Source organism: Capricornis sumatraensis, chromosome 1 (genome assembly GCF_032405125.1).
Source record: "Capricornis sumatraensis isolate serow.1 chromosome 1, serow.2, whole genome shotgun sequence".
NCBI classification, from domain to species: domain Eukaryota; kingdom Metazoa; phylum Chordata; class Mammalia; order Artiodactyla; family Bovidae; genus Capricornis; species Capricornis sumatraensis.
In genome coordinates this window covers 172,467,527-172,611,705 of record NC_091069.1, presented here as the reverse complement: position 1 = coordinate 172,611,705, position 144,179 = coordinate 172,467,527, and the positions used below count along the sequence as shown (strand labels likewise).

The following is a 144,179-nucleotide window of genomic DNA, read 5'->3' as shown; positions in this document are numbered from 1 at the left end:
CCGTTTGCTCATTGTAGCTACCTTTGTACATTAGAAACCTGATCCAAAGCTTCAAATCAGTGAAGTCAGTTTTAAACTTTAGAAAATTTAAAGAAAAATAAAAGGAGTGATTTTGAAACCTTAAAGCCTTTTATTAAATCATTCTTTTTTTTAAAAAAATCATTGAGTAATTTTTGAAAATTGGCTTCATTGTTTTTAAGTTTGTCACCTACTAACTCAAAAGTATTTGTTTCTATTTAATGTGTAAGGCAGTGTAATACTCAGAGGCACTCCAGTGGTATTTTTTATGGTCGATCCACTTAATTGATTTTGAGTGAAAACTTCTTCCATGTTCTAGACAATCCTTCAGAGTACTTCACTAAATAAAGTTTCAGAATACAGCACTTTTTAAAGTTGATTATTAATATATACATGTATTATTGACTTATTCATTCAACAACTGTTTATCAAGTGCATGTCTCATGCATGAAACTAGAAGAGAAATGGTTCTTGCCTGTAGAGAATGTTCTCTTAGGTGAGTAGGATATATGTGTACCTACATTATTTAGATACAGGATCTTGACTATATAATTTTAAAAGTGGATGCGTGTAATAAATATCTAATTATTAAAAAGGCTCCCTAATTTAGGGACTTGCTTGTGTCAGTTTGGTTGTTGTTGGTGCTCTGGAGAAGACATTTTGGAGATTCTTTGTTGCTGCTGGTTGAGGAGAATGGCAATGTCTGACTCTTTAACCTGTCATCCCTAACATCCAAAAATCTTAGGATACAAGTCTCCCTGACATTTTGAAAGTAATCAGGTAATGATGCTCATGTGTTAGCACATTGTATCTGAATGTTTCCTTCTCAGAAATTAAGGATGCTGCAGAGGAAACTTGAGGAGCATGAAGAAGCCTTGTTGGGCCGCACTCAGGTTGTGGACCTGCTGCAGCAGGAGCTGACCACTGCTGAACAGAGAAACCAGGTACTGCCTTGTGATCTCTGTTGCCTGCCTCAGAAGCATTCATTTCCAATTTAGTTTGCCAGGGAGCAGGCATAAAATCCTATTAGAAGCCTTTAGAGAATTGATGCTATTTATTCATTCTATCAACAGATTCCCTGTGCTTAAGTGGTGGTGATACTCAGTTCAGTTTAGTCGCTCAGTCGTGTCTGACTCTGCGACCCCATGAATCACAGCACGCCAGGCCTCCCTGTCCATCACCATTTCCCGGAGTTCACTCAGACTCACGTCCATCAAGTTGGTGATGCCATCCAGCCATCTCATCCTCTGTTGTCCCCTTCTCCTCCTGCCCCCAATCCCTCCCAGCATCAGTCTTTTCCAATGAGTCAACTCTTCACATGAGGTGGCCAAAGTAGTGGAGTTTCAGCTTTAGCATCATTCCTTCCAAAGAACACCCAGGGCTGATCTCCTTTAGAATGGACTGGTTGGATCTCCTTGCAGTCCAAGGGACTCTCAGGAGTCTTCTCCAACACCACAGTTCGAATGCATAAATTCTTTGGCGCTCAGCCTTCTTCACAGTCCAACTCTCACATCCATACATGACCACTGGAAAAACCATAGCCTTGACTAGATGGACCTTCGTTGGCAAAGTAATGTCTGCTTTTGAATATGCTATCTAGGTTGGTCATAACTTTCCTTCCAAGGAGTAAGCGTCTTTTAATTTCATGGCTGCAGTCACCATCTGCAGTGATTTTAGAGCCCCCAAAAATAAAGTTTGACACTGTTTCCACTGTGGTGATACTATGATGAGCAAAATGTATACAGTTCTTTCCCTCATGAAACTTATATTTCAAATCTTGTTGCCCTTTTCCTTTGTGATTTTAGGTCTAGGATCCTAGTTTCTTAAGAATGTGTTATTTTCCTCTGAAAGTCCATATTCTGTGCTTGTCCTGCATGCTGCTGAAGAAAGTAATCTCCTTTCTTTTCAGCTCTCCTTGAGAACGACTGTCTTTCTTGCACAGAAACATGTTCTCATATCTCCAGTCCTAACAAACCCTGACCCTGAGTCCCCTCTCTGGCTGTCATCACACAGTCAGATTCAAATCCCAGTTGTGCTACTTACTAGATAGGTACTGTAGAAATATTTACATATGTTTGACTTTATGGTAAATTTCCCTTCTTTTAATACCTTGTAAGTATCTCTTTTGGCCTCTAATGTTTTGTATTATACTGATCTGTTTAAGTGTGATGCTCCCACTAAACGCTGAGTTCCTTGAGGGCAGGGACTGGATCCATTTATTCATTCATTTATTCAGTATTTATTGAGTACCAGGTACTCAGTATAAATAGTATGCCATATATTATGCTAGATGCTGGAGAACAATGAGGATAAAACAGGCACAGTCCATTCACTTATTGAACTAATTTTGTATTGGGAGACATGTAAGTGAAAAAATAATGACACTGTATATATACACACTATTGTCAAAAGTATCAAGAAGCAAAAAGAGGACCTTTGTGCAATTGGAAGTTTGATCCTGAGTGTCTAGGCCCAGGCTTCACCTAGAAAGGGCTCTTCACTATGCTTATTGAAATGCAAGAATGAATTTATGGTTCATGAGGCTTATTTTTTTTTTCTTAGATTCTCTCTCAGCAATTACAACAGATGGAAGCTGAGCTGAGCACTTTAAGGAACACTATAGAAACAGAAAGACAGGAGTCCAAGGTTTTGATAGAGAAGATGGAACTAGAAGTGGCAGAGAGAAAACTGTCTTTCCATAACCTGCAAGAAGAAATGCATCATCTTCTGGAACAGCTTGAACAAGCAGGCCAAGCCCAGGCTGAACTGCAGTCCCGGCACAGTGCTTTGGAACAGGAGCACAATGCAGAAATGGAAGAGAAGACCTCTCAAATTTTGAGCCTTCAAAAATCTGAGCAAGAGCTGCACTCTGCCTGTGATGCTCTCAAGGATCAAAATTCAAAACTTCTCCAAGATAAAAATGAACAGGCAGCTCATTCAGCCCAGGTCATTCAGCAGCTGGAAGGTCAGTATCTGAGTGCTTTTGAAGCCCACTTGTGTAGCACCTCAGGAGCTCCTCTTTTAAAATTTCAGATATCTCTTAATGACATCATTTGCCTGTTAAACCAAGGAATCTATAGAAGGGTTAAGAAAGATGTCTCTTCTGAACCCTTTGTTGCATTTCTCCCATCTCTAACTGAAGTTATAGTCTGACTTAATATTATAATTATCATTATAGTACTAAAAACTATTGATAGTGATGTGCAAATTTTAAAGTATGCTATGTGAAGCATGACTGTGGTCTAAAGGGTTCATTAACTGAAATGAGTAGGATTTGGATTAATTTATGAAAAACTCAAGCCAAATCTAGTTGCAGAGGTAGGGAGACTAAATTATATAGAGTCAGCCTTACTTCTAAAGATGGATCTGAATGCTCTTCTTATAGGTGAAAATTTCTTTTTAAATAAAATTTTTATCCTTTTAGGAGATTTAAGGAAAACTTATTTTAAAAATATGTTATTATTAAAGTATTAATAATACATGACTCTGATTTAATTTAATTCTAATAGATTGGCATACAGGAAAGATTTTAGAAAGCATTAAATTGAAGATCTGTGTTGAAGAAAGCTGAACATTAACCAAAAAGCTTTGCAGGGCATTATATGGGGACAGTGTGTTACCTGAGCATGCTGTTCTCTTAACTGAACCATGCTGATGTTCAAAACTGTGTGATAGAATCTCAGTAGGATTTTTAATGCTTATGTGGAGACTGAAGAAAATAAAAAACATGTAGGACATTTTCAAGGGGGAAAGGAAAAATGACTTTTAAAAAATATACCTAGGCATGTTTTATTTTGCCTATGAAGGAGGCTTACTGAGCTGTCCTCTGGTCCCTGAGAGTAATTAAACAGTTTATAAAAATGTTGTCACATAAAATATGCTGGTATTGTATTTTAATTAAGAAAATTGAACCAGAATAAACAACATAGCATATGGTCTGCCCCTGGAAGATAATAACTCATTAAGTTTGGGATGTAAGCCAAAGATCATTTCAGTCTACTTATTTTCTTTTCCGTAGATCAACTCCAGCAAAAATCTGAAGAAATTAACCAATTTCTAAATAAGCCACCATTGCTAAAACATGAAACAGCATCTCAGACTTGTTTGCCAGATGTTTCTCATGAGGGCACACAGGTAATTACATGTGTACTTCTTATGAATAAGATCTGTTTGTCTTTGCTGTATGTGTACTTGGGTGTTCTAATAGAATTTAGAAATTCCAGAAAGCAGTATAAGCCTTCTGTCTTTTCTGCCTGATAAAATCCTTTTTTTTTTTTTTTTTGAGGCAGTTCCATTTGAAAGGAATCCTGAAAAGTGTCCCAAGAATGAATAATGAGGAAAAAATAGATAGTGAACACCATGACCTCAGAAGATTTTCTAATTTTAAAGTCTTAATGTGTTGTTTTAGAGATAAGTCATTAATTTTAATCTTATAATCAGTTTTCCCAGTCAGGAGTACAATTTTGCTTTTGGTTGGCTGAGATTTGATCAGGTGTTCAGTATACGATGTAGTCCAACCAAACTTAAGTCTATTGTAAAAATCATAATGCTCACATTAATCAGCTAATGTTAAAAAGTTTAATTGCCTAATAATTGGCCAGTATATTCTCTCTGCCTTCTATAAAAATCCCTGGGAAGCTATGTTTTAATTGCCAGAAGCTGCTTATTAAACTTGAATATCAGAACAAGAAAAGTTAGTTTGATGAGTTAGGTTAGCTAGTGTCAACCTGGGATAACTAGATTAATTCATCTCCATTATAAGATTATACCCTTACAAACTGACAGATACATTGGTCAGCGGAGTACCACAGTCCCTGGGTAATACTTTACACTGACAAAAATGTTTGTTTCCTGGTTTTTGCCATCTAGGCTTTCCAGTCTCTTCTGTTCTCCCATTCTCACTCAACTCTTTGCTCTTATGTTTTGTTAAGACATTTTTCAGCAACTCTAAAAAATTCAAAGAATTTTATAGTGAACACTTGCATACCTACCACATAGATTTTATCAATATTTACTATATTTGCATTATCATATGTCTATCCATTTATTCATCTACCAATTCCATCTGAATTTTTTATGTTTCAGAGTAAGTTGTAGATATCAGTATATTTTTCTCTAAATATTTCAGCACGCATACCATTGAGTAGATTTTAATATTTATGTATAGTTCTTTTTCTTTGAAGCATGATTTACAAAACACAAAATGTACAAGTATTAAATGTGCCATTCATTGAGCTTTATCAAATGCATTACTCAACTCCCTATCAAGATATATCACCTTACATAGTACCCTTTTGCAGTCAACCCCATTACTCTCCTCCAGACGAACCAGTGTTCTATTTTTTCACCTTAGATTAATTTTCCATGTTTTATAGCCTATTAATGTAATCACATCTGTATTCTTTTGTATAATGCTTCTTTCACTCAGCATATTTTGAGATTATTTATGTTATTGCATATATCATAATTGATTCTTTGCGGAGAAGTACTTCATTTTATGAACGTAGCATTTTCTTTTTGCATGATTGTGCTATAATTTCCTTTTGATAGATACTTGGGTTTTTTATGCTTTGGCTGTTATGAATTAAGCTGCTGTGGACATTCTTGTACAAGTATTTGTGTGGACATATGTTTTCACTCATCTTTGTCAAGTGCTAGTTGAGGAAGCTCTAGGCCATAGAGTAAGAATGCATTTAGCTCTATAGGGAAATACTGGATCTTTTGCCAAAGTGATTATAATATTTATGTGTGTGCTCAGTTGTGTCCGACTCTGCGATCCCATGGACTGTAGCCTGCTCAGCTAGGCTCTTCTGTCCATGGGATTTTTCCCAGCAAGAATGCTGGTGTAGTTTGGTGGTTCTTCTTCCAGGGGATCTTCCCAACCTAGGAATCGAACTCATGTCTCCTGCATTGGCAGGTGAATTCTTTACCACTGAGCACCTTCTTGCCTAATATAAATGAGAGTTCCAGTGGCTCTACGTCTTCTCTAAGATTTTGTATTGTCAGTTTAAAAATTTTAGTCATTCTAATGGGTATGTATTGGTAGGTTGTTGGAATTTCAATTTGCTTTTCCCTGATGACAAATGACGTTGAACATGTTTTTCTGAAATTCTTGGACATTTGTATTTCTTGTTTTGGTGAAGTATCTTTTCAAGTTATTTCCTCATTTTGAAAGTTGAGATTTTTTTACCTATTTGTCAAATTGTAGTAATTCTTTATGCACCCTAAATGCCAATTTATTATCAGGCATATTTGGTGAATATTTTCTCCCATGCTGTGGCTTGCTTCTTACTTATTTTCTTCATGATGTCCTTTAATTAACAGTCATTTGCAATTTTGATAAAGTCTATTATTTATCAGTTTTTTTTTCTGGTTATAATTTTCTGTGTCCTGTCTCTGAAATCTCTGCTTAACTGTAAGTTATGAACATACTCTCTTATATTTTCTTCCACAAGCCATATAGTTCTAGCTTTCAGAGTTAAGTCTCTGAACCTCAATAAAGTTTTGTATGTGGTGTAAGATAAAGAATCAAGGTTTGTTTTTTTTTTTCCCTATATGGATATCCAGTTGTTTCAGTACCATTTCTTAGAAATACTTTCCTTTCTTCATTAGATTGCTTTGGTAACTTTGTTGAAAGCAAATTTATGAGCTTTCTGTTCTATTGATCTGTCATTTCTTATGCCTGTATCACATTGTTTTCATTACTGTAATTTTAAATCAAGTAGTATAAATCCTCTGACTTTGTTCTTCTTTTTAAGATTGCTTTGATTATTCCAGGTTCTTTACATTTCCACAGAAATTATACAGTCAACTTTCTCAAATTCTATTTGGGAAAAAAAAAAAAAACAACTGGATGGGATTTTGAATTAGCATTGTGTCGAATCTATAGATCAGTTTAGGGAGAATTGACATCTTAATAGTACTGAACTCTTCAATCCAGGAGTATAGTATCTCTCTTCACTTACTAAGATCTTTATTTTTTTTTAATTTAAATTTTATTTTTAATTGTAGAATAATTACAATATTGTGATTGTTTTTGCCATACATCAACATTAATCAGCCGTAGGTATACATACGTTCCCTCCCTTTTATAGCCCTCTCCCACCTCTCTGCCCTTCCCACCCCTCTAGGTTTTCACAGAACGCTGGCTTTGGGTTCCCTGCATCATACAGCAGACTCCCACTGGCTGCTTTACGTATGGTGATGTGTATGTTTCAATGCTGTTCTCTCAAATCATGCCACCCTCTCCTTCCTCCACTGTGTCCAAAAGTCTGTTCTAGATGTGTGTGTCTCCTTTGCTGCCCTGCAAGTAGGCTTATCAGTACTGTCCTTCTAGATTCTGTATATTTGTGTTAATATACAATATTGTCTTTTTCTTTGACTTTCTGCACTCTTTATAATAGGCTCTAGGTTCATCCACCTCATTAGAACTGATTCAAATGTGTTCCTTTTTATAGCAGACTAATATTCCATTGTGTATATGTACCACAACTTCCTTATCCATTCATCTGTCTATGGACATCTAGGTTGCTTTCATGTCCTAGCTATTGTAAATAGTACTGCTATGAACATAGGGGTATGTGTCTTTTTTAGTTATGGTTTCCTCAGAATATAGTCTCAGTCATGGGATTGCTGGGTCATCTGCAGTGGCATCCCAGTCCAGTACTCTTGCCTGGAAAATCCCATGGACAGAGGAGCCTGGTAGGCTGCAGTCAATGGGGTTGCGAAGAGTCGGACATGACTGAGCAGCTTCCCTTTCACTTTTCACTTTCATGCATTGGAGAAGGAAATGGCAACCCACTCCAGTGTTCTTGCCTGGAGAATCCCAGGGATGGGGGAGCCTGGTGGGCTGCCGTCTGTGGGGTCGCACAGAGTCAGACACGACTGATGCGACTTAGCAGCAGCAGCAGCTGGTAGTTTTATTCCTAGTTTTTTAAGGAATCTCCCGTACTGTTCTCCATAGTGGCTGTATCAATTTGCATTCCCACCAACAATATAAGTGGGGTTTCCTTCTCTCTGCACCCTCTCCAGCATATATTGTTTGTAGACTTTGATGATTGCCATTCTGACCACTGTGAGATGATACCTCATTGTAGTTTTGATTTGCATTTCCCTAATAATGTATGCTATTGAGCATCTTTAATGTCTCTCAGCACTGGTTTGGAGGAGTTATGCATGTTTTAGAATTTATTCTGAAATAGTTCATATTTTTTAATGCTTTTGTAGATGGAATTTATTCTCTTTTCATTTCCAATTGTTTGTTGCTTGTATGTACGTATGCAATTGAATTTTGCTTATGTGAACTTGATATATATTGTATTAGCTCTGGACTCTTTGTAGATTCCTTAGGATTTCCTGCATAAACAGTCATGTCATCTGCAAATTAAGACAAGTTTACTCCTTTTTAATCTTTATGCCTTTATTTCTTTTTCATTCAAAGGCTAGGACATTCACAACGTTGTTTAATAAAAGTGGTAATATTGGGCCTTCGGCATTTTTCTTGATCTTAGGGGAAAGTATCCCATATCTTAACCATCAGCTGTGGTGCTAGCCTTAAGTCTTACATGAATGTTCTTTATCAGATTGATGTTGTTCCCCTCAATTCCTAGTTTGGTAAGAATTGGTATTAGATTTTGCCAAATGCCTTATCTGCACTTACTGAAATGACCACATGGGTTTTCTTCTTTATTCTGTTAATGTGGTATAGTACTTTAATTTTTGAACATTAAACCAACCTTGTATTGTTAGGATAAACCTGACTTGGTCATAAAATATTACACTTTTTATTTATTACTGAATTTGATTTAATACTTTTCTATTTGTATTTATAAAGGGTTTTAGTCATGAATGTTTTCCTCTGTTTTGTAGTGCTTTGTCAGATTTTGATATTAGAATTAATATGGCATCAGAAACACAAGTTGGCAAGTATTCCGTTCTATTTTCTGGGAGTTTTTGTAAAATTGGTATTATTTCTCAAGAGTTTGAAAGAATTCACCATTGAAACCATCTGGGTCTGGAGTTGACAATGAATTTCTTCTGCAGATATGAGACTACTAAGATTTTCTTTTTCATCTCGTACCAGTTGGATTTTTGTTTTGTTTTGTCCATTTCATTGAAGATGTCAAATTTTTGTTATAATGTTGGTTGCAATAGTCTCTTTTTATCTTTTTAATGCTTGTATACCCTCTGTAGTGATACCCACCTCTACCCCAATCCCTATTACTGTTTTTTTAGATTAAGATATAATTAACATATAACATTGTAGAAATTTAAGGTATCCAACTTGTTGATTTGATACATGTATATCTTTCAACAGAGTTACCACAATAGCATTAGTGAATACCTCCACCATGATACATAATTATCAGTTCCTTTCTGTGGTGAGAACATTTAAGATCTAGTCTCTTAGCAACTTTGAAATGTATAATACACTATTGTTAATTATAATCAGAATGCTGGGCATTAGATCTTCAAAACTTGTTCATCTTCTAATTGCAAATTTCTACTGTTTGATTTGTGCTTCATTTTCTTGATCAGACTAAACTAGAAATTGACTTAAAAAATATTTTAAAAGAACCAACTTTTAACCTTGTTAATTTTCTTTGTTACTGGTCTGTTTTCACTTTTATTGTTTTTTGATCCATGGTATTTCTTTCTGTTTATTTGGTTTTACTTTTCTTTTTCTACCTTCTTAAGGTATAACTTTATATCAAACACTTCAGATCTTTTGTCATTTAAACATTTAAAGGATACAGTTCCCTTTTAAGCACATGGTTTGATATGTTGTGTTTTTATCATTCAGTTTTTGAAGCATTTTCGAATTCTTTTGATTTCATCTTTGATCATGGATTATTTAGAAATGTGTTGTTTAATTATCCACATATTTAGTTTTATTTTTAGATATCTTATTATTATTGCTTTCTAATTTAATTTCATTATGATCAGATAACATGTTCTATATTATTTCAGTTCTTTGAAATTTGTAGAGACTTGTTTTATGACACAGCATATGGTCTGTCTTGGTGAATATAGCTTGTGTATGTTTGTATGTGTTCCAAGTCACTTCAGTTGTGTCTGACTCTTTGCAATCCCATGGACTGAAGCCTGCCAGGCTCCTCTGTTCATGGGATTTTCCAGGCAAGAACACTGGAATGGGTTGCCATTCCCTTCTGGGGATCTTCTCGACCTAAAGATTGATGCTGAGTCTCCTGCATTGCAGGCAGATTCTTTACCATCGGAGCTACCAGGGAAGCTATACAATATAATATTGCATAAACATCACTTAAATCATAGTATTATTTAGGTTATCTTTGTTTTGACTGATTTTTGTCTAGTTGTTAAAACTAGACCAATTTTTTTAACATTTGACTAAATTTAATATCTGTTCTGAATAAGTTCTTAACAAGTTAAACATAGACAAATGTATCTCAATGTAATAAAGGCCATATATGACAAGTCCAGAGCTAACAATCAGGTTCAATGGTGAAAGGCTGAAAGATTTTCCTCTTAGATCAGGAACAAGACAAAGGTGCCTACTCTTAGCGCTACTCTTCAACATAGTAATTCAACATAGTAATGGAAGTCCTTGGAAGATCTGGAATGGCCAAGGATTCCAGAGAAAGAACAAAGGAGGCATCAAATTCTGGATTTCTTTTCAATTCTGTGTTTCAGAGATTTGGAGAGGGAATGAATGATGGAGATGGCTATTTTCTCTGCAAAGTCTGGAGCCTTCTATGGGGGAAACTATCTGGAGGCTTTTTCAACTCAATTCTGGAGCCAGGAGTAGGATGACTTGAGTTGGCTGACAAAGTCACATGCCCTTCTCTTGTGGCTTGGCTGGTATTTTGATTTCTATTTCTTGATTGGAATGATTCTATTTCTTCAGAAGAAATGGTTATTTCTTCTTCTAAACAGAAGGTTATGAGATTCCTCAAGTTCGAGAGATAGGAAATCCAAAATCAATTTCACTGGCCAGAAATCACAATGTTGGTTGGGCTGCAAAGGAGGCTTTAGGGAAGAATTAATGTACTCACTTTTTCCAGTGGCTAGAGCTGTATTCCTTACACCCCATGGTTCCTGGTTGTTCTTCCATCTTTAACACCAGAAGTCTAGCATCTCATCTCAGTCATCAGGTTACCTTCCAACCCTCTCATCCTCAGCATATAATATATAGTTAAGTTTTGCTTGTTTACTTCTTCCCATAAGCTTTGCTTTGTCATTGGAGTGTTGAGTTGATTCAGTATAATTACTGATATGAATGATTTGTCTTTCATTTATGCCATCTTGGGTTTTTTTTCCTTCTGTTTTCTATTCCTGTCTTCTATTTGGTAATTTAAAGTTTTTTGAATTTTATTTTTACTTACATATTGACTTACTTTCCTTTTAAATAGCTATATTATAGATATAATTAACATATGATAATCTGCATACTTTTAAAGTGTACAACTTAATAAGTGTTGATGTATGCATGAAGCCATCACCACTATTAATAAAATGAACATATTCATCACCCCCAAAGTTTCTCCTGATCCCTTTTAATTTTTCTCTCACATCTCCCCCCAATCAAGTAACCACTGATCTTCTTTCTGTCATTATAGTTTGTATTTTTTAGAATTTTTAATAAATTGTATGTGCTTTTTTTTCTTGACTCCTCTCACTTAGCATACTTATTCTGGTATTTATCCTATTGTATGCAGCAAGAGTTCATTCCTTTATATTGTTGAGAATATTGTACATAGCACAGTTTGGTTATCTGTTTACTTGTTGATGGGCAGATTTGGATTATTGACTGTTACAAGTAAAGCTTCTATGGATATTCTTTTACAAATCTTTGTTTGGACCTGTGCTTTCTTTACTCTCAGTAAATACCTAAAAGTGAAGTGTCTGTATCATATGAGAGATTTTAAGACAGACATTGCCAGACAGTTTTCCAAAGTGGTATTACCATTTTCTATTCCTATCAGCAGTGTATGAGAGTTCTGGGGAAAATCTCACCTGGTAGTTATGTATTATCCTTATGCTTTCTTGGGTTCAGTTGCTAAAATTTTGCTTTAAAGTTTTACATCTGTGTTTATGATGAATATTTGTCTGTCTGTGATTTTCTGTAATATCTTTTAGAATAAATTGAGAAGTATTCTTTCCTTTTCACTTCTTTGGAATGATTTTGTATAGACTTGGTATTATATTTTCCTTAAATGTTTTGTGAAAATTCATCAGTGAAGCTGTCTAGTCTTGAAGTTTTCTTTGTGGAAGCATTTGTCTGTATAGATTCTGTTTGTTTCATAACTATTTGGCTATTTAGGTAATCTATTTGTTCTGGAGTGAGCTTTGGTATTTTAATATCTTTTAGGAGATTTGTCCATATAAAGTATCAAATTTATAGGCAAAAAGTTATTCATAATAGTCTCTAATTATTCTTTTAACATGTATAGAATCTGTAGTGACCTTACCTCTTCCATTTCTGATATTGGTAATTTGTGTTTTCTTTCTTATGCAGGTAAGACGGTCCAGAGGTTTATTAATTTTTAGTAATCTCAAAACCAGCCTTAACTTCATTGATTCTGTCTTGTTCTCTGTTTTCTATTTTATTGATTTCTGCTTTGATCTTCCTTATTTCCTTTCTTCTGTTTACTTTAGACTTGATTTCCTCATTTCTTAGCTTCTTAAGGCGAAAGCCAAGGCCATTACTTTGAGACCTTTCTTATTTCTAATATAAGCATTTTGCATTAAAAATTCCCCCCTAAAATCTACTTAAGTAGCATCCCACAAATTTGGTTGTATTTTCATTTTCACTCAGTTAAAGATACTAATTTCCCTTTTAATTTCTTCTTTGCCCGCTGGGTTACTTAGTTTCTAAATATTTGGGGGTGATACATCTAGAAGTCTTTCTGTTATTGATTTTTATTTTAATTCTGTTGTGGTCAGAGCACATACTTTATATGACTTGACTCTTAAAATTGATTGAGACTTGTTTTATGGCCCAGAATATTGTTTATTTTGGTTGATGCTGCATATGTACTTGAAAATAGTCTGCTGTTGTTGGCTTGAATGTTTTATAAATGTCGATCATGTGAAATTAGTCAATAGTGTTATTCAAGTATACTATATCTTTGCTGCTTCTCTGCCTGTTTGTTCTCTCAATTATTGAAAGGAGTATTGAAATCTCATAGTTGTGGATTTATTTACAGTTCTATCAGTTTTTGCATCATATATTTTCAAGCTGTGTTATTGGGGGCTTAAACATTTAGGATGTTTATGTCTTCTTGATTATCAAGTGACCCATTGATATTATGAAATGATATTCTTTATCCTTGGTAACATTCTTTGCTGCGAATTGTACTTTTGTCTGATATTAATATAGTTATTCTACTTTTTTGAGTAATATTAGCATGGCGTATCTTTTTTCACTCTTTAGATTATTTTTGTCTTTATATTTAAAGCCTATATGAAGCATAGAATTTGAATCTACTTCTTATCCAATCTGTCAATCTCTGCTGTTTACTTGGAGTGTTCAGACCATTTTCTTTAATGTTGCCGTTGATACCGTTTTAAGTCTCTCACCTTGCTATTTGTTTTCCATTTTTCCAACTTTTTGCCTTTTCTTTACTTTTCCTTCCTTTAAAAAAATTGATTGAATATTTTTTACGATTCTGTTTTTCTCACTTTTCAGCTTATTAGCTATAATTCTTTATTTTGTTATAATAGTGACTGCATTAGGGATTATGCTGCTGTTGCTTAGTCGCTTCAGTCATGTCCAACTCTTTGTGACCCTGTAGTCTGTAGCCCTCCAGGCTCCTCTGTCTGTGGGATTCTCTAGACAGGAATACTAGAGTGGATTGCTATGACCTCCTCCAGGGGATCTTTCCAACCCAAGGATCGAACCCACATCTCTTATGTCTACCTGCATTGGCAGGCAGGTTCTTTATAACCTGGGAAACCCATTAGGGATTATAGTTGCATTTTAATCATAGTTAACCTGCATAGAATATTGTGCTGCTTCATGTGTAGAATAGTAACCTTACAATTGTATACTTGTATTTCTTCATTCTTGGGACTTAGTTATTATTTAACTTATACATATGTCATAAACAAAAAACACAAAAATATAATATGTTATAAAGAAAAATTTTTATTTTTGTTTAGTCAGTTATCTTTCAGGAGATTCAGATGATAAGAAAAAAAATTTAATTACCATTGCAGTTACCATTTCTGGTGCTTTTCTTTAGGGTAGATCCAGAATTGGCAGTCTCTGTAAAGAGTCAAATGATAAATATTTTAGGCTTTCAGGCCATAACTTTATTTTCAAAAACAGATAGAAGGCTCTAAACCTTGCCAAACTCTGGTGTAGTTTCTTATTTCCATCTTGTGTCATTTTCCTTCTGCCCAAAGGACTTCCTTTAATGTGTGTGTGTACTCTCTTGAGCACACAAGTCTGCTGGTAAGGGGTTCTTATGGCTCTTGCATGTTTGAAGAAATCTGTCGCTCTGTTTTTAGAAGATGTCTAAAAGCTAACTGTAGAATTTTATATTGATAGGTTTTTTTCTTTTGATACTTTAAGGCTATTACTGTACTCTTTTTTCTTGCATTTTGTTTCTTAGTAAGAAATCTACTGTAATCTTTGTCTCTTTTTTTTATTTCCTGATTGCTTTTAGGATTTTATCACTGGTTTTGAACACTTTGGTTATAATGTGCCTTCGCATAGTTTTCTTCATGTTTATCGTGCTTGGAATTTGCCTTTTGAATCTCTGTGTTTATAGTTTGCTTCAGTCTGGAAATTTTTCTACCATTAATTAGTCCAATATTTTTTCTGACCTCTCTCTTCCTTTGAAGACTCCATTTACACACATACTAGATTACTTGAAGTTTTTCCAGAACTCATAATGTGCTTTTAATTTTTTGAATTCTGAAAATTTTCTTTCGTATGCAATAGACTTGGAAAATCCAGGCTTTGATCTTAAATTCGAAAGCCAGTGAACTAGAAATTTGTGTGAAAGATTTCATCTTTCTATCTTCAGATGAAAAGCTTTGCTTTAAAGATTACCTAGGCAGATAAGTAGATGCTATTTTTAAAGTATTTTTCAAGGCTGGAGAACTTTTAGAACACAAAAATGCCAGAGGCTGTCTGGACATTAGGATGAGAGTTTTGCACTGGAGAATCATTAATTTGTTGTCTTTCTACAATTTAGGCAGTCACTGAAGAGAGTATTGCCTTTTTGCAGAAGAGAGTGGTAGAACTAGAGAATGAAAAGGGAGTCTTGCTCCTTAATTCTGTAGAGCTGGAGGAGCTGAAAGCTGAGAATGGTACGTATAAATGAAAACCATAATTCTCTGACCTCTTAACCAACAACTTTTATCACTGTATATGTATAACATGTAGATTCAATGATAATAAAGATCTTAGCACAGCTAATAGTTATTGAAGTTAGGATTAATACACATTAAACAATTTGAACACAATACCAGTGTTTACATAAGTATAACATTTTGCAGTATGGGCTTTAAATGCTGCAGGAGATCTGTATTATATTCATCTTGGAGTAGGCCAAGGAATCGTCTCAGATGTATGGCTCAAATAGGACCTTAATAAGACAATGACTTTTTAAATAGGTAAAATAGAGAAAGAACTTTTCCAGTAACAAATTTGTGGGATGAGGTAACAGAGATCAGTAGAAATAAAGATTTAGAGGTAGAAACCATTTTGTTTTTTGCTCATGCTATATACTGCTTAGAACCGTATCCTTTTTCTTAGCCTGGCTAATTCTTGAACTCATCTTTCAGGCCTCAACTAGGGCATTAACTTTTTAAGAAGTTGGTCCTAATCTCCCAAAGTTGGATTAAATGCATTTTTGTACTTCTAAAATTCATTTTCAAGGGCAAGGGTCTTTTTTTTTTTTCTTTCCATCTTTTGCTTTACCTTTTACCAGGAACTAGAATAGTACCTGGCAAATGAGTGACTGCTGAATAAAGTTTTGTTGGATTGAACTAAATTTAGCGCTTTATTCTATTGAACTGTGTGTGAACAGTTAGTAAGAATGAAGATATACTTCTTTCCTTTTGTCACCTGCTTCACAAGGACCGTATAGCTTTAGTAACTTGTAGTTAATAATGCTTCACTTATCTAATTTATCCTGGAGTAACTGACTACTGTGCTTTAAGAGTGAGAATGAATACCAAGTAAAGTATATACCATCTCCTAAAGTCTATACCAGCATTTCCAACTTAACCATTTCACCGTTCCACTTAGCTATAAGCTAAGGTATATAGGGATCATATATCTTTATTAGGCTAGTCCTACCATTGCTGATAAAGAATACTGCAAATTCAACTTGTTATTCAACCCACTTTAACCACTTCTCTGAGACCTTATCCATGATGTTTATTTTGCAGTTTTGCAAGCAGTCTCTGTCACTTTCATGTGGCTTATTATGGTTTAGAGGTTACATGAGTTCCATTCTCTTTGCTCTTTACTGCAGGGGTCACTGGCCCTGAGGTTTTCTGTATTAGTTTTCATGTCTGGTTACCCTTATTTTATGAGTCAAGTTCTATTAATATTAAACTCACCTTTTGTTCTTCCGTTTCTACCACTGTGCTCCTTCCTCAAATACTTGTGAAATGTCTGAACATATTATATACAGTCTTTGTTTCATGAATGTTCATTTATTCATTCAGCAAATATCTTTCCTATGTACTGGTGCCTTTCCTATGTACTGCGGACTACTCTAGTTGCTGAGGATACTGCTCCGAACATATTAGAAGATAAGACAGGCCATAAATATGTATATACATAAGAAAATTTCAGAGAGTGATAAATACTAGGATGAAAATAGAACAGGCTACTGCACATGTGTCTGGGGGAAGGAGAAAGCAGTGTCCGAGTGGTCAGGGTAGGCCTCTTTGATCACTGGTTACCTGAATGATGAAAAGGGGACAGCCACACAAAAGAGACTGAGCAGATCTCATTCCAAGCAGGGAAGAGCAGGGTAAACACCCTGACGTATGACTAAACCTTGATATGTTTTCAGACAGAAGCAAGGCCAGTGTTCTTGGAAGTAGAGTGAACAAAAGGGGGGCAAGTATAGAGTTTGTAGAATAAGTAGGGTCAAATCATGTCGGTCATATTAAAACACTTGGATGTAGTGTAAAAAATGAGCTTTTTTGTTTGTTTCGTATACTTGTCTTAGCTTCTCAGAAAGAGTATAAACTTCTTGGGGGCTTACTAATACTCAATATTTTTATCCTCCAAGGTACTACTACCGTTTTTAGATACCCACATTGTAATAAGACATGGGGGAGACCTCGGAAGACTGAGTTCTGATCCTAGCCATATGAACTAGCTGTAGGACATGTCATTTCTTTGTTTCCTCATATGGTCATTGAAAAGATTGGATAGCTCCTTTCTATGCTAAAATTTGATGTCCTTATGAACATATGTGAAAGAATGTAGAAGACATTTTAAGTGCTATATTAATGCATGATGTATAATATGAACACAGAAAAGTTATAGATAATTTACATTTATTTCCCTAGAATTCCCAAATTATGCTGCAGAAATAGCTGCTTTTTGTCATGTGCTCTGGCTTTATTTTTTCCCCCCTTTAAAGCCTTCCACTATTTATTATACTTCACTCAGGTTAATCATTAACACCCACTACCCTTCTATCTTATATCTCATCTTTTCATCATCTTTTGCCACTTCTTTATTTTAATAAAATAAGTTGTTTTATCTCCCCCAAACTAGTCTGTTCTTTCCTGTTGGTTATTTCATGCATCTCAAATAGCCTCACACGCAATCATACCTCTGTTTGGTTTTTTTTTCAAACACTTCTACATTTACCTTGTAAGGCTATTTATTTTGTGACTTTCAGAAAAACTATCCTCTCAGATTACTCTCCTGGAGTCTCAGAAGAGAACTGGAGAGGTAGACAGAGAAGTCCATGAGGTAAGTGATGCATTCTTAAAATAATGAGAATATGAGCTCGATCAGGGGAGGTGGTTTCAAGCCTAAGCTTTTGTATAGTTTTCTAATGTCGACAGAGAATTACATTACCTAGAAAATGAGATTTAAGAGAGTCGTAATGGTTATTATTTCTCATTTACTCTCATTTGTTTATAAATATTTGGACATTTTATTTGTCCTGAACCAATGCAAGTACAGTAGCATTTATTTGGGATTTGATAGCCTATTTTGCATGCTGGGTTATCATTTATCTCAACTTCTTTGCCCACCTCAGAAAAGTTTTTCAGTAAAGAAATTAGGTAAAAATCTCCAGTCTCTCCCCACCACCCCCTTCTCATTTGGCACAGTTTCACTTAGGATTATATTCAAAAGGCATCCTTAGAGAATGGTGATTTTTATAACCTGAAAATCATTATAAGAAATGTGTGATTGCTCAATATTCTGCTAATTTAAGATGATTGTTGGCTGTATTGTGTTTAATTGTCCTTCCATTTAGGAAGTCCAGTGATAGGGAATTTCCTGGTGGTCCAGTGGTTAGGACTCCATGGTTTCACTGCCAAGGGCCTGGGTTTGATTCTTGATCGGGAAACTGAGATCACACAAGTCATGTGGCATGGCCAGAAAAAAAAAGAAAAGAAGTGAGTGATAGACTCATAAATGGCCTTGAGGAATAATTTAACTTCTTTACAATAGTGTCTGCTTACTTATTGTATTAGAGTTCTCTAGAGAAACAGAATTAATAGGAAGTGAAATATATATAAACAGGGTTTATTTTAAGGAATTGGCTCATGTAATTGTGGAGGCTGACAAATTCAAAATTGCAGGGTAGGCTAGCACAATGGAGACCCAGAGAAGTTGCAGTTTGAATCTGAAGATAGTCTGCAGGCAGAATTTCTTCTTTTTGGAGGAGGGCCATCTTTTTTTGGTTATGGCCTTTAACCACTTAGGTGAAGCCCATCCACATTATGGAGAGCAGCCTGCTTTACTCAGAGTCTGCTGGTTTAAATCTTAACTATCTAAAAATACCTCAACAGAACATTGGGAGTAATGTTTGACCAATTATCTCAGTATTGTAGGCTAACCATGTTGAGGCATAAAGTTAACTTCCACATTTACATTCAGTTACGTTTTCAGATGATGTTCTGTTCACAAAATTGTGAAAAGTGGACTAAATTTTGAAAATAATTTTAACATTATATGGTTACTGACAAATTATGAGAGTTTAGTAGTGAAAAATTAATTTTGTTTAGCCAAGGAGATGCTTAATGTTTTAAGATGCTTAGCAATTAATGTCTAGTGAAAACATAACTCAAAATGGAAGAGCAGATAAGAAATATGGGAATCTATTAAGAAAAACAAAATATCCAGAAGGGAGAACAAACAGGAAACAGCGGAAAAGGAAGGGAAAAAAAGCTCCACAGAAATTGTAAAAGAAAGCGTGACTAAGATAATTCCTTGGGATAAGAGAGAGTGAATAGAAAGGGTCCATAGAAAATGTAAGCACGGTCTAAAGGGGAAGACTAGTACTAGAAGGAAAAGCGAGAGTGGCCAGAAAGAGCAAAGGTTTCCAGTTTCTACTCTCTGATGTATAACATTGACTTAAAAAAAAAAAAAAATCAAGCCAAAGTTAATTGAACTCTATAGATAGGATAGGGAGCAGCAGAGAATGAGAGTTGGAAAGGAAGAGAGTGAGTGACGTGGCATGACAGATAGTTAGTAAAGAGGAAATAAGAATACTTAGGATATGAGAGAGACCAGAAAAAGGAGTTAGTTATATTTCCATCTTCTGGCAAAAGTGATGCCCTGACTATATTAGATTTTTCATGTATGTAGGAATGGATAAATAATAATGTGACATGAAGAAATTATAAAGGAACTTTTCCTCTGCTAAAAAAAATGTCTGTCCAGTTTTGGTTTCTAGAAATGTGAGTATAAGTATTGCAGAGAGTGAAGAATTTTAAAAGATTAGAAGTGCTAATGAAAAATGATGAGATAATAACTTCCTGTAGAATAATATATAGTTCTAAAGTAATGATTTCTTTTCTTTTACTCAGTGGCTGAATATGATACCAAGATAATAGGTAGTATTCATTGAGGACTTACTATGTGCCAGCTTCTGCTAGTGAATGGCAGAGATGTGAACTTTGGCAGCTAGGCTGCAGAGCTTGTGCTCTTGGCCACCACATTGTTTGACAATCCCCTGATTTGTTTGTTTTTTTCCTTTGTATCAAGTTGGAATTTTTTGGGGGGGAGGGGGGAGAAAAGCTGCTGTTGACAAAGATGGATATTTTATTATGTATATGGTCCCCAAACTTATTTAATAAAATACTAAATTTACCATGAAATTCACTGGTTTTGTCCCAGGAAGACAATTATAGAAATAATTTATATGGATTGAACAGCCTAATACAGTAAGCTTTGTAATAGTAACTTGGTTAATATTTTGTCAGATGGGTCTGTAATTTCTTCCCAAGCTCCAACAGAACTCTTCTTTGATTATTTTATCCTGGTACTTTATCTTAATCAACTTGTCTAATAATCTCTTTGTCTGTTAATAGCTATCTTATCTAATACTTCCTATTCCAATAGATAGTTTAGGAAAAGGAATCCTGTAACTTCCTTCTTGGCATGAGATGAAACAAAAATTTACTTCTTGCTTCGCTTTTTATTTGTAAGTAGTTCTTAGGAGAAATAAGCAGTTTTAATCTGAAAAAAAAGTTTCCCAAGCGAGGAATATTTAGAAAATGAGTCCCAGGTTTCCTTAGGTTTTATGCATATGACTTGACTTCAGTGTAGGATTGACTGGATGCCCTCAGGGGTCCAAGTTGGGAAATAAAAACTGATTTTAAAAATATTTAGCAGTTTTGTGGTAGGAACATTTGGATGGAAATGTTTTCGGTTTTGTAAAATGCACAAAATACCAGTTTTTAGTTAGGCTCTTTCCTATAAAACATTTGATTGAGGTGTTTTCTTTCTTTCTTTCTTTTTTTTTTTAAAAAAAAACAGGTGAACATGGTTGATATTACCAGGCTCAACAAAAGCAGTTTTTCTGCTGAGGAAAGTGGACAAGATGCCCTGGAGAACACATTTACTCAGAAGCATAAAGAACTATCTGTTTTATTGCTGGAAATGAAAGAAGCTCAAGAGGAGATTGCATTTCTTAAGATGCAGCTTCAAGGCAAAAGGGCAGAAGGTGACCCTGAGTTCCTTGATCAAAAAGAAATGAAACAGTTAGAGAGTGAAGGAATACCTCCAGTTAAAATGACAGTGTTGCTTGAAGATACAGGGCAGCATTTTCCACCGACGCCAGATAAAGAGAACAGTCTCACAACAACTGAGAAAGAAGAGCAGATGAGCCCCGAACACCAGCGTAGACCATCTGAGGAAATACCTTTAAATTACACCGGAGTGGAATTAAAATCAGCCAAGCAGGACGATGATGATAAACCCTCTTCTGCTGTCCCAGGTATTTGTCAGTGTCACCAGGATGAATTGGAAAGACTAAAAGGTCAAGTTTTGGAGCTTGAGATAAACCTTCATAAAGCAGAAGAAATCTATGAGAAAAATTTAGATGAGAAAGCTAAGGAAATAGGCATCCTAACCCAGCTGATTGAAGAGTTTAAGAAAAATGCTGAAAACACCAACAATGCTTTCACTGCTTTGTCTGAAGAAAGAGACCAGCTTCTTGCTCAGATGAAGGAACTTTGTGTGGTAACGGAACTGAGGGCTCAGGTACAGCAACTAGAAGTGAGCCTTGCAGAAGCAGAAACGCAAAGAAGACTTGACTATGAAAATCAGACTGCTCATCATGACTTGCTCACTGAACAGATCCACAGCCTCACCATAGAAGCCAAATCTAAAGATGTGAAGATTGAAGTCTTACAGAATGAACTTGATGGTGTGCAGGTTCAGTTTTCTGAGCAGAGTACTTTGATCAAAAGCCTGCAGAGCCAGCTGCAGAGGAAGGAAAGTGAAGTGCTTGAGGGGGCAGAACGTGAGAGGGAGGTCTCAAATAAGGTGGAAGAACTTTCACAGGCCCTTTCACAGAAGGAACTTGAAATAGCAAAAATGGATCAGCTCTTACTAGAAAAAAAGAAAGATGTGGAAATACTCCAACAGACCATTGAGGAGAAGGATCAGCAAGTGACAGAAATCAGCTTTAGTATGACGGAGAAAATGGTTCAGCTTAATGAAGAGAAATTTTCTCTTGGGGTTGAAATAAAGACTCTTAAAGAACAGCTGAATTTATTATCCAGAGCTGAAGAGACCAAAAAAGAGCAGATGGAAGAAGATAAAGAAATTGTTTCCAGCATTAAACAGAATTTTGATGAGTTGAGCCCAGCAGGGCTAATAAGTAAAGAAGAACTTCAACGTGAATTAGACCTTGTAAAGAAAGAAAGTGAGCAGAGAAAGAGAAAGCTCCAGGCTGCTCTTATTAATAGAAAGGAACTTCTACAGAAAGTCAGTAGATTAGAAGAGGAATTGGCCAAAGTGAAAGATGAACCCAGCAAAGCGATCCTACTCCATGAGAGTGAGACGAGGGAAGTGGAAGAAGATAAAGAAAGCAAAGAAGACTTAGAAAAATGTGTGACTTCTAAGTGCCAAGAAATAGAAATGTCTTTAAAACAGATAATATCTGAGAAGGAAATGGAACTAGAGCACATTAGGAAGGATTTGGAAGAAAAGGCAGCAATAGAAGAACAGTTACAGGCTGTGGTCAAACAGATGAATCAGAATTTACAGGAGAAGACAAACCAGATAGATCTGCTCCAAGCAGAAGTCATTGAAAACCAAGCAATCATCCAGAAGTTAACCACAGGTAACAAGGATGCAGGTGATGGAGACTCAGCAGCACCTGTGAAAGAAGCAGTGGCCATCAGTCCGCTTGGTGCAGGCAGTGGAGAACACTGGAAACCAGAACTGGAAGGAAAAATAGTGGACCTTGAAAAAGAAAAGGAGCAACTTCAAAAGAAGCTACAGGAAGTATTAACCTCTCGCAAGGTGATTCTAAAAAAGGCACAGGAGAAAGAAAGACATCTTAGGGAGGAGCTAAAGCAACAGAAGGATGACTATAATCGCTTGCAAGAACAGTTTGATGAGCAAAGCAAGGAAAATGAGAACATTGGGGACCAACTAAAACAACTGCAGATTCAAGTACAGGAATCTATGGACAGAAAACTCCCAGGCAGTGGCCAGCAGGAATCAGGCTCTCCCACTCAAGGTTTAGAAGAACCTTTATTCAAAGCCACAAACCAGCAGCCTGTTCAATCTGTTTCAGAGTCTGACTTGCACCTAGACTGGCCTTCTCATCTTGGAGATACGAATGCTCTGCAGGGCAATACTGCTATTGCCCAGATTAAGACCCAGCTGAAAGAAATAGAGGCTGAGAAAGAAGAGTTAGAGTTAAAGGTTAACTCTACAATAAATGAGCTGACTAAAAAATCAGAAGAGGTATTTCAGTTACAAGAGCAGATAAATAAACAGGATTTAGAAATCCAGAGTCTGAAGGCAGAGTCCTGTGAAGCTGAAGCCCACGCAGAAACCCTGAGGCAAAAACTGGAAAGCAGTCAACTAGAGATCGCTGGATTAGAGCAGTTAAGAGAATTGAAGCCTGAACTAGATGAACTGCAAAAACTCATAAGCAAAAAGGAAGAAGAAGTTAGATACCTTTCTGGACTGCTTAGTGAAAAGGAAACAGCCCTTACTAAAGTACAAACGGAGATAACAGAACAAGAGGATTTAGTAAAGGCACTGCATACACAGCTGCAAATGCAAGCCAAAGAACATGATGAGAAGATAAAGCAGTTCCAGGTGGAGCTTTGCGAACTGAAGCAGAAACCAGAAGAGACCGGAGAAGAAAGTAAAGCAAAACAGCAAATACAGAGGAAACTGCAAGCTGCCCTCATTTCCCGAAAGGAAGCACTAAAAGAAAACAAAGGTCTCCAGGAGGAGCTGTCTTTGGCCAGAGACACCATTGAGCATCTCACTAAGTCTCTGGCAGGTGTGGAAAACCAAGTTTCTGCTCAAAATAGAGAAAAAGATGTATTCTTAGGAAAGTTAGCTCTTCTTCAGGAAGAAAGAGACAAACTCATTGCAGAAGTGGACAGATCTTTAATGGAAAATCAAAGTCTCAGTGGTTCTTGTGAAAGTCTGAAATTAGCACTGGAGGGTCTTACTGAAGACAAGGAAAACTTAACGAAGGAAATTGAATCTTTGAAATGTTCCAAGATTGCAGAAAGCACTGAGTGGCAAGAGAAACACCAAGAGTTGCAAAAGGAATATGAAATTCTTCTGCAGTCCTATGAGAATGTTAGTAATGAGGCAGAAAGAATTCAGCATGTAGTGGAAACTGTGAGGCAGGAGAAGCAGGAACTTTATGGCAAGTTAAGAAGCACAGAAGCAAACAAGAAAGAAACAGAAAAGCAGTTACAGGAAGCTGAACAGGAAATGGAGGAGATGAAAGAAAAGATGAGAAAGTTTGCTAAATCTAAACAGCAGAAAATCCTAGAGTTGGAAGAAGAGAATGAACGGCTTAGAGGAGAGGTACATCCTGCAGGAGATACATCTAAAGATAGTATGGAAGCACTTCTTTCTTCCAATTCCAACATGAAGGAGGAGCTGGAAAGGGTCAAAACAGAATATAAAACCCTCTCTAAGGAGTTTGAGGCCTTAAAGGCAGAAAAGGACTCTTTAAGTGAAGAGGTTCAACATTTAAAGCATCAGATAGAAGATAATGTATCCAAACAAGCTAGCCTGGAGCCCACTGAGAAGCATGACAACCAGCTGGCTGTCACTGAAGAGGCAACCCCTTCTGCTCCAGGTGAGGCTGAGGAGCAAGACTCCCCAGGTATGAACACAAGGCCTGAAAATTTAGAATCCACTCTATCAGAGAACAGTGCCAAGCCTGACATATGTGAGAATGTCAGCTTACATGATGAAATTAATAACTACCTTCAGCAGATTGATCAGCTCAAAGAAAGAATCACTGAATTAGAGGAAGGCAAGCAGAAAGACCAGGACTTTAGCCAGAATTTAGAAAACGAGAGAGATACTTTACTGAGTCAAATAGCAGCAAAGGATGGTGAACTAAAAATGCTTCAGGAAGAAGTAACCAAAATAAACCTATTAAATCAGCAAACCCAAGAAGAACTTGCCAGAGTTACCAAGTTAAAGGAGACAGCAGAAGAAGAGAAAGATGACTTGGAAGAGAGGCTTATGAATCAATTAGCAGAACTTAATGGAAGCATTGGGAATTATTATCAGGATGTTACAGATGCCCAGATCAAAAATGAGCTACTAGAATCCGAAATGCAGAACCTTAAAAAGTGTGTGAGTGAATTGGAAGAAGAAAAGCAACAGTTAGTCAAGGAGAAAACTAAGGTGGAATCAGAAATACGAAAGGAATATATGGAGAAAATACAAGGTGCTCAGAAAGGACCTGGCAATAAAAGCCACACGAAGGAACTTCAGGAGCTGCTCAAAGAAAAACAGCAAGAAGTAAAGCAGCTGCAGACAGACTGTATTAGGTACCAAGAGAAAATCAGTGCTCTGGAGAGAACTGTTAAGGCTCTAGAATTTGTTCAGACTGAGTCCCAAAAAGATTTGGAAGTAACCAAAGAAAATCTGGCTCAAGCCAATGAACACTGCAAGAAGGCAGAATCAGAATTAGCTAGCTTCAAAGTACTGCTAGATGACACTCAAAGTGAAGCAGCAAGGGTCCTAGCAGACAATCTCAAGTTGAAAAAGGAGCTTCAGTCAAATAAAGAATCCATTAAAAGCCAAATGAAACAAAAGGATGAAGATCTTGAGCGAAGACTGGAGCAAGTAGAGGAGAAACACCTGAAAGAGAAGAAGAATATGCAAGAGAAACTGGACGCTTTGTGTAGAGAAAAGGTCCACTTGGAAGAGACATTTGGAGAGATTCAGGTCACTTTGAACAAGAAAGACAAGGAAGTTAAGCAACTTCAGGAAAACCTGGATAGTACTGTGGCCCAGCTGGCAGCTTTCACTAAGAGCATGTCTTCCCTCCAGGATGATCGGGACAGGGTGATAGATGAAGCCAAAAAGTGGGAGAGGAAGTTTAGTGACGCTATTCAGACCAAAGAAGAAGAAATTAGACTTAAAGAGGAGAATTGCAGTGTTCTAAAGGATCAGCTTAGGCAGATGTCCATCCATATGGAGGAACTGAAGATCAACATTTCCAGGTAAATGAATAATAACTCTTTTAGCTCTTCCAAAGGAAATTGAAGACAAAGGAAGTCATAAACTATTTCCATTCCCTTTAATATTATGGGACTAATTTTGGTCTAAATTTCACCCCAGAAGATATATTCCCTCTCACTTCTGTCTCACTGTCTCTCTGTTTTTTTGCAAATGACTTTCTGCTACAACTTGTCTTGGCGTGAAAAATTCACATTTAGTTCTCTACCCATTTTTCTGTTGAGAGATCTCTTAGACTTTTTCCTTTCTTTTCATTTTCATTTCTACTGTCCTTACCCATCTCTGAATTTTTACCATAGTATAAATTTCTATACTCTCAAACTACTGCCTTAGCCTCTGAAATTATCTCCTCTTTTCTCTTCCCCATATTCCACATCAGTTTATATTGCATATGCCTGCTGGAGTTATTTTCCTCAAACTCCAATTTTGTATCACTTTAGTTCAAGAACTAACAGCGTCCCCACACTAGACTCTTTCATTTTTAGTAGAATCCCTCTGCTCAGAGACAGGTTTCCTCATTTGCCTCTCATACCAAGATTATTTCATTCGGGGGCCAGACAACAGCTTATCTAGAACCAAGTACAAAATTGGGGGCACTCTTCAGAGTATCCAAACTCATGTCACTAAATTAACAACAGACTTTGGAGTTTATTTTTATATAAATTCTTAGATGCAATATACCTTTAATACAGAACATTCGTAGAACTGATACTTCTTTATTAAAAACACTTTCAGTTATCAATGTTTATTCATTTGTAGATCTGAGTACCTGTTGTATTTCTTAGGCATCATGTACTTTTCCATTGAAATCTGTAATTAATGACCTTTTTTTCCCTAGGCTTGAGCATGACAAACAAATGTGGGAATCCAGAGCTCAGACAGAGGTCCAGATTCAGCAGAAGGTCTGTGATACTCTGCAAGGAGAAAACAGAGAACTTTTGTCCCAGCTCGAAGAGACTCAAAATCTATACCGTAGTTCTCAGGATGATTTAGCTAAGTTGGAATCAGAACTGAAGATTCTCAGAGACCAGTCAACTGATTTAAATAACTCTCTAGAAAAATTTAAGGAAAATAAAGAAAATTTGGAAGGGATCATAAAGCAGAAAGAGGCTGATATCCAGGATTGTAAGTTCAGTTATGAGCAGCTGGAGACTGATCTTCAGGCCGCCAGGCAACTGACCAGTAGGCTGCATGAAGAAATAAACATGAAGGAGCAGAAGATTATAAGCCTGCTTTCTGCCAAGGAACAGGCAGTCCAAGTGGCCGTGGCTGAACTGCATCAGCAGCATGATAAAGAAATTAAAGAACTGGAAAATCTGCTATCCCAGGAGGAAGAGGAGAACACTGTCTTAGAAGAGGAGAACAAAAAAGCTGTTGACAGAACCAATCAGCTTATGGAAACGCTGAAAAACATGAAAAAGGAGAACTTGCAGCAGAAGGCTCAGTTGAATTCCTTCGTTAAATCCATGTCTTCTCTCCAGGATGACCGAGACCGCATAGTCAGTGACTACCAACAGCTGGAAGAACGACATCTCTCTGTGATCTTGGAAAAAGACCAACTCATTCAAGATGCTGCTACTGAGAATAATAAGCTGAAGGAGGAAATCCGAAGCTTGAGAAGTCATATGGATGACCTTAATTCTGAGAATGCCAAGCTCAATGCAGAGCTGATCCAGTATAGAGAAGACCTGAACCAAGTGTTGTCAAAGAAAGACTGTCAGCAAAAGCAGCTCCTTGAAGCTCAGCTTCAGCAGGTCAAGGAGCTGAAAGGTGAATATGCTAAATTAGAAGCAAAGCTCAAGGAGTCTGAGGAAGCAAGGGAGGAGCTGCAGAGGTCCTCTCTTGCCCTCCAGGAGGAGAAACAAGATTTAGCTAAAGAGACTGAGAGCTTGAAAGTCTCTCTATCACAAGTAAAGAAACAGTTGACAGCCTTGCAAGAAGAAGGTACTCTAGGAATATTTCAGGCCCAATTAAAAGCCAAAGAAGAAGAGGTACAGAAGTTAAGTACTGTCCTTTCTTCCTCTCAGAAGAGAGTTATGGAACTGGAAGAGGAATTGGTTCATGTTCAGAAGGAAGCTGCCGAGAAGGTAGGTGAAATTGAAGACAAACTGAAGAAAGAATTAAAGCATCTTCATCACGATGCAGGGATAATGCGCAATGAAACTGAGACAGCAGAAGAGAGGGTGGCGGAGCTAGCAAGAGATCTGGTGGAGATGGAACAGAAGTTACTCGTGGTCACCAAAGAAAATAAAGATCTCACAGCACAAATCCAGTCTTTTGGAAGGTCAATGAGTTCCCTACAAAACAGTAGAGATCAGGCGCATGAGGAACTTGAGGAACTGAAAAGGAAATATGAGGCCAGTCTGAAGGAGCTGGCACAGCTGAGAGAACAGGGCCTCTTAAGCAGGGAGAGAGACATTCTTGTTTCTAAAGCTGCATTTCCAGTGATTTCCACTGAGGATAACAGCTTGCCTCACCTTGAGAAACTTAACCAGCAGCTTCTGTCCAAAGATGAGCAACTGCTTCACTTGTCGTCACAACTGGAAGATTCTTACAACCAAGTGCAGTCCTTTTCCAAGGCTATGGCCAGCCTGCAGAATGAGAGAGATCGCCTGTTGAGTGAACTGGAGAAATTACGCAAGTCAGAGGACGGGAGGCAGAGGTCCGCAGCCCCACCTGCAACCAGCCCTGCTGAAGTACAGAGTTTAAAAAAAGCTATGTCATCACTCCAAAATGACCGGGACCGACTAGTGAGTGTTTAGCTTCTCTTTCCAGTCTTCTGAGAGTTTTTGAAACTTTCTTTAAATTGATTTTCATTTTTACAGAAAATGGTAAAAGTTTTTATTCATGTTAACTTGGTGTTCTGGGATGATAAACATTATTTAAATTACTTTAAATCTGCCATTGCTGTTTAAAAAAAATCAGATTTCCTTTGCACAGAACTCACCATGGGTCACAAAAGGACTAAGAGATGGAAAGCTGTTTTATATATTTTATACATACACACACACACACACATACGCACAGATGATTTCAGAATTTGTCATAGTTTAATTGAATGAAAGTATTGGGATCACTTAAGTGCCTTTTTACACTGATAGTTTAGTAGAGTCTGGTAGAATTAAGGGTAAAGAGGAGTCAGCTTATTTTGTACTTTTCTAAAAGCAACCCTAATTTGTCAAAAAAAAGTTAAATCTAAAAGGGATTAATTTAAATAATTTTACATGACTATTTAGTAAAGCTTTATTTGCAGACTGAATCATTTTCCCACTTCCCTTTATATAGCCAACTTTTTTTTTTTCAATCTTAGAGAAAGATAAGATCTCCAGTGTTAAATTTTTACTGCTTTTAGGAGGATCCCATAGTTTAATCCAGGTCTTTTTTTTTTTTTTTCCTGAAAACTTGCAGATTATCAAAATTTAGAGGCAAAACTAGAACTGTATGAGCCCAGCCAGGCTATCAGGATTCTACTTTGTGACATTATTCTTTTCACTTTCATGACAGTTTCTTAACTCTGTCTAGGCCATATACTCAAATGGGCAATAAATTGAGCTTCAAAAGTCTAAATTTTCTATCTTTAAATCCAGAATATGAAAATTCTAGTTTTTAAGATTGAAAGTGAAAGTGAAGTTGCTCAGTCATGTCCGACTCTCTGTGACCCCATGGACTGTAGCCTACTAGGCTCCTCCATCCGTGGGATTTTCAAGGCAGGAGTACTGGAGTGGGTTGCCATTTCCTTCTCCAGGGGATCTTTCCAACCCTGGGATCAAACCCAGGTCTCCCGCATTGCGGGCAGATGTTTTACCATCTAAGCCACCATTAGCCCAGGGGGAAGAAATCATTTCTCCTAAACTGTAAAGTCTTATGCAGATTTTTTTTCTTGGTAGGTAGTGTGTTCATTCATATTACATTTAATACTGAATATTTATAGACAATCTTTTTTCCCTTGTGTAATCTGAACAAAGCCTCCCTTTTCAGCTACAATTTTGACATTAATACAATTTAGGCATATTTATTTTTATTTTTAAAATCGTTTCAATTTAGCTGACTTTGTTCTAGGAGCTTAACCTTTTGTCATCGTTTTCAGAATGCAAATGCAAAAAGTTTTCTTCAGGACTGTATATACCTCGTATATAATTTATAGCAGAGGTCCCCAGCCTCCAGGCGCAGACCGGTATCTCCTGTCAGGTTAGCAGTGTCATGAGATTAGAAAAAAAGTGCACAATAAATGTAATGTGCTTGAATCATCCCCAAACCATCCCCATTCCACCCCGCCCCCGGTCGTGGAAAAGTGTCTTCCATGAAACTGGTCCCTGGTGCCAAAATGTTGGGGACTGCTGATTTATCCAGGTGTTGATTATCTTCTAGGTCAAAATCTTTTTCCTGAAAGCTGTTAGGATAGATTCTGAATTAGCTATGTTTTATTCAGTGAGTTGCTTTACTATTTTTAGCTTTTGTAAATACTAGGGACTAAACTTTCTATCTCTTAACCCCTGTTCTATTAATACCTTTTTGTCTGCTGGGTATTTACAAGCCAAAGCATTTTTTATTTATTTGTTTTTTTCTTAATATATATATATTTATTGAAGTACAGTTGACTTACAATGTTTTAGGTGCGCAGCAAGGTGATTTATTTATACATATACACATACATTATTTTTGAGATTATTTTTCATTATAGGTTATTACAAGATATTGACTATAGTTACATGTGCTATAAAGCCAGCATTTTTAAATTTCCATATAAATCATAGTAATGTTGTTCTGCTTCCTAAGGCTCATAACTATTATTTTATTTCATTTAATCATCAAAGTCTGTCATTTCTTTTTTAAAAATTTTTGTACAATTCTTAAAGGTTACTTTTGATTTACAATTGTAACAAAATATTGGCTGTATTCCTACATTGAGCCTATCTAGGGTCTACCATTTCTTTATTCATAGTGTGCCTCAAATATTTCTTTTTTCCTTTCCATCATCAACACCTTAGGATAAATTTTTAACACTTTACCCTTAAATGGTTATAATGTTGGTGCTCCCAGTTGTCACCCCTCCATTGCTGAATACATTTTTCTGAAACTACTCTCTTATTACTGCATTGTTCAGTAACCTTTAAAAATTATTCTATCTCTAAAATATTCTTAGGATTCAAACCTCTTGGTTTGGTTTTAAGACCCAATGGTTTGTATCTGCCTGTCTTTGCAATGTCCCCTTTTATTGCTTCCCTACTCTTTGTCTTAAAGTCAGCCATCTGATCTGCTCACCCACAAACTGGTCTACTTACCCACATTACCATCCTCTGAACAAAAATGTCCTCTCATTTTCCTTTTTTGGGCAAATATTCCTACTCTTTAAAGGTTGCTCCAGAGCTTAGATCCTCTGGTCACATTTCCAGATCACTTGATTGTCTATGACCTTCTGTCTGTACTTCCCTCGTGCTTCTCTTTTCCTTTGTCCCATGTTGTCTTGATGTATATGGGTGTGTGTGTTTGTGTGTGTAAAATTTCTATACCTTTGTATTTTTTTATTGCACCATTTAAATTTCAAGCTCCTGGTAAATGTCATATCTTATACTTGTTTGTATTTCACATGGTTTTTAGCAGAAGGGTAGTTAATCATATGGTAGATGAATCAACAATTGTGGTGGATACTCTCTGTCAGTGTGGTTGTTACTGAAAACACTGTTTTCTCTATTTTGTGAAATTGGAGTGTAGGGAGATTATAGAAACTTTTGAGACTGAGGCTTTTACATCTGCCATGACTGAATCATAAAGCCTAAGCAGGGTTATAAATCACATGAAGGCCTGACAGTCCGACTCAGTGGTACTGCGTTCAGGCCCTGCCAGTCTGCTGAGGCCCTTCTGCATGCTTACTGAATGTATTATTAACTCCATCGACTCTTCTTTTCCACACATCTTGTTCTCACTCTGTCTCATGAGCATTGAAATTTGTAGTGTCTCAGCCACTGGCTGCATGTATGATAACATTTCAATCACTGTCAGTTTAAATATTCAGCCCAGGCCAGCAAATTGTCACCTCTGCCTAGACTAGGCTTCCTTTCTCTCAAGACCACCTAAGGGGGGAGCTCAGTTTGAAAGGAGCTCAGGTTACTTTGGTCCTCTTCTTTCTATAGTTAAAGGGAAGTTTCCCAAATAAAGTCTGAGGGTCTAAGTGGCAAGGAGTTAATAACCCAGGGGATTCTACTAGGGCGTAACAGACAACTCTGGAAACATTTTGGAGTTTTCATCACCCAAACTTCCTTAGGACTTTCCCTTAATCAAATGAAGCACTTGGGCAGTTCCTGCCTAAAGGATGGAGTGCAGATCTCTAGAGGTGCCTTTTTGTTTGTATGTGCACTTCAGTCTGAAAATGATTTGAGGCAGCATTTAAAGATATGAGGGGCTTCCCATCTGGCTCAGTGGTAAAGAGTCCACCTGCCAGTTCAAGAGAAGCAGGGGATGTGAGGGACTTCCCCAGTGGCTCAGCAGGTAAAGAATCTGCCTGCAATGCAGGAGACATGGGTTTGATCCCTGGGTTGGGAAGATCCTCTGGAGAAGAAAAAACCCGCTCCAGTATTCCGGTTGCAATACTGGAGTTGCAAAGAGTTTGATACAATTGGGCACAACCACCTCCCAACCTACGTATTACTTTTATTTTCCTTGTCACCTTTGTTTTTCCTGGAATGAATAACTGTGTTGTTGTTACTGAGTTTTCTTTGTACTTATCAATGTAATTTAACCCCAGATTTACTGTCATTTATCCACATTTTTATTTTTCTTTTTTTTAAAATTTTTTTACTTTACAACACTGTATTGGTTTTGCCATAGATTGACATGAATCCACCACAGGTGTACATGAGTTCCCAACCCTGAACCCCCCTCCCACCACCCTCCCCATATCATCTCTCTGGGTCATCCCAGTGCACCAGCCCCAAGCATCCTGTATCCTGTATCAAACCTAGGCTAGCGATTCGTTTCTTACATGATATTATACATGTTTCAATGCCATTCTCCCAAATCATCCCACCCTCTTCCTCTCCCACAGAGTCCAAAAGTCTGTTCTTTACATCTGTGTCTCTTGCTATCTCACATACAGGGTTATCATTATGTGTTAGTATACTGTATTGGTGTTTTTCTTTCTGGCTTACTTCACTCTGTATAATCAGCTCCAGTTTCAGCCACCTCATTAGAACGGATTCAAATATATTCTTTTTAATGACTGAGTAATACTCCATTGTGTATATGTACCACAGCTTTCTTATCCATTCGTCTGCTGATGGACATCTAGTTTGCTTCCATGTCCTGGCTATTATAAACAGTGCTGTGATGTCTCTTTCAATTCTGGTTTCCTCAGTGTGTATGCCCAGTAGTGGGATTGCTGGATCATAAATCCAGAAAAATAAATGACCCAATCAAAAAATGGGCCAAAGAACTAAATAGACATTTCTCCAAAGAAGACATACAGATGGCTAACAAACACATGAAAAGATGCTCAACATCACTCATTATCAGAGAAATTCAAATCAAGACCACAATGAGGTACCATTTCACACCAGTCAGAATGGCTGCTATCCAAAAGTCTACAAGCAATAAATGCTAGAGAAGATGTGGAGAAAAGGGAACCCTCTTACAACTGTTGGTGGGAATGCAAACTAGTACAGCCACTATGGAGCACAGTGTGGAGATTCCACATTTTTCAAGATGTTTATTTTACTGTATGTTTTGTCTTCAGGAAGAAAATTCTCTTGAAGTCTCTCTCTTGCTCTTATGTGAGTCAGTTGCCCTATATTATTTCTAGGACATAATTTTCTTTCTAGAATATCTCCCTCCTGTTCTCTTCTGTGTTAGATCTCCTGTTTCTTACATTCTGTGTTTTCCTTAGCTTGGTTTTGTGCCATCATTTTTTTTTTTCTTTTTCTTTTTTTTTTTTTACATTTCTTTTTTTTTTCTTAATTTTAAAATCTTTAATTATTACATGCCATCATTTTGTTGGAATAAATCAGTAACTCTCCGAGAAAAGATACAGGGGAGGTAAATGTCTAATCATTTCCAATGGTTTGGTGGAACACAGAATTCTAGGCTGAAAATGATTTCTCTTCAAAACTGTGAAGACATTGTTCAATTCCCCTTTAGCCTACATTGTGGTTCAGGAGTCCAGAGATTCTGATTCTTGATCCTTTTTATGTGATCTAGTTCTCTCTCTGTTTATCTAGTTCTATCTCTGTCTTTCTCTCCCTCCCTCATGTCCCTCTCTCTCTCTCTGGAAATACAGTTGGACATTGAACAACATGGCTTTAAAATGCATGGATTCACTTATACATGGGTTTTCTTCAGTAATAAATACTACAGTACTCTAGGATCAGCAGTTGATTGACTCTGTGGATGTGAAACAGCAGATATAGAAGAACCGCATATACGAGGGGCTGACAATAAAGTACACATGGATTTTCAAGTCACCCTTGTGTTGTTCAATGGTCAACTGTATATAGAGTCTTTCAGTCCAGTATGTTCTGATGTTTCACAATAATGTGTTTTGGTGTGAGTCTATTTTTATTCTCCATTCTGTCTAGTCCTTTGAATCTAAGAAGTCATGTTCATCAATTTTGAGAAATTCCTTTGAATTCTGTTTTACTACTTTTCCTTGTCCTTTTTCTCTACCTTTTTTCCCCCTGTGAAAATCCTGTTATTTAGGTGTAGGGCCTTCTGGGTTGGTTCTATAATTTTCTTACCTTTTCTATTCTTTTTGTTTTATTTTGGGAAGATTTTTCTCACCTCTGTCTTATCAATCCTGTATTGAAGTTTTCATATTTGTTATCATGTTCCTGATTTCTAAGGATTTTTTTTTTTTTTTTTGGTCTCATGGATAGATGTTCTTAATTTATCTCTCCAAGCAGATTAGGGGCAGTTTTGTTCTTTGAAATTTTCTCTTGAGTTTTTCTTTCTAGTTTTAAAATTTCTGCTGTAATGCTTCTGATTTCCAATATTCTCTTAAATCTTTGAGTACATGACATGCTTTCTTCTGTTAATCTCTTCTGAATTACTTTTCTTTCAGTTTCTTTTTATCCCTGCCTAATGTTAGCTGTTCTTCAGGAAAGGGTTAATCAGTGGTTTATTCTTCATGTTCAAAAGTAGAGTCTAAAAAATGCTTGTGGGTGGGACTTACCAACTGTGAGTTTCAGCTCATGGTTATCTGGCTGAGCTTTTTGAGGGCAGTCCCCATGTTGATACCTTTAGTTCATCTTGGGTTAGTCAGATTTTCCAAAGAAGACTTCTCCATTTCCTGCATGGATGGTTAAGGCCTCTGTGCCAGAACTCTTCAAGCTGAGTATGGGAAAGTCTTCTAATATTCAGAAAGCATACATTCACTTGATCACCCTGGTGCTGGAGCAGTACCTTTACCTTCAACTGTTCCATAGTCCAGAGACACTCCTTCAACCTTCTCTAAAGGATAAAATTCTAGTTGTCTGTCAGAGTAACAAAAAGTGTGAAATTGGGAGTGTTTTTAGGGATGTTGTTCTTAAGCATCTTTCATCTGATCCTCCTTATTTCAGTTATCACCTCCTCGCTACTCCCATCACCATCTTTTCCAAAAAGTACCTGGTGCTGTTAATTCCTAAGCCTTTTGAAGAGTCTGCCAAGTAAGTTCTGTTGGTTCTTGACTTTCCCTACTGCCATCTTAAGACTTGCCATTCCCAGATCTGTTAAGTCAGTTACCATTTATACATCTACTTTTTAGCTTCCAAAATTATTTTCATTGCTACTGACTCCTCTCTTGTTCTTGTTCTTGTGTTTTATGCTTATAAAATACCTTTATTGTAGCTTTAGTGATATTTCTAGATGGGTGAAAGAGATATGTGTTTAGGGCCCTCCTCTTTGCCCTGACATCCTCACATTATTTCTTACTGCCAAGCTTTTAATGAATATTGGGGGTAAAGAGTTAGAAGATATGTCTGGAATGTAATAGATAGGCAGGTTTGTTAATTAAAGGCAAGTTCATCATCATCAACACCGCCACTGACTTTTATATGTTAATTTTCTTGTCAAATTCTCATAATCTTTATAAGAGGTACTATAATTATCTTCATTTTATAGGTGAAGGAAATTAAGGCTTAAAAAGTATGTGAAACATGCCCACTATGTTGGCAGGATAGCTGACTCCAAATTCTGACTGTTCTTAAGCACTGGGCCTGGGCATCACTGCCTTCTTTATAATCAACATCAGCTATGGTAGAATTAAGGTTGATATTCATGAACCAGAGTTTAGAAGCCTAGCCAGGGCACATGGTTAAATAGAAAGCCAGTCTATCTTTATACTTCTTATCTTAGGGAGTTACCACCCCCAAGCAGCTGTAAGTCTATTGTCTCTCCCATCTCCAGGGTTTTAAATCTAGAATCAGCTTAGGACCTCAGGGCCAGGGGACTGGCGTTGAAGTTGCAGTAGTTGTCGCTGCCTTCCTGGCCACTCCATGGGGAGATTCCCACCAGCCTGGCTGCATGTATTTCACTACATTAGGGATTCATGCTGCAATTGTATCAGTGGATTGTTAGGTGTTAGTAGTCTATTGTGATGTTGACTGACTTAGCAGGGAGCTAGCTAAGTGGATGACATGTGATAAATCACCCTTTTACTTTCCTTTTGGTTAAAGCTGAAGGAGTTGAAGAATCTGCAGCAGCAATATTTACACATTAACCAAGAAATCACTGAGTTACGTCCGCTGAAGGCTCAACTTCAGGAATATCAAGATAAGACAAAAACATTTCAGATTATGCAAGAAGAGCTAAAGCAGGAAAACCTCTCCTGGCAGCATGAGCTGCATCAGCTCAGGTATAGTAATCTCTGCTTTTTAACCCTTTCTGTTGTCGTTCATTGTTGTTCAGTTGTGAAGTCATGTCTGACTCTTTGTGACCCCCGACTGTAGCATGCCAGGCTTCTCTGTCCACTATCTCCCAGACTTTGCTCAAACTCATGTCCATTGAGTTGGTAATGCTTCTAACTATCTCATCTTCTGCTGCCCTCTTCTCCTGCCCTCAGTCTGTCTCAGCATTAGGATCTTTTCCAGTGAGTTGGCTCTTCACATCAGGTGGCCAAAGTATTGGAGCTTCAGCTTCAGCATCAGGCCTTCCAGTGAATACTCAGGACTGATTTCCTTTAGGATTGACTGGTTTGATCTCCTTGCAGTCCAAGGGACTCTCAGGGGTCTTCTCCAACACCACAGTTCAAAAGCATCATTCTTTGGCACTCAGCTTTCTTTATGGTCCAACTTTCACAGGACTACTGGAAAAACCATAGCTTTGACTATATAGACCTTTGTTGACAAAGTGATGTCTCTGCTTTTGAATACACTTTCTAGGTTTGTCACAGCTTTCCTTCTAAGGAGTAAGTGTCTTTTAATTTCATTGCTGCTGTCACCATCTACAGTGATTTTGGAGCCCAAGAAAAGAAAATCTGTCACTGTTTCCACTTCTCCCCCTTCTGTTTGCCATGAAATGATGGGACCGATGCCATGATTTTAGTTTTTTGAATGTTGAGCTTTAAGCCAGCTTTTTCGCTCTCCTCTTTCATCCTTATCTAGAGGCTCCTTAGTTCCTCTTCAGTTTCTACCAGTAGAGTGGTATCATCAGCATATCTGAGATTGCTGATATTTTCCCCAGCAATCTTGATTCCAGCTTGTGATTCATCCTACAGCCTAGCATTTTAAATGGTGTACTCTGCATATAAGTTAAATAAACAGGGTAACAATATATAGCCTTGTGATACTCCTTCCCAATTTTGAACTAGTCTCTTGTTTCATGTCCAGTTCTGTTGCTTCTTGACCTGCATACAGGTTTTTTAAGAGACAGGTAAGGTGGTCTAGTATTTCCATCTTCTTAAGAATTTTCCACAGTTTGTTGTGATCCTTTTAGTTTTTTCTTTTATTATTATGAAATAATTATAGATTTGTAGAGAGTTGCAAAAAAAATAGTACAGAGAGCGTTCGTGTACTCTTCATCCAGTTTCCTCCAGTGGTAATATCTTACATCACTATAGTTCGATTTCAAAACCAGGAGAGTCATTGGTACGATTCAAAGACCTTATGCAGATTTGACCAATTAGACTTTCACTCAAGTATGTGTATAGTTCTGTGCAGCTTTATGATATATGTGAAGTCATGTAGCCACCACTGCAACAAGATACACAACTGGCCCATCATCACAGATACGTCCATGCTATTAGTTTACAGTCACTCTTCCTCTCCCTCCCATCTCCACATCCGTAACTTCTGGCAACCACTCATCTGTTTCTCCATCTTTATAATTTTGTCTCATTCTGAGAATTTTTTAGTATGTAACCTTTTGAAATTAGCTTTACTTAGGTATAATGCCCTTGACATCTGTAACATCTTTGCATGTATCAATACTTCACTCTTTTTATTGATGAACAGTATTTCATGGTATGAATGTACTGCTTTAACCATTCATCCATTGAAGGTCATGTGTTGTTTCCAATTTTTAGTTACTATAAATAAAGCTGCTGTAAACACTTGTGTATAGACTTTCATATGGACACTAAGTTTTAATTTCTCTGAGATAACTGCCCAGGAGTGTACATGCTAGGTCATATAATAAATATGTTTAGTTTTAAAAGGAGCTACAAAACTATATTCCAGAATGACTGTATTATTTTACAATATATGAGTGATCCAGTTTCAATATCAATGCTGCATCTTCATCAGCATTTGATATTGTAACTGTATTTTAGTTTTTAATAGGTATGTAATGCTGTTCCATTGTGGTTTTAATTTGCATAATGGCTACTGATGTTGAACATTTTTTATGTGCTTATTTGACATCTATATATCCTTTTTGATGAAATATTTGTGTTTTTTCTGTTTTCTAATTGTGTCATTAATTTTTACTGTTGAGTTTTGAGAGCCTTTTTGTTTGTTTTTTATTCCAGATACAAGTGTTTTGTCAGATATGTGACTTGCAAATATTTTCTTCCAGTCTGCAGTTTATTTTTGATTATTTCCATTGAGACGGTCTTTTTAATTTTGATGAAACCAGTTTATTGCTTATCTTTCTCGTTATTCAGATGCAATAATTGTTATTGTTCTATTTTCAGGTTCACTGATATTTTTTTCCTTCATCACTTCTATTCTGCTCTTGAGTCCATTGAGTTAGCTTTTTATTTTGGATATTTTGAAATTTTTTCATTCTAAAATTTCCGTTTAGGTCTTCTTTATATCTTCTGTTTCTTTGCTGAGGCTTTCTCTGTTTTTATTTATTTCCAGTATGTTAGTTATTACTTTTTGAAGCATTTATATGATGACCACTTTAAAATCCTTCTATAATTCTGTATATATGTTTCCAACATCTGTGTCATCTTGGGTCTTGTAATCTGTTAATTTTGTTTTCTCAATCAAATGGTAATTTCCCTGTTTTTTGGTATGATGAGTGATTTTCAGTTGTTCCTGAACATTTTGGAGTCTTGTAAGTTTTAATGATCAATCTTCTTTAAATCTTTAGCAGGCTTCCACTAACACCATGCTGAGAGGGAAAGGGGGACAGTACAAATTTACTGCTGGAGGAGGGTTTATTATCAATACTTAGTGGGAGAAATGTGGGCTTTCCCAGGTGGCGTGGTGGTAAAGAATCACCTGCTAATGCAGGAGACGCAAGAGACTCGGGTTTAATTTCCAGGTCAGGAAGATCTCCTGGAACAGGAAATGGCTACCCACTCCAGTATTCTTTGTTGGAAAATCCCAGGGAAAGAGAAACCTGGTGTGCTACAGTCCATGGGGTCAGAAAGAGTCAGACACGACTGAGCATACACGTACGCAGTGGGAGGAATAAGGAAAAATGCATCTACTCCATCTTGTCTGGATCTAGAAATCTAAGCCCTTTTCTTTTAAAGATGAATAACAATGCTATATGTTCCATTACTACTACTAAGTCGCTTCAGTCGTGTCCGACTCTGTGTGACCCCACAGACGGCAGCCCACCAGGCTCCCCCGTCCCTGGGATTCTCCAGGCAAGAAAACTGGAGTGGGTTGCCATTTCCTTCTCCAATGCATGAAAGTGGAAAGTGAAAGTGAAGCTGCTCAGTCACGTCCGACTCTTAGCGACCCCATGGACTGCAGCCCACCAGGCTCCTCCGTCCATGGAATTTTCCAGGCAAGAGTACTAGAGTGGGGTGCCATTGCCTTCTCCAATAGGACCTGTCTATTTAGGAACTGATATTTTTGATGGTTCATTTAATTCAGTGTCTCAGATTTGATCCAAAAAGTAAAGGTAAAGAATTAGTGTTTAACAGTATATAGACAGGTCCTGTTCTTGCAGCCTCATTGTTGGGACTTTGTTACTGTTCGGTAAGATGGTGCAGTGCACCTTAGGAAAACCAAATGCAAAGCTTTCAAGATTTGATACTGAAAGGAGAATCTCTGTGTCAGAAAGTGCTGCTGATCAAGCACCACCTGCTTTGTCTTACCTGCTGCTACAGGGCCAGCACAGGCAAGTGAATACAGAGAATATGAGGTGGAGTCTAGAGTCCCGTCCAGCTTACACAGGGGCTACCCTGATGACAGTATAATAAAAATACCAGTATAATAAAAATAATTATTGTAACATCCCTAGGAGAGCTCTTTGGCATTTTTTAAATTAATTGATTAGGCTGCATCAGGTCCTTTGCCTTGTAGCATATGGGATCTTAGTTCCCCAGCCAGGGATCAAACCTGTTTCCTGTGCATTGCAAGATGGATTCTTAACCACTGGACCACCAGGGAAGTCCTGCTAAGAGAGCTCTTAATGTATAAATATGAGAGATTTGTTCCTTCACAGATCCTAGATGTTTTACTAATGTGATGTGTCAAAATAAACCTTAAGCAAAGTTTATGGAACAAAACACTTTTTTGAATTGGGTCATTTAAGTTTTATGGAGTGACATTACATCAAAAAAATTTTCATATTCAACATATTTACAGACTTTCTCATAAGTGAAAATATAACAGACTTACTCTGTGGAGTAGACAAATTTCCCAAATGATACAAGAACACTTCTTTTTTTAATCAACAGAAGATTGAAGAGAAGGTAAAACTGAATTTTTGCTCTCTGGGAATACAAATTTCTCCTGTTTCTTCATTCTGTAATTGAACCTTCAAAAGGAAGGTGAATAACTCCATTAAACCTCATGCCTTTTTTCCTGCAGGGAATAGCTGTCCCAGCTTATTCCCTGATAATCTCAATTCATCATCAAGATACCATCTTCCTTCAGATGCACATTAAAGCCAAGCACTGAATTTGGGGCCCTCCGAAGGTGATCGGGAGCACAAGGGAGCATCATCTTGATGTCACCCATATTATATCCAAATTGCTGCTGCTGCTGCTAAGTCGCTTCAGTCGTGCCCGACTCTGTGCAACCCCATGGATGGCAGCCCACCAGGCTCCGCTGTCCCTGGGATTCTCCAGGCTAGAACACTGGAGTGGGTTGCCATTTCCTTCTCCAGTGCATGAAAGTGAAAAGTGAAAGTGAAGTTGCTCAGTTATGTCCGACTCTTAGCAACCTCATGGACTACAGCTCACCAGACTCCTCTGTCCGTGGGATTTTCCAGGCAAGAGTACTGGAGTGGGGTGCCATTGCCTTCTCCATATCCAAATTACCTAGAACTAAAAGGAATCAGCGAACTAAAATGGACTGGAATGTGAATTTAACTCAGATGACCATTATATCTACTACTGTGGGCAGGAATCCCTTACAAGAAATGGAGTAGCCATCATAGTCAACAAGAGAGTCCGAAATGCAGTACTTGGATGCAGTCTCAAAAACAACAGGATGATCTCTGTTCATTTCCAAGGCAAACCATTCAACATCACAGTAATCCAAGTTTATTCTCCGACCAGTAATGCTGAAAAAGCTGAAGTTGAACGGTTCTGTGAAGACCTACAAGACCTTTTAGAACTAACACCCCAAAAAAATGTCCTTTTCATTATAGGGGACTGGAATGAAAAAATAGGAAGTCAAGAAACACCTGGAGTAATAGGCAAATTTGGCCTTGGAGTACAGAATGAAGCAGGGCAAAGGCTAATAGAGTTTTGCCAAGAAAACACACTGGTGATAGCAAACACCGTCTTCCAACAACACAAGAGAAGACTCTACACATGGGCATTACCAGATGGCCAACACTGAAATCAAATTGATTATATTCTTTGCATCCAAACATGGAGACCTCTATACAGTTAGCAAAAACAAGAATGGGAGCTGACCGTGGCTCAGATCATGAACTCCTTATTGCCAAATTCAGACTTAAATTGAAGAAAGTAGGGAAAACCACTAAACCATTCAGGTATGACATAAATCCCTTGATTATACAGTGTAAGTGACAAATAGATTTAAGGGACTAGATCTGATAGACAGAGTGCCTGATGAACTATGGATGGAGGTTCATAACATTGTACAGGAGACAAGGATCAAGATCATCCCCAGGAAAAATAAGGCAAAAAACCAAAATGGCTGTCTGAGGAGGCCTTACAAATAGCCGTGAAAAGAAGAGAAGCGAAAAGCAAAGGAGAAAAGGAATGATATAAGCATCTAAATGCAGAGTTCCAAAGAATAGCAAGAAGAGATAAGAAAGCCTTTCTCAGCAATCAATGCAAAGAAATAGAGGGAAACAATAGAATGGGAAAGACTAGAGATCTCTTCAAGAAAATTGGAGATACCAAGGGAACATTTCATGCAAAGATGGGCTCGATAAAGGACAGAATGGTATGGACCTAACAGAAGCAGAAGATATTAAGAAGAGGTGGCAAGAATAGACAGAAGAACTGTACAAAAAAGATCTTCATGACCCAGATAATCACTATGGTGTGATCACTCATCTAGAGCCAGACATGCTGGAATGTGAAGTCAAGTGGGCCTTAGAAAGGATCACTATGAACAAAACTAGTGGAGGTGATGGAATTCCAGTGGAGCTATTTCAAATCCTGAAAGATGATGCTGTGAAAGTGCTGCACTCAATATGCCAGCAAATTTGGAAAACTTTCAGCAGTGGCCACAGGACTGGAAAAGGTCAGTTTTCATTTCAATCCCAAAGAAAGGCAATGCCAAAGAATGCTCAAACTACCGCACAATTACACTCATCTCACACGCTAGTAAAGTAATGCTCAAAATTTTCCAAGCCAGATTTCAGTAATATGTGAACCGTGAACTTCCAGATGTTCAATCTGGTTTTAGAAAAGGCAGAGGAACCAGAGATCAAACTGCCAACATCCTCTGGATCATCAAAAAAGCAAGAAAATACCATAAAAACATCTATTTCTGCTTTATTCACTATGCCAAAGCTTTTGACTTTGGGATCATAATAAAGTGTGGAAAATTCTGAAAGAGATGGGAATACCAGACCACCTGACCTGGCTCTTGAGAAATCTGTATGCAGATCAGGAAGCAACAGTTAGAACTGGACGTGGAACAACAGACTGGTTCCAAATAGGAAAAGGAGTACGTCAAGGCTGTATATTGTCACCCTGCTTATTTAACTTATACGCAAAGTACATCATGAGAAATGCTGGGCTGGAAGAAGCACAAGCTGGAATCAAGATTGCCAGGAGAAATATCAGTCACCTCAGATATGCAGATGACACCACCCTTATGGCAGAAAGTGAAGAGGAACTAAAAAGCCTCTTGATGAAAGTGAAAGAAGAGAGTGAAAAAGTTGGCTTAAAGCTCAACATTCAGGAAACAAAAATCGTGGCATCTGGTCCCATCACTTCATGGCAAATAGATGGGGAAACAGTGGAAACAGTGACAGAGTTTTTTTTTTTGGGCTCCAAAATCACTGCAGATGGTGACTGCAGCCATGAAATTAAAAGACGCTTACTCTTTGGAAGGAAAGTTATGACCAACCTAGATAGCATATTCAAAAGCAGAGACATTACTTTTCTGACAAAGGTCCGTCTAGTCAAGGCTATTGTTTTTTCTAATAGTCATGTATGGATGTGAGAGTTGGACTGTGAAGAAAGCTGAGGGCTGAAGAATTGATGCTTTTGAACTGTGGTGTTGGAGAAGACTCTTGAGAGTCTCTTGGACTGCAAGGAGATCCAACCAGGCCATCCTAAAGGAGCTCAGCCCTGAGTGTTCATTGGAAGGTCTGATGTTGAAGCTGAAACTCCACTACTTTGGCCACCTGATGTGAAGAGCTGACTCATTTGAAACGACCCTGATGCTGGGAAAGATTGAAGGCAGCAGGAGAAGGGGACGACAGAGGATGAAGTGGTTGGCATCACCAACTTAGTGGACATGAGTTTGGGTGGGCTCTAGGAGTTGGTGATGGACAGGGAGGCCTGGCGTGCTGTGATTCATGGGGTCACAAAGAGTCAGACATGACTGAGCGACTGAACTGAACTGAACGGAACTAAAAGAATACTGTGTCAAGTTGCTACTATAAACCAAGGAAGAGGTGCAGGGTTCTAAAGGCTTGTTTTTTGCAGCCACTTGTTCCTCTTGAAACTTTGTGACAGATTCTGAAAGAAGACTTTCCTAATGAAGTTGACCCTTCAGTTCAGTTCAGTTCAGTCTCTCAGTCATGTCCGACTCTTTGTGACCCCATGAATCGCAGCATGCCAGGCCTCCCTGTCCATCACCAACTCCCAGAGTTCACTCAGACTCATGTCCATCGAGTCAGTGATGCCATCTAGCCATCTCATCCTGTCGTCCCCTTCTCCTCCTGCCCCCAATCCCTCCCAGCATCAGTCTTTTCCAATGAGTCAACTCTTCGCATGAGGTGGCCAAAGTACTGGAGTTTCAGCTTCAGCATTCCCTCCAAAGAAATCCCAGGGAAGAGAAAAAGAGGGCGAAAGAAAGACTTCTGGTCTATTGATTTTTTTTTTCTTCCTTTAAGTTTCTCCTTTTTCACCATTCTGTTAGCCTTTCTCTCTTTACCTTCCACATTTAAGCAGTTATGAAGGAAAGAAAAATTATCAAGTGGCTGTGAGTAAATTATCAGAAGGAAAGGAAGCCATTTTACTTCACCTTTAGAAGGAAGAAGACATGGAGACACAGATTTGATTCACTGACTTTAGGACCAGTATCTTTTTAAAACAGGATCCCTGTCTTGCTCTTGAATTACTTTTGAGAAACGAGCTTTCCAAATATGAAAACTCTGGAACATCTCATTCAGATTTCTATGGCACTGGGGTTGTCTAATCAGAAGAGCCTGGATTTATGCAATAACCTTTCTCTTCTACTTTACTGGTTTGCTTATTCTGCTCTGGTTCCTGTGCTCTCTTACTTAAGGGGTAATGAGGTATAGCCCTTTTATGGCTGTTCTCTTAAGTAATCAGACTTGTTCCTTAGCTCCTATTCTCCACTGAGGGTCTCTCCAGACTGTACTTGTCCATCTTTCAAAAAAAAAAAAAAGACTATTTGAAGCTTTGTAAAAGATCTGTGATCTTTTTTGTGCATTCTCACTCCTATACTCCTTTCTTATTCTCTCTCATTTTTCACAGACAAATATCGGAGAAAGTGTATTAGAGGATTTTCTGTGCCTTTTCCATATAGTGGCCTTGTAATAAAATTTTATTTTAGTTTCTAAGTTTTATTGTTCTGCCTTTTTAAAAACAAAATCTGACTGTAATGCAAGTCACCTTTTGACACAGCAGGATTCTTTCATAATAGGTTTATATCCTTTAGAAAAGAAAGGACCGTTTTACCTTGCTTCTAGAGAAAAAGACAGAAAAGTCTGATGTAGTTCAAACAATGCTTTGTATTATTGGGAAAAATAGAGACTAGTCAAAGTGAAGAGATGCTGCACAAATTTGATTACAACCCCTTTTTTATTTCAGGCATAGTGTAGCGAGAAGTAGAACTAAAGAATTTGGCACGGAGGCAGTTTTGCTAGTTCTGCAGAAAATTAGCTGGAATCAAATAGAAGCTTCCCTCTTGGTCAAATTCAGGGGATAAATAAATAGCAGCAGTTTATATTTAAATCCTTCCCTCCAGAAACCCTGCCCTCCTCACAGGAAGTCATCAGATGGTTTGCCTGATAGTGGCAGATGGACATGTAGCTCACAGGAAGCTGATCCTTCCTGGGTAGTGGTTACCTCTGAGATTGGTGTTGGAATTACTCACCTATGTTTGGTACGTGACATATAGTATCTCATTAAATCATCACAGTAATTCTAAGGAATAGATCATTTATTCCCATTTCACCAATGGGGCTCAGAGAGATTAAGTAACTTTTACTCAGGGTCTCATGCCTAGTGTAGAACAGCGCCAGCATTTGAACCCAGCTCCTTCAAACTCTACAGTGGCATCCTCATTACGCTGATGTTGTTCTAAGAATTACAGTGGTTTGCCATTGCTTACAGAGTTAAGTTTTATTCAGTATGGTGTTCAGTGCCCCACAGGGTCTGATTTCTTTCCTCTTCACCTTAATTGCCTGCTCTATCCACTCTCCACACTACATACTACAACGGTTCCAAAACACTGTGTGTATTCATTCTTGTACTTTTTGTTCTATTCTCAACCTGAAATGCTTTTTGCATTTTGGAAACCTGACTCATTGTTCAGGGTTCAGATCAAATACCTGCTTTTCTGTGAAATCTTCCCCAGTCCTGCCAGTTACAGTTCTCTTTTAAGTTCCTCTTCATCCCCTTGCTGCACAATTCTATTTATAACATAAATTTCGCTATGGTTATGTATTCTCAACTACATCTCTACATCCCATTACATGTTTTGAATACGTACTTCTTCATCTTTGTCTCACAAGTACATTTTTGCCTATGCCTATTTCATATTTTCTCTAGGATGGAGAAGAATTCCTGGGAAATGCAAGAGAGGAGAATGAAGGAGCAGTACCTTATAGCTATCGCAGATAAAGATCAGCAGCTCAGCCATCTGCAGAGCCTTGTGAGGGAACTGAGATCTTCCTCACAGACTGAGACCCACAAAGCACAGTACCAAAGACAGGTGAGTAATTGCAGCGCTGATCGCTGCTTGGAGGAAACGTCAGCTTCCTGCAAGCTAAGTGCTCATCTGCCACTATTAGGCAAGCCATCTGATGACTTCCTGTGAGGTGGGCAGGGTTTCTGGAGGGAAGGATTTAAGTATGCACAATGTTAGGAGAGAGTTTCACCAGTGTTTATATCCTGGCAGGCATCCCCAGAGACATCAGTTTCCCTCAATGGATCACAAAGCCTAGTTTATGAGACAGAGCATCTTAGGACTCAGCTCAATGACAGCTTAAAAGAAATTCACCAAAAGGAGTTAAGAATTCAGCAACTGAACAGCAAGGTATGTGTTCCCTGCTAGCCTGAAGTTCAATTTCTTGTTTCCATGACTAGAAGCAAGAAGGTAAGTAGAAGCTGTTTAAGCTTAGGCTCTAGCTCTATTAGAAGACAGAAGCTTTACCTTTCTCAGAGCCTGGATCCCTCACCCTAAAGCACCAGACACAGGGCCATTTCTTTTTCCTCGCCTTTGCAGAGCCCTTGGGAGTGATTTGGAGAAGCCCATTCAATAAGAATGATAAAAGCCAACTCCTTTAGGAAGGCTTCCTACCCAACATCATCTCCCCATAACTCCTCACAAATCCTCCAGCAAGCTCCTCAGTATTTCTCACTAGTGTGTGGCAGGGAAGAGTCTCAGGAAGGAGGCTTGCATATGTGATTAGACAAAGCGATAAGAGGTAAGGGGTTTGCTTTTCATTCTACTCCACTTGCAAACTTCCTCACTGTGTATCTAATGTTGTGGAATTAAAGAAGCCAATTTGCTTTTTCCTGAACCCCAGGCTGGCCACGCTAGACACTCTAGGAAGCATGCTGGAGTAGATGGACCTCTTGCTATGGAAAGAGCTGCTTTGCCATCTGGTCCCTAGAGCAAAGGCCAAGGCAGAAAAAAGAAGATTATTCTCAGTGCCTTCTCATATCTGTCTTCTCCCCTCATCCATTCTTTGGCTTCTCTTCCTTCATCACCTGCTTCCCTTCCCTCACCATCTTATGAATCATTATACTTCTGTTGTCTCAGACTAGTCAGATTATTCTCTGGCAGCACCTCACCTGGTTCTGCCTTCTTCAGAGGAACCCAGCTAGGTAGTTTATGTTAGTCCCAGAAGAAATTTGAGTGATCATTTAGACTGGGATCCAGAAATTAGCTTTGGAGGAGGGCTATCAATATAAATTATACACAAAATGATGTATTTGTGTGTGTAAGTTTCTCATCACAAAAACTCAGGCATTCACCAAGGGATCTGTGATCCAAAAATGGTAAAGATCAATAGGCTGTACACAGATGAGGAAATTAAGCCCCAGAGATACTAAGTAATTTGCCCCAAGTGTTAGCAGCAGGTCAGTCTGGGATAAAGATGGTAATGTACATGGAAAACACAGTGCCTGGTTTGTGTAGAAGGCACCCAGTCTGTTGTTCCATGTCCAGTTCTAACTGTTGCTTAAAGTAGGTTAGTTGGTCACAATGAATTGGTAAACTTACAGACCCTTTGTTGGGGGTGTTTTCTGGGAGTTTTCAGGGGGTGCTATGGTGGGGAGGCTCCAGATCCTACCCAGTTCCTCTTTCAGCCTACTCAGTTGTTTCCCAAAACTTCTGCCCTTCATAGCTCTTAACACCTCCTCTTTCTATAAACTAGATCCCATCTCAACCTTGTTATATTTGCTTTCCTGAAGATTAGACTGTGAATCACTCTGGGCATTTGTCTTCTAGGATGGTACTTGAAACTGCCATGAATAGCAACTGAAAGATTTTTCATGTAAATATTTTAGTGGTGTAAAACACCAAAAGGCACAGAAATCACAAATACAGTCTGGTATATTTTCACAAAGTGGGGATGCCTGTATAAGCAGCACCCAGATCAAGAATCAGAACATCTCCAGCCCTAGGGTCGATCATTCACTTATTCATCATTCAGCAAACAAATAACTATTATCTACCTTCTGTGTGCCTAGCCATATGCTTAGTATTGAGGATACACACTGACCCCTCATGGAGTCCATAGCTAACTAGGAGCACTGCTCAATGGGCTCTAGCGTGGCTAGTGGCAGATGGGCCGTCACCATAGAACGTCTCCTCTCCAAGCTGCCACCCTAATTCTTTCCATGGATGCTCAGACTTTGTTTATATCTCTACCTGATTGTGGGGCTTCCCAGGTGGCTCAGTGGTAAAGAGTCTTCCTGCCAGTGCAGGATGCAGGAGATGCCGATTCGATCCCTGGATCAGGAAGATCCCCTGGAGGAGGAAATGGAAACCTGCTCCAGTATTCTTGCCTGAAAAATCCCATGGACAGGGAGCCTGGTGGACTACAGAGTTGTAAAGAGTCAGATATGACAGCATGCACACTGCCTCCTCCTAGTGAAACAGTCCTGTGGGCTAGTGCTTATCGTCTCTCCTATTTCAGTTTTCTCAACTGCTGGAAGAGAAAAATACCCTTTCTATTCAGCTCTGTGACACCAGTCAGAGTCTCCGTGAGAACCAGCAGCACTACAGTGACCTTTTCAATCACTGTGCAGTCCTGGAGAAGCAGATTCAAGAGCTGCAAGCTGTGAGTGAGAAGGTGAGGGGCTGGGGAAAGTGTTGGGAAATTGAGCACGGATGATAAAGCATAAAGCACAGCATCGAAAAGGCTGATGTCTTCAGGCTGAAGATTAAATAGATGTGATGGAAACAGTGAGGAGAGGAGTGAGGAATAAGGTCCAAGAAAAACTGAAGAGTGAACAGATTAGAAAGAAAAAGATCATCAGCGAGGTTCAGTTCAGTTCAGTCACTCAGTCGTGTCCGACTCTGTGACCCCATGGACTGCAGCACACCAGGCTTCCCTGTTCATCACCAACTCCTGGAGCTTACTCAAACTCATGTCCATTGAGTGAGGTGGTGGGAGAGAAATAAAAAAGTGAGTGGTTAACAGTGATGACTGAGGCTTTTGGAAGGCTTTTTCCTTCAAGTAATAGGAAAGCTGTAGGAAGATTTGGACCTAAGGAACAAAATTGGCAGAGTTGTTGACACCAGTGGAGAGGAGAGGTTGTTGAAGTCAATGAAGACTGGGAATGAGCGTGGAGGGGAATAGGACATGGCAGGAAGAGGAGAGAGGAGGGGAGGAGAGGCTGAATCAGGCAGGGACCAGAGTGGCTTCTGGAAAGTAGATGGGTCTCCACTAGAAGAAAGTGGGATTCAGTGAGAGGCCTTGAAACTTTTGAGAGGAGAGACTCAAGAATGAGAATCTGGAGGAAAATCTAATGAATTTTATGTAGGATATTAATCTATTAGAGCAGAAGATTCTTACTTCTAAATCTGAACTTGAAGAGAGTTGTAACAGAGGTATTCCTCTCCAAGATTTCTCTTTTTTCTCCAATGCCTGAGCAAGTTCTCATTTTGCCTAAGCACAGTTTCTTGAGTGGTTTCATCACTGAATTACTAAACTTATTCTTCTTCCAGGGGCCACTAAATATAGATGTTGCTCCAGGAGCTCCCCAGGAAAAAAATGGCTGTCACAGGAAAGGAGATGCTGAAGAACTGAGCGAGCCACAGCTAAGGTGAGGGAGCAGCTCTCAACCCTGGAGTGTGCGCTGTGTAGACAGCACTTGGGTGGTCATCTAGTTAGAATGGGAGTCCATTGTATAGATTTAATGTGTCTTCTCTTCTTACTGGCCTCACAGGATTAATGTGAGGATTATAAAGTAACAATTATAATTACAAATTGTGTGTGAGTAGTTTGTGAAACAGACCCTCCCTACACACACACATCTTACTAAGATTATGATGTTCAAATGAGAGATATTGAGAAGTCCCTAAAATCTCTTATGGCATTTCCTGCAGCTTTATTTAATCTGTAGACAGGCATTCTTTTAAAATACTCATTGTGTTTGTACAGCCTTCTATAAATGTCCATGCTTTATAACCTTAGGAAGACTTCAAATCCCTGTATCAGCAAGTCTGTCCTGCATCTAGTGATGCTGTTGTTTTCCTTTTGTCCTGAAGCTTTTCTGAAGCCCAGAAGCAGCTCTGCAACACTAAACAGGAGGTGAACGAATTGAGAAAACTGCTGGAAGAAGAACGAGACCAAAGAGTGGCTGCTGAGGCTGCCCTCTCCATGGCTGAGGAGCAGATCAGGCGGTAAAGGACTGAAGGACACAGCCTTTCTTCATTTCTGACCCTTTCTGATTCTCTGTGTGTGTGCGCTTAGTCGCTCAGTCATGTCTGACTCTTTGTAAACCTGTGGACTGTAGCCCACCAGGCTCCTCTGTCCATGGGGATTCTCCAGGCACGAATACTAGAGTGGATTGCCATGCCCTCCTCCAGGGGATCTTCCCAACCCAGGGATCAGACCCACTTCTTCCACATTGCAGGTGGATTATTTACCATCTGAGCCCTCAGGGAAGCCCAAGAATACTGGAGTGGGTAGCTTATCCCTTCTTTAGGGCATCTTCCCAACCCAGGGGTCGAACTAGGGTCTCCTGCATTGCAGGTGGATTCTCTACAGCTGAGCTACCAGAGAAGCCCTTTTTGATTGTACTTGTGTGCATTTCATGGCCAGACTTGGGAATAAATAGGATCTAGTTCTCATCCTGAGATGGGTGCTATAGCAAGAGTAGGCTCAAGACAAACCATGGTAATCCAAGCTCAGCCCATCCACAATTCCCTCTTTGGCCCTGATGCAGAATGGAAATCGAGGCAGCTAATCGAGCGCTGCCTCCCCAGACCTGGCACTGCTGTTGTCCTGTTAGCACCTGACACACAGTCCACAGTGCCTATGAAACTCAGTGGACTTGCCATTTAAAAGCAGCTCACCAATGCTTACAAACCTCTCACCCTTACTCAGCCTAGCCTACAGACAGTGACAGACTGACCTGCGTGGTACCAGACCATGCTGTCTGCATCAAGACTGCCCCTAAAAAGCTTATCTTATGGAGGAACAGGCACAGAAGGGGTCCTGTGCAGCCATTCAGGCTCTCATGAGGAGAACAGGCAGGGTGGAGCTAGGCTGGGCACATTGAGTTTCTCTTTCCAGGCTCACAAATCAGATTAAAGTGTTCCTTCACTCCTGAGAAAAGTGTGGTCCCTGTAAAGAGAATGCAGGAGTTTTAGGCTAATCAACTTCCCTTCATGTGGAGGAAACATCAGGAGTAGATTTCCAGCCTCCCTACACAATTAAGCGCATCCGTCTAGGCAAATGCTTGATCAAGTATGTGCTTGTGTTACTTGCAGCCCCTTGGATACAATTCTCGTGGGTTTTTGTTTGTTTTTTTTTGAAGGATAATTGCTTTACAGAATTTTGCTGTTTTCTGTCAAACGTCAACATGAATTAGCCATAGGTATACATATATCCCCTCCCTTTGAAACTCCCTCCCATCTCCTCCTCATCACACCCCTCTAGGTTGATAGAGAGCCTCTGTTTGAGTTTCCTGAGCCATACAGCAAATTCCTGTTGGCTATCTATTTTATATATGGCAATCTAAGTTTCCATGTTACTCTCTCCGTACATCTCACCCTCTCCTGCCCTCTCCCCATGTCCATAAGTCTAGTCTCTATGTGTTTCTCCACTGTTGCACTGTAAATAGATTCTTCAGTACCATTTTTCTAGATTCCATATATATGTGTTAGAATATGGTATTTATCTTTCTCTTTCTGACTTCACTCTGTATAATAGGTTCTCGGTATCTACCTCATTAGAACTAACTCAAATGTGTTCCTTTTTATGGCTGAGTAATATTCCATTGTGTATATGTACCACAACTTCCTTATCCATTCATCCGTCAGTGGACCTCTAGGTTGCTTCCATGTTCTAGCTATTATAAATAGTGCTGCAGTGAACAATGGGATACATGTTTCTCTATTAATTTTGGTTTCCTTGGGGTATATGCCTAGGAGTGGGATTGCTGGGTCATATGGTGATTTTATACCTAATTTTTTAAGGATCTCCATACAGTTTCCCATAGTGGCTGTATCAATTTACATTCCCCACTAACAATGCAAGAGCATTCCCTTTTCTCCACACCCACTCCAGCACTTATTGGTTGTAGACTTTTTGATGAGGGCCATTCTGACTGGTGTGAGATGATACCTCATTATAGTTTTGATTTGAATTTCTCTAATAATGAGTGATGTTGAGCATCTTTTCATGTGTTTATTTGCCATCTCTATGTCTTCCTTGGAGAAATGTCTGTTTATGTCTTTTTCCCACTTTTTGATTAGGTTGTTTGTTTTTCTGGTATTGAGTTGTATGAGCTGCTTGTATATTTTGGAAATTAATCCTTTGTCAAATGTTTCATTTGCTATTAATTTCTCCCATTCTAAGGGTCAATTCTTTGTTTTTAAGAGAAACCATTGAGTGGATAAAAACAGCTTCTTCATTAAATGGAGAAGTTCCAGTATTAAATAAATAAGCAAATTAGCAAAAAATGAAACAGAAAGCAATAGAGGCTGCAGTTCAGTTTAATTGTAAAAACCCCACAAAAATCTTTCTTGAATTCTTTTGCCTATTAGATTTTAATAAACAGGGGAAAAAATTAAAAGAGTTTTCTGAGCCAGGTGTGGCGTAGCAGGAAAAAAAGAGCATGAGGTTTAGAGACACAGCTGAGTTTTGAATTATGGTTTTACATCTTACTGGATGTACCATTGTGGACAAGTACTTTTTCCCTCACTTTGAAGATAATAACACCAACATTAAACCTGAGATTAAATGTAGGTAAAGCACCTGATCCAGCATCTGATACACAGTAGGCAGTCAATTCTTGGTAATTATTACCATCTCTACTGCTACTGAAAGAAACCTGTCTACCCTTTCACTCCTTGCATGGGGACGGGGCCATGAGAGCTGCAAGTCCCTTACACTGCATCCCATGGCAAGATGTCCAGGGTGACTTCACCTGATCAGCCTCTCATGCCATGAACCAATGCCTCTTTTTTTTTTTTTCCCTCAATTCAGGTTGGAGCATGGTGAATGGGACTCTGCCCGGTCTCCTATCATTGGCTCCTGCGGTTCCCAGGAGCAGGCGCTGTTAATAGACCTTACAAGCAGCAGTTGTCGGAGGGTAAGAAGGGAGAAGGGTGAAGAGAGGGCACTGTGCTATCAGACGGGCTGGCTGTGTTGAGGGCAAAGGGTCAAGGAGAAGGAACATGGGCCTGAGACTGGAAGGGTATGGAAGGCTGAAGGAAACTATTGGGATGTACCACGCTGCTGGCCCCAAGGAGCTTTCCTCTCAGGATACCTCTTCTCTGCAGTGGTTGGAGAAGGAAACAGGACAGATCTCTCTAGGGTGAAGCTCTCTGACTTCCACATTTTCTTTTCAGACCCGAAGTGGTGCTGGATGGAAGCGGGTCCTGCGTTCGCTCTGTCACTCCCGGACAAGGGTGCCCCTGCTGGCAGCCGTGTACTTTCTCATGGTTCATGTCCTACTTGTTCTATGTCTCACAGGCCATCTATAAGCCTAGTTCTCACCCTTTGGACCACTCGCCCCAGAACTTGGAATTCCCTCACCTCTAACATCAAAACCATCAATTCCAGTGGAACAGTCTTCCCGCTTACAGGTCCTCTTCTCCAATTCTCCACAGAAAGTGCCTGTAAAAACAGAGGTGAATATGAGCACAGGTTAGAGCTGTAGGGGCCAGTGATTCTGCTTTCTCCTACTGCCCAGGGCCTGACACTTCTGCAATGGTTATTGAGCCCAATATTTGTTCAGGTTTTGCAGGGCCCTGATATTTTACGGTCCTGTGAAAGATGCTGAGGAATGTCTTTCAGCCAGGAAGATGGTTCCAATAAACCTAATAACCAGAAGTCCAGTATCATTCTGATTGATACTTTCTTTCCCTCGTGTACCTTATATTTTCTCCCACTTCAGAGAGGACGTGGACCTGCCATAAACATGGCAGGGGGAATGTTCCAGGGAACATTACCTCACAGGATATCTAATTAGGTCTCTGGCAAAATAGAGTCAGAGTGGAAGGACTCCCCAGGGGAGTTAGCTGTTGGATCACAGAGGAGGACAGCATCTCCTTCCCTGTCTGTTCAGACATACTTGGAGTGAGACTCATGGTCCTGGACTGTATGGTGAGGATCCCACTGCATATCCCTCGATCATCACACATGTACTGAGGTATGAAGTGGCCTGTGCCTTTCCTTTCACTGAAAGGCAAGAGGAGCTGGCTATGGACAGTGGAACTCAATACTCATCATTGCTGTGTTATCTGGATAAGCGTCCAGTGTGGGCCCTAAGATAGTACACTGGGAACTCCTAAGACGGTACACTGAGAACCAGCCCTAGGTGAGGCACTGACTCCTAGCCAGGGAGATCGGACTGGTGTGACAACCGCTCCTAGCCTCCTGAAGTCCAAAGCTGCTTTGCAGTTGGTGACACTTAACTCCAGCTTCTCCGTGTATCATCTGCCCTCTGTGGTAACAGGGAGCTGAAGAAAATAGAGGGAGACTATAGAGAAGACAAAATATTTAAATCCAAGCCTGAGAATGACAGCCAGGTTTGAATTCCATCTGTGCCTATTCCCCAGCCCCAACCCTTACCGATTGATTATTTTCTCCTTTTGCACATGTCCCCTGCCTGCTCTCACTACCCAAAGAGGAGAGAGAACTGGTGGACACACTGATCTGCTCTAATCCTTTGTTCTGTGGTGACCAAATCATGGTCACAGCAACCCAGGAACTTTCCTGAACAACTGTATAATAATAAAATTATTTTCAGAATGAAATATTGTGGTGTGTGAATCTATGTATACACAGGAGGTTATGTATACGTGTTTGCTGAGGGGAGGAAGGAACATAGAGGAAGTAGGGATGGGGTAGCCAGGAGTTAATATAGAGGTAGAGAGCTGTGCATATCCAGGCTTCCTTTTCATTGGCCAGCATCTGGCTGCATGCGTCTTTCTAGGCTTAGCTAAATCTCAGGTGGTGAAATGGAGTGAGGAGATGCCATCCTAATACTGAATCAAACAAAGCTGAGCCTTTCGGCATGAGATTCATGCAGGTTTTTGCCTGGACCTGGAAGAACTACCTGGTGCATATTGAAAATACTTGATCCCTAGGGATCCCTCTGGGTAGGAGTAGAGTAGGGAAGCTAAGTCTCAGAGGGGAAAAGCAGGATGGGCATTATTGTTTGTTTATATCAAGTGCAGAAGATCCAATACTTTGGCCAGCTGATGCAGAGAGCTGACTCATTGGAAAAGACCCTGATGCTGGGAAAGATTGAGGGCAAAAGGAGAAGGGGACAGAAGATGAGATGGTTGGATGAAATCACTGACTCAATGGACATGAACTTGAGCAAACTCTGGGAGAGAGTGAAGAACAAGGAAACCTGGCCCACTGCAGCCCACAGGGTCACAAAGAGCAACTGAACAAAACATCAGGTCAGTGCTTGAGAAAAGCTAACTCACTTTCTCAAGGTACAATAAGTAAATTTTGAACCACGTCTATCTGACTTTAAAGTCCATGCTTGCTGTGTTTTACTGCCTTATTAGGAGTGAACTTGGGACATTTGCTAAAGAGAGATGGACTTGCTTTTTTTTTTTTTTAATTGTATAATTCATTTACAATGTGTTAATTTCTACTGTACAGCAAAGTGATTCAGTTATACATATTTTCCATATTTTCCATTATCACTGGATATTAAATATAGTTCTCTGTGCTATACATTAGGAACTCATCATTTATTCTTTCTTTATATAATAGTTTGCAGTTACTAACCTCAAACTCCCAACCCATCCCTCTCCCATCCACCCCTCCCCCTTGGCAAGCAGTCTGTTCTCTGTGACTCTGAGTCTGTCTCTCTTTTGTAGGTCAGTTCATTTGTGTCATATTTTAGATTCTACTGATATCATATGGCATTTGTCTTTCTGACTTAGTGTGATAATCTCTAGAGCTGTCTATGTTGCTGCAAATGGCATGACTTCATTTCTATGACTGGGTATTATTCCATTGTATATATGTACCATATCTTCTTTATCCAAGATAGGCTTTCTTGTCACCACTGATTAAATTCTTTGATTTCTCTAAACAACTGTACCTGGAAGGTGTGTCACAATATCTGGTCTGATCGTTTCTATTTTTGATGCAAATTTTGGATTCAAAATGATCTAGAAAAATTTTCCCCCTTCTACAAATTTACTCTTCCTTATAATAACTTTGGTGCTGCCATAATAAATAGGTTATCAGGTAGGAAAAATAGTTAATCTCCACATTAGGTATAGAATCCTTAGATTGCCCTCCTCTGTATTTTGGACAAACTTCATCCAGGCCCTGTTTGAATCTACTGGGGAGCTCACGACTGAGCAAGTCAGGTCAGAACTCCGTGTCAATCAAGATTAGGAGAGGCTTGGTCAGATAGGGTAACAAATACTCTGAAATTCTCAGTAGCTAAAACAGCAATTATTTTTTAGGATTCTCTTAGATTCCAAGTCCCTCACACAATGAGTGGGGCTCTACTTGTGTTGGCATTTTTAGTTGGGGACTGTCACTCAGGGACCTAGGCTGCCAGAGGAGCCACTTCAGAGAGTTGCAGGTTGTCTTGTGTTAGTCGGAGGGGAAAAAGCACAACCTAAAAGTTGAGAATTCTGTTATTTGGCAGACAAAACTGAGAACTTAAACCCAGGCCGCAGGCTTCCAGATCTCTGGAACTGCTACAAAGAGGTGACGGAGGAGCCAGGGTATATAGGAGTAGTGTAAAGACCCTGCAGGCAGTTGGAACTTCAAAAGATTACTGTTAACTGAAGAAAACCAAATTACTGTTGATTAAAGAAAAGCTATGACAAACCTAGATGGTATTAAAAAGCAGAGACATTACTTGACGACAAAGGTCCATCTAGTCAAAGCTATGGTTTTTCCAGTAGGTATGTGTGGATGTGAGAGTTGGACCATAAAGAAGGCTGAACACCAAAGAACTGTTGCTTTTGAGCTGTGGTGTTGGAGAAGACTTTTTTTTTTTTTACTTTATTTTACTTTACAATACTGTATTGGTTTTGCCATACATTGACATGAATCCACCACGGGTGTACATGAGTTCCCAAGCATGAACCCCCCTCCCACCTCCCACCCCGTATCATCTCTCTGGATCATCCCTGTGCACCAGCCCCAAGCATCCTGTATCCTGCATCAAACATAGACTGGCGATTCGTTTCTTACATGATAGTATACATGTTTCAATGCCATTCTCCCAAATCATCCCACCCTCTCCCTCTCCCTCAGAGTCCAAAAGTCCACTCGACACATCTGCGTCTCTTTTGTTGTCTCGCATACAGGGTCATCATTACCATCTTTCTAAATTCCATATATATGTGACTCTTGAGAATCCCTTGGACTGCAAGGAGATCAAACCAGTCAGTCCTAAAGGAAATCAGTTCTGAATATTCATTAGAAAGACTGATGCTGAAGCTGAAGCTCCAATACTTAGGCCACCTGATGCAAAAAACTGACTCACTGGAAAAGACCCTGATTCTGGGAAAGATTAAAGGTGGGAGGAGAAGAGGACGATGGAGGACGAGATGGTCGGATGGCATCACGGATTCGATGGACATGAGTTTGGGCAAGCTCTGGGAGATGGTGAAGGATAGGGAAGCCTGGTGTGCTGCAGTCCATGGGGTTGCAAAGAGTAGGACATGACTGAGTGACTGAACAACAACAAAGAAAACCAGATATCTCAAGTTAATGAATTTTCTATGCATGAGAAGATTTAAGAGCCTGGGCTCATTGTTATGTATCTTAGCTATCTAGGACTAGTGTCCTGTTCTTTCCCTTGCTGAGTCCCCTCAGGTGTGCCTTTGAGGTGGGTGCAGTGGCTAAGGACTTGGCAGGGGGCAGCTCATTTGTCTCCATCCTGAGTTCCCTTAGGGCTCACCTGTGGCTTGATATCAAGGAGCATAGGAAAGTTCCTGCTGGTCTTGAAGTCTCCACTAGAAAGTGACATGTTTTACTTCTTACATTTTGCTGGTCAGAACAGTCAACCAGAGCAAGTCTGCCTTCAAGAGGGAAGGGAGGGGCAGCAAATCTCGTAAACAGTAATATAGAATGCCACAAGGACCTTCCATCATCTCCTACCACCTAGTGCTTTCAGATTTCTTCCTACTTGTGGTTGTTCAGACACTAAGTTGTGTCCAACTCTGTGACTCCATGAACTGCAGTATGCCAGGCTTCCCTGTCCTTCACTATATCCCAGAGTTTGCTCAAGTTCATGTCCATTGAGTCCTTGATGCTATCTAACCACCTCATCCTCTTCCACCTCCTCCTTTTACTTTTAGTCTTTCCCAGTAACAAGGTCTTTTTCAATAAGTTGGCTATTTGCATCAGGTGGCCAGAGTATTGGAGCTACAGCTTCAGCATCAGTCCTTCCAATGAATATTCAGGGTTGATTTCCTTTAGGATTGACTGGTTTGATCTACTTGCAGTCCAAGAGTCTTCTCCAGGACCACAATTTGAAAACATCAATTCTTTGGGGCTCAGCCTTCTTTATGGTCCAAGTCTCACATCCGTGCATGACTGCTGGAAAAACCATAGCTTTGACTTATTGCTTGGGACTAAATCTTTCTGAATTAGCTCTGACTCCTCACTTCCCCCTAAAGAATATCTGAAACTTCCTCCCTCCATGTCTATGTCTTACCTTTCCCCTATGAGTTAACTCCCACATCTATTATATGTAACCCCCAGTTTTAAGTACTGTGGGTAATGTAGTGAGTTTCTTTTAAAATCTTACCTTTCAAAATCCACATAAAAATCAATTTTTTTCCATTAATCATTTCTTGATCCCTTCAGTCCATACCAAGTTCTCTAAATTTCTTTATTATAAACAGATGCAACTGCCCATCACAAATGCTGTTTACAAATGCTATCCTACAGCATTTCTTCTATGTGTTTTCTAGTTAAATATTTTGCTTCCCTGACCAGACTATAAATTCTGGTCACTTTTTTTAAGGACCTCTGGAACGCTCAAAGTCTTGCAAAAGAGTAAGCACAGAGCATTTAACCCTTTTTTATTTAAATGCCTAAGCAGAAGGAACTGACTCAAACTTCAGGAAGCAGTTGTGAGGACAGAGTGGCAGGAAATGACAGAAAAGCTGAATACGGAACTGAAATAGCAGCTCAAAGTTTCTTGCTCTGAAGTGGCAGCAGCTAGAAAGGAGTGGAGTGTCTTCGTGAGGAGCTGAGAGAGCAAACGCAGTTGAAGGTGGGTACTCTGGGCAGTGGGAAAATTGGGGAGCACAGGACAAGAGTTGAGAGGATACTACCTGGCTGTTACTCCTTGCTGAGAGGTGAAGTCATTGCTAGTCGGCTTTTAACCTTTTATGGCCAGAAGGCCAGCCTGGTGGTGAGTGGTTGTAGATAGTGAGCATGTGAGAATGAAAATAGAAGGAAAATGCTGGAGCCCAGGGAATGGGATTCAGCCGCCATCCAGGTCTGATTTCTGCCGACAACCTGCAATTCTAAGTCCCCTTGCTCCTAAGCACTGAGTTGGGAGGATTACTAGAGGTGAAGACAGTCTCTGCCCTTGGAGAGCTTATGGGTCTAACAGAGAGACAAAACCCACAGGAGACATCGCAACAGATCAGGAAGTAGCTGCTAATGTACACCAGTGCTGAGAACCAAGCACCAAATGAAGTCACGGTGCTTCGACTAGGGCTGGTTTCTCTGTTTGTAGGATCACAGAATCCCAGGTCAGAAATACAGGGGACTTGATGGAGAAGTGAGGTTAACCTCTCTGTTTTCCACTGGGAAAAACAGAGTTTCAGAGATGTTCAATCCTTTACCAAAGTATTGATAATGCCTGGTACCTGGCAAATGTGTACAGACTCTGTCTTGGCTCCCTAGCCCATATTCCCACAGGAGCTTAGGAACAGAGCTGGATGATCTGACTCCCAGTCCATGTACTTTACTGAGGCAGCCTCTTAAGTAGATCCTCGATCATGCCTGATATCCACAGCACCAGGCCTCAGCCAGTTACTCCCTAGGCTCCCACCTCTAGATAGTACCTTTGGCTTCCCTATTCCTGGCCAGTAGCTCAAGGGTGCTAAATTGGCTCTGTGTCAGAAACATTTCTGTTTCAAAAATACATGAGATTGAGAGGCTTATGGGAGAGTCAGGCTGGGGCCTGAGGGGAGCAGCAAGAAAGAGAACAGGACCATTGGTCCTCACAGCTTCCTTATTGCTCATGAATATTTCAGAAACTTCTCTTTTCCAGTTTTCTGTGTGAATTCCTTTTATGGCAGAGCAGCCCCAGAGCCAGGACCATAGGTTTTATCCACCTGCCCCACATCCAGTACCATCACCCCCTCAGGGGAAGGCAGAACTGCTCCTGGCAGTGACTCATCCCTCAGTCCAGCTGACTGGGTTCATACTTCCCCAGTGCCCTCTTTGCATCTCGTTAACCAATCTACCCCCAGATTTCCCTTTGGCTGGCTTCCAAGGGTTTTTTCAAGGAGCTGGAGAAGGATGGAGTTTTCAAGTGAAAAGGAAAATTGGAGAGTCCGAGTGCCTGGCTGGAGAGACTGGAGGGTCCTTGGAGTGATTATAAGAGGGCTCCTTTAAGAGACAGTAAAGGGTGTGGGAGTCTGAGCATGGAAGGGTGGGCCAGCTAGCAAGTGGTACCAAGGTCGAGAAGTCATAGACCAGAGCAGATGAGCATTGTCTGTTGTTTCCCCTTCAACCAAGACCCAGGACCCCACAGATGCAGAGCACCTGTGCAGCTCCTCATGCTGGACTGGCAGGCCAGCAGAGACACTGGGGATGCTGCCAAGTCGCTTCAGTCATGTCTGACTCTGTGCGACCCCATAGACGGCAGCCACCAGGCTCCCCCGTCCCTGGGATTCTCCAGGCAAGAACACTGGAGTGGGTTGCCATTTCCTTCTCCAATGCATGAAAGTGAAAAGTGAAAGTGAAGTCGCTCAGTCGTGTCCAACTCTTCGCGACCCCATGGACTGCAGCCCACCAGGCTCCTCCATCCATGGGATATTCCAGGCAAGAGTACTGGAGTGGGGTGCCATTGCCTTCTCCGGGGATGCCCTAGTGAAATGAGAATTTGGCACCCCCTCAAATTGGTGTTCTCCAAATATTTCTTAAACACATCTATTTACTTTAATAAAAGTTTAATGATTCTTAATGTTCAGAACAAGGGATTTTATATGCTCCTTTTGAACCAGTTACTGTCCTTAAAAAATAATATATTGTTGTTGTTGTTGTTTAGTTGCTAAGTCATGTCTGACTCTTTGCAACCCCATGGACGGTAGCCCACCAGGCTCCTCTGTCCATGAGATTTCCCAGGCAAAAGTGCTAGAGTGGGTTGCCATTCCCTTCTCCAGAGGATCTTCCTGACCCGAGGATCAAACCCACATTTCCTGCTTGGCAGGCAGATTCTTTACCACTGAGCCACCTGGGAAGACCAAAATATGATTAAACTGTTTTTAAAACTTGAACAATGAATGAATTAGTCTCAGCAAATAATGCCTCCCCATGCACTGTTCAGTGTAGGAATTTCAGCTGAGAGCCCCTATTGATATGCAGCTGTTCGGTGGCCAGTCTTAGAGTGGAGTTTAGCAGACTGTAGAGGCTAAGAGTTGGACATGACTGAGAGACTTCACTTTCACTCTTCACTTTGATGCTTTGGAGAAGGAAATGGCAACCCACTCCAGTGTTCTTGCCTGGAGAATCCCAGGGACGGGGGAGCCTGGTGGGCTGCCATTTATGGGGTCGCACAGAGTCGGACACAACTGAAGAGACTTAGCAGCAGCAGCAGAGAGAAGTGTAGATGTTCACTTTATCAAGAGCTGGGCTAATATATACCATGACACCTATGAAAGAAGTCATATGTAGATGCCTGAGTGGAATGACTCTGTCACTCCAGGTATGTTCCATATCCCTCATTGATAAATGCTTTAAGCCACTGCCTGGGCTGGCCTCTTGACAGAAGCGGGTGTTTCAGCAGTTTTGACACCCAAGTTATTTAGTGTTACCTACACCCATGACTTCTCTCCAGACTAAAGAACCCAGGCTACATTAGTTCATCTTAAATATATCTGCACTGCCCCCTTCCTCTGAGAAAAAGTACTTTCCTAAAACTTTCATCTGCTTTGCTTCAGATTCTCTTTTTTTCTAAGAAAAAAAAAATTATAAGAAACATTGGGCTACTAATCACTGGTTTCAGCATTCTTGTTTTCCCACCTCTTGATTTTTTTCATCTAATCATTCCCATTTTCTTTCGCCCTCAGATGTGGAAGTCTGTAGTAGGACATGATGTATCTGTTTCTGTGGAGACCCAGGGTGATGACTGGGACACAGACCCTGACTTTGTGGTGAGTGTGGAAATAACTTTACTTGGACAAAAAGTGGCAGAGGGCCGGCATGTGGGCTACTCTTTACACTTTGAGGGGGCCTAGAAGAAGTCTGGGACTGGGCTAGAGCCCCAGATGGGACTGCCGGGTAGGACAGGTGTCTGCAATAAGTGGGGCCTGCATGATAGCCTGTGTTGAGACTGGAAGGAGGCAGGTGCAGATGAGTGATGTTGTGACTGACAGGATTTGGAAGGCAATGCTGAGGAAGCAGATTAATTGGGTCTCTTTGGCCTGTGAGCCAGGATCTGAGCTGGACATATGTAACTTAGAGGGATTCAGGAGTTGTAGGAGACCGAAAGAAGAAAGTTTGAGGGATGCAGAACAGAAAGGGAGGTTTCAGAGCTCACCGGCTCAATGTTATCATGGGGGTCTGGGTGGATAAGCGTGGCGAGGGGGGTCTGAGTAAAGTCCCTGACTGAAGGAAGCAGCTGATATAGGGCACGTGGGGGGCATGTGTGTCAGCTGTGTGGCCTCTCAGTTTAGCACATCTCTTGCCATCACTTATTGCTGAGTGCTGTCTTCTGTAGAATGACATCTCCGAGAAGGAACAACGTTGGGGAGCCAAGACCATCGAGGGCTCTGGACGCGCAGAGCATATCAAGTAGGTGCCATAAGGACTGGGAGGAGGGAAAGAGGTATGGGAGGAGCCCAGGGAAAACTTGGAGACTCAGGAGAAGGAGAGAGAGAAATTCCTGTCTCCGTGTCTTTGCTTTTTCTTCTTGCTGTCCCCTTATGTCCCTCTGTGTATCATTGTGTATTTGTTTCACGTCTCTCCTCTTATCCCCCCAACCCTACTATCTGTTTTTTATTTCCAGCTTCTCTGATATTTCCCTAAGTGGGTCTATAATTTTAACTGTTTCTCTTCCTTCAGTAAAACATGAATTCAGAGAGGGAAGTGCTGACTTCACTAATTTATTATCTGTCTACTCACGTATATATAATGTATGTCTGTATTGTAGGGTGACTTCAAATGGGCCAAGAAGGATTCAGTAAAATGTCAAGGGAAAGAACTCAGAATAAATGTTATTAATATAAATAAGAGGAAAATATCAGGCCCCATACCTGGCCAAATGACTTTTAAAATAAAAATTTACATTTGACTACTTGGCAGAAGCAGGAAGTGATGAATGGTAACATGAAGAAATATGACACTTGGAAAGCCTGTGGATTAAAACTATGTTGGCAGTCTTAAAGATTATAACCTAATAGTTTACCAGAAAAAAAGCAAAACGACAAAAAACTCTGATTCCACAAGAGAGAAGGAAGTTACACACAAATCCAGGGATTTCTGTGGGGTGTAGTGTGTATTAGTATTGTGAGATTCTCTCTTTTCCATGGATTATTCAGGGTTTTCTAACTAGGGCTATTTGCTTTGGATAGTGTCAGAATGTCCAATAGACACAATAAACAGTATACTAACAGCAAAATTAAAAAGTAAATAAGTTGGGAAAATTAATCATTTTAAGCTCAACTTTAATGTCCCTTCCTCATAAACAACAGTGTTTTTACCTCGTTTTCTTCTAGATTTTAAAAAAAAGTGTCAGTGGATGGTCACACTGCACAAAGCATGCTATGAAAATTTGGCACTTGTTTATATAATTTGATAATATTTGGCACTATGCATTGTTGTTTAATTGGGCATAAATGATTTATTTCAGGTAACTGTATGAATATCATATTTAAGGAAACTAGGCAATTCTGGAAGCAGTTGGAAAGTGAAAAAATGGAATTGGGTAGTGCAGGAAGCTTCTCTGGTGCTCCTCTGTAGGCTCATCAAATCCTGCCCAAGTTAAGATGTCTTTCATTTTCTGAGAACAGGCCACTCAGCCCTCGTATCCTGAGAGCTATTAAGATAAGCATACAAACTCTCCTTGTACCCTTCCCCTACCAGTGCCCCTCACATGCAGAGCAGGAGTAGAACATTTTAAAGAGGACCCCTAAACCCCCGCCACAATCTTTGAAAGAGCTTGAGTTTGGATATCAGATAGATTTAGATTCAATTTACAGCTCTACCATTAATGGCAATGTGGGTTAGGCATATAACTTCTCTGAAACTCAGCTTATTTATTTATCCAATGAGGATGCAACTAGCTACCCTGCAGATATATGGTTAGAATTCAATGAATTAGCATGTAGCAATGTCTAGTGCAGTACTTAGCACCTCCTGGCCCCTCAATAATGTTATCTCCATTTCCTGTTAGTATAGATTAGTTGAATCAGATTTTCTTCCTAAAAACCTAAAATAAACATGTAAACAGATGACAATCTTCCTTACTCCTAAGTGGCATTTATTTGGACTGCTGTGTTATACAATCCAGTATATTTATTACTCTCACTGGTGACCCTGGGTGTTTCCTTATTAGCCTAACTGGATCTATATCTGATAAAATAAATGGTGGGGACATTTACCCAGAAACCCACTCCTCTCCCATTTACCCAGGCTATTGAGGTGTAAAAGCTCAGTCTCTGCTAGTTCCTAGCCAGGTGATCTTGGACAGGCCACTTCCCTCTCTGATTCTCAATCTTAGCACTGGGATCAAAAAGATCCCTAGAGGACCTTCCAGCGGTAAGTCTATAATACTCTGGGGTTCTTTTTGTCTCGTGTGGACTAGAACAACCTTTAAGGTCAGATGGGAATCACCAAGGTCCTTGGAAAGGAAGGGAAGTAGAAGAGAACAGTAGCTGCAGAGCTCAGATGATTCAAAGCAGGAAAAGGAAGTGATTGTGGTTCTCATTAATCTCACTACCATCCCCCATGATCGCCGGGGTGGCGGCACATGATCTTTCTTTTTTAGGTCTGTGAAAATAGACCTAAAATAGTTTGAGGAGTGGTTTGGTAATTCGGTAAATAGTTCAAATGACCCTATCCATCCTTCACCTATTGTGTAGAGAAGTCCTGGGCCAGGCAGCTCCAAGCAGTCTGGTGTTTCCAGGACCTGCCTAGTTTTCAAGGGTTCTTGTCTTCTCTCCATCTTCTTCTCACCAACTTTCCTCACTTATGTTCATGCACCTCTTTACGAGGCTGGATATGAACACTGATCTGCTTCTTGTCACTATAGCTTAATTTTTCCTGTCCTAGAATTTCATGTAAATGGAGTAATACATAATGTATTTTTGTGTCTGTCTTCTTTCACTCAGCATAATATTTTTGAGATCTATTCATGGCCTTGTGTGTATCAGTCTTTTGTTCCTTTTGAAGGTCAGATAAAAATAAATAAAGCTGTCAAGTAAAACTGTCATGAACATTGGGTCCAAATCTTTTTCTTTACCTATATTTTTACTTCTACCTATAGTAGAATTCCTGAGTCATATGAAAAGTCTGTTTTAGTTTTTTAAGAAACTGCTTTCTGAAAGAAATGTTTTTTCACTCCTACCAATAATGGATGAGTTTTAATTGTTCAACGTCTTTGTCTACACTTAGTATTGTTAGTATTTTTAATCATTTTTGTAAGTGTGTAGTGATTTTAACTTGTATTTTTCTGCTGGTTAATTTTATTGAACATCTTTTCACATGCCATTCATGTATTTTCATATGTCTTTGTTTTGAAGTGTCTATTCATATCTTTTTCTCATTTTTAAAGTGGGTTATTTGTATTCTTTTGAGTTTTAAGGGTTCTTTAAATATTCTAGATAAAAGTCTTTTGTGACATGTATGTTTTATAAATATTTTCTGCCAGACTATAACTTGCCTTTTCACTTTATTAATAGCTTCTTTTAAAGATAAAAGTATGTTAATTCTGATGAAGTCTAATTTTATAAAAAATTTTTATGGTCAGTGCCTATGTGTCTAGGGAATTTTTGCCTACCTCAAATTGTGAAGATTTTTTTCCTATGTCTTTTTCTAAAAGCCTTATAGTTTTAGCTTTTACATTTAAGTCTACAATTGACTTCAAATTTGTTTTTGTGTACAGTGTGAGGTAAAGATTGAAGTTCATTTTATTTCCATTTGGAGAGTTCGTTATTCCCACATCATTAAAAGACTATTCTTTCTTCATTGATTTACCTAGCATCTTTGACCATATATGTGAAGGTCCATTTCTAAGCTATTTTATTGATTTATGTCTGCTCTGACCCATGCCATACTGCACTGAATGTTGTAACGTTATTGTACTGTACCTTTTATTGTAGCAATGAAATCAGGTAGTCCTTCAACTTTGTGCTCCTTTAAAAAATAACTTTTTATTAACCCAGAACTTTACATTTCCACACACATTTTGTAGTTGATTCCTACAAAAATACCTGTTGGTATTTTGACTGGAATTGCATCGAATCTATAGACCATCGATTTGGAGAGAACTTATATCTTAACGCTGGAAGAGGAAATGGCAACCCACTCCAGTATTTTTGCCTAGAGAATCCCATGGACAGAGGAGCTTGGCGGGCTACAGTCCATGGGGTTGCAAAAAGTCGGACACAACTGAGCGACTAATATTTTTATTTATTTTTATTACATCGTAATGATCTCAAGTTTTCCAAGCCATGAATATGGGCTATGTTTCCATTTACTTAGATCTTCTTTAATCTTTTCAGAAATGTTTTTCAGTGTTCAGGTCTTGCACATATTTAATTAAAGTTATTCTAAAATATTTAGTGTTATTTCATGTGATGGTAAGTAGAATTTATTTTTAACTTTAAATTCTCAAATGTCTGTGGCTAGTATGTAGAAATAAAATTGCTTTTGATTGTAATCTTGTTTGGCACCTTGCTACATTGGCACCTTGCTAAATGTACTGAATAGTTCTAGTAGCAAACTGATGTAGATTCTTTAGAATTTTCTTTGTCTATGATCATTGTTTGTAAAAAAATCTTATAGTCTGAGTCACTAATTTTTGTGCTTTTACTTTTATCATAAAAACCACAAAAAAAATTCTGTTCCTTCTCTTAGCTCATCTTTGAGGTCCTGGTTACCATAAACTATATTGCTTTATCAATTCCAAGGCAAGACTTTTTTTTTTTTTTTTAATTTAATTTTATTTTATTTTATTTTTTTTTAATTTTAAAATCTTTAATTTTTACATGTGTTCCCAAACATGAACCCCCCTCCCACCTCCCTCCCCATAACATCTCAGTGAGTCATCCCCATGCACCAACCCCAAGCATGCTGTATCCTGCGTCAGACATAGACTGGCAATTCAATTCTTACATGATAGTATACATGATAGAATGCCATTCTCCAAAATCATCCCACCCTCTCCCTCTCCCTCTGAGTCCAAAAGTCCGTTATACACAGCTGTGTCTTTTTTCCTGTCTTGCATACAGGGTCGTCATTGCCATCTTTCTAAATTCCATATATATGTGTTAGTATACTGTATTGGTGTTTTTCTTTCTGGCTTACTTCACTCTGTATAATCGGCTCCAGTTTCATCCATCTCAACAGAACTGATTCAAATGTATTCTTTTTAACGGCTGAGTAATACTCCATTGTGTATATGTACCACAGCTTTCTTATCCATTCATCTGCTGATGGACATCTAGGTTGTTTCCATGTCCTGGCTATTATAAACAGTGCTGCGATGAACATTGGGGTACATGTGTCTCTTTCAATTCTGGTTTCCTCGGTGTGTATGCCCAGCAGTGGGATTGCTGGGTCATAAGGTAGTTCTATTTGCAATTTTTTAAGGAATCTCCACACTGTTCTCCATAGTGGCTGTACTAGTTTGCATTCCCACCAACAGTGTAGGAGGGTTCCCTTTTCTCCACACCCTCTCCAGCATTTATTGCTTGCAGATTTTTGGATCGCAGCCATTCTGACTAGTGTGAAGTGGTACCTCATTGTGGTTTTGATTTGCATTTCTCTGATAATGAGTGATGTTGAGCATCTTTTCATGTGTTTGTTAGCCATCTGTATGTCTTCTTTGGAGAAATGTCTATTTAGTTCTTTGGCCCATTTTTTGATTGGGTCGTTTATTTTTCTGGAATTGAGCTGCATAAGTTGTTTGTATATTTTTGAGATTAGTTGTTTGTCAGTTGCTTCATTTGCTATTATTTTCTCCCATTCAGAAGGCTGTCTTTTCACCTTGCTTATAGTTTCCTTTGTTGTGCAGAAGCTTTTAATTTTAATTAGATCCCATTTGTTTATTTTTGCTTTTATTTCCAGAATTCTGGGAGGTGGATCATAGAGGATCCTGCTGTGATGTATGTCTGAGAGTGTTTTGCCTATGTTCTCCTCTAGGAGTTTTATAGTTTCTGGTCTTACATTTAGATCTTTAATCCATTTTGAGTTTATTTTTGTGTGCGGTGTTAGAAAGTGATCTAGTTTCATTCTTTTACAAGTGGTTGACCAGTTTTCCCAGCACCACTTGTTAAAGAGATTGTCTTTACTCCATTGTATATTCTTGCCTCCTTTGTCAAAGATAAGGTGTCCATATGTGTGTGGATTTATCTCTGGGCTTTCTATTTTGTTCCATTGATCTATATGTCTGTCTTTATGCCAGTACCATACTGTTTTGATGACTGTGGCTTTGTAGTATAGCCTGAAGTCAGGCAAGTTGATTCCTCCAGTTCCATTCTTCTTTCTCAAGATTGCTTTGGCAATTCGAGGTTTTTTGTATTTCCATACAAATCTTGAAATTATTTGTTCTAGTTCTGTGAAAAATATGGCTGGTAGCTTGATAGGGATTGCATTGAATTTGTAAATTGCTTTGGGTAGTATACTCATTTTCACTATATTGATTCTTCCAATCCATGAGCATGGTATATTTCTCCATCTATTAGTGTCCTCTTTGATTTCTTTCATCAGTGTTTTATAGTTTTCTATATATAGGTCTTTAGTTTCTTTGGGTAGATATATTCCTAAGTATTTTATTCTTTTCATTGCAATGGTGAATGGAATTGTTTCCTTAATTTCTTTTTCTACTTTCTCATTATTAGTGTATAGGAATGCAAGGGATTTCTGTGTGTTGATTTTATATCCTGCAACTTTACTATATTCATTGATGAGCTCTAGTAATTTTCTGGTGGAGTCTTTAGGGTTTTCCATGTAGAGGATCATGTCGTCTGCAAACAGTGAGAGTTTTACTTCTTCTTTTCCAATTTGGATTCCTTTGATTTCTTTTTCTGCTCTGATTGCTGTGGCCAAAACTTCCAGAACTATGTTGAATAGTAGCAGTGAAAGTGGACACCCTTGTCTTGTTCCTGACTTTAGGGGAAATGCTTTCAATTTTTCACCATTGAGGATAATGTTTGCTGTGGGTTTGTCATATATAGCTTTTATTATGTTGAGGTATGTTCCTTCTATTCCTGCTTTCTGGAGAGTTTTTATCATAAATGGATGTTGAATTTTGTCAAAGGCCTTCTCTGCATCTATTGAGATAATCATATGGTTTTTATTTTTCAATTTGTTAATGTGGTGAATTACATTGATTGATTTGCGGATATTGAAGAATCCTTGCATCCCTGGGATAAAGCCCACTTGGTCATGGTGTATGATCTTTTTAATGTGTTGTTGGATTCTGATTGCTAGAATTTTGTTGAGGATTTTTGCATCTATGTTCATCAGTGATATTGGCCTGTAGTTTTCTTTTTTTGTGACATCTTTGTCAGGTTTTGGTATTAGGGTGATGGTGGCCTCATAGAATGAGTTTGGAAGTTTACCTTCCTCTGCAATTTTCTGGAAGAGTTTGAGTAGGATAGGTGTTAGCTCTTCTCGAAATTTTTGGTAGAATTCAGCTGTGAAGCCGTCTGGACCTGGGCTTTTGTTTGCTGGAAGATTTCTGATTACAGTTTCAATTTCCGTGCTTGTGATGGGTCTGTTAAGATTTTCTATTTCTTCCTGGTTCAGTTTTGGAAAATTGTACTTTTCTAAGAATTTGTCCATTTCTTCCACGTTGTCCATTTTATTGGCATACAACTGCTGATAGTAGTCTCTTATGATCCTTTGTATTTCTGTGTTGTCTGTTGTGATCTCTCCATTTTCATTTCTAATTTTATTGATTTGATTTTTCTCTCTTTGCTTCTTGATGAGTCTGGCTAGTGGTTTGTCAATTTTATTTATCCTTTCAAAGAACCAGCTTTTGGCTTTGTTGATTTTTGCTATGGTCTCTTTTGTTTCTTTAGCATTTATTTCTGCCCTAATTTTTAAGATTTCTTTCCTTCTACTAACTCTGGGGTTCTCCAATTCTTCCTTTTCTAGTTGCTTTAGTTGTAGAGTTAGGTTATTTATTTGACTTTTTTCTTGTTTCTTGAGGTATGCCTGTATTGCTATGAACTTTCCTCTTAGCACTGCTTTTATAGTGTCCCACAGGTTTTGGGTTGTTGTGTTTTCATTTTCATTAGTTTCTATGCATATTTTGATTTCTTTTTTGATTTCTTCTGTGATTTGTTGGTTATTCAGAAGTGTGTTGTTCAACCTCCATATGTTGGAATTTTTAGTAGTTTTTCTCCTGTAATTGAGATCTAATCTTAATGCATTATGGTCAGAAAAGATGCTTGGAATGATTTCGATTTTTTTGAATTTATCAAGTTTAGATTTGTGGCCCAGGATGTGATCTATCCTGGAGAAGGTTCCATGAGCACTTGAAAAAAAGGTGAAATTCGTTGTTTTGGGGTGAAATGTCCTATAGATATCAATTAGGTCTAACTGATCTAATGTATCATTTAAAGTTTGCGTTTCTTTGTTAATTTTCTGTTTAGTTGATCTGTCCATAGGTGTGAGTGGGGTATTAAAGTCTCCCACTATTATTGTGTTATTGTTGATTTCCCCTTTCATACTTGTTAGCATTTGTCTTACATATTGCGGTGCTCCTATATTGGGTGCATATATATTTATAATTGTTATATCTTCTTCTTGGATTGATCCTTTGATCATTATGTAGTGGCCTTCTTTGTCTCTTTTCACAGCCTTTGTTTTAAAGTCTATTTTATCGGATATGAGTATTGCCACTCCTGCTTTCTTTTGGTCTCTATTTGCGTGGTATATCTTTTTCCAGCCCTTCACTTTCAGTCTGTATGTGTCCCTTGTTTTGAGGTGGGTCTCTTGTAAGCAGCATATAGAGGGGTCTTGTTTTTGTATCCATTCGGCCAGTCTTTGCCTTTTGGTTGGGGCGTTCAACCCATTTATGTTTAAGGTAATTATTGATAAGTATGATCCAGTTACCATTTACTTTATTGTTTTGGGTTCGGGTTTATACACCCTTTTCGTGTTTCCTGTCTAGAGAATATCCTTTAGAATTTGTTGGAGAGCTGGTTTGGTGTTGCTGAATTCTCTCAGCTTTTGCTTGTCTGTAAAGCTTTTGATTTCTCCTTCATATTTGAATGAGTTCCTTGCTGGGTACAGTAATCTGGGCTGTAGGTTATTGTCTTTCATCACTTTAAGTATGTCTTGCCATTCCCTCCTGGCCTGAAGAGTTTCTATTGAAAGATCAGCTGTTATCCTTATGGGAATCCCCTTGTGTGTTATATGTTGTTTTTCCCTTGCTGCTTTTAATATTTGTTCTTTGTGTTTGATCTTTGTTAATTTGATTAATATGTGTCTTGGGGTGTTTCGCCTTGGGTTTATCCTGTTTGGAACTCTTTGTGTTTCTTGGACTTGGGAGATTATTTCCTTCCCCATTTTAGGGAAGTTTTCAACTATTATCTCCTCAAGGATTTTCTCATGATCTTTCTTTCTGTCTTCTTCTTCTGGGACTCCTATAATTCGAATGTTGGAGCGTTTCATGTTGTCCTGGAGGTCTCTGAGATTGTCCTCATTTCTTTTAATTCGTTTTTCTTGTTTCCTCTCTGAATCATTTATTTCTACCATTCTATCTTCTATTTCACTAATCCTATCTTCTGCCTCCGTTATTCTACTATTTGTTGCCTCCAGAGTGTTTCTGATCTCATTTATTGCGTTATTCATTATATTTTGACTCTTTTTTATTTCTTCTAGGTCCTTGTTAAACCTTTCTTGCATCTTCTCAATCCTTGTCTCTAGGCTATTTATCTGTGATTCCATTTTGATTTCAAGATTTTGGATCATTTTCACTATCAATATTCGGAATTCCTTCTCAGGTAGATTCCCTACTTCTTCCTCTTTGGTTTGGTTTGGTGGGCAACTCTCCTGTTCCTTTACCTGCTGAGTATTCCTCTGTCTCTTCATCTTGGTTATATTGCTGCGTTTGGGGTGGCCTTTTTATATTCTGGTAATTTGTGGAGTTCCCTTTATTATGGAGCTTCCGCACTGTGGGTGGGGTTCTATCAGTGGCTTGTCAAGGTTTCCTGGTTAGGGAGGCTTGTGTTGGAGTTCTGGTGGGTGTAGCTGGGTTTCTTCTCTCTGGAGTGCAGTGGAGTGACCAGTAATGGGTTATGAGACATCAAAGGTTTTGGAATAATTTTGAGCTGCCTATATATTGAAGCTCAGGGGAGTGTTCCTGTGTTGCTGGAGAATTTGAGCGGTATGTCTTGTTTTGGAACTTGTTGGCCCTCAGTGTCTCAGGTGCTTTGTATACAGTTGGAGTCCTGCAGTCATTGAGCTCAGTAGACGTGGAGTCACTAACTGGTCCCCTCAGTGCTCTTGCTGAATGCAGCTTGTCTGAAGCAAGGTCCTGGAGCAACACCCCAGTGTGTGCACCAGAAGTCGAGCAGGACATCCAAGGCAAGACTTTAAATAGGCTTCTGAGAGTTAATGTGTCAAGTTTCTTAGGTATGCCAATTAGGACATTGAAATATAACTTTTAGTTTCCTCTCTATATCTTGCATCTGATCACTATTATCTTAATTATCTTTGTATTGTCAGAGTCTAACGGTACTTCACACTAAAAAAAATTTATAAATATTTAATTAATATTTATTTAATAGTGGAATAATATAACACATTTATAGTAGCTTCAGCTATAGTCTAAAGAATTTGGTAAAAAGTTGTTCTTTGCTGGCCCCAACATTTTCATTCAAATTTTATTATCTGTTGTCATGATTCTCTGATTAGCCTCACCACCAACTATTAAGGGGATATTCCTGAATCTCATTTTCTAATCCCTTTAAAAACTTGTTTCAACTATAGTACAGTTATGATTCATACAACAGTGACTGGATTTATTAAAACTTTGCATATTTTCCCCCATTTGAAAGTAATGTCTAGTCACATTTTCTTCATTCTTCACCTGAATACTTTGGTTGGGAAATAGATCATTTACCTGTTCTTGGCACCAGTAACTTTTTTGGACACAGGTAGTTCTTAAGTGTTGATGTTGTCAAACTAGCAACACAGGATCTCTGCCTTCCCGGCTGCCAGAAGGTTTAGAGCAGGCACAGGAACAGAGGGTTCTTCCAGCTCTTAGCTTAATTTCATCTGGGTCAAAGCCAATTTTCTAAAATTAACTTTGACTAAAGCTGAGATGGCTTTAAAAAAAGACTTCTGGTGGCCTTACACTACAAGGCCACAAGATGGATCTATTCTTCCATGAAAGAGGAGGATTTTGTCTATGAGATGGCCACTCTAACTGTAACCAATATGTCTGGTTTATATGAGCTAATAAATTTCCAGGAAAATTGCTATCTCAGTTCTCCAAACCTCCATTTCTCGCTGCAGGAAATTAAATTTTTTATTTAGGATTCTCTTGCCCAAGTGTTTCTAAGAATCCCCAGTGGTCATTATATGTGTCTAAGTATCAGTCCTGATTGTCACTTATTGGAGCTGGAGTTGGTGCTGGTGCTGAGCTATCACTTCATATCCTCAGGCCAAACAAATACCCGTAGATCTTCTGTGTACTGTGCTGTGCTTATTCGCTTCAGTCATGTTCGACTCTTTGTGACCCTATGGACTGTGGCCCACCAGGTTCCTCTGTCCATGGGATTCTCTAGGCAAGAATACTGGAGTGGGTTGCCATTTCCTTCTCCCAGGGATCTTCCCAACACAGGGATCAAACTTGCATTTCTTATGTCTCCTTCATTGATAGACAAGTTCTTTACCACTAGCACCACCATGGAGAAGGCAATGGCACCCCACTCCAGTACTCTTGCCTGGAAAATCCCATGGAGGGTGGAGCCTGGTAGGCTGCAGTCCATGGGGTCACTAAGGGTCGGACATGACTGAGCGACTTCACTTTCACATTTCACTTTCATGCATTGGAGATGGAAATGGCAACCCACTCCAGTGTTCTTGGCCTGGAGAATCCCAGGGACGGGGGAGCCTGGTGGGCTGCCGTCTGTGGGGTCACACAGAGTCGGACACGACTGAAACGACTTAGCAGCAGCAGCAGCACCACCACCACCACCATGGTAAAGATGAAAGTGGAGTAAAGGGGAGAATGCCTCCTTTCAGTGTTATGTTCTCTTAAGGATAGAGGTGTCCCAGATAAAGGTTATTAATTTTTAGTTCTCTTGGGAATAAGCAGATTTAGCGGCAGTGTGAAGGGCATTCATTTTTGACAAGGACATAAAATACTTTATGTGTAGATAAATTCCTCAATGATGTATTTTTCCTACTCAGTGTCTTTAATGACTTCCTCATGTGCCATTAAAAAGTAATGTGCAATTTACTTAACTATTCCCCAATTTTCTCCACATAAAAAATGTTTCTTGGTTCTTATTATTAAATACAATGTTTCAGTGAATATCATTAGACACTACACTCTGCCACAGTTAAAATTATTTCCTCCGGATAGACTTCTAGAATGTGTGGGTAAAGGGTATATGAATCTTTTTGTGCTTCTTGAGGTAGAACACCTAATTGTTAGACAGCAAATCCATTCAGAGAGGAAAATAACTCTTCAATTATTGGCCTCTAACATTCAGAAACATGAGTCTAAATATCAGAAGGTTATTTAGTGAACAAAATGACAGACTAGAGGATACTATTGGTTTATGAAGAGTTCATATCAGGGTATATATGCTGGCCACACTAATCCCTTACTCCCAGACCCAGCACAGGTTATTTGGGACTTGTTTGGGACTATTGCTAAAAATGAACATAACACACTGCAAAATTACTATTTTTCTGGCAAGGAGGGTTCATTGACTACTCTGTGTTAGACAAGTCTCTGTGATGTGTTTGCTTCTAGCATCCACCTGCTGAGGAACAAAGTATCAGAGGAGCATGATATTCTCAAGAAGAAAGAGATGGAGTCAGGGCCCAAAGCATCTCATGGCTATGGAGGTCGGTTTGGAGTGGAAAAAGACCGAATGGACAAGGTGAATTGAAAGGGGGTATTTGCTTAAAAATAAAAAAAAGATAAATCGATTCATTTGTTGGTTTTATGGTTAAAACTTACTCAAAAGTAAAACATCCATTTGGTTTTAAAGTTGAATGTCCACGGACTTCCCTGGTGATCCAGTGGTTAAGATGCCAAGTTCCCAATACAGGGGGCCTGAGTTTGATCCCTAGTCAGGGAACTAGATCCCACATGCCACAGCTAAAGATCCTGCATACCATGACTAATACCTGGTACAGACAAATAAAATAAGTATTAAAATAGAATGTTCACATATTATTTGTATCATTTTTCCCCTGATTTCAACACATAATATATAGATGGCAGAAAATGGGAGCCAAGAATTTAGAACTGGCCTAGTGTAGGCTCAGCTACACTGTAATTCCTAGACTGAATAGACACAGAACACACACAGAGAAGGGGAAAACAGGTTTTAAAGTCATTTACAGCTTTAAAATGTATGCGTATTATGTCTTTGCTGCAACTTCTTTTACTGTTTACTGTATATTTAGTGGGGTTTTTTTTATACATTCGTTGACTCATTGCAAAAGACTCTGATGCTGGGAGGGATTGGGGGCAGGAGAAGAAGGGGACAACAGAGGATGAGATGGCTGGATGGCATCACCGACTTGATGGACATGAGTTTGAGTGAACTCCGGGAGTTGGTGATGGACAGGGTGGCCTGGAGTGCTGCAGTTCATGGGGTTGCAAAGAGTTGGACACGAACTGAACTGAACTGACACATCACTTATGATTTGCACATAGGTGTGAAAAATATTGATGGGGTTTTATCTATTAGATGCCCTTGAATATAATATTATCTTTCCTTTATCCACTAGATACTATGAAAGTATGATATAAGAAAGCTTGTATGGTGAATCATATTTTTCCATTGATTTTCCTAACCTCAGAAATAGAGATATATTCCTATAATTTAAAAATGTTTAATCTCCACAGAGAAAAAACAATTCAATGAAGACCTTTAGTCCACCCTCAAGAAGTGTTTTGTTTGATCATTGTGTAAAATGCAGTCCAGACATTGTATTCTCCTACAGAATTCCTAGGAAAAAGAAATGTAGAGAAGCAGTCATTCATTCTTGAATTCAGCAAGCAAAGTTGACCTACTCAGACCCAAAAATACTGCAAAGTGAGCTCCCAGGAGCTCATATAGGGCAGTGCTTCACATCACTCTCTGTATTTATGTCAGCATGGAATTGGAAATGCAGGAGGAAGAGGAAGCTTTCTAATTTCTTCTTAGTTGAGACTCTGTAAGGTATCACTGTTTGGTTTGAATACTGTTGTGGTTTTCCATTTCATTCTCTGGGGGATCTTCCCAACCCAGGGATTTAACCTGGGTCTCCTGCATTGCAGGCAGATTCTTTAGCATCTGAGCCACCGGGGAAGCCCATTTGGTTTGAAGTATTATTCAATTCCAAGGTTATTAAAGCATCCATATTAAAACATTGAAAGGGACATACCTTTCAAAACCAAGTAGAAAATGGTAGGAGGAAGAAGTGGAAGAGGGTGTTTTAAAAAATTAAATTTTATGTCATGACTATTCATGGTATTGTCTACCAGCCCCATTTGGTATAAAGAGTCAGTCGCTTAATATCAGGGCTCATGTAGCACTTCAGAACTCTGATGGTCTTACAGGAACAAAGATCCAAAACAAAAGCACCTGGTTGTGTTAGAGAAATATTCAGTCCTGGCTATGGCGTCTTGTCAGTCCCCTTAGGTCTCTCCTCAGTAGCTACCCTCATTCCTATTTTGATACACAAAGCCCTTGTTTCACCCTCTTTTGTTTCCAGTTTAAACACCACTTTGTCTATGCAGTCTCTATCCTTCTGGTTCCCAACCCATCTTATGGGAGTTTCCTAAAGGATGGGTTCCTAGTGGTATTGAAGAATCAGGATGTGCAAGGCTCCAGAAAAAGTAACCTTGCTCTCCCATTACATGTTCCTTGGCACTACTGTCAGATTATCAGTATAGTATATATCAACATAGGTTATCAGTATGACCCAGAATGAAATTTCTTATATTATTACATCCTGTCCTATCTCTGCATCATTTTATTTTTCCTTTGGTCATTTTTTATCTACTTACTCATTCCCATCTTGATTTTTCTCAGAGTGCCGTGGGCCATGAGTACATTGCTGAGGTGGAGAAGCACTCTTCTCAGACTGATGCTGCCAGAGGCTTTGGGGGTAAATATGGAGTTGAGAAGGACAGGGCAGACAAGGTAAGTGACAACACTCTCTCCCTGGGCCATCCAACTCAGATCATGTGGGACTTACCAACAATACCTTGAATGTAGCCTGTGCTTCTCCTGTGGAAAGATGGGGCAGTGGTCTCAAGGAGGGTCCATCATGAGAATGGTTCCCACACAACTACATCAGCAAGTTCTTTGGTGCCACTGTTGGAGGCCACATCCTGAGCTGAAAGCTGTTCATTTAAAAGAGACGAAGACTCTCAAACTCTGAATAAGGAATCCCTAAGCCACTGGTTTTATCAATCCTGTGTGCATGAAGAGAAAAGTGAAAATTCCAAAGCTCCTCCTTTGGCCTAATAGCAAAGTCTTATAAATATTTATGCCTTTCAGGAAAACAGAAATATCAGCTGAAATATTATTACAATGGTAGCAAATAATCAAGTAAAACAACTAATTAAGGTTACAATACTTTTAGCATGTAAATGTTACTTTTCACAGCATTTAGCATCAACTTGCTACAGTCCAGGTGTTTTTAAGGACGTCATGGTACAAAGAATTCTTTGTACAAAGAGTAGTTTTGTATAAGTACAGATGACTTATACAGATCTGTATAAGTACAGATGACAGAGTGGTCAAGAGAGTAAGACTGATAACTCATTCATGTTCTCATTTTCATACCTTAGTAGATCAGTTTCTTTGAGCTCATTTTTTATGGTGCAAAATAGTATCTCTGCCCTGCAGCAGCACACAGAAAGGCTATCTTCACTGCTACCTGAGCTTTTAAATTTTTTTTAACTTGCAGTTGTTAATAAGTAGGCCTGAATCCTTAAAGTTGAGTGTTAGAATGTTATTTGAATTGTAGGTAGTTAAAAAAAAAAACAGAAAAATTTAAAACATACTGTAAGGTAAAGGAGAACCATAGAGGATAATGTTTAAAAGCAGTAATGGAAATATGGAGCTTGTAATGTTCTTCTCTAATCAGGGTGGAATTTCCCTTCCATCTTGGCCCCGTTCCTGCCTTTGCCTACTTTTTCATTGTTATTTCTTTCATCTTCTGCCTCACCAGCCACAAATTGAATTCCATTAACAGCCAGTGTGTCTTGTAAATCAAGAAAAAACACATACTAATAGCTTTTAAAATGCAAAATATAGACTTGCTTAGAGACTCATGATTACTAAGCCATATGGGGACACAGCTATGTTAGGTATTCGCCAAGATATCCAGTCCCAAAGCAGCTAGGATCCAGATTCTCCTGGCTGCCTCTTATCCAACAAAATCCACATCTCTGGGTTTGAGCTGCTGTGTAAGAAAAGAGAAGTGTAGTGTAATCAGCCGGTATAGGATGATATCTCTGAACATGTGCACAGTACTTTATAGTTCACAAGGCACTTTTCTAGTTATTGTCTCATTTTAGTTTAGTAAGAGTTAGGAAGAAAAACACTGACTTAATGAGTGAACTACACTCTCTATATCTTTCCCATTTAGTCCTCACAATATCCCAAATATACTGGAATCATTAAGTTGAGTTAGTAAGACAGATATACCTATTTTTATTTCATGTTTGAAGAACCTGAGGTTCAGGAATATTAAAAAAGTTACAAACCTTTAAAAAGGGAGGTGAGGTTAGGATTTGGACCTAGATCTGTGTGCAGAGTCCATGGTCATTGCCCTGTAGCATGCTGCCTTTACACCAGCTGTCAGGGTACTATTTGTTTCTACACTGGACTCCCATACTCAGCTTTGAACCCCTATAACGAACTCCTGGGCTGAGTTAGGTGTTAGGGTATGTGAGGGAAGGGGAAACATTGACTCTGACTCTAACTGATTCTCTCTCCTTTTCTCTGTAGTCAGCAGTTGGTTTTGATTACAAAGGAGAAGTGGAGAAACACACATCTCAGAAAGGCAAGGACCCTGCACTTCAACCTGACTGCTCAGATTTCAGCTCCCAACAACCATCAACTCCCTTTAGTTCCATGACCCAGTTCCCCACTATTTTATTTATTTTGAAATACAAGCCTGTGCTTGCTTCTTTCTCCTTTATTGCTTTATTGTCCTTTGGCCATGCCATGTGATATGCATGACCTTAATTCCTGGACCCAGGATTGAACCGTGCCCCCTATTGTAGAAACATGGAGTCTTACTCACTGGACTGCCAGTGAAGTCCCTCCTTCATCACTTGCTACATCATTGGTCAATTTTTTAGTCCCCTTTCCCCTTTAATGGATTAAAAATAAGATATTATACTCCTTCATTTTAAGAAGTTATTCCTAACTATTAATGTGTATCTGTGACTTAAAATTAGTCACTATTTCTTCATGAGTAATACAGGAAACCTAGAATAATTTAATTACATTTCTTCTACATTCTAAAGTCTTTGTAAAAACTGGATAATTGTAATCCAGTATATTGGTTCTATCTGTTTGTTTTTAAACCCCCCAAAATTAATCATTATCATTACTAGGTGAATGCTTATTTAAACTGACCAAGTGTGTTTATCAACTTCCTAGCTTATCATTGTTTATTATAGTTCATTGTTTCCTCCTTGCTTCCTCTATTTCCTTCTTGCAAGAGTATATCCTTTGATAATTCTTTCAGTGACAGCTTATGAAAGAACTCTCAGGCTTTGTCTGAAAAAAAATTTATTTTGATCCATTCTTCATTGTTATTTTCCCTTCATGTTGAAGATACGATTCCATCATCTCTGGCATTTCTCTTGGGTTTGTCTAATCAACATTCTTTTGTAGGTAATATGTCTCATCTCTTAAATTTTTATTTTATTTTTTGGTCTCATGAAAAATTTTCCCTTTGTCTCTGATATCCTGAAATATAATCAGTCTATGTCCAAGTATTAGATCTATTTTTATTATTCTACATGAGACTTACTGCTCCTCTTCAACCTGAGAGATAACTTTCAATATGACATTTTCTCTTTGGGTAGTGCCTCTCCTCTCTTCTCTTTTATTCTTTCTTCAGGAACTCAGGTGCGTATTAGAACTTTTCATTCTCTTCTCTCTCATACATGCTAAAAAAAAACTTTATATTTTTAAATCAGTTTTAGATTTATGACAAAATTGAGAGAAAAGTACATAGATTTCTAATACACTTCTGCCCCTACACATGCATAGCCTTCCCTGTTATCATCATTACTGATCAGAATGGTTTCTTTTGGTCAAGGATGATTCTAAGTTGATATATCAAAATCACTCAAATTCCATGGTTTACTTTAAGGTTCATTCTTGATGGTGTACATTCTATGAGTTTGGACAAAAGTATAGTGACGTATATCTATCATTATATTGTCATGCAAAGTATTTTCAGTGCCCTAAAAGTCCTCTGTGCTCTGCCTGTTCATTTCCCTCACTCCTCACTCCACTGATACTGTCTCCATAGTTTTGCCTTCTACAGGATATTATATGGTTGAAATCACATACCGTGTAGCATTTCTAGATTGGATTCTTTCACTAAGTAATATGCATTTAAGTTTCCTCCATGTCTTTTCATAGTTTGATAGATAATTTCTTTTTAGTCCTGAATATTATTCCTTTGTTTGGATGGACCACAGTTTTTTTACCCATTTACCTACTGAAACACATCTTAATTGCTTCCAAGTTTTGGTAATTATGAATAAACCTGCTAAAAACTTCTGTGCACAGGTTTTTGTGTAGATACACATTTTCCACTCTTTAGGATACATACCAAAAAGTACAAACACTGGGTCCTATGACAAGAGTATGTTAAATTTTGTAAGAAACTGCCAAACTGTGGACTTAGTAGATACAAGCCTATTCAGATCATCTGTTTCTGCTTGTGAAAGTTTTGGCAGATGCAGCGTTCAAGGAACTGGTCCATTTTATGTAGGTTATCAAATTTGTGGGTATAAAGTTGTTCATAGTATTATTTTATTATTGTTTTAGTTTCCTTGGAATCTGTTGTGATGTAGCCTCTTTCATTTCTGGTATGAGTAATTTATGTTCTCTCTTTTTTTCTTAGTTAGCCTGACTAGAGGCTTATCTATATTATTGATCTTTTCAAGTAAGCTTTAAGTTTTCTTGATTTTCTCTATTGGCTTCTAGTTTTTAATTTCGCTGATTTTTTCTCTAATTCTTGTTTCTTTTTTCTGCTTACTTTTGGTTTAATTTGTTCTTTTTTTTCTAGTTTCCTAAGGTGGAAAATTAAATTACTGATTTTCAGAACTTTTTTATTTTCTAATGTATGTATTATTGCCCTGAGCACTGCTTTCACTGAATTCAAAATATTTTGATAAGTAATGTTCTTTAAAAAAAATTTTTTTAGCATATTTATTTTAATTGAAGGCTAATAACTTTACAATATTTTAGTGGTTTTTGCCATACAATGACATCAATCAGCCATGGGTGTACCTGTGTCCCCCATCCTGAACCCCCTCCCACCTCCCTCCCCATCCCATCCCTCTGGGTTGTCTCAGTGCATCAGCTTTGAGTGCCCTGTTTTGAGGATCGAACTTGCACTGGTGATCTATTTCACATATGGTAATATACATGTTTCAACGCTGTTCTCTCAATTCATCCCACCCTCGCCTTCGTCCAGAGTCCAAAAGTCTGTTCTTTATATCTGTGTCTCTTTTGCTGTCTTGCATACAGGGTCTTACCATCTTTCTAAATTCCATATATATTTGTTAATATGCTATATTGGTATTTTTCTTTCTGACTTACTCCTCTCTGTTTAATAGGCTCCAGTTTCATCCACCTTGTTAGAACTGATTCAAATAAATTCTTTGTAATAGCTGAGTAATACTCCATTGTGTATATGTACCACAGCTTTCTTATCCATTCATCTGCTGATGGACATCTAGGTTGCTTCCATGTCCTAGCTATTGTAAACAGTGCTGCAATGAACATTGGGGTACATGTGTCTCTTTCAATTCTGGTTTCTTCAGTGTGTATGCCCAATAGTGGGATTGCTGGGTTGTATGGCAGTTCTACTTTCAGTTTTTTAAGGAATCTCCACTGTTTTCCATCATGGCTGTACTAGTTTGCATTCTCACCAACAGCGTAAGAGGGTTCCCTTTTCTCCACACCCTCTCTAGCATCTATTGTTTGTAGACTTTCTGATAGCAGCCATTCTGACCAGCATGAGATGGTACCTCATTTTGGTTTTGATTTGCATTTCTTGATAATGAGCGATGTTGAGCATCTTTTCATGTGTTTGTTAGCCATCTGTATGTCTTCTTTGGAGAAATGTCTGTTTAGTTTTTTGGCCCATTTTTTGATTGGGTTGTTTGTTTTTCTGATATTGAGCTGCATGAACTCTTTCTATATTCTTGAGATTAATTCTTTGTCAGTTGCTTCTTTTGCTATTATTTTCTCCTACTCTGAAGGCTGTCTTTTCACTTTGCTTATAGTTTCCTTCATTGTGCAAAAACTTTTAAGTTTGATTAGGTCCAATTTGTCTATTTTTGCTTTTATTTCCATTACTCTGGGAGGTAGGTCATACAGGATCTTGCTGTGATTTATGCCAGAGAATCTTTTGCTTATGTTTCCCTCTAGGAGTTTTACAGTTTCTGGTCTTACATTTAGATCTTTAATCAATTTTGAGTTTATTTTTGGGTATGGTGTTAGAAAGTGTTCTAGTTTCATTCTTTTACAGGTGGTTGACCAGTTTTCCCAGCACCACTTGTTAAAGAGATTGTCTTTTCTCCATTGTATATTTTTGCCTCCTTTGTCAAAGATAAGGTGCTCACAGGTGCATGGATTTATCTCTCGGCTTTCTATTTTGTTCCACTGATCTATATGTTTGTCTTTGTATCAGTATTAATGACTTGTCTTGATGACTGAAGTCAGGCAGGTTGATTCCTCCAGTTCCATTCTTCTTTCTCAAGACTGCTTTGGCTATTCGAGGATTTTTGTATTTCCATACAAATTGTGAAATTATTTGTTCTAGTCCTGTGAAAATTACCACTGGTAGCTTGATAGGGATTGCATTGAATCTATCAATTGCTTTGGGTAGTAAACTTATTTTCACTATATTGATTCTTCCAATCCATGAACATAGTATATTTCTCCATTTGTGTCATCTTTTTTTAATCAGTGTTTTATATATATAGGTCTTTTGTTTCTTTAAGTTAAGTCGTGTCAGTCGTGTCCAACTCTGTGTGACCCCATAGACGGAGGCCCACCAGTCTCCTCTGTCCTTGGGATTCTGCAGGCAAGGACACTGGAGTGGGTTGCCATTTCCTTCTCCAATGCATGAAAGTGAAAAGTAAAAGTGAAGTCGCTCAGTCGTGTCCAACTCTTAGCGACCCCATGGACTGTAGCCTACAAGGCTCCTCCGTCCATGGGATTTTCCAGGCAAGAGTACTGGAGTGGGGTGCCATTGCCTTAGGTAGATTTATTCCAGGGTATTTTATTCTTTTCATCGCAATGGTGAATGGAATTGTTTCCTTAATTTCTCTTTCTGTTTTCTCATTGTTTGTGAGTGTATAGGAATGCAAGGGATTTCTGTGTATTTTTATATCCTGCAACTTTACTGTATTCATTGATTAGCTCTAGTAATTTTCTGGTGGTGTCTTTAGGGTTTTCTATGTAGGCGATCATGTCCTCTGCAAACAGTGAGAGTTTTACTTCTTCTTTTCCAATCTGGATTCCTTTTATTTCTTTTTCTTCTCTGATTGCTATGGCTAAAATTTTCAAAACTATGTTGAATAGTAGTGGTGAGAATGGGCACCCTTGTCTTGTTCCTGACTTTAGGGGAAATGCTTTCAATTTTTCACCATTGAGGATAATGTTTGCTGTGGGTTTATTATATATGGCTTTTATTATGTTGAGGTTTGTGCTTTCTATGCCTGCTTTCTGGAGAGATTTTATCATAAATGGGTGTTGAATTTTGTCAAAGGCTTTCTCTGCATCTATTGAGATAATCATATGATTTTTATCCTTCAATCTGTTAATGTAGTATATCACATTGATTGATTTGTGAATGTTGATGAATCCTTGCATCCCTGGGATAAAGCCCACTTGGTCATGATGTATGATCTTCTTAATATGTTGTTGCATTCTGTTTGCTAGAATTTTGTTGAGGATTTTTGCATCTATTTTCATCAGCGATATTGGCCTGTAGTTTTCTTTTTTTGTGGCATTTTTGTCTGGTTTTGGCATTAGGGTGATGGTGGCCTCATAGAGTGAGTTTGGAAGTTTATCTTCCTCTGCAATTTTCTGGAAGTGTTTAAGTAGGATAGGTGTTAGCTCTTCTCTAAATTTTTGATAGAATTCGCCTCTGAAGCCATCTGGTCCTGGGCTTTTGTTTGCTGGAAATTTTTTATTATGGTTTCTATTTCTGTGGTGTGATGGGTCTGTTAAGATTTTCTATGTCTTCCTGGTTCAGTTTTGGAAGGTTATACTTTTCTAAGAATTTGTCCATTTCTTCCACATTGTCCATTTTATTGGCATATAGTTGCTGATAGTAGTCTCTTATGATCCTTTGTACTTCTGTGTTGTCTGTTGTGATTTCTCCATTTTCATTTCTAATTTTGTTGATTTGATTCTTCTCCCTTTTTTTCTTGATGAGTCTGGTTTGTCTATTTTATATATCTTCTCAAAGAACCAGCTTTTAGTTTTGTTGATTTTTCTATAGTCTCCTTTGTTTCTTTTTCATTTATTTCTGCCCTAATTTTTAAGATTTCTTTCCTTCTACTAACCCTTGGGTTCTTCATTTCTTCTTTTTAGTTGCTTTAGGTGTAAGGTTAGGTTATTTATTTGGTTTTTCTCTTGTTTCTTGAGGTAAGCTTGTAATGCTATGAACCTTCCCCTTAGCACTGCTTTTATTGAATCCCATAGGTTTTGGGTTGTCATGTTTTCATTTGTTTCTACGTGTATTTTCATTTCTTTTTTTATTTCTTCCATGATTTATTGGTTATTCAGAAGCGTGTTATTTAGCCTCCATATGTTTGTGTTTTTAATAGTTTTTTCCTGTAGTTGACATCTACTCTTACTGCATTGTGATCAGAAAAGATGCTTGAAGTTATTTCAATTTTTAAAAATTTGCTAAAGCTAGATTTATGACCCAGGATGTGATCTATCCTGGAGAATGTTCCATGTGCACTGGAGAAAAAGGTGAAATTCATTGTTTTGGAGTGAAATATCCTATAGATATCAATTAGGTCTAAATGGTCCATTGTATTATTTAAAGTTTGTGTTTCCTTGCTAATTTTCTTTTTTGGTTGATCTATCCATAGGGGTGAGTGGGATATTAAAGTTTCCCACGATTATTATGTTACTGTTAATTTCCCCTTTCATACTTGCTGGCATTTGTCTTATGTACTGAGGTGCTCCTATGTTGGGGGCATATATATTTATAATTGTTTTATCTTCTTCTTGGATTGATCCTTTATAGTGTCCTTCTTTGTCTCTTTTCATGGCCTTTATTTCAAAGTCTATTTTATCTGATATGAGTATTGCTACTCCTGCTTTCTTTTGGTCTCCATTTGTATGAAATATCTTTTTCCAGACCTTTACTTTCAGTTCATTTGTGTCCCTTGGTTTGAGGTGGGTCTCTTGTAGACAGCATATATAGGGGTCTTGTTTTTGTATCCGTTCAGCCAGTCTTTGTCTTTTGGTTGGGGCATTCAACCCATTTATATTTAAGGTAATTATTGATAAGTATGATCCCATTGCCATTTACTTTGTTGTTTTGGGTTCAAGTTTGTAAACCTTTTCTGTGTTTCCTGTCTAGAGAAGATCCTTTAGCATTTGTTGAAGAGCTGGTTGGTGGTGCTGAATTCTTTCAGCTTTTGCTTGCCTGTAAAGCTTTTGATTTCTCCTTCATATTTGAGTGAGATCCTTGCTGGGTATAGTAATCTGGGTTGTATGTTTTTCTCTTTCATCACTTTAAGATGTCCTGCCATTCCCTTCTGGCCTGAAGAGTTTCTATTGAAAGATCAGCTGTTATCTTTATGGGGATCCCCTTGTGTGTTATTTGTTGCTTTTCCCTTGCTGCTTTTAATGTTTGCTCATCGTGTTTGATCTTCATTAGTTTGATTAATATGTGTCTTGGGCTGTTTTGCCTTGGGTTTATCCTGCTTGGGACTCTCTGGGTTTCTTGGACTTGGGTGGATATTTCCTCCCCCATTTTAGGGAAGTTTTCAACTATTATCTCAAGTATTTTTTCATACCCTTTCTTTTTGTCTTCTTCTGGGACTCCTATGATTTGAATGTTGGGGTGTTTAACATGGTCCCAGAGGTCTCTGAGGTTGTCCTCATTTCAATTCTTTTTTCTTTTTTCCTCTCTGCTTCACTTATTTCCACCATCCTATCTTCCACCTCACTTATTCTATCTTCTGTCTCACTTATTCTACTGTTGGTTCCCTCCAGAGTGCTTTTGATCTCAGTTATTGCATTGTTCATTATTGATTGACTCTTCTTTATTTCTTCTAGGTCCTTGTTAAACATTTCTTGCATCTTCTCAATTCTTGTCTCTAATCTATTTATCTGTAACTCCATTTTGTTTTCAAGATTTTGGATCATCTTTACTATCATTAGTCTGAATTCTTTTTCAGACAGACTCCCTATCTCCTCCTCTTTTGTTTGTTTGGTGGTCATTTTCCATGTTCCTTTACCTGCTGAATATTTCTCTGCCTTTTCATTTATTTTAGATTGCTCTGTTTGGGGGTGCCCTTTCTGTAGGCTAGAAGTTTGTGGTTCCTCTTTATTGTGGAGGTTGCTTCCTGTGGGTGGGGTTGGACTAGTGGCTTGTCAAGATTTCCTGGTTAGGGGAGCTTGCATCTGTGTTCTGATGGGTGGAGCTGGATTTCTTCTCTCTGGAGTGCAATGAAGTGTCCAGTAGTGAACTTTGGGGTGTCTGTGGGTTTGGTATGGCTTTGGACAGCTTTTCTTTAAATGGTCAGTGCTGCAGTCCTGCTTTGCTGGAGAAGTAGCATGATATGTCTTGCTCTGGAACTTGTTGGCTCTTGGGTGGAGCTTGGTTCCAGTGTAGGTGTGGAGGCTTTTGGATGAGCTCTTGTCTTAATGTTCCCTGGAATCAGGAGTTCTCTGATGTTCTCAAGTTTTGGATTTAAGCCTCCTGCCTCTGGCTTTCAGTCTTATTCTTACAATAGCTTCAAGACTTCTCCATCCATAAGCACCAATGATAAAACATCTAGGTTAATGGTGAAACAATTCTCCACAGCGAGGGACACCCAGAGAGTTTCACAGAGTTGCATAGAGAAGAGAAGAAGGAGGAGGGAGATAGAGGTGACCAGAAGAAGAGGGAGAGTCAAAATGGGAGAGAGCAATCTAGCCAGTAATCAATTCTGTATGTGCTCCCCACAGTTTGGAACACCCAGAGAGATTCACAGAGTTACATAGAGAAGAGAAGAGAGAGGAGGGAGATAGACATGACCAGAAGGAGAAGAGGGAGGAGTCAAAAGGGGAGAGGCAATCTGGCCAGTAATCAGTGCCCTATGTGTTCTCCACAGCCTGGAACACCCAGAGAGATTCACAGAGTTAAGCAAAGAAGAGAAGAGGGAGAGAGGAGATAGAGGTGACCTGGGAGAGAAAAGGGAGGGTCAAAAGGGGAGAGAGCAATCAAGCCAGTAATCACACCCCTAAGTGAAAATGGATACTACTGAAGATTGGATTCTTAAAGGTACAAAATTGATAACAAATACCAAAAAGCAAAGATTAAAAATCTAGAGTAAAGGTTAGACTCTCAAAAATACAATATTAAAAATACAGAACAAAATCAATTACAAAAATTATAAAAAATATATATATGAAATTTGCTTTTAAATAGGGTCTTTTTTTGCATGGCAATAATAGGCTATAAGGAGAAGGCAATGGCACACCACTCCAGTACTCTTGCCTGGAAAATCCCATGGACAGAGGAGCCTGGTGGGCTGCAGTCTGTGGGGTTGCGAAGAGTCAGACACGACTGAGCGACTTCACTTTTACTTTTCACTTTCATGCATTGGAGAAGGAAATGGCAACCCACTCCAGTGTTCTTGCCTGGAGAATCCCAGGGACGGGGGAGCCTGGTGGGCTGCCATCGATGGGGTCGCACAGAGTCAGACATGAGTGAGGCGACTTAGCAGAAGCAGCAGTAGGTTATAAAAATGAAAATTAAAGGAGTAATAAAGAACTTAAATTTAAAAAAATTAAAAAGTGATAATAGTAAAAATATATCTAAGAATTTCTTTGGAGCTGTTGTGGGCAGTGTGGGGTCAGTTCAGTTTCATATAGTTCCTTGTTCCAGCTTGTACTTGTTCTCAAGGTCTATAGGCCCCCTCCAATGCTTAATCAGTGTTAACAACAGGGTTTTAATCTGTTGTACCTGTCACTTCTGGAGCAGTTCCCTCTTCTTTGTTTATGTTGGCTTCCTCTGTTTGCAAGTCTCTTTAGTGTCTAATTTCCACCCCAACACAAGGGGGCGAAGGTGGTCACTTATTTAGGCTCACTTGTTCAGCTGTGTTGTGGGGAGGGAGGAACACTGCAAACAAATATTGCTGGCGTGTGTGGGAAGTGCTCACAGTGCTTCCGGGTCTGGGACCACCCTGGGTTTGCCCCAGCTCACAGCAGCCTGTGCTTTCCAGGTCCACACTGCCCAGGCTGCAGGGTGCTTTGCAGGACACTGTCCAAAGCAGGCCCTGGGTTTTGTGCACTTCCCAGGTCTAAGTTGCTTGGGTTCAGGTTCTCGGGTATGCCGCAAGGGCACAGACTCGGTTGAGCATGTGTTTTGTGCCCTTCCCTGGTCCGAGCAGCTCAGGTGACCAGGTGCTTGGCAAGCACAGTGTCCAAGGGGGACCGTACATCTTAATTACATCCCTGGTCCTGGGTGCTCAGCTTCCTGAGTGTGCTGTGAGAGCACTGTCTCAGGTGTGCTGTGTGTCTCCTCTGGGGAGCTGATCTCAGGCTGCGACCCTCCTGGCAGATGTCAATCATCCAGGAAGACATGGTTAGCAACTGGAAGCCTGCTCACAGTTTGGTGGAGGATGCTGGTCTTTGGGGCCGAGATTGGAGCAGCCCCTTGCCTTCTGGCTCTGGTTGTCGCACAACTGCCTCTCTGCCTCTGGTAGGGGTGGGCAGGGGTCTGTATGCAGCCAGCTAGCTCTCCTTTAGTATTTGCTCAATCCTTAGCTCAGTGAGTGGGCCAGGCTGCTAGTTGGAACCTTTTGCAGGAAAGTTCTCTCTCTCTCTTTTTTTTCCCTCTCTGGCAATCCCACAGTTTGAGTTGCTATCTCACTTTAGCTCCTTCAGATTGCCCTCAGGGTATTCAGGCCCAGACCTTACCCTAAGGACCGATGATGCCACCGGTGCCTCCCTGTCCAGCGCCTGCTCGCTGGTGGCAGATGTGAGTGTCTGGGCTACTTCTCTGCTGGCAGGGTTAGGCACCTATGCTGTGAGGTTTTTGTTTTTTTTTTTTCCTCCCAGTTATGTTGCCCTCTGAGATTCGAAAACTCCCCACAGACTTGCCTGTGAGAGGGTTCCCTACTGTTTGGAAACGTCTCCTCCTTCACTACTCCCTGCCCAGGACAGGTCTCCATCCCTAACGCTTTTGTCTCTCTTTTTGCCTTTTATATTTTGTCTTACCTCCTTTTGAAGAGAATGCCTTTCTGGGTGCCTGGTGACCTCCACCAGCATTCAAAAGTTGTTTTGTGGAAGTTGCTCAGCATTCAAATGATCTTTTGATGAATTTGTGGGGGGAAAGTGGTCTCCCTGCCCTATTCCTCTGCTATCTTGGGACTGCCCCCCCCCCATACCCCAAATTGTGTTCTTGATGTCTTCTAATTTCTGTTCTCTACTTTCATCTCTTTATCTTGCTATGTTGCATTCTGGGTAATTCCCTTGGATCTATGTTAAGTTCTCTAACTCTTCCTTCAGCTGTATTTAACTATCATTCAAGCCATCCACTAATTTTTCAACTTTATTTCATTTATTTCATTCATTTGTACTAGTTCCCTTTGATTCTATTGCAAATCTGCTGATTTCTTTTCCTTAATCTCGTATTGCTTTCATTATATTTTTCCCCTTCTTTAAGTGCTTTAATTATTTTTAAAATACTCATTTTATAGTTTCTTTCATATTGTTATACTATTTGCAACTCTTGGGGATGCCAATTCTTCTGTTCAACTAATCTATTTTCCATCATGGTTATTTATTTCTTTGATAGTTTATAATTTATTAGATTTTGCAAATTTATTTCAGTGGGGAGAAAGGGATATTTGTTTTATGTGCCCTGGATTGAGAATATTTCCCATCAGAGAAATTCTGCCTTTATTTCTGGCTGAGTTCCAGGGTCTTAATAGTAAAGACCATGTTCTCTTTACAATTATTGTTTTCCATTATGAATTTGATTTTGTAAATAGATATAGGTCTAGTCAGTCTTCTGATTTTTTTCTTATTATGGTAATGTATGCTTTTCAAGGACATTTTCCATTTTATCTATATTTTCAAATATATTGGTATAAATTCATTTATAGTATTCCCTTATTTTTTTTTCAACCTCTGTAAGATCTATAAGTGACATGTTCACTTTTACTACTGATATTATTAATTTGTAGTTATTCTTTTTATTTATTTTGCTAGAGGTTCTTTAATGTTATTTATTATTAATTTCAAAGAAGTATCTTTACTTTGCTCATTTTTTCCATTGTTTACTTGTTTCTAAAATTTTATTGAATTCTGCTTTTCAGTATTTTTTTTTCTTTCATTTTAATGTGGGTTTAGTTTGTTCTTTCTTGTTGAGGTAGAAACATAGAAAATTGATTTTAAACCTTTGCTTACTTCATGGGTACTTAAAACTATATATGTGTGTGTGCTAAGTCACTTCAGTCGTGTCTGACTCTATGCAATCCTATGGGCCATACCCTGCCAGGCTCCTCTGCCTTCAGGATTCTCCAGGCAAGAACACTGGAGTGGGTTGTCTTGCCCTTCTCCAGGGGATCTTCCCGGCCTAGGGATTGAATGTCTCTTACATCTCCTGCATTGGCAGGCAGGTTCTTTGCCACCAGTGCCACCTGGGAAACACCCTGTTTTTGCTACATTCCACAATGTTATATATACTTTAATTTTTTATTCAGTTCAAAATATTCATTTTCTTTTCATTTCTTCTTTGCTCCATGAATCATTTAAAAGTGTAATTGCTCATTTTCCAGGTATTTGGGAAATTTTCTTATTTTATTGTTATGAACTTCTAGTTTAATTCTATTATAATTAGAGGATATAATATCTCATATTCCAATCTTTTGAAATGCACTGAAACTTTTTATGTGAACAAGTATATGGTCTATCTTGGTGGATAGTATATGTGCGTAGAAAAACTGTATATCATGAAGTTTGGGGATGCAATATTCTATGGATGTCAATTAGGTCTTGTTGATAATGTGGTTTGGGACTTCTCTAATAGATCCTTTTTGTCTAAATTTTTTATTAATAATGAGAAAAGAGTGTTAAAACTTTTTACTATGGTCATAGATTTGTCTCTTTCTCTTTCTGCTTTGTTTCATGAATTTTGATTCTGATAATTTTGATTCATCATATTTAATCCTGATGAAGGACAAATTACCCTTTTATCATTGTGTTAAGTCTCTTATGCATTTTGTCTTGAAGTCCACTTTGTCTCATATTCATGTCATCTTTCTGATGCTTACTCTTCCTGTGGTATATATTTTCCTATATCAGTATTCAATTATTTTTTCAGCTTAGAATTTCTGTATAATATAAGTAGTATGAAACTGGATATTTGTATCTCACACATTCAGGTGCAGGTTTGGAGCTTACAAATCTCATAGGTAAAATCTTCTCCAAATGCTAAAAAACTAGAATTCCTCTTACCATTTCCCTGGACAAGTAGTAGATTTTTTCTAGAATTATTTTATAGAAGTGGGCAGAGCCTTACTTTCTTGCTCCAGCTACCTGTTCTTGTATAGAAACTAGAACCTCAGACCCTACATCCTATCCTGGGAATACCCCAGGCACTAAATTTGTGACTGAAAACAGCTTGGGTTTTCAGTGTCAGCTCATAATTACCATCATATCTACTATTTTGATTCATCTGTTTGTTCCTGGAGCCAGGAATTTTTTTTCTTGTTTTCTTTTGAGATTTACTGTTCTTTTTTTTTTTTTTTAAAAAAAGATCATTATACCTTTCTCAAATTACCAAGTGTTTGCATAGAATTAGGGAAAGGCATGTAGTTCACGTGTATCTGTCTTTTTTTCTGGATGTCTCTCCTTACACTCTCTGTATTTTCTCCTTCTTTGAAGAAGGGAAAAAATTGAAATAATCTTCTATATTGGAATGGAAGTGAGGAAAAGAGTGAACATTGTTGAATTAAAACTTACAAAGCCTGGCTTAGAACTCCATTTCCCTTTGGTTCAGGCCCCGCTGTCTTCCCATCATCCTGGCCCCACCCCTCCTGACTCCTCTTCCAAGCACTTTCCCATGGCCTGAGAGTGGGCTCTCACAACTGCTCCTTCCACCGTAGATTACTCTCGTGGCTTTGGTGGCCGTTATGGGGTAGAGGAGGATAAACGGGACAAGGCAGCTCTCGGATATGACTACAAGGGAGAGACAGAGAAACATGAATCCCAGAGAGGTGAGTTGGGGCTGGAGAGGAGGGAGGCCATAGCGTACATGGAGCCCTCCTTCTGCACTTCCTGAAAGTTGACACAGAGGACCCAGAATATGAGGTATGCAGGAAGTGGTAGGGTGAAGAGTCTGCATTACATGTATGGGGGTAGCTGGGGGGAGACCCACCGGGATGGAGAGGAGAGCAGCAAGCTTAGGAGCAGGACACAGGAAGGTGACCAAAGAGAAGGGGTCATTGAGGAATGGGTGAAGATGGACAGGCTGGGTGATGGCAAGAGTGTGATTTGGCTGTGAATCTGAGAGGCCCCTCTGCTTCACAGAGAGAGGCCTTCTTCCCTGGGACGTATAGAGGATGGGTGGGGGGCTCACTTTAATTTTTTTTCTATTTTTTAAAATTTAAATCAAAATATTTTTTTACAATATTGTGTTGGTTTCTGCCATAGAACAATGTAAATCAGCCATGATTATCCATATGTTCCCTCCCTCCCCTCCCCTCATCCCAGCCCTCCAGGGTATCACAGAGTGCCTGGGCTGCCTATGCTACACAGCAACTTCTCGCTTTAATTTTTCCTGTGTCTTCCTTTATATTTTCCCCTTTTCTGACACTTCTCTCTTTTTTGTTTTTCTCTTCCCATGTCTCATATCTCCATTCTCTCCCAGGTGTTTTTCTCCCCGATCCTTTTTCATCTTTTCCCACACATTCCTCTGTCTATCCCCTGACTTACACACTTCCTCATCGATCTCTCTGTTTTCCTCATTCCTGTCTTCTGGTCCTCTTTCCCACTGCTCCTACCCCCTCTTCCCATACATTTCTAGCATTTAACTCCTCTTGTGACTCTCAGATATTTCCATCCTGCAGATTATGCCAAGGGATTTGGCGGGCAGTATGGCATCCAGAAGGACCGAGTGGATAAGGTAAAGCACCGGAGCACCAGTGTCTTGGGAAGAGTTCCCTGACGTCCATGGAGCGGAGTGAGAGGCAAAGTGGGTAAAAGGATGAGCAAAGCCAGGTGCCCCGCACTGTCCTCCTGCTCTTCCCATTGACTGCCCTCAGCATCTAATGGGTATGTCTTCTGACGCCTGAGCTTTATCAAGGAGAGTGAGGAGGCGGAGAGAGACAGGGAGGCAGACAAACTCCAGGGAAAAGCATTTAAAACTTCACTGATTGCTTGGTATTGATTAGCTCAGTCAATAATCTAGCCCCACTCCATTCGGTCTTCCCCTACGCCTCTCCATGTACTTCATGTACCCCTGCATTCCAGGCAACTGGACTTAAAAGATGTGAGATTCCAGGAGCACGGAGCTTTTTAAAGGGACAGCTAGTCCTACAAGCCTAGAACTTTTTTACCCATCTCTCTGATACAAAACAACAATATTTGAATACCCTGTCTAACTACTACTGAGCATCAGAAGTTTAGGGAGACCTCCTGTAGTGGCCCCAATCCCTGATACTGCCTTCTGGGTCATTACCACTCCCTTCCCTCTCCCCACCACTACACATACTATTCTCCTACCTGCAGAGTGCTGTTGGCTTCAATGAAATGGAGGCCCCAACCACAGCTTACAAGAAGACGACACCCATAGAGGCTGGTGAGTTTTAATTCCCTCTCTCTGTGCTCCTCAATCTCCTCTGCCTTCTCATTCTTTTTCTTCCTAGACTACCTACTCCAAGCATTTAACTACCTAGGTTAGCTGAGGTAGACTTGACCCCTACCCTCAATTCCCAGATTCTCTATCCTAAAAAAAATTAGGTTAGGTGGATATCTGAGTGACACTGGGGAAGAAACTGTACGTAGCGAACACAGGGATGAGGGGAGCCATCTGGGAAGAACACAAAGGGAAAGGAACTTTGGATGGGGGACAGTGGGTAGATGGTAGCCTGAGGGTATATAGATTAAGAAATGTGCACAAGGAAGGATGCAGGTTAGCGGACCAAGCCTTAGAAGAAGTAAGAGCCTGAGGTCACATGGTCTATCTATGTGAAAATCTAGGCTTCAGGGCGACCTTATCCTCCTCTAAGCCCCTTGTTCCTTCATTAATACCTCTTTACCTTCATTTCCATGAGTCCCTTCTTGATTTTCTCTTCTTCTGGATGTTTAACTGACTCTTCTTCTTTCCAGTGCTACCCTCCTACCTCTGACCCAAGACAACCCTAATTTTTCTTGACTGTGTCTGTAGCTTCTAGTGGTGCCCGTGGGCTGAAGGCAAAATTTGAGTCCATGGCAGAGGAAAAGAGGAAGCGGGAGGAAGAGGAGAAGGCACAACAGATGGCCAGGCAGCAACAGGAGAGAAAGGCCTTGGTAAAGATGAGCCATGAGGCTCAGCAACCAGTGGCCACTAGGGAAGAGCCGGCAGCGCCAGCCCCATTGCCTAAGAAAATCTCCTCAGAGGTAAGTACTCAGCCCTCCAGCATTCTTTGCCCAGACAAGAGCCTAGGGGGTCTGTATCCTTAGTAAAAGGTAAGACCCAGAACTTCCCTGTGCTAGCAAAATCTACAAGTGTTATCCTTGTCTTCGGAAGATTTCAATCGAATTGTGTAATTGAGCTTCATATATACATATGAGAATGCTCAGTGGAAAAAACCCCAAGATTTACATAGTTCAACAAAAGGTAGGTCACCAGGCAGTGCAGTCAGTTACTGCTACAAGAACAAGAGGAAGGAGCTGTCATTTCAGGTTGGAGCCCATCTTGAGGAATGACGGATGTGAACTGGCAGAGACAGGAAGGGGTGTTCCAGTACAGGAGAGAAGATAAAGTTTCTTGCTCACTGGAGAGATGCTTCATCCTTCACAGGCCTGGCCTCCGGCAGGGAGTCGTCCACCATCAGAGCCTGAGCCTGTGAGAACCAAGAGGGAACAACCAGTACCTGCCCTGCCCTCAAGGCAGGATCCCCCAGAGGTAAGCAGACCGCCCCTCAAAGATCTGCACCTTTCCCATCTCCTCATGTCCTAGTAGGTGGACATGGCCCTGCAGGCTGATCAGCCACCCTGGTTTGCCTGGGGCTATCCTGACCTTAGCACTGGAAGTATTATATTCTGGGAAATTACCCAGTCCTCGGCAGACTAGGACAGCCATCCTAGCTGTCATCTTTTCCCCTTTTAGGTTTTTCCTTGGTCTTCCAAGGAATCTGTCTTGTGTTCCATTTCCTTCTCCTCATACCTTTTACATTCCCCTTCTATTAACATCATCTGTTGGTAGATGTTTTGAGTGGATGGATGTGGGAAGAGGTTGAAGAAGGAAGAGGGGTGAGAGACTGTTCCATAGGAGAGGCTGTTAGAAGGAGCCAGGACTGGACATGGAAGTGGAAGCATGTGGATGATAGGATCTTAGCAGTCCTCCACTGGGAGGTTTTGGAGAGTCAGTTCCTGGAAAACAGAAGTCACCTTGCTTCAAGTATACTATCTTTTCTCAGGACAATGAGGAGGCCCCAGCTCTGCCCCCCAGGACTCCAGAAGTCTTCCAGCTGCAGGAAGAGCCAGTGTATGAAGCAGTGCCTGAGCCTGAGCCCGAGCCCGAGCCCGAGCCTGAGAATGACTACGAGGATGTTGCGGAGATAGACAGACATGAGCAGGATGAGGAAGCAGAGGCGGACTATGAGGATGTGCTTGAGCCTGAGGACCCCTCTTTTTCTTCCACTCAGGCTGGTGAGTGGTGGGGCAGAAGAATTCCCCCATTACATGGGAGGACCTGTCTGTTTTCCTTCTCCATGTTGGTAAGACCATGTTCATATTTCTCACTGTGCAGGATCATCAGGCCACCCAGCCAGGGCTGGAGCTGGGATCTCAGCTGTAGCCCTGTATGATTACCAAGGAGGTAGGTTGGGAGTGGTCTGAGGGGTCTGGTGCCTGGAGCCCCTTGATACATGAGAGGAGGGTAGATTTGGGGGGTCAGAATAGGGCCCCAAACTTGGCATCAAGGACAGGCCTCTTTCCCTTCCCGAGCTTTAAAGGGGGCACAGGGTGGAGGGATTTTTGCCTGACCATCCTAATAGTCTGTCAATTTTCTCCCCAGAGGGAAGTGATGAGATTTCCTTTGACCCAGATGATGTCATCACTGACATTGAGATGGTGGACGAGGGCTGGTGGCGGGGACGTTGCCACGGCCACTTTGGACTCTTCCCTGCAAATTATGTCAAGCTCCTCCAGTAACTGTTCCTGTCTTCTTGCTGCACTGTGACTTCGCATGTCCCCAGTGGCCCTGCCTCCAGCTGCTCTCCATTTCTGCTGCCAGTGTCTGACAGGATGTCATGAGTTGCTTGAAGTTCTAGACAGACTTCCCTCTCCCTCTCCATCAGGGTTTGGAGCCGAGGAGGCATGAAGAAGGGGGTCTCCTTCCCCTCAGTGTCTTCTCTATCCTGCATACCCAGGATGATCTCAGGGATGCTTATCTTGTGGTCCTGCCTCCTTCCCCGTGAGTGCCCCCTCTAACCCATACCCCTAACTCTCCTTTCCTTTGTGAGTGCTGAGCTTCCTGGTCTGTTTGCATGGCAAGGTATGTCTATATTTCCTAATTTTCCTAGATGTGTTGTTTTCTCTCTTTCCTTCTCTGCAGAGATATCTCTGACTCTTCTCTCTGATTGGTCCTAAATTGGAAATAAAGTGGGACCATGGTTCACCTCTATTCTTTTTTTTTTTACTTTACAATATTGTATTGGTTTTGCCATACATAAACATGAATCTGCCACGGGTGTACACATGTTCCCAATCCTGAATCCCCGTCCCACCTCCCTCCCCATATCATCCCTCTGGCTCATCCCAGTGCACCAGCCCCAAGCATCCTGTATCCTGCATTGAACCTGGACTGGCGATTCTTTTCTTATATGATATTATACTTGTGATTCTGAGGTAAATAGTACTTTTACGTGGCCCTCGATGACCCTAACTCTCATTACAGGTAGAGGGAATTTTCCTTCCCTCTTTCACATATTCAGAAAAATCCTTCCAACCACCGCCCATCACTCTGAACACTGGTGTCAAGGGCTGTGCCTTTTCCTTAGACTATACTGATATCCAGTCGAAAAACAGATGGGCCTGGGGAATGGCAGTTAGGTTGGGAAACAGGGGCCAGGAAGGGTCTACATTAAGCAGTTCAACTTCTACTGGCTTCAGCAGTTGTGAGAGGTCAGCCACCTTCCACCTGGGAGTAATGACATTTCTTTAGTGCACGATGTTGGCTGAGACAGAAGCACAAATTGGGGAAAGGAGGAGGAAAAGACTGGCCAACAACAAAAGATTAAAACTAAAAGGGAACAATTGGACTTCTCTGGTAGCTCAGCTGGTAAATAAACTACCTGCAACGCAGGAGATCCCGGTTTGACTCCTGAGTCAGGAAGATCCCTTGGAGAAGGGATATGCTACCCACTCCAGTATTCTTGGACTTCCCTGGTGGGTCAGATGGTAAAGAATCTGCCTGCACTGCGGAGGCCTGGGTTTGATTCTTGGGCTAGGAAGATGCCTTGGAGGAGGGTATGGCAACCCATTCCAGTATCCTTGCCTGGAGAATCCCTATGGACAGAAGAGCCTGGCAGGCTACAGTCCATGGGGTTGCAAAGAGTCAGACATGACTGAGCAACTCAGCACAAAAGGGAACAATGAGATGATAAAAAGGATTTGGAGTCAAAGATAGTGCCCTCTACTAAAGAAAGTCTAGGCTTCCCTGTAGCTGGATGAATGAAATCAATGGCCGTGTAAGAAGGGAGATTGAGTTTCTCTGTGGTACATGAAGTTTCTCTGTGGTACAGGGCTGAGGCTGATAGAAGAGGTGAGGACCTTTGGACAGCCAGTGATAGGCAAAAAACAAGTCATCAAGCAACATATGGGAATGAGACCAGGATGCAGTGAGTTTATCTAACCCAAAGCCATTGGGATTGGCAAGGTCCAGAATAGGAGACCCTAGGCAAAACAAAATCAAATCAAACTCAAAGTCAGGATTCGGTATAGGGTTGGTAGAAAATGGGGGCTTTCTTAGTGGCTCAGATGGTGAAGAATCTGAAGTCTGTGCTATAACCAGTATCTAAACTTGGGTTCAGCTTTCAAAGATGGAGAAGACAGTGGGATCAAGGAAGAGCTAGGATTGGTGACTGAGACCCGTAGTTGTGGCAAGACTTCATGAAAATCCTTAGAGTTCATTGGTGAGCTGCCCATGTGCTTAGAGCACTGCAACCCTCAGGCTCATTCCTTGGCTTTCAAGACACACACTCCTTTGTTGCCACAGTGACCTCTGTGCCAGTGAGACACATCTGTCTCTGTGCCTCACTTGCAAGATTCACCCAGTTAGACGTTCAGAGTACAAAACAGCCTTTATTTTTGCCTGTAGAGATATTGGGGTTTCCAGGGTATAGAGGTAAGTCACACTAGATATTTACAATCTCATTCTTTGTTTCAGTTTGATTAGACATCATCACATACTTTGGCAGTGATTTTCTTCCTACATCCAAATTCCACCTTGATTTTCACTTTTTCCTTCATTATAAGACAAAAGCTTCTTTTCCAGGTCCTTAAGGCAATAATCTTTTCTGCCTGGGTTCCACAGACCTTACCCTCCACATACAGCTGATCCCTACTTTGGACTGGATTTCTTGGTGTGATACTCTTCAAGGGCTCTGCCCAGACACCTCCCCCATCCAGGTTCTTATTCTTGGGTCCACAGTCCCCTTTCACTCTCCTTAGCTGATTATTAAGCTGAAACCATTTCTAGCTATCTTGCTTTTGTCAGATAATGCTTGCTGTTCATGCTGCTCACTGTAGCTTCATCCCATTAATCAGATCACTGTCTCTCTAAAAGGCTTTCCTTTTTCTTCAATTGCCCTGTCACCATAAAATGTGCTTTTTTGTATAGGCTAGTGGATACCTGTAGTACTCTGATTTCCTGCTACATATATAATTTGATGCCTTATAAAATGTGTTTGATGGTGTTGATCTGCTCAATGTTGCACTTTAGATAGAAACTGGGAAAGTAAAGTGTACCTGGAATGGTGGGGCCCATAGAGAGGTGCGGTCACATTTCTGCCTGCCCTCCTGAACCCTGGGCTGCCCAGACTGTCAAGGAAGAGCCCTCTGCTCTTTTTCTTTCTCTATATTTCTCATCGGGCTCACAGTAGCCCCGGATTTTCATCTCCCTTAGGCTACAGCTCCCCTTGCTTTCTTTTTCTAATAAAATAAAACCCCAGAATGGATTTTCAGAGCTTTCTTTCTGCATATAGGAAGGACTAGATTCCAAAAATGTGGAACTGATCCCTGGAGAACTCTTCCTTTTTTTCCCCCACTTTATTGTTTAGTTGTTGCAATTACTCATTTTCACTGAATAAAACCTTAGCTCACACTCTAGTTATAATTTTTAGAAAATGGCACGTTATATACAAATGTGAAATATAAATCAAACAATAAGGATTAGGAAAAGCAGAGTTACATTACTGACTAGTACCAAGTGGCATATTAAAATGAAAGATGAGGGTACGTCTACTCTGGCACTTGCTCTTATGCCTTCATATCGATTAGACTCTTTTATTGTTGTTGGTTAAATTCTTTGTTCTCTGCTTCTCCACAGTACCCATCTTCCTTATCCCTCTGCCTTTGCTTGCTGATAATTGCTAGGAAAATGGCATCAATTAAGGTGAGAGGGATATAAGCACAGGATAAGCAGTTCAACCATCCTGGCTTCAGCTATGCCTGGAGACCTGATAGGATATATTTTTTGCACATGACCCAGGGACATGAAGCCACATCAAACAAACTTAACTCCATTTGGTTCCCAACTTAAAATCATCTAAAATCTATTTGGTAAATAAAGAGCTGCATGAAATCGTGACTACTATAGATGGTTATGTGAGGTAAGAATTTGCTGTTCTAAAAAGCTTACCTGACTTACTGCCATTGGTGTGTCATTCATTAGGGCAGTGGTTCTCAACAAGAGTGATTTCGCTCCTGGAGGATATTTCCAGAGACATTTTTGGTTGTTAAAGCAGTAGGGGAGCTACTGGTATTACTGAATAGAGGCCAAAGATGTCACTAAACATCCTCTAACACACAGGACAGTCCCTATGACAAAGAATTATACAGTCTAAAATGTCCATAGTCCCATGAAACCCAGCTTTGGGGGATGCCAGTTTCTCTTGTGTATTTTTATTTTACTTTTGTTCTCATAAGTTTTGACTATTTGTTACCAAAAATCAGAAGTATCATCCATTTTTCACAGAATGAAGTCATGCCCAGCAAGAGGTAAGAGCAATTACAGGGAATCACTATGTTCAGATGTCTTCCTTCTCAAGATTCCCCATGGGATACTCAGGTGGTGTCTAGGACCTAGTGACTGGTACCACAGGACGTACGGTGGGCCTGACTTTTCCATATGCATGGTCTCCTTGGGCTACCCTGAGCCTTCTGGCATGACACTGAAGTTGGGGTTAGTGTCTTGTGATCATTTCACATAGCCCAGGGTGGTGCTGGCCCATAACTGTGCTCTCCCTAATCCAGACCGAGAATAGAATTTTCAGAGGAAAAGAAGCTTGAATCTTAAGTCACTATTAAAATGTTCAAAAGCAGTCTGTGATTTTTGTCCTAATTTTCTTCATACATATAGTATCTCCTCTGGATTCATCTCATTTTTCAAGGCAGTCCTTCTATATGTTGCCAAGATTCTACACAACCATCTCATCTGTGACCTCATTTCTGCCTCTTACTGTTCGACTTTAGGTGTCCCTGAGGCTTCTGTGCTTAGCCTAGGTCTCTATTCTGTTGGACTGTCTGGGCTTAGAGACAGTGGGGTAACTAAAAGAAGCCCTGGACTTGGCTGTCAAGACAAGTCCAGCTCCAGAAACTTCAGACTGTGCTTTTTACCCTGGGTGCCCTGGGAGGCATCTCAGTCCCTCTTCCTATACTGCCTCTGCCCCATATCATTGAAAGCGCTCATAAACTGAAAAGTTCTCCACAAAAGCACAGGCCTATGCTGGTTATGGAATTTCACGGCTCTCTCATCTCCTAAGGTCTTGGGCTCATCTTCTAAATGGCCTCAAGTTACCTATTTACTCCACAGACGGATTTATTTTAGAAAAAAAAGTAGGGGGAGGGAGGCTATTAGTTATCAGTATGGTGCTATAGCAATTATACAAGCCACGGCTTAGGAAATTCTTCCACCTTATGCAGCTACTCAGGTTTTGAAGGGCATTGCATGTTCGAAAACACCTAGATAAGAACATTTGCAGTTTACAGAAGCAAGTCCTCAAAATCACTCTGTCCAACTTCAGTAACTCTGAATAGGAATCCAAGAACGGTGGCTTCTGAGTCTTTAGCGTAAGGTGTGTCTTCCTCGTGGTCTGGCTCTGAAGGTGGTGACTAAGGTCTCTCTGGCCTGTTCGTGGGACTGACACATGCTGGTCAAAAGAATCGGGTCAGTCTTGTGTTCTACAACATTGAAGGGACAGGATTTCAGGTGCTCAGACATGGAGGCAACATCATTAAACTCCCAGCTCTTGATTTTGGAGAAGAGGCTGCTGAATTGCCAAATCTGCGAAGAGACAGACGCATGAAAGTAAGCCCTGAGTGCGATACCCTCAGGTCAACTTTATTTAAATAGTTTGAAGAAATGCCTTCTGTTCTTCCTGGTCTCAGATTCCAGAAAGTGTTTAGTGACTGCAGCAGACATGTTAGTCCCTTCTCCAGCATCCAATTCCTAGACACCCTTCCAACTGATAACCTTCCCAGCCAGCCACATGTTGTGTGAAAACGACTAATACCAACTAATACCCATGTTTATTGCTATACACCCTCACCCCGCCACGCCCCCCAGCAAAGTGATTAGTTCTAGAATAGACATATGATTCAAATCAAGACAACCAGTGCTAATGAGAGTCTACTCCAGAACTTTTGTCTGAGATATCAGGAAGTACATTTTTTTTTCCCTTCTGTGCTTAAATTTGGAAGCTATTGTCTCTCAGAGCTGCTAACAGCCCCCATGGACCATGAAGGGAGAACTGTGTCTTAGAGCGGAGTCACTAGTGAGGAAGTAGAGATAAGAATTGATAGTAAAAAGGTCATTTGGGGGGCATTTTTGAGGAGTTAGATCAAACCATACCTGAAGCTATTACCTTTAGACTTTTAAGTTATGGGCCAATAAATTCCCTTTACAGTTTATGTATAAATTTATGTGTAAAGTTTCTTATGTATAAAGAATACATTTATACATATAAAGAATACCTGTATAAAGAATATTCTTATTTATAAAGAATACATTCAAGTGGTCTTGCCTGGAAAATCCCATGGATCGAGGAGCCTGGTAGGCTATGGTCCATGGGGTCGCAAAAGGTCGGACACGACTGAGCGACTTCACTTTCTTTTCTTTCTACATTTGTGTATTTTAAGTTGGTTTTATATTGCTTAAAAATTAAAGTATGCTAATTAATAAGAGTCTCACTAGAACAGAATCCTTAGGAGAAATCTAAAAGGCTAGTACTCAAACCCCTGCTGGCCTTTGGCACTTAGGATGGTGCCAAAGTAACTAGCTTTAAAATCTGGCTATGAAGACAGGCATAACCTGATATTCTTCAACTTTATCACTTCATCATCAGTTTCTTGTCATTGTTCTTATATAAAAAAATGTGACCTAGGATCTTGGAACTATTTCCCTTTTTACTTTAAAAAGCCATTTTAATATGAGTATCCTTTAGCTCCAACAAAACTGTCTTTCTTCCTTTCTACAAGGAAATCAATTTGTCCTGAATGATATTTAAGAGTTGTCAGCAGTGACTGAATTGGGAAAATTGTTAGTCAAAAAATAATGAAATTCCTAGTATGTAAATTAAATTATTTGCATTTGATTTTACAGAGGAAGATATTAGGTAGTTCCAGACTGTACAGTTTTCGAAGGCAGGGTCATAGTCTCATTCATGTTTATTCCTAACACATGGTCAGTTGGCAGTCAGTTATTTAACATATGGATGCAGGCCTGGATTCATAAGGGAGAGTGTGATAATTACTTTTTGAAGAAGACTGCTCAGGGAATAAATAATAGAAAATATGCAAGATGTTTTACACATAACAAATAAAAAATAGAAGTAAACATCTCCTAACTCCCCAATGCCAGTTTGCCTACACTGACATACTGGGAAGAAAGTCAACAGTGAGATTTTGGAATTAATGATGTAAATGGGCATCATATATTTGTGATTCACATTACTAATACATGTACCATAAGAAAGGGTGCTAAGGGCACCTTGGATATGACAAATTGGGAGTTTCACTTCTATTTGGTACAAGCTAATAGGACTGGAAAAGGTCAGTTTTCATTCCAATCCCAAAGAAAGGAAATACCAAGAATGCTCAAACTACCACACAATTGCACTCATCTCATACGCTAGTAAAGTAATTCTCAAAATTCTCCAAGCCAGGCTTCAGCAATATGTGAACTGTGAATTTCTTGATGTTCAAGCTGGTTTTAGAAAAGGCAAAGGAACCAGAGATCAGATTGCCAACATCTGCTGGATCATCAAAAAAGCAAGAGAGTTCCAGAAAAAGATCTATTTCCGCTTTATTGACTATGCCAAAGCCTTTGACTGTGTGGATCACAAGAAACTGTGGAAAATTCTGAAAGAGATGGGAATACCAGACCACCTGACCTGCCTCTTGAGAAACCTCTATGCAGGTCAGGAAGCAACAGTTAGAACTGGACATGGAAGAACAGACTGGTTCCAAATAGGAAAAGGAGTACGTCAAGGCTGTATATTGTCACCCTGCTTGTTTAACTTATATGCAGAGTACATGATGAGAAATGCTGGGCTGGAAGAAGCACAAGCTGGAATCAATATTGGTGGGAGAAATATCAATAACCTCAGATAGGCAGATGACTCCACCCTTATGGCAGAAAGTGAAGAGGAACTAAAAAGCCTCTTGATAAAAGTGAGAGGAGAGTGAAAAAGTTGGCTTAAAGCTCAACATTCAGAAAACAAAGATCATGGCATCTGGTCCCATCACTTCATGGGAAATAGATGGGGAAACAGTAGAAACAGTGTCAGACTTTATTTTGGGGGGCTCCAAAATCACTGCAGATGGTGATTGCAGCCATGAAATTAAAAGACACTTACTCCTTGGAAGGAAAGTTATGACCAACCTAGATAGCATATTCAAAAGCAGAGACATTACTTTGCCAACAAAGGTCCATCTAGTCAAGGCTATGGTTTTTCCAGTAGTCATGTATGGGTGAGAGGTTTGGACTGTGAAGAAAGCTGAGGGCTGAAGAATTGATGCTTTTGAACTGTGGTATTGGAGAAGACTCTTGAGAGTCCCTTGGACTGCAAGGAGATCCAACCAGTCCATTCTGAAGGAGATCAACCCTGGATGTTCTTTGGAAGGAATGATGCTAAAGCTGAAACTCTAGTACTTTGTCCACCTCATGCGAAGAGTTGACTCATTGGAAAAGACCCTGATGCTGGGAGGGATTGGGGGCAGGAGGAGAAGGGGACGACAGAGGATGAGATGGCTGGATGGCATCACCGACTCGATGGACATGAGTTTGAGTGAAACCCGGGAGTTGGTGATGGACGAGGAGGCCTGGCGTGCTGCGATTCATGGGGTCGCAAAGAGTCAGACACGACTGAGCAACTGAACTGAACTGAATTGAATAGAACTCATAATACAGTTAAGCCTAGCTTTATCGGAAAAAGGGAATAAAGCTTTTCCAAGGGGAAAGATGCTTTGATGTAGACAATATTTTAAAAATTAAATAAGCATTTTAACCAGGGGAAATCAGTGGACCAAATTATTTTAGATCTTCAAAATGAATTCAACAACGGCAAAAATTAGTTGACTGTGTCTGAGGAGAATCTATTGGCATATTGTATCAATTAGAGTCTAGGCAGAAAACAGATGGCACACTCAGACTGGGTAATTTGAAGAGAATTTTTTAAAGGAAAGACACATAAATGTGTGAGCAGTATATAGGAAAACCAGAAGATTTAGGGCAGTTTCCAGGCTAGTAATAATCTTGAGTGTTACTACTCTAGGCCTGAATGGGAAGGAGGAGTTTATTAGAATCCAGAATGGGTAACTGTGTGGAGGAAAACCATCAGATACAGCTGTCTTCAGCGGAGAGACAAGCCCAGTGCAAAGTGTCGAGAAGGGGAAAATGCATGCAGAGAGGAAGCCAGAAGAATACCTGTGTCATCCTCTCCCATCTGCCCATGTCCCATTAGACTAGCCCACCTGGAAGCTGGAGGGCAAGGGAGCAGGTTAAGGTAGTCTGCAGAGATCAGCCTCCTGGGGGACAGATCACGATGGAGAATGGATCATGGAAGCAAACAGCAGATGTTCTGAACACATACACAGAGATAACATAGACGCTACGATCTGTATTACTATTTTTGTGTTTATGGGTCTGTCTCCTCTACTAGGCTGGCTTCCTTGGGCTCATAGACTGTGCCTCATTCCTAGTAACCTAGTACAATCCCAGTGCTGGTGCATAGAAGACTCTTAGTAAATAATTGCTGAATGAATGAAGTGAATGACTAGGTGAATTACTTGCCTTTCTGTGAACTCTCCAGGAGGTGCCTCCATGGGAATACCTCTTCTTCTTCCACTGCAGGAGGACCATCCCTCTCTCTTGTAACAAAGTGTCACAGATACTCCTCATCAGCACGGACACCTGGGAGAGCTGGGACAGGCTAATGCTGTCTAGGAACCCAGCAATGTACTGCAGGACTTCCAGGGGCAGGCTGGTTAGAGAATTCTGGTTTTTTCCTTCTCGACCTGAGAAATGGTTGTTCTTCCTTCCCTCACTCAGCTCTGAAGCAACCTCTGGCTTGATGGCAAAGGTCTTGAGCTCCTGACTGTAGATCACTTTTGCCTTTTGCCCTGGGGGACGGAAATGGTTTTGAATAAAGGTACATCCCAAGTAGGCCAAGGGGCATCGGTGTTGGAACCAGCCATTGAGACATGACTGAATGTCTGTGTGAACATTCTTGAAATGTAGGGGAAATTCATCCCTCCTGAAGAATTTGTTGCAGGTGAAAGTAAAGGCAGAGCTGCTCTTGTTGTGTCTCCTGGTCACACACTCACTGTGGAGCTCCACGTGGAGCCCATTTGCGTTGCTGTTTGGGTTGGCAGTGGTTAGGAGGTCAGCCAGCACCGTCCCAGAAGAAAACTGTTCTGGCTCAAAACTGTATGTCTGTGTAGCGAAATCCATGAATAGCCCGTCAATGCTCCTGGACTCGGAGATGACATGACCTTTGAGTTCTCTTTCCAAAGCACACAGGAGGGTGGTCTTGATGAGATCTGACTTGGGCAGGTCCTCCACAGTGATCCCTAAATCTGAAGTATCGACGGCCTTGTGCTCACTTGGCCTACAACTCATGGCATCACCTAGGCGAGCCCGCTTCCCACAGTAGCTCACCGGAACTTTGAAAGTGTAAACAGTCTTCACTTCCTGAGCCTCCAGGTTGCCGTAAACAAAGTCTCTCTCTTTGGGTGTACAAGCAGGCATCTGACCAAAGTGAATAAGCATCCTCCCATTGTGCACCAGGTACATATTATAGTCCTTTGCATCCACAGCTGTTTTCAGTCTTTCCAGAACACCATCCTGCCAAGGGGCAAGTCCTGTCTTTTCTATGGCTGCATGAAAGTCCTGCTGCTTCTGGTCTTCCTGTGGCTCTTTTCCTTTGGCAGCTCCCTCCTCTACCGTTCTATTGCTGCTGGAAATCTGTTCTTTCTCTGGGCTGTTCCTGCTCTTGCTGTCACTGCTGGCTGATGAGCTTGTTAAAGCTGAGGCCGCATGCTCTTTGCTGAACATATTTTCCCACTTGTCAAACTTGGCCAGGTCCATCCCTTCTTTGGTTTTGGCTAACGCCTCTCGTTCTTCTTGACTTAGCTCTACCACCTCCCCATTCATGGCTGACAGAGAGCAGCCTGTTTCCAAACCAGCATCCTCCCCACCCACGGCTCCACCCAATTCCTCCCAGCTGGCTTCACCATTCACAGGAGGTTCCTTTTCCATGGGTTCTCTAGTTTCTGGGAAAAGCTCTACCATTTTCAGAGACCTAAAAAGGACCTTCTGGTCCTGAAGGGCCAGGGCTGTGTCCAAGCACTCCTCATCAGGGGTCTCTTTCATGATGTTCTCATGAAGCGTTGTTTCAGAGTCCACGTTTGGCCAGCGGTTCCACTCCATGGAGCAGCACACCACGCTGGCAGGACACACTTGCAGGTGCTTGGCCAGCTTGTGGCGGGACATGAAGAGGGGGCAGCCGTATTCGGAGTTGAGGCATGGAACCTGCTCTAAAGGGCAGAGTAGCTCGTGCTCAGCCTCTTTGCACATGTGGAAGGTAGCACCGCAGGACAGGTGGCAGTTTATCACCGGGCAAGAGACACTGGGCTCCATGGGCATGTGGCAGTCACGGCTGAAGCATCTCTCGCAGTGTCTGTGCTGCTCTGGCGGAGGCCTGCGTGTCCTACCCTAGAGACACCAAAGGCAAGGGGAAGGAGAAAACAAGTGACTGCTGGCAGACAAGCTCTACATGTCTGTGAGGGTTTAAGTTTTACTTATTTCCTGTTTATACACGCTGATTGTAGGAACCTTGGAAAATACAGAAAGTCATAGAGAAGAGAGCTGGAGAAGAAAATGGCAACCCACTCCAGTATTCTTGCCTGGAAAATCCCATGGATAGAGGAGCCTGGTGGGTACAGTCCATGGGGTCACTAAAAGTTGGACATGACTGAGTGACTGAGCAGGCACAGAGAAGAAAGCAAAAACATTCATAATACCACAACCAGAAATAACAACTATCAATACTCTTTATTTTCCAGTAGTTTATTTTATCTGTGTACTAGATGTGTTGAAAATAGGGGGAGGAAAACACACACTCATGAAAGTGGGCTACGAAGTTGACAATTGCTATTTTTGAGTTGTGGATTATTGAGGATTTATGCACATTTAATACTCTGAATACAATTTTTCTGCTTTAACTTGCTATTACGTTATGTCTAGGCTGTTTTAGAAATTTTTCTTTGCAAACTTTCTTCATAGCGGCAGTGTAACATTCCAGAACGAGTGATCATTCACATGATCAACCACCAGGGGGCATGCTGGGAGGACCCAAGGCGGGTCTGGTTTTGTTCATATCTTTTGGTCCTCAGCACCTGTCACAGGGCCTGGATCATTGTAAGCACTCAATAATATTTGTTGAATGAAGGAAGTGTTAGCCATTTAGATTACAGCTGGATTTTTTTCTTTTTCTTATATAAAGTTTTACCAAAAATCTTTGCTCATCAGTCTTTCTCAGGTCTCTACTTTCCCTTAACTCTGTGTCAGTTTATTCTAGGTTCTGCTCTAGAAGCTCTGGTTCAGCAAAAAGCCGATATATATCATTAGACCAAAAGGACAAACCCACCAGCAGCTTGGGCTACAGGCTAAATGAGGCCACACCTGGACCTCTGAAAGGTGAAATTCCAGAGAGCACCTGGTACTTACCATAGCTTCCAAATTTCTTCTGGCTTTGAATAAGAACTCTAGGGGAAAATATAAAAATACAAACATGAATGATTCGTGAAAAAGTTATTTTATCTACTTTAACAGGGGCCAAAACGACTTCAAGTACTCTTCCATCACCCTGGGCCCCCCATTTTACAGTCAAATATGCTCTTCTTAGGTACACTTTTACTTTCTCTTTCTTTCAATACACACACATTTTTTTGCCAAGCCACTTGAAGATAAGTTGCTGACATTATTACACTTTGTCTTACTGGCGTATATATGCTTACTTATCTGTAAGCACTTCAGCATGTATTTCCTAAGAATAAGACATTTTCTTTTGTGACTACAGTAACATTATCTCACCTAAGAAAATGAAAAACAATTTTCTAATATCATGTAACATGCTGTCTATATCCAAATTTTCCCAATTATCCCCAAAATGTCTTCTGTACTTTAAAAAACAATGTTCAGTTCTTGAGCCAGAATCCTGGTAAGGTCGACTTATTACATTTGTTTAAGTCTTTTTAGCCTCCTTTAATCTGGAAAACCCTCATTAACTTTTCTTTTTTAGAAAAGACAGCCTTAAATCTCAAGGAAATTGTATGCTCGTTTATTCTTGTATTCATTCTTCCATCCATTTATTCAACAAGTATTTAGTTACCTACTATATATGCCAGTAAGTGAGCTTAAGGGTTACCTAGACTGCTTGTTGGAGAAGGAAATGGCAACCCACTCCAGTATTCTTGCCTAGAGAATCCTGTAGACAGAGGAGCCTGGTGGGCTGCTGTCCATAGGGTCCCATAGAGTTGAATACAACTGAAGCAACTTAGCATTCATGCATGCGTTGGAGAAGGAAATGGCAACTCACTCCAGTATTCTTGCCTGGAGAATCCCAGGGACTGGGGAGTCTAGTGGGCTGCCATCTATGGGGTCGCACAGAGCTGGACTCGACTGAAGCGACTATAGCAGCAGCAGCAGCAGCAGCAGCAGACTGCTTGTTAAAGTGGCTTTAAACACTATTGTTCATTATAATCAGCTGTAATGCTTCTTATATATATAGATTTGCACTGTTCAGTAGTGTAGCCACTGGCCACATGTGGCTATTTAAGTTAATCAAAATGAACTAGAATTAATAATTTAGTTCCTCAAGTCATACTACATTTCAAGTGTTCAGTAGCCCCATATGGTTAGTAGCTACTCTATTGGACAACACAGAATAGACTATTTTCATCTTCATAGAAAGTTCTATTGGACAACCCTGCTATGGATGCTGGCCTGAGTGAAGTGAGTGTTCTGAAACTTACATTCTTAACACATTCCCTATCTGACTCGTGCACTGAAAGTGTGAAAGAGAGATCGTGCCAGAATGCTCTATAATTGCCTGAATCAGGAGGCAGGTGAGAAGCTGCTAGCCTGAACATTGATAGGTTCAGGGCCAAGTAGAAGATAAATCAGCCAGAGAGAGAGAGGGAATGCTGAGCAGAGTGGAAGGACTGTGAGGGTTGGGCTGAGAGGGAGCAGAATAGGTTCAGACAAGGATCTTTTGGATGCAGGAGTCCAGCCAGTTCTTTCAACATAAAATTTAACATTCAGGTGGGCTTCCGCCATATTCCAGATCACTCCTGGGTTGGGGGGGTGGGGGGTGGGTGGGAATTCCCATTGTGGACCTGTGGGAATTTGTAAATATTAGGTTCAAGCATCTGGAATTTTGGTATTCAATAAGGAACCATTTGGGAATTCCCTGGCGGTTCAGTGGTTAAGACTTTGAACTTCCAGTGTAGGGGGCATGGGTTTGATCCCTGGTTGGGGAACTAAGTTCCTACAGGCTGCATTAATTAAAAACAACCCATCTGGGAATTTTTTAAAAAGGAACCATTTATCATTGTAATTAGGGGTACTAATAAGTAGGAGTGGGAGGATGGTGTGGAAGGACCTGGAGTTAGAAACTACCATGTGGAGAACATGCTGGAGGCTGAGACGGTGAGACAGAAGACAGCAGAAGTGGACGAGACAGACAGGAGACATTACAAAGTTACAAGTAACATTTTTGCTTCTGACTTGAGATGGGGGAAGAAGAAAAGCCAAAGATGATGCCAAGAAAGTGAATCAAGAAGAGAGAACATTGGGTGTAATTCTGAGAAAAATGGAGGTCTAAGGAGGAAACTGTCTGGGGAGGAAGGATGGGCCCAGCGAGTACAACACAAGTTGCTTTAGGTCATGACAGACCGTGTGGGTGGGAAGATGAGGGAGGAGAACAGAGACGCAGACTTGCGAGTTACCCACTTAAAAGCGAGAGGAAGCCATAACTGGAGAAGTGAGCACACAGAATAGAAATCGGAGCCATGAGGTACAAGGCTAAGTGTGACCACTCTGGGGTAAGAAGTAGAGCCACAGAAGGAACGCCAAGAGCTAAGAGAGTCGGGACTATGTTGCCAGATCTAACGGAAAGGGTGAGCGATGGCCTCCGATGCCACCGTGAGGTTAAGAACAGCGATGACAGTGCTGCCGCTCGTGGCAGGTCCCCGAAGAACTCTTGCCAGAGCATGCGCATTTCAGCTGTGACGTGGGACTCTTGGCCATTCAAAATCTGGCGTTTGTTTGGAGTAGAGGAGAAAGCTATTAAGCACACACTTCAGTGCTGGCATGTTTGGAGTAGAGGAGAAAGCTATTAAGCACACACTTCAGTGCTGGCAGGGCCTATGCCCTGCCTGGGAGAATGAGACCATCTGTTTTCTATTCATGACAGACATTCATCAAGAATGAACTATGAATGACTCATGGTCTCCTGTTGGGTTTTAGGTGGGAAAGAAGATTGGAGCAAGGCTATGTGAAAAAAAGCTAACAGTACCAGGAATGTCCAACTTCATGTTTGCCAGTCAGATTCTGTGACAAAGTTGAGCCCATTTCCCAGCAAGGGCAGAGCAGCCCTGACTAGTTCTGTGCACTCCCTGTGTGTAGTGAGAACTCTGCCCTTATCGGCAGACATGTGTCTAGCTGGAGGAACAACAGTAATAAACTCTAAGCTCAATCATTTCTTTTAAGCTGAGGTATAGTTGATTTATAATGTGTTAGTTTCAGGTGTACAGCAAAGTGATACATACATCTGTATCTATTTTTTCATTCATTTCCTTTATTGGTTATTACAAAAATCAAGTATAATTCCCTGTGCTATATAGTAGGTCTTTGTTGCCAATGATTTCTTATCCTTCAGCATTATAAAAGATTCTTAAGAACAGTGGTTTTGAGGCTAGGAACATTTGTAGTGGAGCCTTATTGCTCTCCATCTCTTTGAAGTTATTTGAAACTATCCCTTTAAGAGAAAAGAAAAGCAATGCATGGAGGCAACAAAGATGCTTTTGCTGCTGTTGTTGCTCTATGTTGCTATTTAAAGAGCTTCTGCCAGGCTCTGGAGCTACCCCAGATGAGTGACTTTGAGAGAGGACATGTGCTCAGCAGGAAGACACTGAGTGGAGACCACTCATTGGAGATGTTTGGCAGTGGAGGAAAGGAGAAAGATAAATATAGCCTAAGGGCATAAGATATCACATCTAAACCTTTTGTTGTATAGCTGGGGAAAAAATACATTCCAAAAACATTCCTACTATGATAAAAGACAATTCAAAATTGTTGATATCCTAATTATTGCCGGAGAAATAGGGTGACCAAACACGCTAGTTTGCCTTAGACACTGAGTGAGTCCTGAAAGTCCCAGGTCCCAGGAAACCTCTTAGTCCCAGACAAATTTTGACAACTGATTGATCACCTTAGGTTGGAGCCAACTGGTGTTGCCTCAGCTTAACCAAGTTAGATTTATCATAGGTTGTCTCATGATATGAGATGCCCTTTTCTCCCAATTTCTATTTCAGTGCAGTGACTGGATCCTTATCCTCCATGGGGTTTGTCTAACTTGCCAAGACTGAGTGATCTCTCTGCATTTTGGATATCATACAGGAAGAGAAATAAGATATCAATGCTTAACATGTGTATTTATATAACATCTCATTTAATCCTCACAACAGTCTTGTGAGGTGGGTATTACCATCTCCAGTTTACTGATAAGGACACTGAGGCACAAAGAAGCTTAAGTCTGTCTGACTTCAAACTCTACTCTCCACTACATCACAGTGTCCGTTGGAGATCCATACAGACCTCTGTGGTCCATCTCTATGATCAGGGGAGAATGTGAGCCCATGGCTATACTCTGTTAGGTGATAGCCTCTTTTCCTTCAGATGAGGTGCAGAAAGGTGTCTACATGTATTATCTTTCCAAATTGTAGAGGAGCTGGATGCTTCACCTTCATCCCAATGATGATTTTTTTGGGAGGGTCCTCCTCTAGAGCCATCCCATATGGTGCCCTTCTGAACAGAAACAAGATGACCATCCAGGTCCTATGCCTTCACAGTTCAGGGAAATTTTTTAGGGTTAAAAATGTTCACTTCCATATGGAGTCTGAGATTTAAAATGAAACATCTACCAAATCAAAGCATATAGAACTTCTTCACTGTGAAAAACCTGATGTTCTGTTTATGAAACAGAATATGGTTACTTGGGTGACATTTTCCCCTTCAGTCTCCATAAATTCCCTCCTCTTAAAAATGAACTTCAATCAAGTTTGGCCAAAACACTCTCCCCCAAAATATGTTTTAAAGTTCCCCTGTTTAGGGGACACAATGCTATATAATTTATACTTAAATAGTTGAGAGATCTACACAGAACTAGATTTTACTAATTGTACTGGATGGAGTTTAAATAGAATATGAGTAGATAGGGGCTTCCCACGTAGCTTAGTTGGTAAAGAATCTGCCTGTAATGTGGGGGACCTGGGTTCGATTCTTGGGTCAGGAAGATCCCCTGGAGAAGGAAATGGCAACCCACTCCACTATTCTTGCCTGGAGAATAGTAGATAGAAGGACCAAGTGCAGTACATGAGTTCAAGGGATGAATCCTTCTTTAAAGAGATAGAGGAGAATTTAGAACCTGACAAAGGAGCAGAAACTATTTGATGCAAGTTTGGTGCTCTGTGGATCACTCAGAAAGGAGTAAATTAATAAGCAAAGGCAAGTCAGCTAGAATAATAGTCCTTAAAATACGGTACCTAGACCAACAGAATCAGAATCACCCAGGAATTGGTTAGAAAAGTACTGTATTGGGCCCCACCAAATCAGAACTACTGAATCAGACCTACCAGCTGATTGTACTGTAAGCTCAAGTCTGAGAGCTATAAGAGCCTGATATTATGCCCCAATCACAAAGAAACTAGTGCCTGGTTACGAGGGAAGGCTTGGGAGAAAGATCTGAAAAGGCAGTTGGCAAATCTATCCATTTCTTTCCATCTCCACCACCACTGCCCAGGTCCAAGCACCATCATCTCTCATCCAGTCTGGAGCAATACAATTATAATCTCTCTTACTCCTCCCATTTTGTGCCCCGTAATCTATATTCATCAGCAAAAAGAGTGATTTTAACAACTTTTAACATTAGATTATGACTTCCCTGCTTAAAATCTTCAGAGGATCCCATCCTATCACAAGGAATAAGGTCCATTGTCCTTATCTTGGCCCACATGATCCTCCCTGAGTGTCCCTTGCTTGTCTCTTTTACCTCACCTCTCTCCCTTGAGCACTTAGTTCCAGAACTTTTTGCTCATTCTTCTGTAGGAACTTTGTACTTGCTCTTTCTCCCAAGAGAATTCACTGCCTGCTCCTTAATTGCTTATGGGTTTCTTCTCCCCATTTAGACTTTACCTTACCTACTACTTCCACAGAGGTCTTACCTGATACCCCCAATCCGAAGTAAATTAAAGAGGGGACTCCCTGGTGGTCTGGTGGACTCTGCTTTTTCACTGCCGAGGGCACAGATTCAATCCCTGGTCAGGCTAAGATCACGCAAGCTGTGCGGCACAACCAAAAATTAAAAACAATAAAAATAAATTAATGAACACATGTTCTGCTGGGTAATTTTTTGACAAGTTACTGAATCTCTCTAAAGCTAATGTATTCATCCATAAAACAGGCCTCATCATAACTCATAGGATTGTGTGAGGATCAAACGAGAGAGAGTAGCGAATGTATCCAGTATACAGGAGTCACTAAACTGTCCTTTATCTACCGAGCCCACTCTCACGGTCACCACCCCTGTCCAGACCTTATTTCTGCCCATGGCATCACACCCACACCCCTTGGCTGACCTTTCCATTTTCAGTTCTCTCTCATTCCACTGGATCTTACATACCCCGTCAGTGTAACCATTCTCAAGCCCCTATTAAAAAAAAAAAATCTTTCCTCACTCCTTTATCAATGTGAATCTCCCTGCTGCTGCTGCTAAGTCGCTTCAGTCAGTCGTGTCCGACTCTGTGCGACCCCATAGACAGCAGCCCACCAGGCTTCCCCGTCCCTGGGATTCTCCAGGCAAAAACACTGGAGTGGGTTGCCATTTCCTTCTCCAATGCGTGAAAGTGAAAAGTGAAAGTGAAGTTGCTCAGTCGTGTCCGACTCTAGCGACCCCATGGACTGCAGCCCACCAGGCTCCTCCGTCCATGGGATTTTCCAGGCAAGAGTACTGGAGTGCCTTTTTCGGTGAATCTCCCTAATTTCCCACAATTCTGGCCTCTTGTATTCGCCACAAAGGGCTTCCCAGGTGGCGCAAATGGTAAAGAACGTGCCTGCTAGTGCAGGAGATGAAGGTTGTAAGAGATGGCAGTTCAACCCCTGGGTCAGGAAGATCCCCTGGAGGAGGGCATGGCAACCCACTCCAGTATTCTTGCCTGGAGAATCCCCATGGACAGAGGAGCCTGGTGGGCTACAGTCCATGGGGTCTCAAAGAGATGGACACAACTGAGAGGCTAAGCATGGCACAGCACTGCACACATGCTAATTTGTTTTTTATTGTTGTTCTGTTTTGTTTTAAAGGGGGAAAAAGAAACATTTTCAACTTTATCACGTTAATGTGGCCTTAACTGAATGGAAAAGACTCAGTGGACTCCAGTTATGACAGATACTCTGAATGCTGCCAGGATTATTTGTATGACTTTACAGCACTTGTTCTTCACCCTTGCATTCATAGAATCAGAAATCTGGATCAGGCAGATAACCAGAAATCTTCTGCTCTGGAGTTTTGCAAACGTCAGTGTGCATAGGAATCACCTGAGCAGTCCTTTTAAAATGCAGGTTCTGATCTTGTAGAATGAAGGGTTATGAAAAGGGTCTAGTTTAACCTCTTCATTTTCTACAAGAGAAACGGAAGCCCAGAGAAGGAATGTCTCATTGCCCATGCCCCCCAGAGTCTCTGACTCTGAGCACACGCTTTTATTTTTTCTACTTCACCTTGATGTTTATTAAGAAATTCTGTGGAAACCACAGTACCACACAGAGCTACCTGTGTGACAACGGCCAAGGGCTTGTGGGCAGCTGAGATGATACCAGGGGCAAAGCAGGACAGAGCCTGGAAGAATGAGGAAGAGGTGGTGACCAAGGGTCACTGGCCAGAAGGTCGTGAGAAGGCATACAGCAGGTATATTTACATCACTGACTCAAACAAAAGAGGATGGGATTAACAGATGATAGTTTTCACATTCTTTACTACAAAGTTAGTAGACAATCAGGGTTGGTGTCACGGAGGTATTTTTAGGCAAGGGGCCCTCCCAGCACCCCTCACATGATGTCAGCGACTAACTATTTTGCTTCCTCATGTGGCTAGCCCTGGCAATAATTATTTATTCCCGAGCTTTAACTTTAGTGGAAGTGACAAGGTCAAGAGTTTAAGAACAGAGATTAACTGTTAAGCTATTAACCAGCCAATTAATTTGTTACCTTAATTATACATTGTTAATCTGTTTCCCTGCTGTGGAGATATTTAATTTTAGGGAAAGAAAATGTATGAAGTTAAATATTCAAATAATTCCTTTGCCTCTTGAGATTTTAACACAACCAGTTGGCCAAGGAAAATTCCCACATGTGGTCCCATAATCCTGGGCTTTCAGGCTATGATTTCAGCCCTTTCACTATACCCTAAAAACCATCCTCCCCTAAATCACCATTTACAGTTCTCTACCTACACTAGAAATCTATCTTTAAACTTTCTAGTTATTTAATTAGCTAGTTAATTCTCATAACTGGCTCTTGTATTACTAGTGTCAGTATTTTAAATTTCTGTTTTGTATTGGCCAAGAAAATGCAAACTGGCCGGATTATTTAGAAGTAGCTCTGAGTCAACTGGTCTGATTGGTTATTGCTAAGCTAACACACCATTTTGCTAGGACAGTATTCAGTATACACCTTGAAAACTTTGGTGCTCCAGAAACCTTGACAAAATTAAATGAAGTGAGGTAGTTATACACAGTGCATTTGATTGCACCTAGCAAACAGGCATAATTATAACCCAGACACTGATAGCAAAGTTATGGGATGCATCTGGAGGTTACAGAGGCTGGCAGGAAGGAACCAGGCATTAGGGTGTCTGGTGGTAGGTCTTCTTTTCCTGGCATTGGTGGCATTAGCCAGTACACTGCAAAGTTCAGAGTGTGCAGAATCATTTTTGCTGCACAGGCCACTTCCCAGGATGTCCTTGGCTGAACTTTTAACTCTATCACACTAAGCGAGGTCCAGAGGAAAACAGGAAAATAAACACTGCACCCTTCTCCCTGCCAATTTGTTTGTACATGCAACATTATGAAATTATTCCCAAAGCTGGAAATAACCTGTCTACACTTTAAAGGGTTTGATACTTTAAGTATCATTAATCATTTTACTTTTATCCCTCAGGATGTGCAAATTTCAAGTTTGTGACAATTTTTGTTTTACCTGCCTGTAGAAGTTTTTCAACTTGTGAAATACTTTCACTTCTATTCCACAAATGTATTTGGATTCAAGAGAGCTGGGAAGGAATGAGTCATGTTTAGGAAATACTGTTAAATAAAAACAGATTTTAAACACTGCAGGCAGAATTTTAAAAATATACGCAGTAAATACAATTGTGCTAAATTAACCAGTAGTGTCACAGGTGATGAAATTTAAAGTACACGAGAATGGCTTGCAATTAACACTGTGAATGTTGGTTGGGGAAAGATCACACATTTGGACTTCAGAAAACAGAAATTCTGGGTCTGGACCTTTTATCTGTTTTATCACCACTTCCTCCCCCTCCCCTATCTTGAACCCCCATCAATACTGTGTAACCTTAGAGACACCACATAACTACTATGGTTGATTGCAGAAGAAAGAACCTAAGCTGTTAGAAAGCAGGTAATCTCCTAGTCTAAGATTTTAGATTCAAAGCAGGAGTTCACATATGAAACGAAAGCAGAGTTTCACTGTCTGAGCCAACCTTTTCTCCCTCATATGTAACTAATTTGTTTTAACAACCCTCTTGCTCAGAGCAAAAAGGTGATGGGCAGCTCAGCCTGTGCGTCCACGTTCACCATTCTAAATTCCCCCTTGATGAGCCTGCCCGCATCTAGAAAGCTTACCTTGCCGGCACGGGCTGAGTCAGCAAGTGCTGCACCCGCGTCCCTTGGTTGTGAGCAGGCAGACTGCCGGAGGTGGCTGGGAGTGCATCGGCTGCTGCAGAGGACCGAATTCTGTCGTGGAGGTAGGGAAAGGAGAAAAAACTTCAACAGAAATAGTCCAAGTGCTTCGAAGTTAAAAATAAAACTATATCACAAGGGCCAATGTGACCAGGCTCAGCTTACGATTTTTTTTCTTTCTCCTGTATTTATCAACGCTCTGTCTCTGCTGGAGAGGCAGTCACAGGGGAAGCCGGAAGGCAAATGGGGTTTTATATCAGTGGGTTTTCTTTCCCTTGAGGAAGGAGGAAAATCCTTTTAAGAAGGGTAATTTTCAAGGCCAGAGCAGCCTCTCCGAGTCCTGTGCATAGGGTTGGCAGATCCAGCTGTGCTCCCCGTGGCTGGTGGAGCACTCAGGACAGGCTGCTGCTCTAATTATAACCGTGCTTTGCACTTAAACCTGTCACTGGCTGAGGCAGCAACTTGTGAAAGTGACATGTGGTCCTCTGTTTCTCCTATTTCTTGTCTTGACAAGGAAGTGGCTGTCCTCTCCCAGCCCTCTTCCTTCCCTGGTGGTTGGGAAAGGGAGTTTGTAATTCAGAAATCAGGCATAGTTTAAGTCCAGTGTGAGGAAACTAGAGGTGGTAGGAGGCTTAGCTATTACTTAGTCCAACTCTCTCTTTTTTACAGTTGAGGAGGCAGAGATTTAGAGAAAGTAAATTTTGCCTAGATCTTCTAGCGCTACGTTGAACAAAAGGGTTGAGTGGTTATCTCGTAACTTGTTTTTTAGATATGTTCATTTGCGTTGTATTCTACCTATAAGTGATATGATGTGGGATTTGCCTTTCTCTTTCGGACTCATTTCACTTAGTATGATAATCTCTAAGTCCATCCTTGTTGCTGCAAATGGCACTGTTTCATTCTTCTATGGCTGAGTAATATTCCATTGTGTATAAAGATATAGATAGATAGTGCTGCTATGAATATTGGAGTGCGTGTATCTTTTCTAATTGGTACTTTTGTTTTTTCTAAATGTGGACCCTAGAGTGGAGTTGGTAGTTCTATTTTTAGTTTTTTAGGGGACCTCCATTTTGTTTTCCACAGTGGCTGCACCGATTTACATTCCCACAGTGTTCAAGGGTTCTCTTTTCTCCATATTCTCTCCAACAAGTTATTTGTAAATTTTTTGATGATGGTCATTCTGACGCATGTGCTATCTCATTGTGATTTTGATTTGCATTTTTCTAATAGTTAGGTATGTTGAACATCTTTTCATGTGCCTGTTAGCTGTATGTCTCTTTGGAGAAATGTCTACTCAGGTCTTCTGAACATTTTTTGATTGGGTTGTTATTTTGATACTGAGTTGTTTAAGCTGGTGTATATTTTGGATAGTAACACCTTGTTGGTCACATCATTTGCAAATTTTTTCCCATTCCATAGATGGTCATTTTGTTTTGTGGTTTCTTTTTCTGTGCAAAATTTTTAGGTCACAACTGCTAATTTTTGCTTTTTTTTCCCCTTTTGCCTTAGGAGATCAAAGACAATATTGCTATGATTTATGTCAAAGGATGTTTTGCCTATGTTCACTTCTAGGAGTCTTATGGTTTCAAATCTTTCATTTAGGTCTTTAAGGCATTTTGAATCTATTTTTATATATGGTGTGAGGGAATGTTTTAATCTCATTGTTCACATATAGCTGTGCAGTTTTGGTGTCAGGCTAATACTGGTCTCACAGAATGAGTTAGGAAGTGTTCTGTTTTCTGGAAGAATTTGTAAAGAATTGTTAATTCTTTAAACATTTAGTAGAACTTAGCAATGATACCACCTGGGCCTAGACTTTTCTTCGTGGAAAGTTTTTAATTACTAACTTAATCTATTTTCTAGTTAAAGCTCTATTCCCAGCATTTATATTTCTTATTGAGTCAAATTTGGTATTTTGGTCTTCCTAAGGATTTGCCCACTTTATCAAGTTATCTAATTTGTTATACAAATTTTTAAAGTTATATAATTGTTCATAATATTCATTTATAAGGGGCTTCCCCGGTGGCACTGATGGTAAAGAATCTGCCTGCCAATGAAGGAGACATAAGAGACATGGGTTTGATCCCTGAGTCTGAAAGATCCCCAGAGGAGAAAATGGCAACCCGCTCCAGTGTTCTTGCCTGGAGAATCCCATGGACAGAGAAGCCTGGTGAGCTACAGTTCACAGGGGCACAAAAAGTCAGACAAGACTGAAGTGACTTAGGACGCACACACATTCCTTTATAATGCTTTTTATTTCTGGGAGGTTGGTAGTTACGTCCCACCTTTCATTTCAGATTCTAGTAATGTGATTCTTCTTTCTCCCTGGCCCCTTCCCTCCCCTCCTCTCTCTCCCCCTCCCCCTCCCCTTCTTCTCAGTCTAGCTAGCTTTGGTTTCATTGATTTGCTCTATTGCTTTTATATTCTCCATTTCATTTAGTTCCACTCTAGGCTTTATTTCTTCCTTATGCTTGCTTTGGATTGACTCTGCTCTTCTTTTGCTAGTTTCTTAAGGTAAAAAGTTATTGATTTGAAAGCAAAACTATGGAGATAAGGTTTAGTAGTTGCCAGAGGTTAGGGGAGAGGGAGTGACAAATAGGTGAAGCACAGAGGATTTTTAGGGCGTTGTAGTATCCTATAAGACACTGTAATGGTGGATGCATAACAATTACATGTTTGTCAAAATCCATATAATGTACAACATCGAGAGTGAACCCTAATGTAAACTATGGACTTTAGACGATAAAGATGTATCAGTATAGATTCATCAATTATATCAAATGGACCACTCTGGTGTGGGTTGCTGATAGTGCTGGGGAGGTTGTGTGTATCTGGGAGCAGGGGTTATATGTTCCCATATAAGGTACTGAAGTCTTCGTACCTTCTCATCATTTTTGCTGTGAAATTAAAACTGCTCTAAAAAATAAGACCATTAAAAATCAAAAGTAATTTTAAAAAAATTTAAAAACCTCACAAATTAAGGGCACATGTCTCTCCCCTAGATCTGAAGTCTTATTCTGCAAGATCCCTGTGATGGCCCAGAATGTGATGGTATCAGGACATTCAAACCTGCTACTCTCACTATCCCTATTAGTTTCCCCCAGTATATGCTGATCCAGTTATTGTTATTATATGCTACCAAATTATTCACATTATAATTTCTCCCATGCTTAATTAATTACTTAGAAATTCTTTTACTTTATAAATGGAGAGAGAGGTCAGAATTTCTAAGTAAATTATATTTTGATCAAAGAATGCTATTTGTATGTTATTAATTCATTTGAGTTTGTTAAGATTTGATTTATGGTCTAATATTAGTCATTATGTGCTTGAAAAGAATGTGTATTCTCTACCAGTTGAATGAAAAAATCTACATACTTTCATTAAACCAAACTTATTAACTGTATAGTTAAAATCTCTACCCATATGAAATTTTAAACCACTTATCCTGTGGATAAAATCATCTGTTATGATTATGCATCTCAGTTTCCCCAATAATTTTTATTAATTTTTGATAAAACTGATATATTTGAGGAATTTGACAAAAGTACAAATTCATTTGTGTACAAATGACTCATTTGAAAAGACCCAGATGCTGGGAAAGATTGAAGGTGGGAGAAGGGGACGACAGAGGATGAGATGGTTGGACGGCATCACTGACTCAATGGACATGAGTCTGAGTCAACTCCAGGAGTTGGTGATGGACAGGGAGGCCTGGCGTGCAGCAGTACATGTGATCTTAAAGGGTTGGACATGACTAAGCGACTGAACTGACTGACTGATATGCATTCAGAATTATTATATTTTTCAGATTAATTGTTCCTTTTATTCTTTGTTTAATATACTTTTACTTCCAACAAAATGTTTTGCCTTAAAGTTTAATTTAACATACATAGCTATGGCAGCCTCCCTACAATTAAAAAAGGTTGATTTTGAGATCTTATTCTTTATAGGCTTTTATAGCTGTAGATTTCTTTCTAAGTACCAATTATAAGCATCATCCCATAAGTTTTGGTATATTGTGGTTCTGTTTTCATTCATCTTTGCATATGTCCTAATTTTCCTTCTGATTTCTTCTTTATCCATTGGTTATTTAGGAGTGCCTTTTAATATCCATATGTTTGCAAATTTCCTGAATTTCTTCTATTATTGATTTCTAATTTCATCCCATTGTGTTTGGAAAACATGCTTTATATGATTTTAGCCCTGTTAAATTATTTTATGGCTTCAAATGCCTTTTATTCAAAACATCTTCAATGTCCATTATTCAAGTTATTAAGTTTTCAGTACAAAGTTTTTAATTTTCTTAGTTAATTCCTAGACACTTTATATTTTTCATTGAGAGGTTCTCATTTTGTTATGTGTTTCTTTATTATTGGTTTGAGAATCGCTATAATTTTTTTATGCTAACCATGTAGCTAGAAAACTTGCTTAGCTGTCATTTGAAATGTGAGTTTATAAACCTGCTGCCATTAAAAGTGGAGGACCCTTAGAGGCTGTTGACCTTTTAAAAAGTCAAAGGTAGTTTTGGGAAGAGGGAATTTTGAAGTCTCATTCATTGGCCATCTGTGGGTCTGGAAAGGCCTCTCCAGCAAGAGTCACAGGGCTGATTGTATAGTACTGAGCTATATTTGAGGGAAACTCCCTAGTTTTTACAATATTTCCATGGAAATCAAAGTAACACTGGGCCAAATATTTGGGTTAAAAACAGACAAATGAAAGAGCATGCAAGAAGATCCTTTTTCTATACTGTCTGATATTTATTAGTACTTGGATCAGAGAAACCCAAAGTGCACCATAATGGAGGGGTTCTGGAATTCCAGGCTGTCCTGTGGACTATAGACTGCAAAGCTCCAGCTTGTCACGCTGAAGCAGGTCTGCCCAGGAAATAAACCTACAGCTGAATCAGCAAAGACTATAAGAGAAGAACTCTATTCTAACTGGGCCTTGTCGGTGAGAGATACTGATATAGAGAATAGAAGGAAGAGTTGGTGACGTCATCCTCATCAGGAAAACTGTACAGTTCCATGATTTGGGTGATGTCAAGTGCATCAGAGTACAGAGCAGGAACTGAGGCCACTAGCCTCTCCAATTGAGGATCTTGCATTTGGACATCACTTGTAGGAATCTCCATGATCATAGGGTCCCCTGCCCAGGGGAAAGGGTCTAAGGGCTGAGATGAGAGGGAGTTATAGGAATCTGAAACTTCAAGGAGAAAAGAATGAGGGCTGGTTGATGCTGTGGGCACATCCTTGGCTGGAAGGACCTGGCTTGGTGGCTTTAGTGATTGCTGCTCTTGCTGCTGCTGCTGCTTCCTCATTTTGAACCGCCGGTTCCTGAACCAAATCTGGAGTGGGGAAAGAGAGGAAATTATGGTCTGTTACTGGAGAAGGGGTTTGAGGCTTTTCCTGAGTCAAAAAATTCATATTGTAACTCTCATGTTCTCTCCAAGTCACTATGATACTGAGTTCTGAGAAAGCAGAGGTAGGTAAGAATGGAGTCAATAGTAACCGTGACGGATCTGGACTGGGCCCCGGAAGAAAAAGAAACAAAGGAAGTATTTTTCAGAGGTTGTGCTGGGAGCTCAGAGAAAAGGTCCTAAACTCTAGAAAAGCAAAGGAGAGGTGCAGAATTCGAACTGAAGGATTTTCAAAGACTATTAGAAGGCTTCTACAGTGAGATATTAAGAAGAGGTGGCAAGAATACATAGAAAAACTGTACAAAAAAGATCTTCACGAGCCAGATAATCACTATGGTGTGATCACTCACCTAGAGCCAGACATCCTAGAATGTGAAGTCAAGTGGGCCTTAGACAGCATCACTACGAACAAAGCTAGTAGAGTTGATGGAATTCCAGTTGAGCTATTCCAGATCCTAAAAGATGATGCTGTGAAAGTGCTACACTCAATATGCCAGCAAATTTGGAAAACTCAGCAGTGGCCACAGGACTGGAAAAGATCAGTTTTCATTCCAATCCCAAAGAAAGGAAATGCCAAAGAATGCTCAAACTACCTCACAATTGCATTCATCTCACACGCTAGTAAAGTAATGCTCAAAATTCTTCAAGCCAGGCTTCAACAGTGCATGAACTGTGAACTTCCAGATGTTCAATCTGGATTTAGAAAAGGCAGAGGAACTGCTAACATTCAATGGATCATCGACAAAGCAAGAGAGTTCCAGAAAAACATCTATGTCTGCTTTATTGACTATGCCAAAGTCTTTGACTGTGTGGATCACAATAAACTGTGGAAAATTCTGAAAGAGATGGGAATACCAGACCACCTGACCTGCCTCTTGAGAAACCTCTATGCAGGTCAGGAAGCAACAGTTAGAACTGGACATGGAAGAACAGACTGGTTCCAAATAGGAAAAGGAGTACGTCAAGGCTGTATATTGTCACCCTGCTTGTTTAACTTATATGCAGAGTACATCATGAGAAATGCTGGGCTGGATGAAGCACAAGACGAAATCAGGATTGCCAGGAGAAATATCAGTAACCTAAGATATGCAGTTGACACCACCCTAATGGCAGAAAGCAAAGAACTAAAGAGACTCTTGATGAAAGTGAAAGAGGAGAGTGAAAAAATTGGCTTTTTAAAGCCCAGCATTCAGAAAACTAAGATCATGGCATCTGGTCCCATAACTTCATGGCAAATAGATGGGGAAACAGTCGAAACAGTGGCTGACTTTATTTTGGGGGTCTCCAAAATCACTGCAGATGGTGACTGCAGCCATGAAATTAAAAGACACTTGTTCCTTGGAAGAAAAATTATGAACAACCTAGACAGCATATTTAAAAGCAGAAACATTACTTTGCCAACAAAGGTCCATCTAGTCAAGGCTATGGTTTTTGCAGTGGTCATGTATGGATGTGAAATTTGGACTATAAAGAAAGCTGAGGGAGGGCTGAAGAATTGATGCTTTTGAACTGTGGTGTTGGAGAAGACTCTTGAGAGTCCCTTGGACTGCAAGGAGATCCAACCAGTCTATCCTAAAGGAGATCAGTCCTGGGTGTTCATTGGAAGGACTGATGTTGAAACTGAAACTCCAATACTTTGGCCACCTGATGGGAAGAGCAGACTCATTTGAAAAGACCCTGATGCTGGAAAAGATTGAGGGCAGGAGGAGAAGGGGACGACAGAGGATAAGATGGTTGGATGGCATCACCAACTCAATGGACATGGGTTTGGGTGGACTCCAGGAGTTGGTGGACAGGGAGGCCTGGAGTGGTTCATGGGGTCACAAAGAGTTGGACGCGACTGAGTGATTGTACTGAACTGAACAGTGAACAATATTGTAACAAAAACTTGGGGGCTCAGCAGACTCAAAGGTTGGAGTTGTTGTCTGTTGGTAATGTTGTGAATAAATGATTGCAGGGTTTTGCTAGAGAAGACCCTAAATGAGAGTGTCTGGATGAGAGCATTTCTCCTATGTGAATTCTGTCATGCCTCTGGAGTTCCAATTCCAGTGATACCTACATGCATTATCTCTGTAACCCAGCCACTTTGCTCCCAAACCTCAGTTTTCCTCATCTTTTAAACTAGATGATAATAAAGCCAACATGTATTAATACAGCGTGCCCAGCTCAGTACTAGCACACAGCAGGGACTCAATAAATGAAGTGTTACTGTTTTACGGAGGGAATTTCCAGGCTGAACAGTAGAATGTTATTTGAATGAGGGTTCAAAGCACATCTCCGATGATCAGACAGACCTTTACTGTTGACTCTGGTAGATTGAGTTTTAAAGCAAGTTCTCTCTGGAGGTTTTTATCTGGAAACATGTTGCAGCTAAACAGAGCCTCCAACTCCTTATACTGTGTGTGGGTGAATGAGGTGCGTTCATGACTCTTCTTCCATTTTGCTGTGGAGCAAGAGATAGAGAGGAGGTGGTCACATAACACAATTCCCTTCCCACTCAAATCTCCCAGGACACCACCGCTGTGAATTTCCTGTGACCTCTCCCCTCAACCAGGCTTGGAATCCAGATTAAGTAAATTCCTGGGTCTTGACTCTAGGAGGCTGAGTCCTGTGAAATTTAGTTTGTTCCTGTTGGGAAATGTTACCTCTTTAACTTTCTCTGTACTCAGTTCTGTCTGTCCTGCCTAACCTCAGGGCAGCAGACAGTGGTCTCCCTTGTCTTCTTTCCCACACTTTGTTTCTTTTAGAAACTGAGAAGGAACCTCATGTACCCTACACCTGAATATATAACACATTCTTCAAAATGGTTTCCTCTTTTTATTTATTTATCAGAAACCTAGTCTATCTAATTTGGAAAATGGGATTTTTCTTCTCCAGGCTTTATGAAGCTCTATTCCCTCCTCTGGAAAGAGGTTCATAGAAATGAGATATAACTAAAGATGTGGAGACAATTGAAAAACTATGGAATATTTTTTTTAATGGCTATGGAGAGAAGGAAATTTTCTAAGAACACATGATTAAGAAAATTTGCTGAAAAAGAGCTGCAGACACTTGAATAGACTAAAAACAACCACCCCAAAACCTAGGTAAGTTATAGAATTCAAGCCAATGCTGTGCGAATTCTCCTGTTACATGCCCATTTCAGTACAAGGAGGAAACCTTCACTCGGGCCTCATTTATGTCTTTGAAGTTCCTAACATCAATACTAAAATCAGACAAGAATAAACACTACCAATAAAACTATAAGACTAACTCCAGGAGTTGGTGATGGACAGGGAGGCCTGGCGTGCTGCGATTCATGGAGTTGCAGAGTCGGACACGACTGAGCGACTGAACTGAACTGAACACCACTTATGACCATACATGGAAATACCTCTTATAAAATGTATTAATATAATCACATATTTGTTGTTGTGTTGTTGTTTAGTCACTAAGTCGTGTCTGATGCTTCTGTGACCCCATGGATTGTAGCCCACCAGGCTCCTCTGTCCATGGGATTTCCCAGGCAAGAATACTGGAGGGGGTTGCCATTTCCTTCCCCAAGGGATCTTCAATCTTTCTGACCCAGAGATGGAAGCTGAGTCTCCTGCATTGGCAGATGGATTTTTTACCACTGAGCCACCAGGGAAGCACAATCACATATATAAATGTACATATGCCTAAACTTATAGTATCTAATTTAATTTTAAAGTTCATATACAAGTATTTTAAATCAAATATAGAAAATATTGAGCTTCCTAGTTGACACTAGTTATAAAGAGTCCACCTTCCAATGCAGGAGATGCAGGAGACCTGGGTTTGGTCCATGGGGTGGAAAGATCATCTGGAGTGGGAAGTGGCAACCCTCTCCAGTATTCTTGCCTGGAAAATTCCATAGACAGAGGAGCCTGGCAGGCCAAAGTCCATGGAACTGCAAAGAGTCGAACATGACTGAGCACAGCACAGCATATAAAGTATTAATTTATAAATATTTATTTTTCTACTCACAGTTTACAAAATTATTCAAACTGTTTGCATTTACCTTAAATATCCATGTCTTCATTGACACTCTGATCCTATTAATTAAACAGTGTAGTTTTACCAGGCACAGTCTTTACTTTGAAATAAATTTTTTTGTGATATAGCACTTTTGTAATGTGTTTGTGAAATGCCATTACTAGAAATTTCATTTTAAGTTACAAGAAACTTATATAATATTAAGATAACTGTTTTACCCCAACATTCATCCTGTAGGGTATATCTGATCTCTACAACTTACTAGTTACCATATTTAAAACAAGGAAATGTTTTGTTCATGCATTTGGGTAAGTCGTGTATGGAACTGGTACAAGATTGAAGCCATCTTTGTTCCCCAGCCACTTAATTACTCTCTAGAGTTGTTCTGTATACTACTGTAGCCACTACTCAACACAGCTATCAAACACATAAATGTACCTAGCTCTACCAAGGTACTGAATTTTTAATTTTATTGAATTTTAGCTTAAACTTTAAATGCTGACATTTAATCCAGTTTTTGGGAAGCTTTTTAGTATGCTTAGAACAGCTTGCATATGTGAATATACTCTTTCAACTGTAAATTTTATGAATTCTAAATTCAGAGTAAGTATTTCGATGAAAATTTAGCATTTAGATTGTGATATGCCAATAAATACAAATTATTCACTGGATTTCAAAGTTTTGATATGAACAAAAGAATGTAACTATCCATTGGACTACATTTTGTCTGTTTAGCAAAAAGATGTTATGGGTTAAGATGTGAAATCATATATATAATATCAGATTTTTAATTATGTATTAAAAATAAAATAAAGGCTTTAAATTTATTATCTCTTTGTATATTAAACATAAATATAAAAGTAAATTAAATAAAAAGCTCATTAACCTTTGTGTATATGTTTAACTTTTTACATACTCTTAAATTATTATCAGCTTGCTCTGTGTTTTTTGTAATGTTACCCCTTTTAGTAAGGCTATAACATTTTTTTTTTTCCTTAAAGATTTATTCCTATATCCTGGTGTAATAATCAAATTCTTCTGAAAACTCATTTCTGGTATTTATCAAATGGATCTTGGAGCTGTTGATTGTGGCTTCCCAATTATCTGTGCACAAAGATTCAGAAGGAAGATAGCAGGTAATTATCAAGGCTTAAGACAAGGAGGAAACCACCACCCCCTCCCCAACCATCAATAAGGATACACTGTAAAGTTGAGAACATTCTGAGAAAAGCCATCTGTGAAAAGATGCTTTTAGACCTACAAAAGTTGAAATAATCCATCACCAGCCAATCTGTACTATAGGATATGTTATAGGTCATCCTTCAGACAGAAGGAAAATGTCATCTATCTGAAAGGACTTGTATCTGTAATAGACATCTCAAAATAAGACAACAAATATTCCGATTAAAAATCCTATTATTCTAGTTAATAGATTTGAATGAGCTTTTCAGCAAAGATGTATAAATGGACATGCAGAAGAATGTAGAGAAATTGGAATGTTCGTACAACAGCTGGAAACTGCAGATTGGACTGTGAAATGACAGTCACTTTGAAAAACTGTCTGGCAGTTTCTTCCTAGGAATCTACCCAAGGGAATAACAGTTATCTATGCAAAGATGTATACCCAACTCTTCATAGCAGCATTGTTCATAACTGCCATGTTGATAACAATCCAAATCTCCTTATTGAATGAATACACTACACAGACTGTGTATTCATCCAATGGAATGCCATTCAGCAATAAAAGTAATGGATCACTGATGCATTTTACAATTTGAATGAACCTCAAAATCACTATGCTAAAGAGATATATATTTGCTGAGACTGAATGATAGACTCATGAAATTATACTATTCTGTTTTTATTTTATTTTTTTTGGCCACACTGCACAACTTGTAGGATCTTGGTTCCCCAACCAGGGATTGAAACCAGGCTGCAGTAGTGAAAGCACCAAAACCTAACCCCTAGACCACCAGGGAACTCCTCTCTGTTTTTGTTTATATTCAAAATTTTCTATATAGTAAAATGTTAAATAAACAAGTAAAATGTAATATTCAGCGATTATTTTTTCCAAAAGGAAATGGATTCATCCTGAGATGAACTGTTATGAGCAGGAACTATGTTTGTTAAGGTAAGTGCTGCAAGTGAAGTGGAGTTTGTTGTTCGTTTGCTCAGTTGTGTCCAACTCTTTGTGACCCCATGCACAGCAGTACGCCAGTCCCTGTCCTTCTGTCCTTCACTATCTCCTGGAGTTTGCTCAAACTCATGTCGATTGATTTGGTGATGCCATCCAACCATCTTATCCTCTGTCGCCCCCTTCTCCTCCTGCCCTCAATCTTTTCCCAGTGTCAGGGTCTTCTCCAATGAGTCAGCTCTTCGCATCAGGTGGCCAAAGTATTGGAGCTTCAGCTTCATCGTCAATCCTCCCATGAATATTCAGGGTTTATTTCCTTTAGTATTGATTGGCTTGATCTCCTTGCAGTTCAAGGGACTTTGAAAAGTCTTCTCCACACCACAGTTCGAAAGCATTGATTCTTTGGTGCTCAGCCCTTTTTATGGTCCAGCTCTCACATTCATACATGACCACTGGAAAAACTATAGCTTTGACTATAGGGACCTTTGTCAACAAAGTAGTGTCTCTGCTTTTTAATATACTGTCTAGGTTTGTCATAGCTTTTCTTCCAAGGATCAAGCATCTTTTAATTTCATGGCTGCAATCACCATCCACACTGATCTTGGAGCCCAAGAAGATAAAGTATGACACTGTTTCCATTTTTTCCCCATCTATTTGCCATGAAGTGATGGGACCAAATGCCATGATCTTAGTTTTCTGAATGTTAAGTTTTAAGCCAGCTTTTACACTCTCTCACTTTCATCAAGAGGCTCTTTAGTTCCTCTTCACTTTCTGCCATAAGGGTGGTGTCATCTACATATCTGAGGTTGTTTTATTTCTCCTGGCAATCTTGATTCCAGCTTGTGCTTCACCCAGCCCTGCATTTCACATGATGTACTCTGTATAGAAGTTAAATAATGGTGACAATATACAACTTTGACACACTCCTTTCCCAATTTGGAACCAGTCCATTGTTCCATGTCTGGTTTTAACTGTTGCTTCTTGACCTTTATACAGGTTTCTCAGGAGGCAGGGAAGGTGGTCTGGTCTTCCCATCTCTTGGACTTTCCAGTTTGTTGTGATCTACACAATCAAAGGCTTTAGCATAGTCAATAAAGCAGAAGTAGATGTTTTTCTGGAACTCTCTTGCTTTTTCTATGATCCAACAGGTATTGTAAATTTTATCTCTGGTTCTTCTCCCTTTTCTAAATCCAGCTTTTATATCTAAGTTCTTGGTTCAGATACTGTTGAAGCCTAGCTTAAAGGATTTTGAGCATTACCTTGCTGGCATGTGAAATGGGAGCAATTGTGTGGTAGTTTGAACGTTCTTTGGCATTGCCCTTCTTTGGGATTGGAATGAAAATGGACCTTTTCCAGTTTGTGGCCATTGCTGTTTTCCAAATTTGCTGTTATATTGAGTGTAGTACTATAATAGTAGAAATTTTGTTACAAAATGTAGTTTTCTAGAAATGTGATCACAGATTAGTTCAATTCTTCACCTTAGTTTTATCAAGCAAAGGAATGCCCTGAATGTCTATTTACTTTATAATAAAAATTGTAATGTATTACATGAATGTATTAATTTAAGTCATTACTACACATGAAACAATAATACATACCACATAACATGTCCTGCATTAATATTTTATTAATTTTGTTATTGTAGGATATTTGTCAGTAAAAATGAAGTCTTTGCTTGAAGTTACAAACTACATTTAACATAGACTGTGTAACTTCATCACATTTCTGATAATTAGTTCATTGCCCATGACTCTACTGATCTTTTATAACAATTAACCTACTCAACATATCAAGTGTAAATTAGGAAAGTGTTGCCAGTTAATTAGCTAAGTGGTTTTATAGAAAATAATTCTTCTATAAGATTTATTGCATGTGGGTTGATCACACACACACACACACACACACACACACACACACACCGCGACTGATAGAGACCTACTGTACAGCACAGGGCACCCTATCCTATATTCTGTGATAACATATATGAGAAAAGACTCTGAAAAAGAATGAATATGTGTATAACTAAATCATTTTGCTGTACACCTGAAACTAATACAGTATTGTAAATCAACTATACTCCAATAAAATTAAAATATTTTTAAAAATCTAATATGTGAGGGAAAGGGGTTGCATATCAAAAGTTTCTTTCTTCAAACAAATATTTGATGGATTCCCACATATCTACTGAAATAAAAACTAATACTAACAACAAAACCAAAAAACCATATTGCTTACTCCTATTTCCCAATATAATACGAACAGGAGGTATACTTTGTTGAAAACTAATAAATTTATACCTTTCACTGTTGAAGGCCTGGGTTTGATCCCTGGTTGGGGAGTTAAGATTCCACACGTCGTAGGTCGTGACGAAAAAAATCCTATGTACAATAACATCAAAATATATATTATAAAATGCCTAAGAATACATTTTAATGAAATGTATAAGGACTATATGATATAATCTATAAAATTGTTTTAAAGAGCATAAATGACTTAATTAGAGAAATATATTCTTAAATGACTAAACATTTAAAATGTCAACTTCTCCTTCCAAATGACCAAATAATTTCATTTTAAGCTTAATCAACACCTAAGTAGAAATCTTTACTGAGCTGGACAAGCTGATCCTGAAATTGAGAAGAGAGGGCAAAACTTGCCCAGAGTTGGGCTTCTAAACAAACCAGCCCTGGCAGCTGCAGCAACAGGACAGACTGGGTGACAGAAGCATCGACGCAGAGGGAGCTCTTGGCTACCGGGCCCCACAGACAGTGTGAGAGGTACTAGCTCTTACGAGTTTGCACTATGTGTGAGTATAAGCTAGCAGTTCTTGATTCAGGAGTCATTGGAAAATGGACTCTCACTGTACACTTTATTCAAGGAATTTTTGTTGAAAATATAATCCTACCATAGAAGATGATGATAGAAAGCAAGTTAAAGTAGATGCAAAACAGTATACGCTTGAAATCTTGGATAATATAGAAATAGGCCATTTACAGTGATGATAGATTTGTACATGAAACATGGACAAGGCTTTGCTTTATTTTATTCCTACACAGCACAGTTCACATTTAATGATACAAAAGATCTGAGAGAACAGATTCTTTAAGTTAAAGACGTTGATGATGCTCCAAAATTCTGGTTGGTAATAAGTGTGATGTGGAAGATGACAGAGTTGTAAGAAAGGAACAAGTTGAAGTCTAGCAAGAAAATGGAACAACTGCATGTTCTTAGACTCCTCTGCAAAATAACTGTTAATGAGATATTTTATAATCTAATGTGGCAAATTAGTAGGAAAACTCCACTGTCTGGGAAGGCCTGCAAAAAGTCTCCATGTTGTCAGCTTTAATATGCTAAATGAATTGTAACTCTGAGCCAAGTCTGAAGAAATGTTGCCCAATACAACAGTGCTACCAGTTATAGACTACTTTGAGTAGTATTGACACCTTTAACAATATTATCTTCCAATCAAGCACACAGAATGTTTTTCTGTGTATTTCTGTACTCTTAATTCTCTAACCCGGGAAAATATCAAGATTCAAAACTGAAGTATGGTTTCTACTGAATGGATATTGCTTTTCACCATCATAAAACATAAAAGTTGAAAAATCGTCAGTAGAACCATCATAAGTCAGGGACTGTCTGTACATATTTCAGAATTCATCAAGATACAACTTTGACTAGGAAAACTTTAAAGTTATTTACTTTGCTGCCTGAATAAAATGAGAGTTCTGTTACTAAGGTACAATTTATAAAAATAAATCTGTAAATCTGTGTATGTATTAATACACAACTACTCTCTCTATATAAAATGATATTTTTCCTGTTTACCCACAATATTGGACCACAATATTCTTGTGTGATATTGTGATGTATAACACATATATATTTTAGTCTTTGTCCATGGCTCCTGGCTCACAACTCCCCAAATTCTTAGAATTTCCTAAGCCATCAGAGCATGGGAGCATCTTTTGTTATAATATTTCTGTCTTTTTTCCTCAGCTTTTGAAATTTCTCCAGAGCCATCAAGGTGAAATGAATGTCTTGATATTCACATTAAGCTCTTTTCAACCACAACTGACTTCATGTTAATGAAATGGCCTTAACTGATTTTGTTAATGAGGTGACTTTTGGAAACCTTCTAAAGATGGGAGACTAGTTGCCCAGGGAACCAACTCTGATTAGAGGACTGGAACTTTCAACCCTACATCATGATTTTTAGGGAGGGGAGAGGGGCTGGAGTTTGAATCAGTCACCAATGGGCAGTGATTTAGTCAATTAAGATTACGTGATGAAGCTTCCATTAAAAAAAGCAAAAAGGATAGGAGGGTTCAGAGAACCTCTAGGCTGATGAACCAGATCACATCCACAGGCTGCCTGCTGCTAAGTCGCTTCAGTCTTGTCCGACTCTGCGACCCCATAGACGGCAGCCCAACAGGCTCCGCTGGCTGCCTAGCCAGATCTAAACTCATGAGCACAGAAGCTCTTTTGTTTGAGTCCTGTGTATGTCTTCATCCAGCTGTTGATTCTTATTCTTTAATATCCTTTGTAATGAAATGGTACTCAGGTAAGTAAATGGGCTTCCCTGGTGGCTCAGATGTTAAAGCGTCTGCTTGCAATGCGGAAGACCTGGGTTTGATCCCTGGGTCGGGAAGATCCCCTGGAGAAGGCAATGGCAACCCACTTCAGTATTCTTGCCTGGAAAATCCCATGGACGGAGGAGCTTGGTGGGCTACACCCCATGGGGTCACAAAGAGTCAGAGATGACTGAGCGACTTCACTTTCACTTTCAAGGAGGGTGTCATGGGAACCTTTGATTTATAGCCAATTGGTTAGGAGCACAGACAACCTGGTCTTGTGACTGAAGTAGGAGTAATCTTATGGGACTAAGCTCTTAACCTATGGAATCTAATGGTTTCTCTGGGTAGATAGTGTTAGAGTTGAGTTGAATTGTAGGATACCCAGCTGGTGTCAGGAGAAACGCGGGGGAAAAAACCTGCATAACACTTTATCAGAAGTGTCAGGATTGTATTCTCCCTTGGAAAAGAAGCTTTCTATATTATTCTTTCTCTTTGCTTCAGTCTTTCTCTTCTAGAAGAACATTCTCACTTGCTCTGTATCTTGTGTTCTCAGTTTATCTATCATAATTTGATTAGACATGGGCCAAAGTCACTTGATCTTGATATGAAATTTATAACTTCCCCTTTATGATAGGAATAGTTTTTGAATATATTTTTGAAGAGATATATAAGAGATATAACAGGAAATTCTCTGGCTTCCCAGTGGTTAGTACTCTGCACTTCCACTGCAGGGTTCCTGGCTGGGGCCAAACAAACAAATGAACAAAACCCCAAAACCAAGAGCACCAAAATCACAACTAGTTGTTAAACAACCATAGACAGAAAGACACTGGAACCCACCAAGAAAAGATACCCGACATCCAAGGACAACGGAGAAACTCCAACAAGATGGTGAAAGGGGCTCAATCACGATAAAATAAAATCCTATACCTGTCGGGTGACCCACAAACTGGAGAACAATAATACCAAAGAAGTTCTCGCACTGTTGTGAAGGTTCTAAGCCCCACATCAGGCTCCCCATCTTGGGGATCAGCAAAAGTATTGAGAATTCCTAGGGAATCTGACTTTGAAGGCCAGTGGAATTTGATTATAGGACCTCCATAGGACTGGGGGAAACAGAGACTCCACTCTTGGAGGGTGCAAACAAACCTTGTGTGCACCAGCACCCAGGGAAAAGGAACAGGGACCCCATAGAACAGTGAGTCAGACCTACCTGTGAGTGTCTGAGGACCTCATGCAGAGCTGTGGGTCAGCAATGGCCCACCATGGGGACAGGGGCACTGGCAGCAGCAGTCAGGTGGAAATGCTCTTGGAGGTTGCCAATTGCCATACCATAGAGCCTGTAGACTGCAGGACTGGGTTACCTCAGGCAAAACTAACAGGGAGGGAGTGCAACCCCACCCATCAGCAGACAATTGGATTAAAGTTTTACTGAGCATGACCCTGCCCACCAGAGCAAGACCCAGTTATCCCCACAACCAGTCCTTCCCATCAGGAAGCTTGCACAAGCCTCTTAAAAATCCTCATCCACCAGAGGGCACAAGAACTACAATCCCATAGCTTCCAGACCTAGTACCACAATCACAGAAAGCTAACCAAAATAAGAAATAGGATTATGTCCCAGATGAAGGAACAAGATAAATCCTAGATAAGTGGAATGGATAAATGACCTGGAAGGTGAAATGGTGGAAATCATTGTTGTAAAACAGAATATAGAAGAATGAAAAGAAATAAAGACAACCTAAGAGAACTCTGGGACAACATTAAATGCACCAATATTCACATTATAGGTGTCTCAGAAGAAGAGAGAGAGAACAACCCTGAGAAAATATTTGAAGAGATAATAGCTGAAAACTTCCCCAACATTGGAAAGGAAATAGTCAGCCAAGTCCAGCAAGCTCAGAGGGACCCAGGCAGGATAAACCCAAGGAGGAACACACCAAGACACATACTAATCAAACTGACAAAAATTAAAGACAAAGGTAAGATGTTGAAAGCAACAAGGGAAAAAAGACAAATAACATACAAGGGAAATCCCATATTGTTATCAACTGATTTCTCAACAGAAACTCTACAAACCAGAAGGGAATGGCACAATATATTCCAAGTGATGAAAAGGAAGACCCTACAACCAAGAGTACTCTACCCAGCAAGACTCTCCTTCAAATCTGATGGCAAAACCAAAAGCTTTCCAGACAAAGTTAAGAAAATTCAGCACCATTAAACCAGTTTTACAACAAATGCTAAAGGAACTTCTCCAGGCAGGAAACACAAGAGGAGGGAAAGATCTCCAAAAAACAAACCCCAAACAATTAACAAAATGATAATAGGATCACACATATAGATAATTACCTTAAATGTAAATGGATTAAAGGGCTTCCCTGGTGGCTCAGCTGGTAAAGAATCTGCCTGCAGTGTGGGAAACCTGGGAAACCTGGGATCGATCCCTAGGTTGGGAAGAAAATGGCTACCCACTCCAGTATTCTGGCCTAGAGAATTCCATGGACTATAGAGTTTATGGGGTCGCAAAGGGCTAGACATGACTGAATGACTTTCACTTTCACTTTCTTTCAAATGGATTAAATGCACCAATAAAAAGACATAGAATGGCTGGGAGGATACAAAAACTAAGACCCACAAATATGTTGTCTACAAGAGACCCACTTCAGACCTACAGACATTTACAGACTGAAAGTAAGGGGATGGGGGAAGTTGTTTCATGCAAACGGAAATCATAAGAAAGCTGGCATAGCAATACTCATATGAGACAAAATAGACTTTAAAATTAAGACTGTTATAAGAAACAAAGATACTACGTAATCATGAAGGGTTCAATCCAAGAAGATATGGCAATTATGTATATATCCAACATAGGGGCACCTTAATATGTAAGGCAAATATTAACAAACATGAAGGGAGAAATTGACAGTAACACAATAATAGTAGGGGACTTTAATATCCCACTTTCATCAATGGACAGATCAGACAGAAAATCAATAAGGAAACATAGACCTTAAGGAGAAATATCATATGAAATTTTAAATATTTGGAATCTAAAAAGAAATGATACAAATGAACTAACAAAACAGAAAGAGACTCACAGACTTAGAAAACAAACTTACGGTTGCCAGAGAAGGGAAGGAATAGTTAGGGCCCTACTTTCGCTTCACTTGGGAAGATCATGTGAAAAAAAAAGAGGTGAAAATTGCTAAGTTGTGTCCTACTCTTTGTGACTCCATGGACTATACAGTCCATGGACTTTTCCAGGCCAGAATACTGCAGTGGGTAGTTGTTCCCTTCCCCAGGGGATCTTCCCAACCCAGGGATCAAACCCAGATCTCCTGCATTGCAGATTTTTTACCAGCTGAGCCACAAGGGAAGCCCAAGGATACTGGAGTGGGTAGCCTATCCCTTTTTCAGCGGATCTTCCTGACCCAGGAATTGACCTGGGATCTCTGGCATTGTGGGTGGATTCTTTACCAACTGAGCTATCAGGGAAGCCCTATCGGGAAGATACACACTGTTATGGATTCATGTATGTGTATGTATGGCTGAGTCCCTTTGCTGTTACCTGAAACTATCATAACATTGTTAATTGGCTATACCTCAATGCAAAATAAAGAGTTGAAAGTGAAAAACAAAAACAAAAAAAGATATAATAAATAACTATTTTAAAACAAATCCAAAATACAATTAGAGGGTCCCATGTAAGGAGGGCAACAGTGTAGGAGAGTTACACTCACTGGCACCAGCTGGTATCTGTGCATCATCCTGGAAGTTCATGCTAGAATCATCCACGTAGACAAAAGCGTCTGGCAGGGGATTCTCTTGGACTATTTTGTTCATCAGGGGTGCTGACATCTGGCAAGGAAAGTCTTTATGAGAAAGAAGACACTGATGAAATCATTCATTCACTGGGAAGCAATGTTTTCAAGAGGACTAGGTTTACTGTAGCAATCTCTGATAAATAAAGTTAACCCCTGGAGTCTCCACCTCTGATATAAATGATTCACATTTTATACCATAGAAAAATACTCCAGATGTATTAATCAAAAATGAAACTTTGGAAGTATTAAAAGAAAATGTGTGCCAAACCCTCAGAATGGGAGAAAATAATAGTAGATGAAACATTTGACAAAGGATTAATCTCAAAAATAAACAAGCAACTCATTCAACTCAATACCAGAAAAATGAACAACCCAATAAGAAAGTGGGCAGAATATCTAAACAGACATTTCTCTAAAGACATACAGATAGTTAATCAAAATATGAAAAGACTCTCAACATCACTCATTATTAGAGAAATTCAAATCAAAACTACAATGGGGTATCACCTCACACCAGTCAGAATGGCCATCATCAAACAATAAATGCTGGAGAGGGTGTGTAGAAAAGGAAACTTTCTTGCACTGTTGGTGGGAATGCAAATTGATACAACTGCTACAAAAAACAGAATGGAGAGTCCTTAAAAATATAGGAATAAAACTACATACCATATGACCCAACAGTCCCACTACTGGGCATATACCCTGAGGAAACCATAACTCAGAAAGACAGATGCACCCCAGTGTTCATTGCAGCACTATTTGTAATAGCCAGGACATGGAAGCAACCTGGATGTCCATCAGCAGATGAGTGGATGAAGAAGCTGTGGTGCATATACACACTGGAATATTACTCAGCCGTAAAAGGGAATGCATTTGAGTCAGTTCAATGAGGTGGATGAACCAAGAGTCTATTTATACAGAGTGAAGTAAGTCAGGAAAAGACAAATATCATGTATTAATGCATATATATGAAATCTAGAAAGATGGTACTGATGAACCTATCTGTAGGGCAGCAGTGGAGGTGCAGACACAGAGAACAGACTTGTGGACTCATGGTGGGGGAAGGAGAGGGGGGCACGAACACTGAAACATATACATTGCTGCTGCTGCTGCTAAGTCGCTTCAGTGGTGTCTGACTCTGTGCGACCCCATAGATGGCAGCCCACCAGGCTCCCCCGTCCTTGGGATTCTCCAGGCAAGAACACTGGAGTGGGTTGCCATTTCCTTCTCCAATGCATGAAAGTGAAAAGTGAAAGTGAAGTCGCTCAGTCGTGTCGGACTCTTCGCGACCCCATGGACTGCAGCCTACCAGGCTCCTCTGTCCATGGGATTTTCCAGGCAAGAGTACTGGAGTGGGGTGCCATTGCCATGTATAAAATTAGACAGCCAGTGGAATTTTACTGTATGATGCAGGAAGCTCAAATCCCGGGCTCTGTGATATCCTGGAGGGGTAGGATGGAGTGGGAGGTGGGACAGAGGTTCAAGAAGGAGGGGGCATACATATACCTATGGCTGAGTCATGTTGATATATGGCAGAAACCAACACAATATTATAAAACAATTCTCCAATTAAAAATAAACTTAAAAAATATATGTCAACATCTTTGTGACAGAGTAAGGGGATATTTTCTTCAGTAAGATTGTTGAAACAGTCCATACATGAAAAGATGGACAAATTAGACAATTAGACTACATCAAATGACATTAGATTTCTCATCAGAAACTGAGGAAGACAGACAGTAGAACAAAATCTCTGAAGTACCAAGATAAAAGAATTGCCAACTCATAATTGTATATCCAGAAAAATATCTTTCAGTGAAGGACTTTCCTGGCAGTCGAGTGGTTAAGACTTAGTCTTCCAATGCACAGGGTGCAGGTTTGATCCCTGGTTGGGTAGCTAAGATTCCACATGCCTCATGGCCAAAGAACCAAAGTGTAAAACAGAAACAATATTGTAATAAATCAATAAAGACTTTATAAATGGCCCACATTGAAAAAAAATCTTAAAAAAGATGAAGGTGCAACGATAACATTCTCAGATTAAAAGAAACTATCAGGTCTGTGGCCATTAATCCTGTTCTTTAGAAATATTAAAGCAAGTTCTTCAGGCTAAAGGGGAACTTGGAACTTTAGGAGTGAAGAGCCACAGAAATAGTAACTATCTGATTAATATAATAATATTTGGAGATGTTTTCCATGTCAGACATCTAAATGCTTCACATACATGATTCTTTTAAACCTCAGCAAACACATGGGGAGAAGCACAGTTGTTAGTATCCTCTTATAAATGAAAATCAAGATCTTAAAGTCTGTGCAGATAGACAAACTGGAAAAGAAGGTTTTATTAACTCCTGTGTGCAGAATATAAATCCCCACACACTTCCCCAGGAAGAGCATACTGAGTCTATACCTTGTACGTTCTAAGCTGCCTTAGTCATGTGTAACTCTTTGAGACCGCATGGACTATAGCCTGACAGGGTCCTCTGTCCATGGGATTCTCCAGGTAAGAATACTGGGGTGGGTTGCCATTTCCTTTTCCAAGGGATCGTCCTGACTCAGGGATCGAACCCACATCTCTTCAGTCTCCTGCATTGGCAAGCGGGTTCTTTACTACTAGCGCCACTTGGGAAGCCCGAGTCTATAGCTTAAGCTGGCATATTAAACAAAGAAGTACAGGTTTCATCAGGGCTTCCTCTGGTAGATCAGTGATAAAGAATCTACCTGTCAGTGAGGGAGATATGGGTTCGATTCTTGGGTCAGGAAGATCCCCTGGAGAAGAAAATGGCAACACACTCCAGTATTCTTGCCTGAAATATGCCATGGACAGCACTTACTCAGCAAATATTTATTGCCTGCCTTCTACAGCCTGTTCTTATCAGCCTGGTGATTCTGCAGTGAACAAAACATACAAAAACTGCTTCTATGATAGAGCTTCTGATGATGAACAGTCTAATGAGGACTTTTCAAAGTCCAAGCTAGCACAAACTGGGGAAGTATGCGAGCCCTGTGAAGCAGACACCAACCTTCATAATAAGGAGTCTCACATTTACTACCTGAGTTTCAGAAAGCAATCAGATCACCTGATCTTCCCTCTGTCCTCAATTTACAGTGCTGTAACAGTCCCCTCCAGTGGGGATGGAGCTGAGTGATTTTCCTCTTTTTTAAAATAATTTTATTTTTATTTTTGGCTGCACTGGTCTTCATTGCTGCCCGCAGGCTTTCTCTAGTTGCGGCGAGTGGGAGCTACTGTCTAGCTCCAGTGCCTGGGCTTCTCATTGCTGTGGCTTTAGGCACGTGGGCTTCAGTAGCGGTGGTTCCCTGGGTTCTAAGCGAGGGTTCAGCAATTGTGGTGCTTGGGTATTGCTGCTCTACTGTATGTGAGGCTGAACCCGCATTCCTTGCACTGGAAGGCCAATTCCCATCCACTGTGCCACCAGGGAAGTTCCCAATTTGCATCCTTAATCTTGCTCCTTTGGTCTTTTAAATCCTTTTTGACCACTTAAACTCCACATTTTGGAGCCCTCCCGTCCACCACTTCCCATGCTCACCTGTCATGAATTCCTTTGGAGTGCCCATTTTCAAGCTGATCTATGTGCCTCCTTATGCAGTTCCTTAAGTGTGTTCTTATGGTGAGATACCCTGTATTTAAACATAACTTGATACTATCAGACCCTTGCACCACCCAGACACATCCCTATTGTCCCACCCTTCATTCATTCAATCATTTATTTATTCAATAAAAGTCTGCTTAGAGACTGATTAACTGTTGTTGGAAATAGTCATTATTCTCTTTATACTCAGACTCCCTACCTTTGATCACCCCTTTAAGCTGGTTCCTGTGTTCTTTGATAGCCCCATTTCCTTACTTTTACACTTGCATTATTTAA

At 39.9% G+C, this 144,179-nt stretch overlaps 4 protein-coding genes and 1 pseudogene across 9 annotated transcripts in view; 3 read left to right on the top strand and 2 right to left on the bottom strand.

Moving 5' to 3' along the window:
- Nucleotides 1-55,816, top strand: part of GOLGB1 (golgin B1) — a 64,593-nt gene extending 8,777 nt beyond the window's left edge. For 3 of the 6 annotated variants that reach the window (XM_068982615.1, XM_068982599.1, XM_068982591.1), the window contains 15 exons: nt 849-962; nt 2,581-2,983; nt 4,037-4,152; nt 15,204-15,318; nt 17,883-17,956; nt 20,981-26,178; nt 27,033-28,944; nt 36,838-37,016; nt 46,968-47,130; nt 47,317-47,454; nt 49,565-49,708; nt 50,599-50,696; nt 51,142-51,276; nt 54,089-54,194; nt 54,454-55,816. In XM_068982615.1, coding sequence (XP_068838716.1) covers nt 849-962; nt 2,581-2,983; nt 4,037-4,152; nt 15,204-15,318; nt 17,883-17,956; nt 20,981-26,178; nt 27,033-28,944; nt 36,838-37,016; nt 46,968-47,130; nt 47,317-47,454; nt 49,565-49,708; nt 50,599-50,696; nt 51,142-51,276; nt 54,089-54,194; nt 54,454-54,588 — 9,030 coding nt within the window. In that variant the 3' untranslated portion in view covers nt 54,589-55,816. Of the gene's footprint in view, nt 1-848; nt 963-2,580; nt 2,984-4,036; nt 4,153-15,203; nt 15,319-17,882; nt 17,957-20,980; nt 26,179-27,032; nt 28,945-36,837; nt 37,017-46,967; nt 47,131-47,316; nt 47,455-49,564; nt 49,721-50,598; nt 50,697-51,141; nt 51,277-54,088; nt 54,195-54,453 lie in introns of all 6 variants that reach the window. The other 3 variants (XM_068982582.1, XM_068982624.1, XM_068982606.1) reach the window with 1 other exon arrangement.
- A 4,415-nt stretch (nt 55,817-60,231) lies between these two features.
- Nucleotides 60,232-98,897, top strand: HCLS1 (hematopoietic cell-specific Lyn substrate 1). The gene is made up of 14 exons (XM_068972883.1): nt 60,232-60,323; nt 63,358-63,441; nt 64,008-64,081; nt 76,455-76,584; nt 78,733-78,843; nt 80,662-80,716; nt 94,266-94,376; nt 95,229-95,284; nt 95,890-95,959; nt 96,548-96,759; nt 97,163-97,267; nt 97,782-98,013; nt 98,114-98,182; nt 98,381-98,897. Exons 2-14 carry the CDS (start codon nt 63,358-63,360, stop codon nt 98,515-98,517), a joined length of 1,446 nt encoding a protein of 481 aa, XP_068828984.1. The 5' UTR covers nt 60,232-60,323; the 3' UTR covers nt 98,518-98,897.
- A 4,754-nt stretch (nt 98,898-103,651) lies between these two features.
- Nucleotides 103,652-112,239, bottom strand: FBXO40 (F-box protein 40). Its single transcript, XM_068968473.1, has 3 exons — nt 112,123-112,239; nt 107,879-109,801; nt 103,652-103,870 (listed from the first exon to the last, which is right to left on the bottom strand). The coding sequence occupies exons 1-3, from the start codon at nt 112,237-112,239 to the stop codon at nt 103,652-103,654; spliced, it is 2,259 nt and encodes a 752-aa protein (XP_068824574.1).
- Nucleotides 112,240-125,275: 13,036 nt separating this feature from the next.
- On the bottom strand, nt 125,276-143,868 carry ARGFX (arginine-fifty homeobox). The gene is made up of 5 exons (XM_068970643.1): nt 143,841-143,868; nt 140,209-140,340; nt 134,186-134,266; nt 128,053-128,201; nt 125,276-125,686 (listed from the first exon to the last, which is right to left on the bottom strand). The coding sequence occupies exons 1-5, from the start codon at nt 143,866-143,868 to the stop codon at nt 125,276-125,278; spliced, it is 801 nt and encodes a 266-aa protein (XP_068826744.1).
- On the top strand, nt 134,691-135,234 carry LOC138091992 (ras-related protein Rap-1b-like; annotated as a pseudogene).
- Nucleotides 143,869-144,179: the final 311 nt, after the last annotated feature.

Coding starts and splice junctions, on each gene's coding strand:
- HCLS1 (XM_068972883.1), top strand. CDS start 63,358: ATGTGGAAGTCTGTAGTAGGACATGATGTATCTGTTTCTGTGGAGACC. Junction 78,844..80,661: donor AGAAGGACAGGGCAGACAAG/GTAAGTGACAAC, acceptor TTTTCTCTGTAG/TCAGCAGTTGGTTTTGATTA. Junction 94,377..95,228: donor GAAACATGAATCCCAGAGAG/GTGAGTTGGGGC, acceptor TCCATCCTGCAG/ATTATGCCAAGGGATTTGGC.
- FBXO40 (XM_068968473.1), bottom strand. CDS start 112,239: ATGTTCAGGCTAGCAGCTTCTCACCTGCCTCCTGATTCAGGCAATTAT. Junction 109,802..112,122: donor ATAGGGAATGTGTTAAGAAT/GTAAGTTTCAGA, acceptor TGGTGTCTCTAG/GGTAGGACACGCAGGCCTCC. Junction 103,871..107,878: donor CCTGGAGAGTTCACAGAAAG/GCAAGTAATTCA, acceptor GTCTCTTCGCAG/ATTTGGCAATTCAGCAGCCT.
- ARGFX (XM_068970643.1), bottom strand. CDS start 143,868: ATGGGCACTCCAAAGGAATTCATGACAG. Junction 140,341..143,840: donor TCCAAAGGAATTCATGACAG/GTGAGCATGGGA, acceptor TTTCTCATAAAG/ACTTTCCTTGCCAGATGTCA. Junction 128,202..134,185: donor CAGGCCTTCAACAGTGAAAG/GTATAAATTTAT, acceptor CTTGCTCCACAG/CAAAATGGAAGAAGAGTCAT.